This window comes from Amphibalanus amphitrite, unplaced genomic scaffold (genome assembly GCF_019059575.1).
Source record: "Amphibalanus amphitrite isolate SeventyFive unplaced genomic scaffold, NRLGWU_Aamphi_draft 001783F_arrow, whole genome shotgun sequence".
Classification (NCBI taxonomy): Eukaryota; Metazoa; Arthropoda; class Thecostraca; order Balanomorpha; family Balanidae; genus Amphibalanus; species Amphibalanus amphitrite.
Window position 1 is genome coordinate 1 of NW_024883276.1, and position 109,237 is coordinate 109,237.

At 47.8% G+C, this 109,237-nt stretch overlaps 9 protein-coding genes across 11 annotated transcripts; 4 read left to right on the forward strand and 5 right to left on the reverse strand.

Annotated features, from left to right (window-relative positions):
* Positions 1 to 4,319: 4,319 nt before the first annotated feature.
* LOC122375149 lies at positions 4,320 to 29,510 on the reverse strand. Its single transcript, XM_043354357.1, has 5 exons — positions 29,371 to 29,510; positions 10,762 to 10,941; positions 7,879 to 8,046; positions 4,558 to 4,731; positions 4,320 to 4,357 (listed from the first exon to the last, which is right to left on the reverse strand). Exons 1-5 carry the CDS (start codon positions 29,498 to 29,500, stop codon positions 4,320 to 4,322), a joined length of 690 nt encoding a protein of 229 aa, XP_043210292.1. The 5' UTR covers positions 29,501 to 29,510.
* Positions 29,511 to 31,744: 2,234 nt separating this feature from the next.
* On the forward strand, positions 31,745 to 36,844 carry LOC122375150 (guanosine-3',5'-bis(diphosphate) 3'-pyrophosphohydrolase MESH1-like). The gene is made up of 3 exons (XM_043354358.1): positions 31,745 to 31,983; positions 35,721 to 35,851; positions 36,040 to 36,844. Exons 1-3 carry the CDS (start codon positions 31,869 to 31,871, stop codon positions 36,337 to 36,339), a joined length of 546 nt encoding a protein of 181 aa, XP_043210293.1. The 5' UTR covers positions 31,745 to 31,868; the 3' UTR covers positions 36,340 to 36,844.
* Positions 36,845 to 39,686: 2,842 nt separating this feature from the next.
* On the reverse strand, positions 39,687 to 47,985 carry LOC122375148. The gene is made up of 5 exons (XM_043354356.1): positions 47,934 to 47,985; positions 41,955 to 42,073; positions 41,289 to 41,391; positions 40,746 to 41,066; positions 39,687 to 40,569 (listed from the first exon to the last, which is right to left on the reverse strand). Exons 2-5 carry the CDS (start codon positions 41,962 to 41,964, stop codon positions 40,323 to 40,325), a joined length of 681 nt encoding a protein of 226 aa, XP_043210291.1. The 5' UTR covers positions 41,965 to 42,073; positions 47,934 to 47,985; the 3' UTR covers positions 39,687 to 40,322.
* A 3,790-nt stretch (positions 47,986 to 51,775) lies between these two features.
* On the forward strand, positions 51,776 to 55,086 carry LOC122375151. The gene is made up of 5 exons (XM_043354359.1): positions 51,776 to 51,971; positions 52,647 to 52,746; positions 53,291 to 53,393; positions 53,619 to 53,939; positions 54,629 to 55,086. The coding sequence occupies exons 2-5, from the start codon at positions 52,737 to 52,739 to the stop codon at positions 54,873 to 54,875; spliced, it is 681 nt and encodes a 226-aa protein (XP_043210294.1). The 5' UTR covers positions 51,776 to 51,971; positions 52,647 to 52,736; the 3' UTR covers positions 54,876 to 55,086.
* A 408-nt stretch (positions 55,087 to 55,494) lies between these two features.
* LOC122375152 lies at positions 55,495 to 61,281 on the reverse strand. Of its 2 annotated transcripts, XM_043354361.1 has the most exons (9): positions 61,181 to 61,281; positions 60,164 to 60,205; positions 59,389 to 59,511; positions 57,284 to 57,415; positions 56,839 to 56,945; positions 56,396 to 56,516; positions 56,023 to 56,139; positions 55,892 to 55,896; positions 55,495 to 55,800 (listed from the first exon to the last, which is right to left on the reverse strand). In XM_043354361.1, exons 2-7 carry the CDS (start codon positions 60,203 to 60,205, stop codon positions 56,023 to 56,025), a joined length of 642 nt encoding a protein of 213 aa, XP_043210296.1. In that variant the 5' UTR covers positions 61,181 to 61,281; the 3' UTR covers positions 55,495 to 55,800; positions 55,892 to 55,896. The 2 variants fall into 2 exon arrangements, with proteins under 2 accessions (XP_043210296.1, XP_043210295.1); XM_043354360.1 differs by lacking the exon at positions 55,892 to 55,896 and having other exon boundaries at positions 55,495 to 55,805; positions 56,018 to 56,139.
* Positions 61,282 to 66,342: 5,061 nt separating this feature from the next.
* On the reverse strand, positions 66,343 to 73,601 carry LOC122375147 (arylalkylamine N-acetyltransferase-like 2). The gene is made up of 5 exons (XM_043354354.1): positions 73,525 to 73,601; positions 68,937 to 69,057; positions 68,154 to 68,256; positions 67,344 to 67,664; positions 66,343 to 67,132 (listed from the first exon to the last, which is right to left on the reverse strand). Exons 2-5 carry the CDS (start codon positions 68,944 to 68,946, stop codon positions 66,886 to 66,888), a joined length of 681 nt encoding a protein of 226 aa, XP_043210289.1. The 5' UTR covers positions 68,947 to 69,057; positions 73,525 to 73,601; the 3' UTR covers positions 66,343 to 66,885.
* Positions 73,602 to 77,018: 3,417 nt separating this feature from the next.
* On the forward strand, positions 77,019 to 80,251 carry LOC122375144. Its single transcript, XM_043354350.1, has 8 exons — positions 77,019 to 77,257; positions 77,561 to 77,602; positions 77,885 to 78,007; positions 78,283 to 78,414; positions 78,699 to 78,808; positions 79,091 to 79,211; positions 79,502 to 79,626; positions 80,012 to 80,251. Exons 2-8 carry the CDS (start codon positions 77,561 to 77,563, stop codon positions 80,040 to 80,042), a joined length of 684 nt encoding a protein of 227 aa, XP_043210285.1. The 5' UTR covers positions 77,019 to 77,257; the 3' UTR covers positions 80,043 to 80,251.
* Positions 80,252 to 82,319: 2,068 nt separating this feature from the next.
* Positions 82,320 to 86,317, forward strand: LOC122375146. Of its 2 annotated transcripts, none has more exons than XM_043354352.1 (8): positions 82,320 to 82,390; positions 83,360 to 83,404; positions 83,687 to 83,809; positions 84,065 to 84,193; positions 84,535 to 84,644; positions 85,111 to 85,231; positions 85,515 to 85,636; positions 86,183 to 86,317. In XM_043354352.1, the coding sequence occupies exons 2-8, from the start codon at positions 83,360 to 83,362 to the stop codon at positions 86,250 to 86,252; spliced, it is 720 nt and encodes a 239-aa protein (XP_043210287.1). In that variant the 5' UTR covers positions 82,320 to 82,390; the 3' UTR covers positions 86,253 to 86,317. The 2 variants fall into 2 exon arrangements, with proteins under 2 accessions (XP_043210287.1, XP_043210288.1); XM_043354353.1 differs by having other exon boundaries at positions 82,336 to 82,390; positions 83,345 to 83,404.
* Positions 86,318 to 86,989: 672 nt separating this feature from the next.
* Positions 86,990 to 99,719, reverse strand: LOC122375145 (nuclear pore complex protein Nup88-like; the record flags this gene model as incomplete). Its single annotated transcript, XM_043354351.1, has 11 exons — positions 86,990 to 87,153; positions 87,485 to 87,641; positions 87,967 to 88,301; positions 88,702 to 88,794; positions 89,951 to 90,102; positions 90,338 to 90,420; positions 91,373 to 91,548; positions 93,187 to 93,370; positions 94,122 to 94,219; positions 94,383 to 94,563; positions 99,594 to 99,719. Coding segments are annotated over 11 exons (1,747 nt in total), but the record flags the coding sequence as incomplete, so codon positions are not given.
* Between the last annotated feature and the right edge of the window lie 9,518 nt (positions 99,720 to 109,237).

Consider the following 109,237-nt stretch of genomic DNA (forward strand, 5'->3'; position numbering starts at 1 on the left):
TTCTATCAAAACCTAAAACACAACATTTGAGCCAGGTAATTACTCGGATCACGCACACCAGCGGCGTCCAGACCGTGAATCGAAAGTTTCTGCACTGTTATGCACGGTGGAAAGTCCGTTTGATAGCGGCATAACACAGGAAACATTGATGGAAATAACTGACGCCATTAGTGCTAATGAAATTAGGCCGCCGCAGTTTATTTGCTAGGGCAGCAGCATAATACATAAAATAACTAGGGGAACTTTATTGGTAGACCGTTAATTTAACATTGTGCCTCAAAATTGCGGTGAACTGTTCTGGCTGCAAAGACACTGCTTCAATACTATTACCATGCCACTTCAGAAGCCATATAATACCATATATATACCATACCATATATATACCAATACTATGTACCATGCCACTTCAGAAGCCAATCAACAGGGGCCATTACTACGCTGGTCAAAGCACCTCGCCATTTCATCCATTTCATCAATGGCCGTTTTGTGCCGTTTGGAGCTCATTAAGGCAGTCCCTCCAGCAGACGGCACAGCCATTCAGTCGGTCGGAAATATTCCCAGACTCGTTCTCACCTCTGTCTCGCTCCAGCTAAGGGATGGCGTGGCAGAAACGAGTCAGCCGCCTGGCTCGTTTTTACCGGTGCTAGCGGGAAACTGGGTCAGGCAGGGACGCTCCACTGCGCAAGCCATCGCATTCCAGTCTCGTTCATCACCATCAGTATCATCTGCATCATCATCAGCGACAGCGTCATCTGCATACGTCAGGTGGTATCCCCCCGGCTCCCTGGCTCCCGGCTCCCCTGGCTCCTTGGCCCCCGCACGGCGCGGCGCAGTCCCAAGCCGGCAGCGAGCGACGGCCTCTCGCAGGTCGGTCGACTCTCAGGGATCAGACGGTTGCGTGGCAACGCCAGTCCACAGCGACCGCCGAGCCGAGTCGATCCCGTTTGCACTCTGCGGTGACGGTATTGGCCCCATCAGATCGGACGGCGGCCAGACGGGATCTGATCAACGCTAACCGTCGCGTCGCCGCCGCCATCGACGCGACGCGGCGACCGACGCCGGCGGCGGAGCGTCCTCTGGCCGCGACGGCATCGATCCGGCGCGCACGGCCGCTCTCGGGGGAGCGGCCGCCGCCGGCAGCCGGCCGCGTCGCCACGCCGGCGTTGTTAGCGCGTGTCACGGCCGTGCTGCCGCCGGTACGCCGCGGCACGTCCCCGACCCCGGCCGTGCGCACGGCCGCCGGCGTGGCGGGGCTCGCCGACCGACGGCGGAGCGGCCCGGCCGCCTCCCGACCGACAGCGATCGATGCTGCTCTCCCAGCCGAGCGGAAAAATTGATACAAACTTACAGTCGGAATATAGCATAGCTGACGTCCGTACCATAATAACACCAACATGAGCTCCCCCGCGTTGTTACCATATTCCGTGCTCTGAATTCCAGCAATAGATGAAACATCTCTGCTCATCCCGTGTTCTGACAGACCCCACTCTCCGCGACGTGTCCCCGAGTTTCTATCACTTTCTCCGCGGGTGCACGGCCGCTCTCAGGGTCGGCTCGACCGGCGAGCACAGCTCTCCGGTCCAACTAATCGAGACATAGAGCCTGAACGGCAGCCTGCCGGACATGGTACAGATGGATGGATGGATGGGATGGAAGCAAGGAATGGAGGTGGGACGAGGGAGGATGGATGGGAGTTGGGGCAAGGATGGAGCTGGGAGGGGCAGGGTAAGAGGGGAGGGCAGGGATGGAGCTGGGATGTGCACTGTGCACTAATGGAGATGAGACAGACAGTGTGAGAGGTGAGAGACACAAGGTTGGAGATGGTGACAAGCAGAAATGGGTGACGGATGAGCAAGGAATAAGGAAGCGATATGCGACCAGCTAACCTTGATATGTTATAAGAAAATAGCAGACATTTTTCTCAAATATTTCCTATTTAAACTTCATATAGATATTTGCAACGCTTGATGCGATACGAAGCTTAATTAAAAAGGGTCATGGCAGAGAGCCATGAAGAGATTATAAGAAAAAACAGGGACACTGACCAATCATGAGGAGAAAATACCATGCCCAGATTATAGAGCTATACTGTATACATATGGAGAGAGAAAAGAGTGATGAGAGCAGCGCCTGTGAGAGATCAGATTCCACTAGACCAAGTGAACCTAGTATGTAGAGCAGGCAGAACAGGTGATACTGAGCTGAGGTCTGAGGACTGAGGAGACCTCTGGTCGGCGCGGTCACTGGTGGCCAATCGGGGTGGAAGCGTAACGACTTCAATCTGGGACGCGAGGACTTGAGCATAGATTGCCAAACCAGAGGTTCAAAGCTGAGAGCGCAATACACCAAGTAATACTGACTTCTAGCCACCATTTAAAAATACAGCATTGATCGTCTATAAATTGTCAATCTTTCATATTAAAATGACCAAAATGGAACATTAGAGTGCTATTTTTATAGCGACAGCAGACTCGTTAATGCTGTCATTTCCAAGTGATAAACAAGTGCTATAAATTGCTTGGGCATTGGCTATTTGTTGGCCTTAAAGTCAGCCTGAGGAGGGATTAATTGCTCCTCTGAGCTCGCCCGGGGAAAATAGTGGTCTCATGCCGGTCTCAGAAATAAGCTGGAATTGATGGTGCTGTTCTAAGCAGGATGCGCGCGGTCCTGCGCTAGTGGGGTTCCCGGGTCCAGAAACGTCTGGTAAGCGATTGATCGGCTTAGAAACGTCTGGTAAAACACCATCTAGCTCGGAAAAGTCTGGTGAGCTAATGGTTAGCTCTGGACCAGCTGGTGAGCGGCTAGTTATCTCAGGACTATCTGGTGAGCTACCGGTGAGCTGTGGACCGTCTGGTGAGCGGCTGCCTGGCTGGCTTTGTGACCGTCTGATGAGCGGCTGGTTTGCTCAGGACTATCTGGAGAGTGGCTGGTCAGCTCTGGACCATCTGGTGAGCAGCTGCCTGGCTGGCTTTGTGACGGGGCCAGAGTCGGTGCCATGCTGGCCATCATCAGCGCCACCCGCAGATGGTGGCCGCGGATCGACCGCCCCGCCGCGCGACCAAGGGCGGTGACAGGCTGTGAATGGCCCGGACGGTGCCGGGACGCCGCTGGGTGAACCAGAAAAGGAAGGGACTGGTTCAGATATGAGGCATCGCTGGGCGAACCAGAAAAGGAAGGGACTGGTCCAGATATAGCACCGCTGGGCGAACCAGAAAAGGAAGGAACTGGTGGGGATATAAGGCACCACTGGACGATCCAGAAAGGAACTGATCCAGGTGTAAGGTTCAGAGCGATGGAACGAGCTCAGATGGGCTAGCCATGGACGGCTCATGGAGCTTTATAGCGGCTATACCTAGGGAGGATTAGTGCTCTAAGTCAGCCCGGCCTCATTCTTTAGGCTGGTGTCACGTGGCACCGTCATTCTGTCAAACAATTGGCTTCTCAGTCAAGTCTGCGCACAAGCGCCGACCTTTCGCTCTACTTTCCAGCCTTCCCCTACCCAACTCCATGTTTCCCATAGGTATCAATTAGTGTTGAGCTGGCATTCGTTGTCTCACACAAAGGCAGTTCGTAGTAACACTGGAGACACACTGTCGTGACGATATAAGCCAGAGAAATGGCTCGTGGCGGCATCATGACAAAGGCTTGGATCAGCGCCCCAAAGACCATAGGCTGCCGGCCGAATGGCGCTTGGCTTGTAACATTTGCCGTGACAAGGACCCAACCCACTTGCAAACGAGAAACAGCATTAATCTGGTTAGCTGCGCGGGAGCAATACATAATTGGACATTATTGGACACGACAAAAAGTACGTGTATAGGTATATTGAAGCTAAGACCAAAAGCCTCTTCAATTTTCTGACAACAATAAGTAATAATTCAAATGTAAATTAAATTTTGCATTAATGCGTAGAGGTTTCTTTAAATATGAATTTTAAAAAGACCATTCTGGACAATAACGTATATGCAACGATGTTGCAGGGCGCTGTGCGTGTATGAAATAAGTAATGCCATAGATAACATGAATCCATGGCATGTTATCTGTGGTAATGCCTATACTTCTTGTGTATGATAGCGTTCCTCTCTTTTCTTTGGTCACCGACATGCTCGAAGCGACGTCCCTGGGGCACCTTTCCTTCACCGGGTGGCAGTGACACGGATGTTTTCCACAAACCGACTGCATCAGTGAACTCACCTGACAAGTGAGAGCAATAACAGTGAGCTCACCTGAAATTAACTACCTACAGCAAAAGGCTCACCTAACGGCTGACGTTGTTATATGTAGCTCACATAGCAGTGCTATATACAGGGGCTGTGCGCTCACCGGAGTGTGAGAGCGGCTGCAGCGGTGCGCTTACCTGACGGTGAGTTCAGTGTCCACGGTCAATCAGATCACCTGAGAGCGATATCTACTTCCATCAGCTCACCTGACAGTGAGTTCAGTGCTCCACGGTCAACCAGCTCTCCTACAGTGAGAGCGGCGCCTATGAGCTCACCTGAGAGTGAGAAAGGCGTCTATGAGCTCACCTGAGAGTGAGAGCTATGTCTCTGAGCTCACCTGAGAGTGAGAGTGGCGGCGGCAGGCTGGCGTCGCCGTAGCCCCTGGCTCGGGCGTGGCGAGCCCGGTAGAAGAGCCGCAGCACGAGACAGATGAGGCAGCTCATCACAGTCAGGCCCATGAGCAGACCGAGCACAGTGGGTGTGTCTGGCTCCAGCAGCTCCGATAGCGGGTCTGCCGGTCACCGGTCACCCGTCAGAGCCACATAAAACCCACCAGAGCCATCAGACCCACCAGACCCGTCAGACCTCCTTCAGAATCAACAATACCCATCAGCAGTCAGCACACACAGAACGGGGGCGTGTTCATTTCCACCAGACACACCAGACCCGTCAGACACCCAACCCTACAGAATCCAGCAGACCCATGAGAGATCTCATCAGACCCGTCAGGACCCACCGAACACCCACCAGATCCACCAGCTACACCCATGAACCTCACCAGACCCTCAGACCCATCAGACCCCTCCATCAGACCCATCATACCAGTACCACCAGACCTACCAGACCCATCAGACCCGTAGACCGTCCTGTCTATACCTCGCCTGTCAGTCCCACTAGTGCCACCAGTCCCACATCAGACCCATCAGACCCATCAGACTCATCAGACTCATCAGACACCGATATAGGACACCAACCCAGTTAGTCTCATCAGCTCGAGCAGGTGCCAGCCTCTCATCAGCATCAGCACTGTGGTTCTGCCAACGCATAGCGGAATTGTCGGGTTCCAGGGGCTCACATCAGTATAGTCTGCAGGTGAGCTGATAGTTTTCGTCATTGGAAAAGCGGTCGCGTCGAAGTAAACCTCTGAACAAAACTGCATCTGCGCAGGAGCTCAATTTCCATTCATCTGATTTATAGATCGTATCCAATGGAATCTAAGCAACTAGAATATGCATGTGCTGCTTTACCAATTATTTCTATCGACTGCTATCAGATGTGCTTATCAACTTTTTATACATTTTTTTATATTAAACGGAAACACGGAGAGCAATGCGCTTCGGAGTATATGAATATTCTCTGTTGCATTTTTTAGACTAAATATAGTTTGAGTATAGCGTAACTGTCAGAGATGGATATCATAAATTTCATTTTCCGAGCATTAAATGTTTATTTTCGTGCTCATATTCAGTCAGTGATTATCATGGCTGAAACAGAGCAGAAAAATACGCTAGACTGCACCCAGCTCGTTCAGAATACACCGCGAAACGATCAGAGTGGCGCACTATTAATCTTCAGTCTTCCGGTGGGGAGGAGACATGACTGCACGTCCTTCGCATTGCCGAAACAGGGAATCATGCCGAGTCCAGATAAGACAGTTCGCGGAGTTCAGTCTTTCTCTTTCTCGGCTTTCCAGATTTATTTTCAGCCGTCCCCGTGAACACAGCGGCATCACCACGGGTACAGCTAACACCTAGACAGTATGCGACACAGTGCTCCACTTTGCTTTGCCTACCAACTATTCTCCTTGGAGACGGATGCCAAACTTTCTGCCGAGCTCCCCTTAGAACAGATCCAGTGAAAGTAGCGCTCTTCAGCGAATGTCACGTCGTCTCTTGAGAGACAGCATAGAGAATAAGGGCTCCCAGGAGAAGTTTGATGCCACTCTTGTCACTCAGTTGTTTCGTTTTCAGCCTGGTGACCTAAGCACTTTCTAGAGTTATCTAGAGTTACAGCATTTAAGGACCCAAGGACTTCGCGACTTCAATGGCCCGATGACTTAATAATAAAATGAGCTATTCCAGATGAACAATTGACAGAGTCCTCAGAGCCTTCAGTATTAAGCACGGTCATAGGGTGGATTCCTAACTTCCTTTATTTACTTTTCTTGAACTATGCATTCATTGTTCATCGAACCTACACTCTACACCTGAGGAACATTGAAGACAAAACTAATACTATTTTTTAGGGAACTCCATGAGCAAAGAGTGGCATCCCTCGCCCGCACATGCCATTTTCCCATCCTAGAACGCACATGGGGGGGGTGGTTGCCACCCCCCCCCGCGCCATTTCGTTCCTGTTGGAGATAGAGCTTAGCAGTAAAGACCAAAAAGATTCTTTGGGAAGAGACGAATCCAATGATACCCAGTTTTACCTTCTCAGGTCAGCCATTGACCTTCCAGGTCAGGTCAAACTAAAAAATGTTGCTGTTTTGGGTCACCGTTGGATATCAAGTGCGCTGCTTATCAAATACCGATGACGATGCTGTTTTCTGGTGCCAAGCCAGCTAGAACCTCTTTGTCACACTATCCGACCAGAATTTTGCTGCTGAGGTCATTTCAGGTCAAGTTAGGTCAAGGTCAATTATATGTGTTTGTATGTCTGTGTGTGTCTGTGTGTATACTGATGTGTGCACCGATTGTTTTTGGGTCCATATCACATGAAATCATGATCTGAGAAGCTTTTACCAAAAATGCAGTCAAAAAAACTTCACAAAAAGTAAATTCAGCTTGCCTAAAACGCAATTATCTTAGATGACCTAGGTTGACCTTGACCCTGACCTTGACCCCTGTACATCGTCGAACAACATGTTCCATGATAGGTGGGAGGTAAGACTGGCAAAAAAGGCCGAAATCAGGGTGTCAAAAGCTCACAAGGCCCATGGCAAACGCAAGATGTTGAGAATTGGCCATTTGGGTCATGACATGACCTGAAAAACAAGGTCATATCTCCGAAACCAAAAATCACAGAAACTTGAAATTTTCAGTGGACATCAAGAAAGGATAGACGAGCAGCTATACGAAAAATCAGCCTTCTAGCTCTAAAAATGTTGAGTGCAGAGCAGAAAGACTGCCTGGGGGGGTGGCAACCACCCCCCCCCCCCATGTGCGGGCGAGGGTTAAGCATGCCTTCTTTGACTCCTATACCTGTCTGTTCATATATTCCTTGCTATAAACGAGGGAAGGGGTAAGAAAAACGCTCGACGCATTATGCCAGCACCAATGACCTTTTTTATTACCGACCACTCGCACAATTATACTCTTTTCCGACAGTCTCCCACCCGCATACCCGCCAATACCACATTTTTTCATCCTTTTCTCATTGTTTAAACACCCCATCGCCCCAGATGTCAATACGGTCTGGTTAAATACCCATTCCAATCCTGCCCACAGTATGCCCCGGGATCGACCGCCCAGTCCACCGCCCTTCTCCCCCCCCCCCCCCCGCCCTCCGCCCCACGGGACTCCGTCCGTCCCCTCCGGCCGGCCGGGCATACGGGACAATGCCCCGGAGGACCACTCACATTAATCAGTACCGGTGCCCGGGGGCACGCGCGGCCCGCCAGGGGTGACAGGGTCAGGGGTCACCGTCGCGAACTGACCTTTGACACAGTACAGGTGACCGGAGTCGGCCTGGAACGGCGTGGCCTTGTAGTGTTCGCGACACCGGCAGACGGGTGTAGGGTCACCCGGGTCAGCGCGGCATTCGGCGTTGAGGTCGGAGAAGGCGCACACTTTGTCGTAGCGGCACTGCTCCGATAGGTGGACCGCTGTGGGGGACAGGTCAGGTCGGGTCAGGTCAAGGTTACACAGGCAGTTACTCAGCATCAAGCGCTTACGGTCTGTTGGACTATGGCAAGGGTAGAGGAGGTGCTTGTTTCTAACGTCAAACAGTTAATTGATTGTAATGCTGCCATCAGAGATCAAATCACTCTGTCAAATCAAATCACAAAAGACTATACGCTTCCAAAAAATAAAAGAAATCAGCAATGTCAACAGCTTGATTCTTCTCCTTCCTGCACGCATTAGCACCGTGTTAGCATTAGCAACCATCGCATATATCTTCGATCCTTATTCTGGCTCGACTTTCGACACTTTGGCATCGGACATATGTACAGAGAAGCGGAGGCTTTTGCGGAACAATGCGGGATATGTGTATTAGTAAGCCGACCACCGGAGCGGATAATGGAAGAACAACACCGCCGAGGGAGCTCTTTGTCGGCGCTAAATACCCAGAGATAGTGGCTGGCGACAGTGATTGGTGGACCCGCACACATCAATACGGCTGGCTTTTCGCTGTGCGGCTTTGGGGTATGGTGCCATTAAATGGGACGAGTCGGGAGGTATTTGGTTATGAATATATCTTATATCGAAAGTTCAAAGCAACCTCTTGTGCCTCGTTCAGTGTAAGTAAGGATGTGTTATGAACAGCGTACCGCATTTTGAATCAAATTGCTGCAGGCAGACGTCTCGAGATTACATCAAATATTGATTACAATGAATTCAAACAGACGAGTGTCTGAATATTGGTTCTGTCCTGGTTGATCTCTAATTTGCTTAACTAATGCACCCATTATTCATCATTTATGCAGCACCGTTTGAATCGAGTTCAATTCAAAGCACAAGTGATGAAATCCTGCTCCGGAATTTCGAAAACCTCCCAAACATTGTAAAGCATTTCTTCATTGTAATGGGATACAGTGATAGTCAATCAGAATTTTAGGACTTCATAACTTTTGATTGGCCCCATCTCATCCACCACAATGCCTTTGAGATTTATTGATGTCGGCATATGCCGCGAACCATGAGTTATACCGATCGATGGCGGCATAAAATATAATTTCACACTTATAAGGTGTCGGCGCTTAGGCCAAGTGTCTAACAAATCACTTCTTTTGACACTTAAATCTGTGCAGTCTGTTTGCGAGGCAACGGGTGGAAACAAGAAAGCCAGTAAAGCTGGGTCATTCTCACGGCGGAGTTGTTTGAAAATTGGTGTCCAATCAATGGCTATTATAGTTTCATGTTTTGTTATTACCGGGAAATATGCACTTTTTGATGCTTTAAAAAGAAAGCGTGAATTGAAAATGTTGTGGCCTATGGTAGGGGAGAGTGGGGCTATCTGTTACAGGGGTAAGTTGTTACAAAGCAAATATCTTTAAAAATACTCTTGATTTGGCGCCAATATTTACGCTAGCAGAAAGGTTACGCACACTTTACATGTCACTGCAGGCTCAGACCTGGTGGAACGCCATGTCACCCTGCAGGCGCACCATGGGGTAAGTTGTGACAGCAAAAGTATTTTTGCTGGTCAACACTTTGGGTCGTTTTTTGTCAAGGTTATTTGTGTAAGAATGTTGAATGTATGTTCACAAAATTAAGCGATGATTTCTTTTGTAAGATTACCAAGTGAAAAGCACTAGCCTTTTCATGTAAACAAACATTTGAGTTCAGTCTTGTGAAAGCCGGCCGCCGCGTGGCCGGGGCACGTTTAAAGATGACTGCCCAAGACTGCTTATAGCGTGCTCCATTTCACCTGGGCGTAAATTTTATGCAGAAAATCAACCTCCGGTCAGTATGGCAATGCGTGGTGCCCTTGGCGTCGCAGTAAAGGCAAATAAGAGATTGAGCCATGTTTGATGAGCCTTTTCATGCGTATGGAGTACAGTAATGGTTTATGCTTTATTGTTCTTGCCTTTCAATAAGAAAGGAAAGCATGTTTAGTATTATCCATAAGGGAGGCTTACGATCGGTTCCGATAGGACGGCCAATGACAGTTATAATGATGAAGAAACTACGAAAAAAAGAAGTGTAACATGTTACCCCATATCGGGTATCAAGTTGCCCCACAATTTTTCAACTTACCCCAAAAATCTTGTTTTGGTTTTCTGCCTTTCACATAAAAGTGAATAGTCGTAAAGAAGTGAAAGTTTGTGTGTGCTTTCCGAATTGATTCAGCTAGCATGTGACCAAATTTGGTACAATTTCATGCTTGGCCACTAAGTGCAGAAGACCAAAAAGTGTAACGCATAGCCCCACTCTCCCCTACTTGTAGGCACATACAGTGGGGAGCTTTCAACTCAGCTGTGGAATTTTCACCCTTTCCACAAAATAGACTGTCGATGCGCTCACCTTTCTCACAGAAGAAGCTGTCGATGAGCTCACATTTATCATAAAATAGACTGTCGATGAGCTCACATTATCCACAAAATAGAATGTCGATGGACGATGAGCTCACCTTTCTCGCCAGTACACCCAGTCTCTCACCTCGCCTCTTTCGCAGAACAGAATGTCTCTCACCTCACCTTTCTCACAGACCGACTCTCATTTCGCCTTTCTCGCCAGTACACCCAGTCTCTCACCTCGCCACTTTCGCAGAACTGAAAGCTCTCTCATCTCACCTTTCTCGCTGACTGTCTTTCACCTCAACTTTCTCACAGACCGACTCTCACCTAACCTTTCTCACAGACTGTCTCTCACCTCACCTTTCCCGCAGAACAGACTGTCTCTCGCCTCACCTTTTTCGCAGAATAAACTGTCGATGACCACCGGGTACTCCCGGCTGCACTCGCACCGGTGTGAGGTGGTGTTGCAGAAGGCATGCTGAAGGATGCCACTGCACACCGTCAGGCAGTAGTCTCCGATGTAGGTCGAGCTTCGCGAACCTGTGAAACACACACACGGCAGCACGGATTAAATACGCATTACATAACGCATGGATGTGGTAAGTAAATCGAATCCGACACGAACTCGCTGCTCCAAAGGCAGTACGCGGCGCAAGTTTACATGGCGGATAAAATTAAACATGAACATCGTAAACATGAACATGTTACGGATCCAACATGGCTTAGGCTGTATAGTACGGGGACAGCATAGCACATAATGGTCGAAATAAAGCACAAGCACGGCATGGTTTTAACTGCCACACGAATGCGACGCAGCTCGCAAAGTCGCGTCGGACGGTGACGCAGTTACGACTGAAACCACCGCCATGAAACAGCGCAGATGGCAGCGTCAGCCAGCCACGGCGTAGAAACAACACGGCGTGGCACTGTCTGCAGCACTGCAGTAAATGACAAAGGTCAGATGTAGATGACGATTTTTGGCTTCACGCCAGATAATCGAAACTTATACCTACATAGCTGGTGCAGTGTGGCCTAATCGCAGACACAAACCCATAATTTATGTCCAGGGTTGTATACCAATCAAGTCGATTGAATTGATTGATTTGTTTCAACGCGTATTTTGAGTTGATTGGATTGAGTCGATTGACTTTTCGAGATGACTGGTTGACTGACTCGTTTGACTTTAGCGACTGGTTGACTGATTTGATTCCTGAAAATTAGAGTGACTCGTATGATTGAGTCGATTGAAAGGAGAGTTCAAATAACTTTTAGTTGACGAAAAATAATGACACCAATTGATGACATCAAAGATCACAAAACTACACTGAAAACTGCTTGTCATCACAACTGCAATATGGGGTAGATGGCCAAATAAAGAACAGGGCCTAAACATGAACAGCCAACTTTGACTTTCAACTGCAATAACTGCACCAATCCTGGTGATAGAACCTGGCGATGCACCTACCTACCTTTCTGCACTCAGCAGGAAACGTTTTTTTCTAATCCAGATGATAAAGTGCAAGGCCCTATATACTAATAAAGTGTGATTAATTAATAATTCACATCTCCACATCTCCTCAGAAACAACCCACTGAACTCCATAAATATCTGAAACCCCTACAAAAATAACTGAAACAAAAGCGCCGTTTTCGTCTCGCTATTTACGTTTACGTGCCTAATTAATTTGCAGCAGAACGTTTGTTGATCCTTTTCTCCTGAGAGCCTAAGCATAACATATTTAATATATTTCATTTTCCTTGAAATATTTTACCGAATATTATTAAGTGGTTTTATTTCAAATAAAATAATAACTAAAACGAAATTGGTGTTGTATAACCGATTTATTTTATGATGATCTACCATACTACATGATAATCAATGACGTCATCTTACCAAAAAATCAAAAGACGTAGAATAAGGATTTATAAAAGCTTAGCATACTTATTGGCAAAACGTTTTCATGCAGTCGCACCGTGCCGTTTTCGGACGCCGGTGAAAACAGGGCGCCGGAGGGCATATTAGTCACGTGACATTTGGAAGTGCTCCCCCTTCGTGGGTCTTCTACATGCTAAACGTCACGTGTAAATTTCACCAACCTTGGTCAAATCGCCCAAGGCGCCCTGTTTTCACCGTCGTCCCCGTTTTCGCGTTTTAATTTTCCTCGTTCCCACTTCCTTTGTCCTTAACTTATACTGTGGTTCCAGAGTTCCTGTCCTCTCCATTTCCTTTTAAATATATTTTTTAACCCTCATCCCTATCCCCCAGTCCTAACAGTTTCAAATTGTATTGCAATAAAATTCAAACACAAATGTTTTGAATTCTTCACATAGGTACCTAACATTGACATGCCACGTCCAGAGTCGTGGACCGCTAAATACTTCAAATCTCTTCCTTCCCAATCTGACAACATCCCACGTCTCAAATGCACATTGTGTGGAAAGATTTTCCAGGCTGCCCGTCAGTCTCTGTCTAACCAAAACCGTCACATACAGGTAAGATATTTATTTCTATTTCCCTATGGTTAACCCGCGCCCTGCTGGGGGGGGGGGGTGTTTGAACACCCCCCCCCCCCTGTGGTTTTTCGCGAATATCTCAAAAACGGCGGCGCGGAGCGCCGCCGTTTTTGGTACACCTTATCATACATCAATTCTACACATGTTGTGAAAATTTCAGACCAAGGTCATTCAAGGTCAGGTCACCAGGTCACTTGAAGTGACCTCACCTCATAAAAACTTTCAATGTCTGTCATAGCTACACCGAGTGACCGATCGCTTTAAAACTTTCAGCGATTGCTAAGAGCAATAGCATGTACAAAATGTATATCTCAGAATTTTGATATCGATGACCTAAGGTCAGGTCAATTTTGCGACCTCCCCATTATAAGTCAATGGGAGAAAATTGAAATGCGCCTCTTTTGGATGAAAGACATTATAAACACTCCCAAACACCAAATCACAAGTGGTTTAGACACACTGAACTTGAAAATGGTGTCCGTGACCCTTGTTTATGCCCTGAGGTCATCTTAGGTCACGAATGGTATCTAACAGTTTTTCGCAAATAACTTTTAATAGAGATATGCTAGAGCGATGAAAACGCCTTAGATGTGTTCAGCTCGACGATACGGATCGACTGATATGCAACATGACCCTTTCCGGTCAGGTCATGACCTTGACCTGAGGTCAAATTTTCAAGTTGACTTTTCAAGGTCAAGTCATAGTTCATTCGATGCGTCTTGACGAGAGGAACACGATGCCGGTAAAAGTAAGCTCGTACAAGGCTTGGGTCAAAAGTTATTGCAGAAAAACTGTTTTAGAAAAAATCGGCTATTTTTGCAGTTTTTGCCCCCTGCAGGCAAAACCGTTGACGTTAGGTCAAATCTGAGAGAATTACTCAGAAAGGGCGTTAAAAGAGCTATCGAATGCGCTTTTCCGCGGCGCTGTAGCTCTATTGGTTCCCGAGTTATGCGTTGGCTTCTTGGAAATTTTCGACATTCGACCTAGAAATCGGCGAAATTTTGCCTTCAATGACCTCTGGTGACCTGACCTTTGACCTGACCAAAAAATTGACCGAAGTGATTTCGTCATTATTTTTGACGCTCTTTCGAACGCCGCCTTCCGCGTATCGCTACGTGGCCCAGGAGCCGAGTTACAAGGGGGGGTGTTCAAACACCCCCCCAGCAGGGCGTGGAAATCCAGGACCCCCAGCAGGGCGCGGGTTAATATGTTATTGATGCATATAATCCATTGAAATAGACATGGTGTAGGGTAAATGGCCAAATCACGAACACTGCCAAAATCCGAGCAGTCAACTTTCAACTGCAATATCTGATATTTAGTGTAAATGGAGTTGGAATATGGCCAAAATTAAATTGACAACTTTTAGGTGAAAGGTGGTGATTTGGGTTAAGGGGCAAGTCAACTACTGGGTTATTTTGCACCCATTAAATGAAACTTCTGCTCCAATTCTACCCATTGAACCTCAATATCATGATCCACCTGTCCATCACTAGGTATCCTTCCTTATTACATAGAAACTTTGAATGGCATGGCAATTTATAATTTTAAATGACAATATTTTTATGTTTCTTCTGTAGGTAGGTAGGTAGGTAGGTACACCAGACTGCTATGGACACTTTTCCAAGTTGGTGGGCAAAAAACCTAATGTATGTCTTGGTTTGAGTCGTTTGATTGAGTTGATTGATTCCTTTCATTGTCGCGTTTGAGTCGATTGAATCAATTCCCGAAAACTGCTCTGACTTGATTGATTTGATTGGTTTCCCAAATTTGTCGTGATTGAATTGATTGCTATTGACTGAGTCGTATACAACCCTGTAATTATGTCTCTCACGTCTCTCCGTCTAGACCTCTTTGACGATCTCCAATTTGCTTGAATCGGCACTTGGAGACCATTCTTTGCGCCTGCTGGAGCACTCGTTTAGCATATTGGCTGTCAGCAGGTCGAGCTTCCGCCGCACCGCTTTAGCGGGATTAGCTGCAGCGAGTCTGCGGAGCAGCCGGTCGGCACGTTTTCAGACTCATCAGACGCGCCGATGGCCCACTTGGCCGCCATCCGGGCGCGGCTCGCTCGGCTCGTCTCGGGGATTTATCATATATTCCGGCCGCCGTTCCCGACACCGCCTGTGACGTCACCAGCCGCTGTTTTCAGACTCTCGGCTGGGGATAGCGTCGGTGTTGGGTTAGACTTTTTGGGTTCAGTATCTGTTAGGAATTGAGTTATGCAGATGGAATGAACCGCAGCCTTCACGCTTTTGGCTGGGCCCGTGCATTTTTTTAGTGTCATACTGCAAAGGTGCTGTTTCAGATAATTTAGTTTCTTATCTCAGGCAGCCTCAGTCAGCTTCGGGAATCAAGACATTTCTGGTATACTGTAAGCATTGTTATTCTAAGTTTGATTCAACAAGTAATATCACTCTTTCAGTGGCACTCAGATGAACATCCACCGTCTTTTCGGCAGTTTATTCTGTCCGAATCAAAACACGGAAACTCTCCCGCCATTGGTGGCGAATTTCCATCAGCTGGCGGATCGTCGGCCGCCGTCCGTCGCGCGGTAAAAAGTCTGCCGGGCCGGCCGTCGATCGTCGTTCTGCCGGCGCCGACGCTGCAGCGTAGCCTGCTGCGCTGGAGATCGCCAGAGCTGCTGGTCCGGTCCGGCTTGCTGAACGACGGGCTAATGGATTTCCGATGTCACTGGCGCCACTAAACCAGTTACTGCGCCGCCGCCCGTCAAGTCACCGGACTGTGGGCTCTGGTCAGGAGATGGCTGGCTGCTCTGGCGGCTCATGGTCGGGAATGGTAGGGAGAGGGACAGAGCGCTGCTATACCTACGGAATTATCTACCACTACCAGACCAGCGCGCAGTTTGATACTGGAAACGCCTTACCAATAATCGATTACTTCGATCATCTGCTGGTTGTCTTCGATGAACCAGTTCACTGACGTTTAGCTTGACTTTTATGTTTTGTGGCTGAATCCTTGTCAATATAATGAGCCAAGGCTGACCACGAGTGGTGAATGACAAACCTGTCAAAGCCTTTCATCTATGAGTATACTCATGGTGGGGCTTGTACGTACACAAGTCCCGCACTCACAACGGCCTTTGTCGCTTGTTACTGTCGATAGGAAACGTTGCTATACAGCTAGAACAACATAATTGGCTGTCTTGAAAGACCTGTCCGAATGTTAACAGAGTGCATGGTCAATGAGCATGCAAAGTGGTCGTTTTTATAATGTAGCAAATAATTACGTGTTAAGAACAGATTTTTCAAAAAAGTTTTTTTGCGAGTGAGCCCAGCTTGTCACCCGTCCAGCGCGAGCAAGGCTGCTCGCGCTGCCATTACAGCCCATAACTAAATAAAATATTGTTATCTTACATAGGCTCCTACATGCACTGGCAAATTCAATGGGCATTTGTCGGTGTAGGAAATAGAGATGCCCCAAATTTGCAATTTCATTACCCGCCCCGCCCCACAGCTACCCCTTGCCCAACCACAACTACCCGCAAGCTGATTTTGGCTGAGCCGAACCCGCAAAAAACCCGCAATCTTAAAAACATACTTTTGCAAGAAAAAAATACAGCTGAGTCAATGCTAGAGCTATATAAACCTTACTTGCTTCATTGCTGTGCAGAAAAAGACAGCCAAACAAATACTAAGGACTTGAAATTGCTATGCTAAGTCCTCGGGAAGTGCACACTGGATAGTGGAAAATGAATAATGCATCAATACATTTGAAATTCCTTTGTGAAGAGTTCAGTAAAATCTTTCTCTCACCTTACCCTTCAGCATTGGCTGAGGATCAAAATTTCACTCTGGCTCCCTCTCAATGTTAGGCCTCTGGAATGATATTGTTATCAAAATGAATGTTGATATAAAAAGATATGCGATTTCCAGTTAAAAATAAATAGTGACACAGTGAATAATGAGTATCCAGTCGATCTACACATAAAACAAATCATGCAAAAACCCAGCAAAAACCAACTATAATAACATATATGGCCTTGCAACTAACCACCAATGAACCACGCATTTCTGAGGGCTGTTCACGGACCCTGTGTGCGGTCGGACCGCACACAGCCTCCAAGCTCCGCCCACTGCGTCCCTACGTCAGCCTTGCGTCACCGCACACAGCGACCGCTGTGGCCGGTCGGGACTGGCCACAGCGGACCGTCCACCGCACGCAGCCGTGACGTCAGAGCCGCCTACCCATCCCCTACCCCCACGCCTGCTGGACGTACCGCACACACCGCACGCAGCAGTGTGCGGTGCCCGTGAACACCCCTCTGGAAACATGCGTCAGAAGCGTCACCAACAGCTGATTGCCAGGAATGTTACAGCGACTAAATTATTGCGGCCGTAGTTAGTCGAACTTGTTGCGAAAACACTGTTGTATAATGCATATTCATGTGCCATTCTGATTAAATTATTTTACACAACAGCTAAAGTTTTACAATTCAGAGGTTACTCACCGGTTTAGAAATAAAGAGACAGTAAATGCTAAATTAAATGTAATGATTTTATACACTCAGAAAACACTTTGAGAACATTTTTGAATAAGGGCTCATATGAGTGCCAAAACAGGGCTCAAATCTGTATGATTTTAAAATCGGGATCAGTTAGGCGCCCTTTTCGGGCTCAAAGTACATTAGCCCCGAAAGCGGCATCAGTTCGTCTTCCTTTTCGGGCTCAATTCGAGCTGCGTTTTAGGGCTCCATACGACATTCCGCCATTCCGTCTTTTGCTGTTTTCAGTGCCATGTGTTGGTGTACCTACCGCCGTGATTTCAAAATGAATGGTAAGTTATTAGTTATCAGTTATCGCTATCTTTTAGAAAAAATCAAGATGTTGATGCTCATGCCATTTTAATCCCTTATCAATTAAAATTGTGGTGGCATTTCAGTCCCACGCACAAGGGGGAAAAGCTCAAAAAATTGAGCGCTCAAAAAATTGAGCGGGCCCCATTATGAAGGAATAGGCGAAACGATGGTATTTTACAATGCCTTTAGCGTCACACTACGGCAAATATCGTATCCAAATAAGGTATCAATGGCAAGAGAGAGCAACAAGGTTTCTTCTCGAACACTCGCCGTGATAATTTATATCGGTGTTTTTGGAAAGAAAATGCCCTAAAGACGCTCAACTTTTTGAGCGCCACTTGTCGTTCGGGACCGCGATACTCAATAAATTGAGCGCCACGACAGACGGCAGTCAGCTGGCGCTCAAAAAATTGAGTGCCGGCCAGCATCTACACTCAATTTTTTGAGCGTTCTCCGTGACAGGTGAAGCCGGTACTGGCTGCCATTTTTGATGTTATGTTCGTTGAAATACGTTAAACTGAGTTGAAACAGAAATGCAGGAAGTTGAATGCTACGTGGTACCTAAACTTTTCACAAACCCATGGCATCATGTCACATTTCCGCTAGTAGTTTTATCGGTCTTTCGGATTCGGCACACCTCAAATAATTATACAAGGCTTGAATAATCCGTATGAATACTGTAATTGATATTCTCTGACTGTACTGGGAGAAGGGAATACGTGAATACAGAAAGATATCCACCCACGCTTGAATATTGGAGAATTATAGCAGGAAAAACTGTATTGCCACGGTTACAACTTACAAGGCCATCGGCCGCAAACAAACAAAAATACTATACAGTATACAATGTGGGTTAGATTCACAAACATCAAGTGTGGAACACAGAGACGAGCAAAACAACATCACATTATCGCATGCCAGCCCAACCACATTGGAACCGGGTCCGGGTGACCTGCGACCGGAACCTGCGTCTTGCCAGCATACATCACAAAAGCAGGAGGCAGTGTCGTACTGCTTTGATCCAAAATATGCCATATAACAAATGATATAAACAACCTAAGCTCGGACTAAGCTTATCATTATCAAATCCTTAACATGTAAAGGACGAATGGAAACATCGAGTCTCAGACCAGCAGTAGCAACGATCACAGTAGCAACATCACAAAGAACAAGCGGCATTATCAGACAGCCGTTTTGTTATCGGGCTACAGGCGGCGACGGCGTGGTTGCAGACCAGCTGCGAGGTAGCGGCGTGCGGGCAAAAGGCGCGGGCACACCTCCATGTGGCCGTGCAGACAGTGCGCGGTCGGCGTCGCATAGTGGGCGGCATCGGGCTGTCCCGGGCCGTCGAAGCCGCACAGGTTGTCGGCGCATGTGGGCGCGCGCGGTCACCACGGCCAGCTGCTCACCGCCAGCACAGACTGCGCAGCGTCGCCGCTCCGCCGGCCAGAACACGCAGACAACCCTTCTTGCAGTCGCACAACACGTCGCCAAACTCATTCACCTGCTCCACCATGTTGTTGATGTCACCGAGTCGTTCGAGTTGTGGCTCGTGCCGTCGAGCATGACCTGCCCGATCGGACACGGGTCAGTGGCTTCTGCTCCAGCGAAGTCTTCATCTTGGTGACGTCTTGCTGATCTCCACAAAGGCTGAGCAGATGACCTTACCCACAGGGACGGCCGACGTCCTCGCCAGCGACCGCTTGGTTGTGCAGACCTGCCAGAAAAAGAAAAGCTGTTTGGTGATCTCAAACGATTTTTTTCTTTATGCAGTGGAACAAAACGGAAACTATGTCATACAACAGGAACTAAAAAAAGATGCAGCCTAGGTCGTCTAAGAAATGGGTGAACATTGATAAAATTCTTCATTGAATGAATTCTGCAAATGCTTTTGATAAAATGTGTGGTGATTATAAGGAGACCACTTTACTATAAAATTGCTCAGGATTCCCTATCTGGACCTGTCAAAAAATCCTGACTGCACACCAACAATGAGCATTAAATCCAAAACCTCTACCAGGTACCTAGGGATAATTAAATTCTGATTCAGGAAAATATTTCACATCATACAAATAAAAACCTTTACTATATTGAAACTGAAAATGTGATGCTGATGCAGTGACCTAAGGGTCTCAAAGTATAATAATGAATTAATCTATTATAAATTTGGTGGTGACTGCCGACTGGCGTCTGGCGGCCTAGACCTTGAGGCTTGAAAGTGGCCTTCCTTTTCCGTTGACTCCGATCCTTCAGATGGAAATGATATAAAGGATCATATGAGCGAGCCAGTTAGCAAAGTGGCTATCCTGTTTCAGCATTCACCCACACAATAGTTGACTGTCAGTCTGTCATGCTGTCAGTGTTGTGAAGTAATGAAGGAGTTGAGTTTTGTTGATTATAAATTGTGATGTTATGTAAAGGACTGGAAAATGAATGTGAAAACTATGGAAACATATTGGCAGAGTATTGTCACTTACTATCAGGACATATGGATAGAGAATACATTCAAATTAATAAGAAATGCCAAATATCAAGGTACTCAATCACTGATGGCAGTGGACTATCATATGTTTTAATGTCAATTATATGAAAGTTAAGACTGAAACTACCTTTTACCTCGTCATAACTAATGAAAAATTGTGTGAAGAAAACATTCACAGCCTCTTTGAAGCACTTAGACCACTAAAAAACAAAAATTTTCACGTAAATATGTTGTGTCTCCTTCCTTCAAAACATCATATCGGATGGCGCCACTTTCGTCGACAGTTACTTATCTGCACGCAAATCGAGGAAAACGTGATTTGATTGACGTTTACGTGTTTCCAAATTTAAAATTACAGCATATTCAAACTTTTCAGTGTACCTTTTAACATCTAAGTACAACTAAAACGATAAAAACTTACCTTCAACACAAGGACGACGACAACCACGCGACCGGAGACGTCGCGACGAAATAAACAAACGGCGCCGCCAAATGAAAAATATTCTCCGATATGGGTAATGTGAAATTGAATCGCAATCATTTTGGGTAGTATGAAAAATGCTCTTTCCAACAGAACCCTAGTAAAAAACGTGAATGGACAAAAAATAACTTTTATTTCGACATAAATATTGGCCTGTTTTTAAGTCATCCTGGTATGCCGTAAGATTTCGACCTATAAAGTGGTGTTCCCCCAATCATTGAAGCTTGAGCAGTGAAAAATATGAAAGCCTAATCTGTTTTGCACCATTAGTGATTCTCCTAGGGTGTTGCCATTTCTCCCTAGGTGTTGCGAGTTGCTTTTGCAAAACGTGTTCCTGAAACGGCTCAATTTTTTGAGCCCTCAGCATTACGCCTATGGAAGCCTCTGACGTCACACGCTCAATATTTTGAGCGCTCAATAATTTGAGCTTTTCCCCCTTGTGCGTGGGACTGATTTGTTCAGAAAAGGTCTGATCTACAATTGTGGCGCCGTTGATACGAATACGCACGGGTTCGATTATTCGTTTTTCTTGTATTTGCGCCACATGAAAGCATCATATCTGGATTCAGGATGTCAAATAGTGTAAGAATGTGCAAAAATTTTGTCTGGTTCTTCGTGATGATGTGATTGAAGCAATGCTTTCAAGGGTAGGTAAGGATTTTGTTACTTGTTCGTAATGGTTATCTTGATGCTCAACTAAAATTAATCCTAACCTTGCCTACTAACCTATAAAGTTAAACTTAGTACCAATACCTACCAACCTACAACCTATTTGGATCTTTCATATACTTATAACATGCTGCTGCTTCTGCTAACATGCTGCGGAATGCTGGTTGACATGATGGAATGCTGGTATGACAGTGTTCCATGTTTCAGAATTTTAGGTGAATAACCACACATGATGGGGAAAATGTTTTCATCCTAAAAATATGACAAGTGGCTTTATTTCATCTTTGCTAAAAAAAATATGTCAAAAGTTTGATTCAACAGCCAGCTGCCAGGTTACGCATGACTTGACAGTTGATGCATCTACTCTACATCATTTCATTTCAGATCCTGTGAAGGTTCTGACAAAATCTGAGGTAAAAATGGCATTATGCAGTTTTGCGGAAAGACTAAATCTATCTCATTTTGTCTTCAGATTTTTTTATTGGGACACCCAATTGAAATCCAATTTTAGAACACTGTGACACCATGCCTGTGTGCCAAGTAAGAGGAAGGGTCTACAAGTATACATCAAGATAACCAATTATGGACAAGTTGAGACTTGAGTCATGAGCTCTTATTTGTGGTTACAATACCTTCAACTGCATGATTTTGCACAACTTCCATACAGGCATCCAGACTGGAAAAGGTTCAAGTCCATACTTATTCTGGTGCTTGAATATGGCAGTTCAAAGATGGAAGGCATATGATGCTACAAAATGAAAAAAATAATTCAACTTACAAAAAATAGGTATTCATATCTATCCTAAACTAAACTAACCTAAACTTACCTAACCTAATCCAACCCAACCCAACCACCCCAACCAGCCCAGCCCAGCCCAACCCAACCCAAAACCTACAGTCTAAAACCTAGAGCTAAAACCTGCAGCCCAAACTGGAAAACATCCATATGGTACGCCGGACGCCCGTGAAGCCGTCATGCGCCGAAGTTCGGCGCAAGCTATTTTGCAATTTGCGCTGAAATTTCTGCATTATTTGCGCCGAAGGTTAGTGCCCTTTTGCGTCAAAATTAAGCCACTTATACAAAAAGCACGTTTACATCTGCTGGCCAAGGTTTTATAAACCAGACAGAACGCTCTGGGCCTTAAAGGAAATAGTTCACTTTCACGAAATTATTTTTTTTTGCAACGGATTTATGATTTTTTATGTTCAAAATAATCAGCAAAGAAAATAAAACCTTTTTATAACAAAATATTCTTTTCTATTTTTGATATAGGAAGAACTTTTCAGTTTCTGTAAGGCACACGCGATCCAGTATGAAAAGAGCATGGGTCCCGAAAATTCTTCAGAAACAGAGAAATTATCGCAGCCACCGGCATTTGGGCGATCTGCTCGATCTGATAATGTTCCCCTGAATGTCCTAATTGATCAGTACGAGAATTTCTCTAGAGTTCTCGTAGATAATTTCTCTAGTTTCTGAAGAATTTTCGGGACCCATGCTCTTTTCATACTGGATGGAAATATATGCAAGGCACACATCCTCAACGCAAGACATCTTTTTCGGGACGAGAAATAGAATATCTTTGCCTAGGGTGATCGTTGGGCTGTAAAAGCTCCTGATTTATGCTCGTCTCAGCCCAAGCTACGGAACTGCTATTCCAGTTCAAAACCCATGTTAAAAAGTGAACTATTTCCTTTAACCACTCCTGACTCCCATGTTTGAGCGTCCAAATTAGTTGATGTTTCCATGGAAGCTGAATACCACAATACGTGTAGCGCACTGTAGCATCGTGCCGTGAAATAAGGCTCGGGACGGAAGTTCCGGGGTCACAAAAATTGGTGTGGCGGTGTTGTCGCGGCTGGCGGGCTCCAGCAAGGGGTTTAAGTTTACGACACCACTCTTGTTTCAGGAGAGGTGTCAGCGATTCGAGACTACTTGGGCATGCGGGCAGCGGGGTCGGCGTGGCTGCCTGCGGCTGCGGCCACACATCTTGGCGTCCTGGAGGCGGAGATGCTGATGGTGGCATGAGTCATCACTGGCTGCCCGATTTCCATGCTCCAAGACTCGCCGTGAGGGCCGAGGCGGGCGTCGTGCCGATGGAGAGATGAGGAGGGATGCGCTGGCATCGCGCCTACTGGCGAAGGCGCTCTCCCTCCCGTCGGAGGACCCGCCGCGTCGTGGCGGAAGCCCCCCCCCCCCCCCAACCGTGACTGAAGTCAGTGACCGGCTGGAGAGAGCGCGGGGGAGCGGTGTGGGACCACTGGAGTGGCGCTGCCCGCCGAGGCGCGCTTATCCACGAGACTGCCCCCGTAGACGCCAACAGACGGCGTCACGGTCCACCTGGACCTGCTGCCGATCGGGGCGTTCGCGACAGCGAGGAGGAGTGCTGCGGAGGCGTGACTGGGAGCGCTCCCCCAGCGTGCGACGTGGGCCTGGGTCGACGGGTCTGCGACCGGGGGAGTAATAGGAAGGCGGCGCTGGGGTCCTCACCGAGCACCCAGACAGTACAACATTGGTACTGCGGGAGGCGGCGGGGAGGATTTGCTCCATTTACCGATCTGAGATGGTGGCGCCCAAAACGGCAAAGCAACATCTCCTGAAGCACCCGTCCTTCGAGGAAGACCCCATAATCATTTGCTCCGACTCGCAGGCGTCGCTGGCGACGCCACGAGGTGGACAAGTGGCCCAGACACCCCCCCCCCCTCATCCCCTAGGTGCCGCCATCTGGGAGTATATGATGGCCCTAGTGGCTGTAGGGGGCCGAAGAATCCACCATAGAAGGAGGGCGGCGATAGCCCGATTAAGCTGGGCGTCCAGTGGAGCCTCGGCTCTATCATGGGCATTGGGCAAGGACTCTGCGAGCACCCCCGTCTCCTCCATCTTCGACGGCACTCCAGTCAGAAAGCTGTCCCCACCCGAGTTTCCCAGCAGCATGGGCCACATGAAACCGAACAGCGCCGAGCCGCTCGACGCTGAGGACCAGGCGAGAGTAACAGTGAAAAGGTGAAACGCTCGAAACGGCGCGCGCCGCCGACCGAGGGCGCCGAGCCGGCCCAGGCCGGCTGCGGGTCAAACAGAAGCCGTCTCCGCGGCGGCCGCCCAGTGACAGCGACTCGGACTGACGTCGAGGCACCGCTGCCGCCTCCGCCGACCAACCCGCCGCCCAGCAAGGGCAGTTTGAAGGCGGCTGCGCCGGTGAAGGTGGCGCGGCCTGGCAGGGGCCGCGGCCGGCCCACTCCCAGCTACCCGTCCCGCGAGGTGCTCAGTACCACCGACTCGTCCGATTCTGAGGCAGCGCCGTCGGCGGGCCGCCGCCAGCAGTGACGACGACCGGCTGGCGGCGTTCGCGCGGGACTTGTCCGACTCCTGGTACTCGGACTTGCCGCCCAAACTGGACGCCGGCGGCGTGAGCACCAGCAACGCCAATAAAAAGTCCACCTTCATCCGGCTCTTCTCGCACCGTGTCAAAAGGACTACGCCGCGCGGCCGGCCGGCCAACTCGAATGAGCGCAGCGAAGGGCACACGTCCCCGACGGCGGCACTGGCGCCTCCCGCCGCGCCGCTGCCGGCGTTGCTGGCAACGCCGATCCAGGCCCATCGATTTCTACTGTTTTGTTGCCTACGTGCCGCTGCCGCCGCTCAGCCAGCACAATGGCGTGCCGGTGTTGCGCTGTCGGATCGAAAAGCGGCTCGTGCAGCGGACGGACGGGTGCGGCCCGCGCGATGAGCCGCCGCCGCACACCGAGCTGCGCCGCGCGGACGTGAAGGTGGAGCTGGCAGCGGCCTGCTCAGTCCCCTCAACGGCGTCGACCGGCTCTCCGGCGATTTGCGGTCAGAAACGCCGCCGCTTCTGGGACCAAGGTGTCAGAGCGCGGCGCTGCCCGTGAGACGTTAAGTTAGCACAGGCAATGTCGTCTGCACTCCTTGCAGTTCATGTTGAATACACAACCATGTTGCGAAGTAATAGGCGCCGGGTTTTTCAGTTCATAGAACTTTTTCCCTGGCTATTACACCCCACAACCGAACACTGACACCTTGCACAAGTATGACTGTGTGTATGAATGTTAATAAATACATGAACCAATGTTGTGTTTTCGGTTCCAGTACCTTCTTTGGGCACCTCGGCAACAAGTAAGTAATCCGTTAGCTTTGCCACACCTAAGATAGGCTCCCAGGTTTTAATTGCTCCCGGGTTAACATAAACCGGTTTAACGTAACTTTTGCATCCCGGCCAAAATTGCCGGTTAACTGTCCCACCGCTTGAGACTGGCGCTAGGCTGGCCGAGCAAAAAAAAAAGTTTGTCCGCGGCTTCGTCTTATTCGCAGCTGCTGGACACGGGGGAGGGGGGAGGAGGGGCTGCATCGGACGAAAAGCGGGCTCTGGTATTAACTGGATTTTTTGCCAGCTGGCGCCGTATGGTGGCGCTAGCAGAGCTTCTTACATATCAATGCTAGATATAAAAGAATGAATATTTACCAATCAATTTTTCATTTAAAGCCATTTGAAATATTTATGTCCATCCTACTACCGCGCTTAGGTATATCTAAAATTAAATACCTTTCGTGCGTCGCCAACTGGCCAGCCAGCTGACGCAATCCAGCTTTTACCAAAGCCCCGAAAAGCGATGACGTGAGCCCTAATATTGGCTTCACCACACTATTTGAGCCCTCAAACTGGAATCAGGTGAGCTCGAAAATGGGGATCAGGCTGAAAACTGGTATCATAGTGAGACTAGTTTTAGAGCTTGACACCGATAATGGGTACTGACTGAGCTCTGTTTCTGCGATCAATGATACCGATTTAAGGGATCGTATGAGCCCATGTGGCGCTAGCTCAGAAAGTATTCTCGAAATGTGCTGTCTGTTTTGAATATGGTACATTAGCCCGAAAACTGGTCTCTGAGCCCGAAAATCGGGACACTGTTTTCTCAGTGTAGATGGTCTTGGTAATGCTCTCCGGCTGGTCATCTGTCGGCATACAAATGATAAGGACGTAAAAAGACAAAAGAAATAAGTGCGACCAGCTACGTGGTTTTGCAACATGTATAACTGCTATTTTGAGGCATTCAAAAACCAAGACAGAAAAACTGATTGAAAATTATTGCGTCATCAATGACAGCTTTCCTTCGCCTCAGAGACCAAAATTGACGCAGTCAAATGCCAATCCTTGTCAGAATGTCGGAAGTGCGCCAGTATTGTATTGCGTTATGTTTGGGCCGGCCAGTCTATATTTTGATTTTTTGTAAGGGTAATTATTGGTGTGTTATTTTCGTAATATAGGGTGGAACAGAACATAGAGTAGGATAGGTAATCAATGAATTTGCATCAAATTTTGTTTAGCTGATAGCTCTTTTTTATGCCGACCAGACGCAAATAAAGTAACATGTGGCATTTGCTCTGATTTTCAACATCTCATTTAAGTCTGGGTTCTTCCATAATGTCTAGTTAGTGCACACTGCACAGTGCACATAGACTTCAGTTCAGCTTCCTATAAGTTTGCTTTCAGGGTCTTTTATGTTTTATGGAATGCTTTCATCAGCATTTATTTATGCTTAGTAGTTTATTGCTTGTACCCTGGTTTGGTCATTGCTAGACTGTGGATGCTATTGCTGGTTGTTTTCAGTTTTGCATTTGAAATGTGCTTCCTTGATATATTTTTATATTTGGTTCTGTTTTAAAAGTTGTTTTGATGAATATTGTATTGTTAACCTGAGCAAATGCACTTGGCATTGTGTTTTGCATCTAAAAAAAATAAAAAAAATTTATAGGTTCTTAAGTCTGACCACCAAATACCCGCCACACGACAAGTTTTGCTTCTCGAACCCGCCAAAAACCCTGCGGGTTTTGAAAACCCGCAGAAAGCGGGTTCGCGGGTTCAAAAAGGGCATCTCTAGTAGGAAACCACTGCTTTCTTCTTTGTTTTTTTTTTTGTCATTTTTTGGTTATAGAAAGTGTTCTGGGTGCTTTCATATAATCTAAATCGAATCGCGGAGCATCGTATATGGGAACGAATTTCGAAGATATTTAGGAATCCGAAGAATGTTTTGTGGAGCATGATCATTACTCATTGCCCCACCGCAGGCAGCACGCCTATCTGGATCAACATAAGCTATCGCGACAAAAGAAAATCACCTGACTGAATTTTCTGACAATGCAAAGCAGAAGGCGTTATTTTCAAATCAAAAGGTAGATAAAGAAAAAAAAACAGAACCTTTATCGGACAGAATCCTAATTCTGGGTTGAAAAATTGAAACCACAGACAATTATATTCGAGATAACGGCCTGCCAATTGCACTATTGTAATTTGTAAAGTTCCTTATTGTATGATAATTTGCTTGAAGCGATCACTGCTACCCTAGCTCAGTGATCCGCGCCTATCGCCTCCAGCTGAGATGGAGAGATCACAGCAGACTCCAGCGCCCACGTCGGGTCCCGATACGCCCACCATGTCACGGCTGAATCCCCGTCCAGACAAGTTTGGACGACCTTTACCCGGATTTGGCGGAGATTCACAGTCTGCAAGAACGTGCCACGGAAGCGGAACGGTTGGCGGGGTGGAGTGATGAGTATAAATGTCGTGATGATATTCAAATTATTTTTGCTTGACGTAACGCATGTTGAAGCACCACATGAAGATGCACACAGGCTCACAACAGTGCATTCGTTCTCACTAGTCACTTCTCACTACAAATGGGCGAATAAGTTCATGCTTTCTGTCACAATTTAATAAACTAATTTTACTTAAGTGCAATGAGCATGCGATCAATACAACACCCCATCAAATGTGACGCTTTCCTATCATTCAGTTTTTTATTGCGAGTGTTGGCTGAGCAAGTCCAAATGATCAACCACTCAATCATGTTCACTACGCTGCCAACGTCGGACATCATTTTCGTGTGTACTCTATCGACTGCAACTCCACACATTGAAAACAAAATAGCCAAGCCACAATTTCATTGACTGTCTACACATTTCATTGACTGTCATACACACACACGCGAAGTGTCCTTCGCTGACGCCACAATGTACTCTATTGGGAGGCACGGCTGGGTCTAGACACCTTCATTACCCCGACAAACACAGGAGGCCGGTGTTTGTAAAACACAGGACAAACACAGGTAGCCGGTGAGACGCCGCCGCCGCCGCCACTCGATCAATTGTTGATGTGACGCCTGTTGCCTCGCTACCGGGCCGGCCCCGCGGCTCCACTCCCACGTAATAAATTAGCGTCGGACGCACGCAAGACCACCTGAAGTCGGCCTTATTTGAGGTACGAGCTCGTGTTCCGTGCATTAGGGGCGGTGATAATGACCGATCAAGTCGTGGGACGGTATCGACCAGGGGAGTCGCAGTATGGTTTTTCCACGTGAGGCTAGCGTGCAGTGCACGTAATGCGCGGGTGATCTTCCACAAAATGTATAGACTGAGTGCATTTCAGAGTGACATAAATAAGCACTATGGGGATGTCGGTAGAAGGCATGATTAACAATCGATTCCGACGAAATAAAGTTGGAGAGGAAAACTCTTGCTATGGTTTTCGTTATGAGGATATTAAACGTATATAAAACAGAGAAAAAAATGTTTAGTGATGTCAATTCGAGGACCTCAGAGGATATTGAAAAGCATTTATATCTGCCACAGCCCCACAAAACTGGCATCAGTTAGGGACAGTTTTCTAGGGACAGGGAGAGGGGAGGGAGAAAGAGAGAGAGACAGAGAGAGGGAGAGGGAGGAAGGGAGGGAGAGAGAGAGAGAGAGAGAAAGAAAGAAAGAAAGAAAGAAAGAAAGAAAGAGAGAGGGAGGGAGAGCGGGAAAGAGAGAGAGAGGTGAGGTAGTTTATGTGCGCATTCTGTTGTGTGTCTGTCTGCGGATGCCTGTGTGTGTGTGACACTGGGAAAGAGGGATGAGATAAAGTGGAAATCGATGAGGGCCCAATTGCTCTGCTGGGAGCGGCTGATGGCTTCCCGGACCGTTGGCGGGCCATTCCCCAGCCGTGGCCACCCTTACCGTTATACGACTGCGAGCCGGAGTGTTCGGGTCGGTCGTCGCCGCGCGCTCGGAGTGCCACGTGAGAGAGGAACAGCGGCAGCACCACCACGGCGCTGAACAGACAGTCGCCGCGATCCATGGTGTTCATCGCACCAATCTCTCTGAGTGTTCCTCACAGCCGGTCTGTACCCTCCGCTGGCTGACTGGGAGGGTGAGGACTCGGCCCAAAGCTGTTCACACTTCTTCTCCCGCGCCGTCGGACTCGTCTTCCTCACAATACACCTCACAGTCTCTCGCCGCCACTGCAACACACCCCCGTCGACAGCCCGCGGACGACTGGGTCTCGGGCGCGCTGCAGTGCCCGGAGACGAGCCGTCGCTGCCGTCGTCGGCACCGACGATTCCACGCGCTGGGGATGCGCGCACAGCACGCGACGCGTGCGGTAACGAGGATGGATCGCGCGTGGATCCGATCCACCGGTATTGGCGGGGACTGCGGGGACGTAATGAGGATACGATGAATCCTATCACTACCACCTGGTGCTGTTGACGCTCCAGCCGTATCGTGCGTTATTTGGTCACGAACGAGGGTGGCAATGTTGCAACTTACTTTATGACATAAAATGTACATTGTTTATTGAAGGGTGCCAACTGTTGATAATGAGGTTTCGCCTGGTTTTCATTCTCAAGATCTGTGTCACCCAACATGGTCGTTTCTTCATTATTTGTTGCACTCAAGCCTCGGCACGCCATATTACTGCTTCGGAACACTTTGCTAGAACAGATTGTATATAGCATGCTATTTAAAAACCGCATTAAACAGATCCAAGTCTCTTCACTCAACGAACCTTACTGGAATAAGACTAGATCACCAGTGGATGCGATGCAATTTGAGTTTAGAACTGCAGCTAAGGCTGGATCCAGCATTGCCCGGCAAAGCGCCAGTGCCATATCGACGCTTGCCTGAATGGGTAGACTGTACCGGATAGCACAGGTGTATTGCGGGCAGCCTACCCGGCCTTTAGCGCTCAGCAATCAGCAGTGTATGGGGCTACCTGGGTTGCGGAGTCGATGGATTTTTTGGTGACTTTGATTCCGACTTCGACTCCGGCTTCAGAAATTGACTCCGACTCCGACTCCAGTTCCGACTCTGAACAACTATTTTTATTTCTCTTCCGACATGATCTTTACTATGGAAGTAAAGTTCATGTTGGAGATGTTTTTCTATACCTTGCGCAATGCACATATACCCATCTATGAATGGCCTGCAAAAGTTGAAATGGGTTTTGGCACAACCACCGTCTTCCGCTTTTTTTCGCTGAAAGCGGTCGTCCGAAACGGGAACATGGTCTATGCTTCAACAAAATGTTTTGAGAAGGTTACCGAACGTAACATTTTCAAGCAAACAGGTGTAGACTGAAGAGCATGACTTTGAGCCATGCAATGTTGACTCCGACTCCGAATCCGGGCAGAACTCAGACTGACCCCGACTTCGACTCCATAGCCCGTGGCGGCTGCTCTAACTTCCAAGAGTTGCGATCACCCACATTGTCTAATGGTCACTACTCAGTACAGGCACGTACCCAGGATTTCGCCCAGGAGGGGGCCACCTGCTTCCCAAGGGGCCCTCAGGTCACCCGGGGGCCCCCAGGCCGCCCAGGCGACCAGGGGCCCTCAGAGGTCCCAGGCAACCAGGGGCCCCCATGTGACCAGGCCCCCGCTACCAGGGGCCCCCTTGGCGACTAGGGGCCCCAGGCGATCAGGGGCCCATGCGACCAGGGGCCCCCATGCGACTAGGCCCCCCGGCTAACAGGGCCCCCTAGGAGACTAGGGACCCCAGGCAATCAGGGGCCCCCATGCGACCAGGCCCCGGCTACCAGGGGCCCAGGAAACCGGGGGCCCTCGGATGACTGCAGGGGCCCATTGGGTCATCAGGGGCCCCTCGGGTAACCAGGGGCACATAAATGAAACTTTGATATCATTTTTTCTTCCTAGTAAAAGACGTTTTATCCAGTGTTTGAAAAAATATACCGGGGCCTGAGGGGCCCCCTGAGCGCCTTCGGCGGCCGGCGCTCAGGAGGGGGCCATGGCCCCCGTGCTCCCCCCCCCCCTTGGATACGTCACTGACTCAGTACTCGATAAACGTGCACATTTTCGCTGTAGGCAGTAGGATTTCTGCGATGGCAAGCATTACGTCATGCTTACATATGTCCGCCTCGTTTTGTTTCAATTTACTTTTCCTGACTATATAGCGTTTGCCCGTCTCGGCCCTGCCTGTAAACTAAACTGGACCTTCCACGATCCTATTCGGTCCGGCCGGCACCCCGTATCTCAGTGGAAGCAGGCGCCAGTCGGACCGCAGTCAGCTGACTATACTCCACGCTACCCGGTAGCCGAGAGGGCCGGATCGATGTCTGGCTCTACCGACGCCGCCTGCCGCACGCGCTCAGTCGGCTGATTGTGAAACGCTCTGGCAAGCCACGTGTTTGGGTGTTCGAGGATATTGTAGAGTTTGAGATGGACGCCGACCCCGTGCGATGTCTTCTTCGAGCAGCCAACTTTGCGGCCATCAAACACAAGGACCAGCGGAGGAAGGATCCCGACAAGACGCCCTACATCAACCACCCGATCGGTGAGTAGGTCACCGCGGCCTGTCACGTGGTACTGTGCTGCGGTTGATTGTGTATGGTAGACGCCGTCACGTGACCGATAAGTAAGGGCGGGATTGTTGGACGGCGGACATGGCGTCATATCAGCGTGATGGTGAAGAGTGGCGTGGCGAGAGTGCCGTCATTTATTGCCATTTCTCATGCGATGCCGTCACCTCCCTGACCTTTGCTCGTGTATGGTGTCGCCCCTACGACCTATCTGCGGACGTTATTTAGGTTTTGGACAAAGATGAATGCTATGATTAATGACGTAGTTGGCCCCACTGCAGACACGACGTCAGCTTATTGTCCGGAAACTGGTCGTCGATACCACTATTACAGGCTGGCCCGACGTCATTCGTCCTGCGTAGAAAAGAGATGGTGATTTTATAGTTGCTTGTATTACGTTTATTTTTTACGCATTTTCGTTATGACCAACGACTACGCTTGTTTTCAGAAAAGAGCTATCGACGCTTTTCCCTAAACACGATACATTTGTACGTGTTAACAATTGTGCAGTGTTTTTGCCGCCTCTAACACCTTCCTCCCCCCTCTCCTACCCCCCCCCCTACACACACCCAATAACTTTTCTAGTAATTTATCAATCAGTCTCATTAGTAGTGTTTCTTCTCTTATTTGCACAGTGCCTCTGTACACATCTGTTGCTGTATGTTCAACGTCTGAGATCCAGGGATGACCAAGGCTGTGCGAACCAGCCAAGTACCTATTGGACACCACGGAGCGGGCTACCACAGCAGTTCCCCACTGTCGTGACGGTCGGCAGAGTCTACGCTACGCTGCGCACATTGCTACATGGTCATTGGTCAATTCGGACCTTACTAGAGCCATGCAAAGAAATAGGCATGCAAACCATTTTTAGACTTGCCGTTACGGTTCAATTTAATTAAAGATACGACGTCTTACCGATCACTACTAGCAGCCACTAGCACCTCCGGAAAATCGACCTTTATTGCTATACTTAGTTACAATTTACGCCATAAATACGAGCGATCGATACCAGTTCCTTGCAGGTATGGTTACATAATCGGCCACGTGACCTATCAGCCTGGCCAAATTGGCGCGCCGCAGCTAATAAGATAATGGTTCTGTAATTATGCGGCGTGGACGTTCGCCTGCCGGACGCTGCACACCGGCAGGAAGAGAAATTATCTGATGAGACGAGAGCTTGCCCACTGGCGGATCGAGCTTGAGCGTGGGGGACATACCTAGTTGAACGTCGCACCGGGCCGGGGGTGTATGAACATTGAACCCCCCCCCGCGGTTTTTTCGCAGATATATCAAAAATCGCGGCGCGGAGAGTCGCCATTTACTGCACACATGTTTAAGCATCTTTTCTACACAGACCTTATATTATGTCGACCGCATCACATCGCTGCAAGAACTCGCTCATCACCCTGGTAATTCTACAGAACATGCCCGTTTTCACGATTTGTACTCTTGCGTGAGACCATGCAAGAAAAGTACCTACGCAGTTCTCAGCCGGGTAATACGATGCGGTACGGCCAAGCCGAAGTGCGATCGCAAGAAGCGAGAGGCTGGAAGCCAATGGTATTTTTCCAGATGCGTGACGAGAACATCAAATCAGCGTCGAGTTCATCTTAAGTTCAGTGGACACTGGACAGAGAGAAAGTGAGAAAGTAGGCGACTATAATCGCCTGTATATGATAGGTGATGTGGTAGGCGATCATATGTAGGCGACTATAGTCGAGAGTTTGTGGTGCACCAGAAACGTGGGTCGACAACCGGATAACGAATTTGTGTTGCACACGCTCTGTACGGTCTGTATGGTATGAGACTTCGGTCGCCCGGCCCCACACTACACTACGGCACATATACCAGTGTGGACATCACATAAGCACGATATGGAGCGATCGAAGCCTTTCGGTTCAATTTGACCTTACGTTTAGACTGAAAAGATTCTATCATCACACCGAGCGTCTTTTTTCCTTTTCCCACGTAACCAACATAGGACAAAACTGTTTTCCCGACTGATTCCAATGCACCGGAGTGGCTGGCAGAGATGGCAGTATCCATTTAAGTCAGTTACTTCAGTGCTGTGAGGAGGGTCGGCAACGGCAGCTCTTGGTGAGGACAGCACGTTGCACTCCGTTCTTTCCGGGCGCCATTTATCCGTTCACAGCGTGCAGTGTGCGGCGCTGCAGCAATGCCCTTGTATATGTATGAGGGCGCGCGGCTAATAGCCATGGGGACAGTCCTCCTGGTTGGTTTTGGCCAGTTTCTCAGTGTTGAGACCGTAGTAGCGGAGCCGGTGGCGCAGGTCGGCGACCAGGTGCGGCTCGGGCCGCCGGTGCCGGGTCAGTATCTGCAGCGTCTGCAGGTTGAACAGCTTAAAGTCGGCGCAGGACCAGACGGCCGCATAACTGCTGTAGTCGGTGTCGACGACGATGTAGTTGGGCCCGGTGCCCAGGCTGGGCAGGTTGGTGGCCACCACGCGCAGTCGGCCCGAGTAGTGCGGGTCCACCACGCGCGCCACGCCCACCACGCTGTTGAGCTTCCCAGTGAGTAGCTTGATCTGCTGGTTCTCAACGCCGATCCGGCCGTAGCCCTGGTCCGTGTAGATGAAGTGGGTGCACTTGCCGGCCAGCGATGCCAGGCTGAAGTAGCGGCTGTGCTCGTACCACTTGCCCAGGTAGTGGTATGTGTTGAAGTGGTGGACGGCTGGTGGCGCCGGGCAGCGGCCTAGGAACGGTAGCTGGCCGCTGCTGGGCGCCAACGTGGCCAGCGCGACCAGCAGCTGCAGAGCCCTCCGCCAGGACGTCATGACGCCAGGCCGGGCAGCTGCGCAGAAACCGCGAGCAGTTACACCAGCTCAAGGTGCCGCCGGAGGCACACCCGCAAACAGTTGGCACAGCGACGCACAGTCGACTGTGCGAACGACGCACAAAGCACACTCGACTGTTTAACGGCGCACAGTCGGCTGTGGAACGGCGCAAAGTTTGCTGCAGAACGGCACACAGTCGGCTGCAGAACGACGCACAGTCGGCTGCAAAACGACGCACAATCGGCGCGGGACTCCGGCCGCGAGCGACACCAAGTCTGACGGACGGACGGTCGGTCGGGTGGGCGGGTGGTTGGTCGGACGAACAGATGGACACTGAGCGCACTCCCACACCTGTGCCGGTCCGTGGCCAATGAGGCGCAGAAGGAGCGGGACCGTATGCGGGCCGCAGTCGTCGAGACGTCCGAGCAGCGGGCCGGCCGCCGGGCCGTGACGCGTCCTCCGCCGGCCCGTGACGCGTCCTCCGCCGGCCCGTGACGCTGTCCTCCGCCGACAGACGGAGCCGACGGTCCGTGTCAAACAGGACACCGGCGGGACACCGAACTGACACAGATTTGACACAGTTCTGACACCGAGACCATACAGAGTCAGCTACTGGCACCTAGTCAGCTGACACACGCTTTTTACTTAAAGCTCAAGCCGACTGAGAAAGGTACAAGGGCAGCCAATCAGAGAACCGGCTCATACTACTCCGAGGTAGCTTCTCGACTGACGTGGTGTACCCGGTGCAACAGTGGGTGATGTTATACGCACAATCTGGTGGCCAGGAAGGCTACCTTGAGACGACCCACAGACTGACCTGCTGTAACTGTTGCAGGGGTGGCCTACGCTCTGACCTGGTCCTGGACGAGAAAGCTTCCCTGTGGCAACCCACCGACTGACGCTCTGTGACTGTTGCAGGGGTGGCCTACATTCTGATGGACGAGGGCGACGTTACCGACATCGACGTGCTGCAGGCCGCCATCCTCCATGACACCGTCGAGGATACCGACACCACTTTGGACGAGATCCAAGACGTCTTCGGCGAAAAGGTGAGACAGGAAGTGGAAGTATGTCGTGCTGACGGGATCCTAGCCAGTAGACGCCGTCATAGACCTCCCTGAATGGATACCTCTCTATTCCTTAGGTGAGACGCTGTCTTTTGAAATCTACTTTTCCAGAGACATTATGAGTGAGTACAGTCAATGGTCACCTGACCTGTCTCCCCGCCGGCCTCCAGGTCCGATCCATCGTCGCTGAGGTCACCGACGACAAGTCGCTGCCCAAGGCGGAGCGGAAGCGCCTGCAGGTGGAGCACGCCGCCTCGCGCAGCCACCAGGCCAAGCTGGTCAAGCTGGCCGACAAGCTGTACAACCTGCGTGACCTGTGCCGCACCACGCCCGAGGGCTGGGACGAGCAGCGCGTGGCCGAGTACTTCCAGTGGGCGGCGCGGGTGGTGCGTGGTCTGCGCGGCACTAACCGGCCGCTGGAGGAGCGGCTCGAGCGGCTGTTCAAGGAGCGACAGGTGCCCGACTGCTGATGGCCTGAGGAGTGGTGAATGAATGGAACCTCAGTGAATTGGACTGATGGGCCGAGTGTCTGCTGGCAAGGCCGCCGGCTGTGGGGTGTGGGCGACAGTGTACTTACCATAAAGGTATTTTTCTGGTTTCTTTATTCGATTGGTATATTTAACTATTTATGAATTGCGAACCTTTTTCCCATTCCATCCCGGTTAAACTCATTTCAACGCAGCACCTGACTGCCGTCTCCCTCTCCACTCAAGTTGGCGCCTCTTTGCTATTAAACCAGTATCAGCGAATCAATGATATATGCTATATCCAGGTGTGACCATCTTACACACACTTATCATCATCCATTCAAAAGGCATGAGAGAGAATTTCTATCTGAATCTCACTATTCACCAGTTGCATTCTGTATCCTGATATAACTTGTAAACCATGCTTATGATGGCAAGAGTGCTCAACTTCCATTGATACGACGTGCCTGAACTTCGGATTGTTGAATAAATGCTTTTTCAAAGCTTTGCTTTCACCTATACATGTATGCGGTGTGTGGCGACGGAGCTGAAGAGCTGTGCACATGCCCAATCCGTACTATCCCTAGAAAGTCGAAAACAACATATTTAGAAAAATATATCCGTTTGTGCGTTGTCAATTAACTTGTCACGTCGCCTGTTCTTCCGTTCGACCGCTTGCAAAAAAAAAAAATATTCGTCTATGCGTCTCAGATGGCCGACAGCTCTACGTTGGAAGTGACAATCAGCCCGAGTCTGTCTTAGCGAGTTTTGAGAGTCAACAGCGAGTCGGTGTCAACAGTAGCGCCGCAATTGCTCGCTTCAACGTCATCCGTTACGTGTACCATAAGGCAATCGTTTCAAACGGAAGTTGAATCTTTTGCAGCATTTTTTTCACTTTATTTTACACGCAGCTCTTCCTTTTTCCTCTGGTTTATGATGAAGGGGTGGTATATTAATGATACTGACGACGTTTTTTTTGTCTCAATGCCTGCACTCAGTGGCGCGGGAACTTCTTCCAGACTAGGGGGGGGGGGGGGCTGAACCATAATAGAGATCAACCCCCAAATCTAGTTTTCTCACCGGTTTTAGGCCACTTATTTTTCAGACCTTGGCCTTTTCAACAAAAAAAGAGAGAAAATATTTGCAAAAAAGTCAGGTATTCCGTCTCAGCTGAGTGAAGAAACTACCGTTTTGGCAACCTGGAATAAAGGTTTTAATCTGTCAAATGAGTTGCCGAGCCAGTGAAAGAGGTGGATTTTTCACTTACATGCCTTCTTCCTTTGTGACCCACAACCCCTAATTTGGGGAGGACAGCTGCTCCAACGGTTCCTGACCTCATGAAAGGTTGCGGGGCACCGCCCCCACGGCCCCAGAGCTGTGGGGGCAAGCTTCCCCCACTGCCCTCTCCCCCGGTTCCCGCGCCTATGTATGAATCTATGAAATTATGTAGGTAGATTTCCGATTTCGATTCCTCCAGCTGGGGGGGGGGGTCAAATACATTACGAGCCCCCCCCCAGCCGAAAAGTTGGAGGGGCTCAGCCCCCGCTAGCCCCCCCGGTTCCCGCGCCACTGCCTGCACTTAACAGACATGTTTCTCCTATCGTTGGCATCAAACCCATCCACAAAATACATAGATAACTCGATCAAACAAGCTCATTTAAAACAAATAACCCGCTGCTGTTTCGGTTCAGACTGCAGCTGTTGGATCACAGGAATAGCAGGGAGAATGAAAGGTGCCGGAGAATGGAAGGTGCCGGAGAATGGAAGGTGCCGAGTGGTGACTGGGAGGTCGACATCTCGTCCATCCACGTCGACGTTATCACTAGTGCATTGTAGCTTCCCCACTGGCACTCAAATGATATGACCTTGGTTGAAGGGATGTCATCCAGCCCAATATATTACAACCGCAATCACGCAACCGTACGTACAGGCACCATGTACCTCTGTATACCGAGGTCTTTATATTCAGAGGGTATACAGAGGTGTTTGCCAGTAGGGTAGACCGGGGCAAGTCGCCCCGCCGAGGTAAAACGCCTCACCGATGTTTCTCGGAACTGGCAAGGTTCTGGGGAAACATCCTCTCTTCTATAAAACGTGCACTATACGATCATTATATGAGCAGACTGGAAAGAAATTGTGATGACTATTTAGGGAGACATAGCCAAAAATGTGTTTTGGGAGTGATTTTTATGTTTTGTTGTCAGATTATGCATCATGGCGTTCTTTTATCGTCCACATCAGGTTAACGACTTTTATGTATTTTGAACAACTATTGTCTAACGCTTATCATGCCGGGTTGGTTCGTGTTAGATTATGTCTTCCTGGAGTGCAAGGCGTTGTTCTCTGACCGAACTACGTGATGGGGTAAAACGCCCCAGTAGGTCGCGGGGCAAAAAGCCCCATGGGGCGTTTTACCTCATGTGTTGTTCGGACTACCCACTTCCTAATGTTCGGTAGCTGGCGAACGGTATGTTTCTATGCATTTATATGTACTTTTCTCAGCAACTGGATGGCAAAGGAAGTATTTTGTTAACATTTGCATTGTAATAATTTATTATTTGGCCTTGTGAGGCAGGTGAAAAACCTGCTCATACAATAGTGTCGTAGCTGAACACCTGATAGGATGGAAGGTGCTAACTTCAGTGCCGTGCCTCCCAAGGTCTAACGGACCTCTCATATGAGATTTAGTCAACTAGCATGTTTAATCTTTAATCTAGAGTATGGGGCTTCTTGCCCCAGGCCGTGGGGCGTTTTGCCCTGGGCTTGGGGCAAAACGCCCTATTTGCAGTTGCTTCACAAATCAGTTCCTAGCTGGGAGTCCGATCATAAGTGAATGAATTTGAGGGGTGGAATTTAAAGTAAAATGTCCAAAGAACGCATTGAGCACAAATTTGGCCTTTCAGGTGATATGGGACAAAAGTTATGTAGCAAAATAAATTATCTGGGGCGTCTTGCCCCAGGCTACCCTACACATATTTTGGTTCTATAATATTACTAGAGTCATTCGTTCATAATATTACTTATAATATTCGTAATATTCGTTCATTCTGACGGACAGCTCTGATAAAACTTCGTGGACACTTTGTTGTTCGTTGCTCAACTTCGTTGCTGAAGTGATTCATAGGCAGCATTTTAAACGATTTACTCACACCGGTAAATGTCATTCCTCACGTCAACTCTGAAGCGATATTGCGGAGACGCTCATTGCTTGTGAAGGTGGTATTCATTTGATATTGTTTATTTCGAGATACATGTTCGCACATCGCACATCGCATAAGACAGTTTGTTCATTTGAATAACATGTAATGATTGAAGAGGTGTGACATGAGACCCTGAGTCAAAAGTCACCCGATTTCGACACGATTAGCTCTGAAGCACCCCTCCTATGAATGCTTTCAGCCCTGTGTTTATATTATTTCTCATGCATTTCGAATTACCCGTTTCTAATAAAGCAACTGTCAATAACAGACCCGTATCAAGACATGACAAATGAGGGCTGCCAACTTAATCGGGGTAAGCTGCTGGCCAGCACCATTCAAAGGACTGAAGTGAGTTCGATTCTTGCACTGCTGTTCACAGCACAGCCGGTGTCGTGATAGGGCCTGAGTCCTAATTGTAGCTGAAATGAGTCAACTTTTTAACACTTGGTCAAAATCAGCTCCAGCCTGCCCTCTCGTCTCATCTACCCGAGCAGTAAAATATCATATGCAAAATTCATACTTCAGTCCTCAATGTAAAATTGCAAGCCGTGATAACTGATATAGGACAATGCAGCAATCGAAACAGTAGCGTGTGTTTTGCTGATTTTCATCAAACTGTCTTCTATAATTTAACAGTCTGCAAGTTGCAACTGACATCGTCACATCGCACATCAAAAGATTAAGCACATACATTCCTCGATGACTAACTACATGCCTGCTATGATGAGCTAGACCCAAGAGGCATCATCATCCTTCAGGACCTCCAAGGCTTCCCTGAGATCACTCTCACAGCTGGAGAACCATCAGAGCGGCTCCATCATCGGGTCCACAGCCCGACAGGTCGACCTTCTCAACACCGGCGAGCACCGACTGAGTGAAGGGCAGGAACTTGACCCGCTCGAAGCCGAGCTTGACGAGCGCTTTGCGAGTGTAGGGCGAGGTGGCGACATCGACAACAGCTTGGCAGCCATGCTGGCGGCCCAGCTCAAGGCACTGGCGTCTGAGTTCAAATGATATGCCCTGACGGCGATACCTGAAAGGGTAAAACAAAAATTTCTTAGGAATCCATGTCACAAGAATGAAGCATAACATGTTAATTCTAGTGTCATATGCAGCAAATGCACGTCACCAATTGACAGTGTTCAACACCTTAGTAAGAAAGCATATGAGATAAGAAATGAAGTTCAAATACAGCCTCACACTACTCACCTTTTATCAACGGTCACGATATTCAGATTGAGCACCTTCTTGACTCCGAGATCCTTGAACACATCGTATCCTTCCTCTGCCTGGAGAAGGAAATCAGCAATGAGGCGGCATGCCTCGGATTTGTTTTGCAACGTGGCGTCGAGAGCATGGGTCGGCTGGTCGAGGGTGGACATGTCACACAGGCAGACGCCGGCCACCGTGCCTGTAGCGGCGTCCACCGCCAGTCGCGAGACTCTCCAGTCGTGGGAGGTGATGATCTCCTTCGCTCGGCGACGGTAGTCGTCCAGCTGGCCGCCCTCGCAGTTCCGACACAGCTTCAGACTGCCAACACGCAGCAGCGAGAAATGTCATAGGGCTGTCCACCATACAACGCATAATTCACATCGGCACATTTTCAATTTCAAGTCTCGTAACACACTGAATTGACTATTTCCTGCAATTTCAAACTAAAGAGCATCAAATGAGATAAGCATCTTTCTTTCCATCCTACAGATCATACCTACTGTTGAGGTACAGCAGCAAAGAACAGTGTGTAACACTTACAGATTTTCATCCTTCGCAAAGTTTTCTATCAACAAGTCTTCAATTTCTTTCAGCGTGACGTTCCCTAGAGAACAATACTTCATCTTTGCTGTGCTGTCTCCGCCTGCGAACAGCACATCTATGTAGTCATTCAAAGAAATGACGTAGAGTCAGTGTCGGACGCCGTGCTAGTCTGACCTGCCATCAACGGGGCTGGTCACTGGTCACTGGTCACTGGTCGGTGGTCAGGGGTCACTGGTCACTGGTCAGTGGTCAATGGTCAGTGGTCAGTGGTCAGTGGTCAGTGGCCAGCCAACAAGGAGCACAGGTGCCGCCCGCGGTTAAAGTAACTGGGTGTCTTCCCAATGAGATATATGACGAGGCTATCGCACGGCGTTTTAATTCAGAATTTGTATAATTAACCAATTCATAGCTTGTGAGGTAGTAGGATGGCGAAACTCCTCCTTTCCTGTACGGCGAGCAGGATCTGGAATAACCCTACAGGGCTTGACAAAATTCAAGCGGCACCCGCTAGTTTCATCAAAGATGACTTAATCGTGAAAATGTTTAGACGCACGATGCATGTAGCGCAACATTGGGACGGATGTTTGCGCTAATTGGTACTGATTAGGGCCGGCGTCTATCAACACTATTAGAAGATTATTTTGTCCATCGCATGTCACTTACCGTTCTCCATGGTATTTTAGCGATACAATTGCAGAACCAAACGATGCAACAACTGTAAATTGAGACGATGCAGATACTGCAGACCAGTTCGTGTACTATGGAAATATTCTGCTGGGGTCCTGAAAAGAAAATATTTCTATTAAAAACATTACAGAATATGGAATGGCAGAGGAATGGCAGCGCACCACTGCCAACCGACGAAAGGAAACGCTGTCGCTAATGCAGAACGCCCGGGCAGAGTATACACATTACATAAGATTATTTATTTAATATCATCGCTGTTCATGCTGCACATGTCTGCTCCACTGACTCGAACTGAGCCGGAGCCGCGTCTCGTCCCCACCTCAGCAGCAGGGTGCAGTAGCTTGTTTAATTATCTTTCAATTCTGTTCAGTCCTGACCGACCAACCGAGCATGCTTTGCAAGAAGTGAACGTCGTAAGCACCTTGTGACTGCACCCAGTCAGCGCCCCATAACTAATGCAAACTGCAAAGGTCGTGCCGATGTCTGTTTTATGTCATGCTGCTTGCCGGATGTGCGCAGTGTGCACCGCCCACCGAGAGAGCACGCATGATGAAGATTGAAGAGGACCATGCAATTGCAGTTGCAATCACAGTCATTGGCGGATCCAGAAAGGCGGCCTTGGACGCTGCAGAGGCCCCCAAAAGGTTTCTCCAAATGCCAAATACTCCTTCAAGTGCATAAAAAATTGATTGCTTACAGTTGGAAGAAAATATTTGTTCTGATAAAAGATTTTCCTTTTCGTTCTTTAAAGAAAAAACAGGTATATTTCCATCAACTGGATCGAATAACACCCGACTGGATGGAATAGCGCCCGACTGGGTCAAATAACATAATGCTGTATAGTGGCAGAGGAATCGACATCCCGGCCAGTCTGATCACTCCCGCCTTCATCGAGGTGCCGTCCGTGACGACAGCAGAAGTCACACCCCAGCACTAACTCGTACATCCGTCCCTTGACCACTGCCGCGATGGGAAGGGCGAATGACTTCCTCTGGATTTTGACCGTCAGATCAGGAAATGCACGCGATGTGAGGCGAGTCACCGCCTGCCCCTCGCGTCGTCTAAGATGGCGGCGTAAGCCGGCACATCAGCTCCCGCTGGATTTGCTCCTGGAGACAATCGCGAATCATCGTGAACTCCGCCCGGGATCCACCAGAGCCCAAACCTGCCGTGTTACCAACTGCACCTCAACCACCGATGCCGTGATCTGGGACCCCGATGGACGCCTGGCCGATGCTTGTCCCTCAGCATCGGCCGCCATTCCCTGACCAGTGTTGACCTCAGTTGACCTCATTTGACCTGACCCATGGATAAGTACACCAAACAAAGAAGCACCAAGTGACATAATGCTAAGTACTGATGATTCAGAGCACAAAAGTGATAAAACGAAGCGGATATATCCAGTATTCTCCGAAATGAATATTTTCCCATAGGCTTAGCATTACGACGTAATGACCTCTAACTGACCTCAGGTCAGTAACATAAAAAAACTAATTATATGTTATACAACTTGGTGAAATTAGCACATCCTGAAAGTTTGAAGGAAATCAGTCCAAAACTGTGAGTTGGACAGGTGCATAAAGAAAATTGAAATTTGACCATGACCTTGTACCGGTTTTTCTGATTTGGTGACCAGATCCAAGGTTACCCGGACCTGAAATTGTCAGGACATATGTAAAAAGGCTGCCTCATAGGCTGTGCCAAATTTCATAGGCTCATCGCATCCGAAACAACGGTCACCGTTTTCAGTGGACTGACGGACTCTTGTCTGAGTACCGTTCACGCGCGCCGCGTGTGACCGACCCGGCCGCAGTTATAACAGCGCAGGTTGATCGGGGTCGCGGCTGTCGTTAGAGCCACAGCTGACTGACCGATCGGCCCATAGGAGAGCTGGCCAGACGGTCTTTCCCCCCCCCCCCCCACCCCCAGCTGCCTGCCGTTTTGGCCAGATTCTCATTAGCTCACGCAGCATCAGTCCGCAGCAGACCTGGTAACCGGTTCTGCGACACGGCTTAGCGAGCGTCATTTGAACGAACGACATTTGAACGAATCGAATCATTTTCAGCGATTATTCTCAGCGATTGACTTTTTGAGCGATTGTGAATTCGGCGAATTCAACTATGACGATTATCAACTAAAGCGAGGACCAGAATCAGCGAAGCCGGTTTGAGCGATTATATTGGGGTCAATGGGAGACTAACTGAGCGAATGCAGTTAATACAGAAAAGACATAGGACGACAGAGGGAATGCTAACCACCAATAATAAGCTGGATTGGTGGCACAGGGGAATCCAGGCAATATTGTACAAGGACCTCACACAATTACTGGAAATTCGTAAGTACGATGTTTGGGAAAAAATAGTTTTGCAGCTTGGGGAACTGATCCAAATTCAAGCATAAGGATGTTGCGAAAAACAACACAACCAATGTAAATATCTGAATAAATGTTTGGCAAGAACGGGGACAAAATTGACCTGTTGGATATTCACTTTCAAGAATAGACTTAGAGACATGTTAGTGTGGAGAGCAAATCGATATTATAGGATTAAATTGGACTTACTTCACAAGAGAATCGTTTTCGGTCGGAGCTTTCGACATGTATTACATGTCCTCTTCGGCGAAGGTCGGTAATCGGGGCGAAAATAAAACGTTCGGGTCGAATCGATTCGCATCATTAGGCGACACCAAGACGGCCTCCCGCCGTCCCACAGTCCGGATGTACGCCGACTCGAGCAGCAGTCGCATCTGGTAGTGGTTGGCTCGATTTAGTACCTTGACCTCATCGAAGGTCACCTGCGAAGGTCACCTGCCTTCGATGAGGTCAAGGTACTAAATCGAGCCAACCACTACCAGATGCGACTGCTGCTCGAGTCGGCGTACATCCGGACTGTGGGACGGCGGGAGGCCGTCTTGGTGTCGCCTAATGATGCGAATCGATTCGACCCGAACGTTTTATTTTCGCCCCGATTACCGACCTTCGCTGAAGAGGACATGTAATACATGTCGAAAGCTCCGACCGAAAACGATTCTCTTGTGGAGTAAGTCCAATTTAATCCTATAATATCACTTTCAAGAATGTAGCAATAAATTTGGAGCTCAATGCTTAGACATTGAACGTGACATCTGCCGTTTCATTTCGGATGATCATGGGAAGTTTCGACAACACTTTGTGTCATTTATAACTCACAAACGTAAGTTGAAAATACTCCGTGACAGGACGATCAAGTGTTTCTGACAATCGCTCAAATAGCAGTCGGCGAAAAAGGTGTCACCGACACAAAGCTTTCGCTCACATTGATAATCGCTATATTTGATAATCGTTGAACTGCCACTGAAAATGGTTCGCTCCAATGCCGTTCGCTCAAATGACACTCGCTAAATTCGCTCGCACCGCTGGTAACCGTCTGTGCCTCCAAATGGGCCAGCCGGCGGCGCCATTCTTGCCCAGTTGCACCGGTAAATGGGCTAGCCTATAGGTTATAAACATCAACTTGGGGTCCGTGACTCACTAAACCCAATTAAACGAACGTAATTTTTACACCAAACGAAATCTACCATCTACTCCCCCAAAAGAATTGACAAATTGCCGGTCGTTGCTACCTACCTTACCGTGCCCCTGGACCCTGGTTGACCAGTTCTGATCTGCACCTAGGTCGCGGTGTCCTGCAGACTGCACCAATGTGTTACGTTGCACTTTGTTTATTATTGACACAGTCAGCACCGTGAAATTCCAGGAGCACGTCCTCACTGCCTGCTGCCCGTGAGCAGACAGCCGCCAGCGCTCACCCATGGTAATATACAACCGTTCATCAACTGGACGTAGCCGACGAGCTTCCCAGCCATGCCGTTAGGTGGCAGCAACTCCCGCTAGCTCTGCCGAGCCCCAACCTACATAGTACATACCTACATGTATGCACATTGCACAGCCCTCAGCAAACTGCGTGGTAGGTATTCTTCTTCCGACAAAACCGATAATAACTCAAAGGCTATGTTATTAGTCGATCGGAACTCATTGCAAAGAGATGTGCCATGGTCCACTTATTCGATTGGGTCTATCATTAAATGAACCTACCTATACGCAGGGTAACTTTTAAAGGGGGGAAAGGGGGAATTTCCCCCTTCGAAAATTCCGCTCCCCCTTTCAAATTGTGCGTGAACGGGTAGGGAGGGAAGGGTGAATTTCCCCCTTACAAATTTATTTTTGAGCCAATTTTCAATCAATTCGCTACTCAGATTCTATAATCATCGTTGATCAGACTCTAGTCAACAAGCAACGTTGCTGGCGCTTAGATAATTTTCAATTTGATTGAGGTTCCATCCAACCATTTTACGTTCAGTGCAGCGGGAACTCAAGATTTGACCCGATACCGATCGGATGGTCGGTGGGACCGTCTCTTGTCTTGTCTCTTCCGTCTCTTCGCAATCACTGACATATCGCTACAGGCGTCGGCGTAGAAACCGGCGGGGGACGGGGGTCATAGTAGCGGCGGAACGCCTTCAATTAAGGGGGGGGGGGCGCTGCCAACTTTTGGTCCCATTCTTTCCATGCAACGCTGAACGCCCATAGGGCTAATGTTAAAATGCCAAAATCAAAGGGGGGCACGGTGCCCCGGTGCCCTCCCCGTTCCGCCGCCTATGGGTCATGACCTCTCCGAACCAAGGGTCTTCCTTCGAACCATGGGTCCTTCAATCGGTCTTGGCCTAGCAAAAATAGTCACGTGTTAACCTCTCTATTTAGAAAGGCGCTACTTGATGTTTGGCCAGGGCAATAGGTTGATACTACTGATTGACATTTGCAAGGGCGCAGTCAAGTTGGGACCTCCCCCGCCCCTTACCGCCAAGGTAGGTACCTACCTACGTATAAGGGGAAGATGGGGAACACTGCCCTTTGGGGAACACCGCCCACCCCGATATCAGAAATATGAAAAGGTCTAGGGCGACAGCTAACTGTCTTTTGGCAGCGTAACGTCAACAGAAGAGCAGGTATGGGCAGTGCCCGCATTGGTTTAGGTGATTTGCGAGAAATTCCCAATTTTACGTTTCGTTAATCCGTTTTACATATACTTTTTCTAGCAAAATAAGCAGAAGAAAACTTATCTTATTTGACAGATATTAGTCCTGAAGTAGTATTTTTTGCCCACACACAGAAATATTGAGCGGAAAAACGGTGTAATTGAAAGTACCAAAAGGAACATTTTTTTGGTGTAAAATTACTCTGTTTTCTGGGTAAAAGAACACTTAAATGTGTGTTTTGCTAGCTTCGGAGTGCTTCACTATTGTGTAGGAGAACCGCTTTCAGTGTAACTTTACCGCGGATCTCGCGTTACATTTACGCACAAATATGTGTTTTTGGTAAAAAGTACCAAAAGGAACACTCGCGTGGTAATCGTACACAAATTCATGACGGTAAATTTACACAAATATGACGGTTATTATAACGATTTTTTTCTGGTAAAGCTAATGTTGGGCCCGCAAAATTTGTAACGCAAGCGACACGCGGCGGGACGTTGTCGCCAGCCGCGAGCCTAGCTAAATGCAACGAAACATTGTGATGCTCAATGCCTACCCCATGCTGCAAACACGTTTGTTTGTTTGTCGTTTATTGTTAAGAATCGACATCACATCTGACGGAAATAAAAGTTAGATTAGCGTATATACCTTATTATGTAGGTATATAAACTGATATTTCACAACGCATGGGCGCCGCTACAGGTCGCAGCCACCGCCCGTCTCCCGTCAACTGTCCGTAATTAATTAATAAATAAAAAATATATCATCTGTACGCACTACTTCACTGTGCCAAAATTATCGTTCATTTAATTAGCCATCGGCTCTCTGTTGCCTATCTGGCAAAATATTAGCATACCAATACCTAATTAACCCTAGAAAAGCATGAAAGTGCATCCATTATTTTCATAACACGACAGCAGCTCAGTTGAAAAATTACAAGCCCACCTTAGCACTCCGACAAAGCTGGATAGTTCCAGCAGCTCCTCCAATGTCGCTCCGCTTCAGATTTCAGACTCGGTCTTGATTGCAGTTATCGGACGATGACCACAATACAGTATTTCACTTATTATTCACTTAGTCACTTATTACTCAGCTTATTATCGAACTAGATAAACACCACAGCACTGGTTTATCTCACTGATCGCACAAGAATGGGCAAACCCACTCTGCGCACTGCAGCCACAACACTCCCCCGCCGGCCCCCGCGGTCCCCGGCGCACAACTGACAGATTGCGAAAATGGCGCCGCCGCCGTCAGCATATAGCTCAAAATTTCGCTAAATTTACACTGGTTGACGTAAACAAACGGTGCTCTGGATGTGTACCGCAATTACCAGTGCGACACAACACTCATTCGCGTATGGATACACTTGCTTTGCATGGAAACATATCAGTTAGGTATTTGAACATCTGTTATGCTGTTACATTATCCTGTTATGCGTAAAGATGCTTGTGTGGTGTAATAAAACTGTCGATGTTTGTTAGATAACCAATAAACGTCGTATAAAAACAAACTTATTCTTGATGCCTTTACTTATTATGGCGTTGTGCGACGGATACCTTGCTTATTTATCACGAAAATACTTAAACTAAAGATATTTTACTAAGTGAAGCAGAACTTTGAAGCTAATTGAACTATTTACGAGTATATTGAACTTGACATCGCTCAATATTCTGTGTGTGTAGGACTGATCCAAGCATTACGTGCTCCTGCTCGAGCGAATTTTTTGTCGTGGTGCCATATTGAAGGATTTTTTAGAAAAATGGAGACACTTGGGTAACACCGCCCACTTGGGCAATTTGGTATTTAATAGCACATTGTGACACCAAACACAAGAGTGGCGCATTTCAAATAAAGAAAGAACGTTGTTGCTATGTCTTCTGTTTAGTGGATAATGCAAAATTTCGAAAAAAAATAAATTTTGAGACTTTAAGTCGTCTAGTTATATAAATGAGCACCACATTGTACAAGAGATATAATAAAATCGTTCCCACTGCATTTTATAGATATACTAAAATGCAAATGATCAGACATGATTGAGTTTTATTCACGATCGATGGCAACACAAGTCAAATTCCTAAAACCAGACGTTTCGGCCACAGGGTGCCTTCGTCAGTGGACACTAGTGATTAATTAAATTAAAAACACATAGTATCAAAAACAATCGGTATAAATCGTTCGAAGTCGACACATCGGGCACAGGTTTCGAAACCTGTGCCCGATGTGTCGACTTCGAACGATTTATACCGATTGTTTTTGATACTATGTGTTTTTAATTTAATTAATCACTAGTGTCCACTGACGAAGGCACCCTGTGGCCGAAACGTCTGGTTTTAGGAATTTGACTTGTGTTGCCATCGATCGTGAATAAAACTCAATACTAAAATGCCTCGAAATTTACGATAAGAAGAACAACTTAATAGTCCAGTAACCTGCAAATTTCGTTGCCTTCTGAGCCCGGGTGGTGTTACCCAACGGTCGGTGTCACCCCGAAAAAATGTAGACATTTACTAAATGTGGAATAATGCAATTATGAACGACACTACAAGAAAACAACTGGCTGATATGTATGTAAAATTGATGCGACAATCCAATGAAACTGAGAGATTGATCATTTGGCCAAAAAATACGTGACTAGACCCTAATAGGTTAAGGGGGTCGGTGTTCCCCCATCTTTCCCTATATTTTTCAGCTAATTTTTTTTTGGCAACCTACAATATAAAGTGGCCAGAATCCGGGGAGAGAGTAGGATTTGGGGGTAGGTAAGGTTCTGCAGGCGCCAGGCGCCATCCTAACAAAAACCTAATGGCATTGGGCCCCCCTTTCAGATGCCCCTGGATCCGCCCTTGCCCCGAACTTTATTCCCCCTCTCGACTTTTCCTGTAAAAGTAACCCTGCCTATACGCCTAGTGTGGCAACAAAAGGCAAAAATTTGTTTTGGGGGTAAATATAAGCTTTTGCCTATTGTTGCCGAACTAAATGGAAAATGTGTTACATGATGAGCCTAATCTAGGTGAGGAGCCTCGCGCGTATTGGTGTTTCGTTCGATTATCGAGAGACCGATAGCACAGTATTCGAGTTATACTCGGTTTTGTCGACAAAAGAATACCTACCACGCAGTGTGCTGAGGGCTGTACATACATACATACATTGTAGTGGTTTGTGTAGTGGGTCATCCGTAAGCATCAAAAACAGTTCAATTCATCATTCAGGATTTTAGGGATGAATCTATTCTATCTGATGCAGAAGAACGCGCTTGTCGATCGACCAAACGGTTGCCGAGGTATAGGTAAGGCTGTTAAAAGAAATAACCATACCACGTTATACATGGTATAACCATAGTTATACCACGTTGAACATGGGGTTTTGAACTGGAATAGCAGTTTTGTAGTAGCTTGAGCTGAGACTAGCACAAATCAGGAGCTTTTACGGCCCAACCACCACACTGGGCGAGGCTATTCCATTTCTCGTTCCGAAAAGGGTGTCTTGTGCAGGAATGTGGTGACTTGAAGAATGCCGAGAATGCAGCCACCTGTCGCAGAGGCCAGGCTCAGCCAGCCAGTGTGCAGTTGGCTTAGAACTACGCAATATGATTGGTCAACGCGCAATAAGTACCGCGGCGGCCTCTACCAAATAAGGAATATAATTCCCCCTATATGAAAATGTTTTTGAAATTCCTTTTGTAAATATTGATTATTTTCTTTTCTAATCTTCGTAAGCACAAAAATATAAAACCGTGGGAAAAAAAAACAATTTGATGAGAGTGGTATGTTTCCAATTTAAATGCGGCGCGGTACCGGGCTGGATCGGCTCGAGCCGCTGAGATTTCTTACTGAGATTTCTTCGTTGAACCACACATAAACTCACTCGCTCGCTACGCTCGCTCGCTCGTTAACTAGAAGGTATCCGAGAAATATTATAATTATTAGTACCTCTTTATGTACTTCATCGAAGAAGCATACCTACTATAATAAGTTCAATAATTATGCTAATTTCAACTAAACAAATGGTAAAAACCTAGTGGTTGAGATGCTACAAAATAATTGGTTGGGACTCCTTGCGAACGATGTCGGAGCTGATGAATTGGGCTCATGTGCAATTCACGCTCGCTTCGCCATCCGTTCGTCCGCCCCCCCCCCAAAAAAAACGTTCGTTTATGAATCCCGGATGGCAGTCTCTCGCATCAGTGATCCGGAGGTGACCAGTGGTGCTGCCTATAAAGGGGCCGTCGTTCCCGAGGCCCAATGCGTCAGGCATTACGTCGTTAAAGTTCTCTGGACACATGACTGATGACTTTTATTGTTGGAAGCTACTTAGTTGCGCCCTATATTTAAGGTAATTAATTATTCCAAAACCTTAGTGGGTGAATACACGTCATCACTGGACCGCAAAGTATTTCATGAAGTGTGGAGTCTTTTTGGACAAGTTCACTTCTATAAATGAGCAAATCGCATCCTTTTGAATTAAACCGTCTACATTCTAAAGATTCTTATGATTAAAATTTGAACTATAATAATTACAAAAGCATGTAAATCGCATCAGTTTCCATTTCATAAGCCGTCGGCATCTGCACAAATTCATGACAATAATCTGCAAAAATGGGCGTCAGTTTCTATAGTTTCGGTGCCCCGCTGAACATCGTTCCATTACATTTATTTATTAGTTTCATTACATTACATTACATTATTAGTTCCATTACATTACGCCCGACTGATGTCGTCATCACTCGGTCGCTGTGTTTGGTGTTGGCGCCGTGACATCGCCCACTCAGCACAGTCTGTGTTTGTTCAGCGGGGCCGTAGGGCTCACGGCCTCACTGCACTGATACAGTGGACTGGGGTGATGGCCATGAATCGTTCGAGAGCCCCGCGATATGGCCTTGAGACCGGCGGCGCCGCAACGAGGCGTTTATTGTGAGAGGGGCTTCAGTTATCGGCCGGGCTGAGTTGAGCAGAGGCGGGAGACCATCGAGATCCACTGAAGGTAAGGAAGGAGATGGGAAGCGCAGTCTCACAGCCCTGTGGTTGTGTTGCTTAGAGGAAAAATGTGCACTTAACGCTCTACTTTTGACGCAGTGTGATTGTTTCGCTGCTGATTCAAATTTTATGTTCGATAAAATATGATGAGAACCGTGCATTTCATCAAATAAACAGAATTAAAAAAAATCAATGAAATGCCTTTGAAAGCTGTTACATTGGCTCTTTCATTTATTTGACTCGCCAAAGCCAAAGCGCCAAAGCGACTAGAACTAATACGAGTTTTGTAAAACAAAACAAACACAGGTTCAAATACAATGGATATGGTGCGGTGCGCCACACATTGGGTCCCACATGGTGTGTGCTGCATTTTTATCAACTGAATTAATAGTCTCTACACAAAGCATGTCGTCCTGAGCTATCTTAGTAAGCTTATCTGTGTCAATAGAATACAGTAGATAGACGGGCCTGCCTGTTTCAAAAGCGACGCCGCAACTGCTTGCTTTAGCAAGCAGTGTTTCATGTTTTCATTTTAAAAGACAAACATATTTTATGCAGCACTTTTTCATATCATGCCTCGATCTGTCAATGTTTCCTCCCACTGCGTGAAAGGGGGCGGTAAAACGATATTCGCTGCCTCAATCCCTGCATTTTAACCGACTGTTCCCCACTCCCGTTGCAGAAATACGGTCGGTCTTCAATTGCTTGATCGCTTCAGCCTGCAGCTGCTGGATCGCTCCAGTCCGTTATTCTCATATCACCGCAAGACACCATGGAGAATGGTAGGTTAAGGTGGCTGACAGTGGCCGGAAAGTGTGTTCCAACTGATGTCCCTACACGTCAACGTTACGGGTTCATTGTAACGTCCGCATCGGCACTCAAATGATATAACCTTCATGGAAGGACACATCTACCAGCTTAATAGGCTACGATTACCCTCGTAGTATTCCGTCGTTTGGTACCGAAATATTTTCAATGTTAAAGAGTCGAAGAGTGAAGGTCGAAAAATTGACCAAATCAGCTCAGCAAAGTAATCTATTTGCTAGCCTGATTTTATGACAGCTGCACTTACACGGCTGGGTTCGGGAAAAGAGCGTGACTAGGGGTTCCCTATACGTGTATGACATCTCCTGTCATTGCATAATGGCTGACGTTTCACTACTGTGGTGGCGTAAAAGACGGCTGATGATGAAAAGACATGACAGGATCCTGTCCCGTCTGATACGGGATTGCTTCATGCAGTCCCACCCTCAACAGGATGCTCCGTCAAGTGTTCTGATTTCTCGACTTGCTTCCGACTAGTAACATGAGCCGAGTCGTTTTCAGGTGGTGAAAACACGGTGAACATCAAATATTGTTCCCTCGAGGAGGGTTCGCTGAAGGAGATTGAGGATTTAGTGACCGAAAGCTTTGCAAAGGATGAAAACACGTAAGTATCCCATCTTCATTTTTTTACAGTATGCTTGTTACAACGTACAAAATACTTTTTTTTAATGCGAAAAGTCGTTGCTATAGTTTCACTCGTGACTCATTATCAGTGTGTTTTGAGACTCGAGGCTCAAAACATGCGTAATGTACGTACGTACATACATGTGTATTGCGCGTTGTAACGTTGCATGCATCGTTAACAGTCATCGCCGCTGCATGTTGGCAGTCTGAAGCTGTGTCGGAGCTGCGAGGGCGGCCAGACGGAGGACCATCGTCCCTGGGTGAAGAAGATCATCACTTCCCACGACTGGAGTGTCTCGCGACTGGCGGTGGACGCCGCCACAGGCACGGTGGCCGGTGTCTGCCTGTGTGACATGTCCACCCTCGACCAGCCGACCCGAGCCCTCGAACCCATGGCACAGACCGACTCCGAGGCGTGTCGCCTCACCGCCGCCTTCCTTCATCAACTGGAGGGGGATTACAACCCGTTCAAGGCTCTCGGAGTCGACAAGGTCCTCTGCCTGAACATGGTGGGCGTGGATAAAAGGTGAGTGACGGGATATGTAGAGGCAATAAGTGCCCGGTAGTCACAATGTCATCCCTGAATTTCGTTCCACCTCGACCGACTCATGTTTTCATGGGTATCAGAAAAAAAGACGATGAGAAAAAGGACCCCATTCTTGCTACAAATCCGGTAAATCTGTCATTTGTGGCATTGCAGGGTGAAGAGAACTAAAGTTCGCGACTTTTCCAATAGGTGGCGGGCTGGCAGACGAGCCGTTTGCAGCGAGATCCGAGGCATTCTGTTCATAGTGGGGTAGATTTCAAGGGCTCATGATGCGCAACCGGCAACACGCATTGCATATGCTGCGCCAGCTGTAAAGGAAACGTGGGAAGCTGAAGAAAAATAGATTGCTTTGTCAATATAGTTTCTTTCTTTCTTTAGAACAAATAAAATGTCGACAGCAATTTGGTATGTATGGCTATGTTGATCTGCAGCATGGCATTTATCGAGATAGGATATTGTCAAACTTCTTAGCAGCAGAACGTTAAAACTTAGTTGATAGTTCGTTTCTTGATGGCTTCGGAATTGTTCAGCTACATCGTAAGATGCTTCGATAAAGGTACAATTACACACACACACACACACACACACACACACATACCGCATATAAACGAATTGCAGTTAGATGTATTGTATGTTCTGTGATGAATCTTATGTACGTTTTTTTGCAGGTACCGGCGACAGGGCATATCACTGGAGCTGCGACGCCAGTGCCTGGAGCTGGCCCGTCAGCAGGGCTGCCAGGCGGTCGTCAACTGCGCCACCTCACCGTTCACACGCAAGGCGCTCGTCAAGCTCGGCTTCGAGCGGGTCAAGTTCCTACCCTTCACTCAGTCGGTGCTCGCCGGTGTCGAAAAGGTCGACCTGTCGGGCTGTGGACCCGATGATGGCGGCGCGCTGATGGTTCTCCGGCTGTGAAAGTGATCTGTGATATCACTTATGAGTTATGATCACAGAAGTCATAAGTGTTACATAAGGCCCTTTTAATTTGGGATTTTAACGGAATAAAAAAGGGCTATTTCCTGTTTCGATAAATGTCTTATAGCGACCTTACCATGCATTAAGAGCATTGTTGTGGTATTTTTGTTTACTGTATGCCTGGCCTATTCAAATACATTAGCCAGAGGGGTGTGGTAATAACTGGTGTAAGCAAATTGACCACGGTCAAAAATGCATTACCAGAATGCACTTAAGCCAACATTTTGGGATGGTCTCGTTCCTAAGTCAGCTAAGAGCTTCGGTCCAGAAAATAAATTTATCGTTGGCATACAGTAAAATACATACCAAACTCGGCCGGTGATAAATTTTCAAGACCTCAGTCCTTACTGATTTTTGAACTCGGCCTTCGGCCTCGTTCAAAAAACCAGTAAGGACCTCGGTCTTGAAAATTTATTTACACCGGCCTCGTTCAGTATTATATATTACTCGTTGGATAGGGAGAGCAGTAGAGACGGGTACTGAGTGTCACGGCGGCAGAGACCATGTCCTTGCAGTCCCATGTGAGAAAACAAATCGTTTTTGTTGAGGAAGCGATGAATGCTGATGTGTGTAGGTATATTTGAAATATCAAACTAACCATGCAATCGTTAAGGCACAGTTTCTTGAAACATTTACACAAAATACAGACGAATAAATGCAGCCTCTATGCCCACTCTTGATTCCCTGAGTCGTAAACCGCCCGGCTACGGGTGCAGCTTAGGCTGAAGTTTCGCTGAAACCTGCAGCATGGTGGAGGTCTCGGAAGATAGAATCTGAATTACGCATTATCGGCCTCACTGGCTGATAGACGAAAAATTGCTGACCTTCCAGGGCATCTTCCACATCTCTATATTCGTCTTCAAAGCTTACCTGTAAAGCACGAATAGTTTGGTATTACACTTCTTTACCAAAGACACCAAAGTATGTTTGAATTAAAAACTGATGCAAGTTTTTGCGTCATATTATTATAGTAGGCTCGATGTTTCTAACTAATGTCCTGTAAAAGGACTGAATAACAAAGCTGGGATTGCAATCATCAGGGGGGGGGGGCTAGGTGTATCAGGGGGAGGGGTAGTGCTTACCATTCCTAGGGTCGGGAAACGGAGACATCGGCGCATCCGTAGAACTCCTCCTGGGGTCCGCAGCCGTCCCTTCCAGTGCCGTCCGGACAGACTCCCCAGTCGTTGCCAGCGTGGTACCGCCACTGGCAACAGGATCACACAGAGCAGCAAACGTTAAAATACATAAGCTGAATAGACTATACGCGCTGAAACGAATTGTCAAAAACTGGGCGATGCGACTTATAAAGCTACGTCGTAATGCCACGCTATTCTTCATCCAACCTGTTGGTTTATGTAGCTTTCAAGACCGGTCACTCTAATTCCCATATATGTGAACTGTTAACTTATCGACATTTCCTACAAAAGCTGACATTCCCTCGTTACTTTATGAGGACGTACCTGGAAGACGCAGTGTTCGCACTCGAGGTCCTCGGGCAGCTGCAGAGTGACGTCGAAGTCGCGCACTTCATCTGTGATGTAGTAATCAGTCGAGTTGGTGCCGGCCACCGTCAAAATGTGTCTGTAAAACAGTCAGGCGATCGTTACATGAAACGAGCAGCACCAATACGGCCCAGAAGTGACACACAGCAGGCTATCAGGCCGTCAACTAGCGATGCTTAGCACATTCAGCATACACTCCATTGTTTTCAGTCCAGTGCCTCCGTTGCCTCATGAACATCATGAATCCTGAGTCGCGTGTGTTGCATTTACAAAAGTACCTATGTCTTTCTTCATTCTGTTCTCATCTCTGGTTGATGCTATTGCATAGATGTGATCGTCTTTGTATTGTATTAATACGCATGCTTGCAAGCGAAGATGGAAGAGGAAGCGGAACATCTTACTTGTCCAGACATTCCTGCGTAGCCTCCACGTCCCCGGAGACGGGGCACATCTTGAACTGGAAGAAACCCAGGTGGTTGGCCGTGATCTGAACGGTCGCCTTGATCTCCTGTGGGATGTAACGGAGCGATATGGATGAAAAGGCGCTGGAAATTTCCAGTGAAATAGACATACATAGTGGCATAAAGCAGTCGCTAATGTGTGTCTGAATGATTGTAAGCAGTACACAAATACTTCATTGAATGGCATAGGCAAAGACATGGATAACATTGGCAGTAGAAAAGCCAATGACAAGCGAACATTGTTGCGAAGCTTTCAGCAAATAATATGTTATGCCCCATCGCTGAACAAATGCTGAATCGTTCCTTCTTTCAACGTCCCCTTTTTCGAGTTATCAGAAGACAGTTTGATATCGCTTTTTGCGATCCAGTGGTATATCACCCTCACCTGACCGACAGCGTAGTTGCGGACGATGATGCCCTTGTAGTAGGGTCCTCCGATCTCGTGAGTACGTGGCTGGGGCTCATCGTACGCGTCTCCGCAGATACCGCACTTGCCGCCCTGGGTATCGTATTGGTGCTGCCAGAAGAGAAAAGAGGGCGACCTTTAGATGTCATCAAACTCTACATGCAATATCTAAGCCAAAGAAAGTTTGACTGTCAACCGTTTTATAGCTGTTCAAAGCATGAGTCGTAAGATGTGAGTGAATTAGGGGCCTTGCGAACGGGGGTGGGAGTCATAACTCATAACCCACTAATTACATACCGGTTTGTCATTTCCATACGGCAGCTGTATGTAAAAGGATGTACATTTTTTGGGGTCGGGCCTCCTAATCCTAAAGCCATGGCGGAGAGCCTGGAGTAAATGACCTTACTTGCCAAAGAGGCACTCTGTTTCCGTCCCTTTCCCAACAGCCCTGTGTTTATACCCCAATTTGGTTTCTCCTCATGCACGAGTCTGAGATGTCGCTGAGCCGGTGGCGTCTCGATTGTGTGCAGTGTGATTACCTATCTCATCCTCCACCTTCATTGACACACCGATAAGCACTGAATGGCAGTCAGCAACAGCTTCACGGGGTGCGGACTGTGGATATAGAATGTCTATTGTCTAACATCCGGGCAATTGACAAATTATACATACAGAGACAGACGTCTCAAAGCCAGGCTGTGTGACTGATGAGTCTTTTTTTTACTACAAATGTGTTCCGATTGGTCTACATGTATGTACAGGGTGGGGCAGCATAATCGGGAATAAATATCAAACGGGATTATTTGGTCATGAATTTAAAAATATAGCTCCAAGCACTATTTTAACAACATCCCATCAATCGGTCACCTTTTACCTATCCCTCATCCTATTTGACCGCCCTTCGCGTCGATGACCTTCTCAAGGCGGGTCCAAAAGCACGCGCATGCACGTGCAACCTCCTGCTTGTCCATGATCGCCCATCAGCTTCGTACCTTGCACTGAAGACCGTTTTTACTGATGATAAGTTGTTCATTAAACTTCTACCAAAAAACGCTCCATATAAAGAATTTGGTCGGATTTAAATCGGCGGAGTTGAAGGACCAGAAGTTTTTGGTTCATCTCAGGTGGAGGTGCCCTACACAATAACATGTCGTCCTCACTGCAGTACCAGCACGGACAGAGTCCTCGTAAGACGTGATCTGGACCGTCAGTGATCCTCTCTTCCGACGACTCCACGTGAGTCTGCCAGAGTGTGGATGTATTTACCAGAGGTGCTCGTTTTATCCGGGCTCGATGAAGTAGGGTGCACCACGTGCACCTCCCTTGAAGACCACCCATAGGTCCATCACCTCAACAGGATGTTTACTTTGCATGACCGCTGCAATATTCTCGATACAATCCCCTATATGGCATGCCATTCTTTTTTATCGTATTCCAGTCGGTGATAAGATTTTTGGTCGCTGAAGTTTTGAACATTGTTTCTTTTTAACATGCTCAAGAGCTTCTTCCTTATATTCAAGTGAGTCATCTGTATGTCCTCTGCTAAGAGTTATTTTACGACGATTACGTTAACTTTTTGTCCTAAGTATCCCCACACAATCCTTATCGTCCGTGATAACACGTTGATCTGTCCAGCAACCTTTACGTGGAATGGCATTGTTTTAAACAAAATGTTCTTGTTTTACTCGTTTAACATTAGTGTCTATGGGCGCGCGCAAAGCACTTGGAGCACCGTCGAACTATTTTGCTGCTCTTTTCCAGGAAGTTGCATGCTCATGGATGTAGTCATGTCAGATGATGCACAACTTTTGGGCGTTTCATTGCCATGATATAATTTATCAAAATAATGCCATGCCTACTCATGACCAGAGCCCAAAAAGCATTCCCGATTATGCTGCCCCATCCTGTATGTATGCGTAATGTATGACTCAAGTGCCTTTGTGATTGAGGATCTTGAATGAATGAGGCGGTTATGTGACTGAGGATCTGTCCTAAGTATGTGGCTCAGGCGCCTGTTGTATGATTGGAGCATCTGAATGGTGCAGACACCTGAATGAGGTCTGTGTGACTGATGACGCACTCACGCTCTTTCCACCGCAAAAGAGCTGGTTGTCGTTGTAGTCGGGTGGAGTGTCGTATCCGACTCGCCACATGGTGGCACGGCACGGAGGGTTCATCAGACGGCCGTGACCGGACACCTGCACCGCCTGTATCAGGGAGAGTGGTGTCAGAGGGCACGGAGGGTTTATCAGACGGCCGTGACTGGACACCTGCACCGCCTGTATCAGGGAGAGCGGTGTCAGAGGGCACGGAGGGTTTATCAGCCGGCCGTGACCGGACACCTGCACCGCCTGTATCAGGGAGAGTGGTGTCAGAGGGCACGGAGGGTTTATCAGCCGGCCGTGACCCGACACCTGCACCGCCTGTATCAGGGAGAGTGGTGTCAGAGGGTACGGAGGCACAGACGGACGGAGGTGCAGGTATAGACGCAGACACACGGACACACACACGTGTGCAGCCGGCGCCGCACGGGATGGCGTCGTCGGTAGGATTGGGATACACAGCTAATGACACCCAGGCACATATCACATGGACAAGCATGCACACTAATGCACAGGTTAATGAAACATGGGCACGCGAATGTGTCTTTAAACAGAAACACAGAGATGCGACAATTCATTCACAGTCTGTTTTACATATTTGCTGCAAGTACCAGAAAAAAATTAGACATAGCTTTCGCTGATGTCGCTACCTAGTTATCTAAAAAAGCTTTGTTGTTTATGTTTTTGTGTACAACAGCTATGCTGCGACGTAAACAATATCATTGATTGTATCAATGGTTTAATGGAGCTGACTTACCATATACGCGGACACCAAAAGAAGGACAGCGATTGACTTCATCTGGAATGAGCAGCATTATTAGAAGTGTCTAGATGAAAGAGAACACAGCGAGCAACACAAACGCGGGTGCTTCTCGATCTCACTCCGCAACGGTCCCATTTCTTACATCACATATTTCATGACGCCTGCCAAGCCCGTTGCACAGCTGAATATTAACTAAAAAACAGGACTCTTAATTTACCTTTATATAGATGTCCCATCAAAAATAAGAGGAAACTTGTGGATTTAAGAGAGTCGAAATGCATCGGTTGACAAAGATCTGTGATCGAATATACCCAAATTTTGCTAATTTGTCATTTTATTCAGATTATATTGAGGATTCGGTCAATCAAATATGAAACTTGTGGATCATCAAAACTACTTCTCAAACAAAGGGGTGCTTGGAGTTTGTGTTAGTGACCTTATCCTTGTTGATAGGTATTAAAAATGTAGTCCCCAAGAAAACGTCTCAGACAATTTGAACACAACAGACAATACCACATATTCCAAGCAAGCTTCTTCACACAGGTCATTCGAAACCGGCAAAATATCCATCTTTATGATAATGATCAGTTTTGATGGTTTGTCTTCATAACATTGTAAAGAGATTTCATCACCGCAATGAGATTCAATGTTTTGAATTGTCTGCAATAGACTACAGGAAGTAGCTCAAATAGACATTAGGCAACTAAAATTATTTTCGAGGGTAATTTGCTCAACCAAGTGATGACCATAAGGAGCTGCTGAAGTGTTTTCAATGCCTAATGAGTCCCTGGGCACAGGCAATTATGACGTTTGTATCAAACACCAAACTTCGGTATTACCAACGATTCGATGCTACAATTACTAGTCAGAGAAATGTCAGCTTACATAATCATAACATTCCATACGGCACTTATAAGAATGCCGTCGCGTGGTTTTAGCAGAAAGTTTGTTTCTTACGATATTTTCGCTTGGTAACGATACATAAGTCGTTTACAGTATCGGTGTACTCACATTGGATTAGTGAAGACCTCGTTGATCCAAAACGGGTTTCTCGAGCCCACCTTCTTCAGCCTGTCACACGGTGTATAACGGAACTAAGCGGACGCACTCGGCGTTCGATATAATATCCACCGCACGTATCCGGATCGCCACGTAGTCAGGTGGCCAGTTCTCATCGGATATTGGTCCGCACCAATATACATATCGGAGAATTCCGATAAAAATTCAGATGACGCATGTGCTCCGGTGATTCTAGCCAGCGTTCCCTTGTAAGGTTTTCCTTGTAAGGTTTTCAGCCACAGTTGTTGTCAATTTCGACATCAAGCCTGAAGTCATTTCAGGACTCATATTGCGGAGACGTTTATTGCTTGTGGAGGTGGTACACTGAAAACAAATCGACCCAGTGAGGGCATGTTCTGTACTGGTAACGCATCAGTCATGTATTAATCGCACCCAAAACACAATAAGGCTGAGTATTTTCACGCTTGGCGGGACCTTCGACACGTTTGATAACACATAAAACAGAATGACACACTTTTATCGTGCCAAGCACGCTGGACGAATGTAATGCATCAGTGTATCGAAATCATTTGTTGTCGGATATGGTAGACGTGTACCCTTACACAAATACGCCGTGCCATCCACCAGTGAGCGACCTCTGAACCTTAACTTCAGATGAGGATAATAGAGGGCGTTTTTCGAGCACCGACTTTTATGCTGGGTTTTGTAAAAAATTGCCAAAGTGTTTTGAGAAAGGTCAAAATGCCGAGGGAGTCGATACATGATAAATTATCAGAGCTGGGCAAGTGCGTTCCTTTAGTGCGTTCCTGCGTTCTTCCGTACGTACGCACCGCCCTTTTTAGGAACGCAAGAACGCAGGAACGCAAAGTTTTTTCAAAGGAACGCAAGTAAGAGGAACGCACCACCCGAAATTTTGAAGCGTTCCTGCGTTCTTGCGGAACCACCCGAAAAATTATATTGCTGCCAATGACCTCTGTGTCAAATGTTTGAATCTCGAGTACGTGTGTTTGCCGGTAGAGGCGCCAGTTGTCGGTCGAATCGAGGAAGGCTTGCTTAGATTTAGTGGTGATGTTTACTATTCGATTCGGTTTCAGGCATTAAATGTGTAAAAATTTTAGTGGTGATGTTTACTATTCGATTCAGTTTCAGGCATTAAATGTGTAAAGTAAATATGATAACTTTTACTAAGATACATCTTTTAACTTAACTATTGTTTTTTAAGCAGGTCGTATTTTTGTTGAAAACCCTACGGATGATATTGGTAAAACGTATTTCAGATATTCGATTCGGAAAAGAGATGTCGAGGAGTTGCTTTTTGGCCCCACGTCGCCATTCTGGGTATTCTGTGATCGATTCGCCCCGTGTTTGGTTGGGCCCGCGCCGCGTGGTTCGGCGGTATTTTTGAGGGAGGAACGCAGGAACGCAGGAACGCTAACGCACCGAACGAAAAAAAAAATGAGGAACGCTATTCCAGGAACGCACTAACCGCGGCCGGAGGAACGCAGGAACGCTAACGCACTACCGAAAATCGAGGAACGCGCCCAGCTCTGTAAATTATCTAAAGCAATATGCGCTGATTACATCAAGTGCAAGCTGAAGCATAGCAAATTAACGTCTGCTTGGAGGAAGAAACTCCTCGGTCTATATACCTAGGATATATTTGAAAAAATCGGTGGCTGAAAAATTTATCCCGGCTGTCTGAAACGCCTGGACAACTGCATTACACAGTAGTCCACCAATCGGGGGCATCGTCAGTTGGTGCTCTGAATGAGCTGCCTGCGTGACATGTTCACATTTCGGCCCTGAAGCGGAACCGTTCCGGTCCAGCGGCCGACTGGGCGCAGTGCCAGGTCATGTATGGGTCGGCGGCCTCGTATGGGTCGGCCGGCCGGGTGTTCAGCCCTGACCGCACCCGAGCGCCCGATTCCTTCCACTCGGGGCCCGGCTTTGGCAGTCAGCCTGTCCAGTCAAAGCCCAAGCCCCTTCAACTGCGCCCCGGCAACAAACTGCATAGTCACCACGTGTTTCCTTCTTTCACTTGCGATTTGTGTTAATTTTAGTAACACATTCACAGTGTATTAACCCTCGCATGTGTAGGGGGGTCGGATGGACCCCCCCATGGTTTTTCGCGAATAACTCGCGTAAAAAGCGGCCGATTGCGACGAAACTTTCAGTACCCTCACATTGATCAATTTTACACCTACCCTGAAAATTTCATGACCCTGACCCAAATGACCTTTGACCTGTGACCTCTTTTCCGAGACCATGTTCGGCCGGAATCGCGATTCTGCGTATGTCGGCTCGCATTAGCCGCGCGTTTGCAAGCTTTTCGTGGTTTCAAACGTTCAAACATGTGATTTGATGTTGCTTCCATGCATTAGGGTGAGTGTCAAGGTCACCTGAAGGTCAGGTCAGGTCATTGACCTTTGGTGACCTCGGATGACCTCGGTTCACTTTTTCGAGCTGTACATGTTTCTAGGCTAGTTTTTGGAGGTGAATTCGAATTTAGCAACCATTTGAACATTTACGAAGTAGTTTTGGTGCCTTCGTAACATGTTACGAAGCTGTCCGAGGCGGTTGACACCTATTACGAATACCCGTCACAACCTCTACCGGTTGACATGACCTGACCTGACCCGACCTGGTCTAAATGCTTAAAGACATCATCTGTGATCAAAACTAACACGATATTCGTGATCAGCTCCCCGAAAAACCCCTCAGCAGCCACACTTTACGACTTTCTAACAGGTCCCGATTTTCCCGACTTTGGGTCATTGACCTGACCTGGAAGGTCAACCAATGACCTAGGACCTTAAAATTGGGTATCATCGGCTTCCTCTCGTCACGGGCAACACGCTCGTTTTTTCCGCGAAGCTCTAGCTCGATCAGGGGCCAAACGGCAAGGGGGGGGGGGTCCAACCGACCCCCCCCCTACACATTAGAAGCTGGCAAACGCCGCACACATGCGAGGGTTAAACATTGAGTAACACATTTACCTTGTATTCTGCAAATGTATTCACACAGGCCTCATGTGTTGAGGACACAATGATATTGTGTTTAGGACACAACACGACTGGGTTAACACATTTGTAAATTGACACGTCTGCGACGGGTCAAAAAATGCATGATGCAGGTTACACAAGAAAGCCTAGTTAACACACTCTTCTTGTGCGTTTTTAGTCGTTTTTTTTGTGTCATTTTGTTTTCAGTGTATTCACTTGATGTGATTTTATTCAAATACATATTAGCATGTGATACAGTCTGCTCGTTTAATCAACACCTTGTTTGAGCGGAGAGGATATGAGGCACCAAATGAGTTAGAAGTCACTTTACTTCCCGACCCGTTCAGCACAGAAGCACACTTCCTTCACTGTATGACTTCTTACAAGCACATGCTTATGTAATTTTCCCGACATTTCTGAATGCATCTTTCTTTAACCCTCGCCGGCCGAGGGGGGGGGGGGGGCGAGTGCCGCCGCCCCCCCCCCTCCCATAGGGTTTTTCGCGATAGCTCCGAACACGCTGGCGATAAAGAGCTGAAACTGGGATACCTGACCTTTGATTCAAGCCGGATCTTTTGACACCAACCGCATTTTCGGGTCAGGTCAGGTCACTGACCTATGACGTCATAAGTGAACCTCTGCACGGTCTTCAGATGTCGCAACTTCGCAACGCCCTCACTGCCAGAGGAGCTTTCACAGGGAACTGAAACTTGCAGGATCTAGTATCCATTACGAGATTAACAACTTGCATATCTCGGATTTTTCCTTAAGGTCATATAAGGTCAGGTCATTTTCGTGACCTCACCATTACAAGTCAATGGGGAAAAATGAAAACTGCTATTCTGGCACCGGGAACGATCTCCAACTATCTCAAGCACATATAATCGTGATTTGATGCACTCCTTGCAAAGTAAGATGCGTCACTTTTGCAATGCTGACCTTGCGTGACGTCATTTATGACGTCATCAAGGTCATATGAGGTTTTCGTCAATAACTCCCGATCGAATTGAGCTAGAGAGTCGAGAAAGACATCAATGGACTCAGAAAGACCTGCCAAATCGAACGATATGCGACATGACCTCTTTCGACCAACTTCGTGACCTGGGGGCGCTGACCTGACCGTGACCTGAGGTCAACACCCTAAGTTGACCTGACCCAAACAAAAAGTATATCTTTCGACGCTCCTGAGCGAGGCGAACACGATGCTGCCAAAATCACGGCTCTGCGGCCGTTTTTTGCGAAGTTATTCACCAAAAACTGAACCGTACCTTGGGGCACTTGACCTGACCTCAGAGGTCACCGGTTGACCTAAGACCTTAAAATCGGGTAGGTACCAATCTCTGCGTCTCGTAACGGCGCACACGCTCGTTTTTTCCGCGACGCGCTAGCTCCACCAGGGGCGACACGGCGAGGGGAGGGAGGTCGTACCCCCCCCCCCCCCTCGGCCGGCGCGTATATGTAGAAAACCAGTAGGTCTGGCGAGGGTTAAGAGACAATTTCAAAAACAGGCTTTTCTCGTTAAAACACAAACGAGGACTGTTCAGTTTAATTAAAAACAATATCAAATTCTTATCTGTATTCAATGTAAACGCGTTTCGATTATTTTTTATCAATACATTGATACAATTCAGATACAGGGTGACACAAAAAAAACGGTCATCACCAAATTTCGAATAACTTCGGAAGTTTTATTCAGATCATCACCAAACTTCGGCCACTTCAGGTCACACCTATGTAGCATACATCCACCAAGTTTCAAGTCTTCACTACGAATACTTTTAGTACAGTGTGTGTTTTACTGACGCTCCACAATGTGCTCCAGGTGAGCGCCACGGCACTGCAGGGCGTAGGCACACTTGCAGCCGGCGGGCAAAGTTGTCGATAACCCGATGGCTGTGCACTTTACAGAGTGCAATGGCCTCTGGAGACAGTGCTCAGGGGTGTGCTACCCCTGAAACGTTATTCTTATCGGGTTATCGGCAACTTTGCCCGCCGGATGCAAGTGTGCCTACGCCCTGCAGCGCCGGGGCGCTCACCTGGAGCACATTGTGGAGCGTCCGTAAAACACACACTGTACTAAAAGTATTGGTAGTGAAGACTTGAAACTTGGTGGATGTCTGCTACATAGGTGTGACCTAAAGTCGCCGAAGTTTGGTGATGGTCTGAATAAAACTTCCGAAGTTATTCGAATTTTGGTGATGACCGCTTTTTTTGTGTCACCCTGTATAATGAACACACACGATTCTGCAGCACAGGGCTCGATTTCTGCATTGTCATCGACATCACAGACGGCATCCTTAAAGAGCCCATTGTAGCTGAAATTAAAAGAAATGAAGGCCGTAACACTCGGTCTTAGAAAGCTCCCGCCTATATCTCTCGTCTCATCCAATCGAGCTGCAACATCAACAGAAAATACAGTCATCAATGCCTAGCTCAATAGCTCTCATTAGCAAAATTACAAGCTGTGAAAGCGAAAAAAGCAACAATCGAAACATCGACGCGCGTTTTCTTGAGCCCCATCAAAACTCAGTTTCACATTTCCTTAACTCGCAAATACAGTATCCGGTAGCATCCAGTACATTTAAAGCTAAAATACATTCATTCCGCTACGACTAACTAGTACGATAAGCTAGACCCGAGAGGCATCTATGTATCTCACTCCAGATGATCTCTAAAGCTCCCTTGAAGTCACTTTTATAGCCGGCGAACCATCAGAGCGGCTCCATCGTCGGGTCCACAGCCCGACAGGTCGACCTTCTCAACACCAGCGAGCACTGACTGGGTGAACGACACGAACTTCACCCGCTCAAAGCCGAGCTTGGTGAGAGCCTTGCGTGTGAACGGTGAGATAGCGACGTCGACAACAGCTTGGCAGCCTTGCTGACGACCCAGCTCAAGGCACTGACGTCTGAGTTCAAGTGATATGCCCTGACGGCGATACCTGAAAGTTTACAGTAAGATCTCTCAGAAAAGCACATGTGTCGCGTGAGTTAGTCATAACATTTAAACTCCAAAACTATAAATATGCGGCAAATACACATACCCAAGCAATGCGTTTTAGTGCAATGTCTAATATAGTAACAAAATACTTTAGAGACTCTATGTAGACTCTGAGGTAACGAGCTCGAAATACAGCCTCACTCGCTACTCACCTCTCGTCCACGGCCACCATACTCAAATAGAGAGCCTTGTCTACTCCCAGAGCCTTGAGCACATCGTAATCACCCTCTATCTGGTGAAGGTAATTAGTAAGGAGGCGGCACGCCTCGGTGTCGTATTGCATCAGGGGTTCGAGAGACCGGGTCGGCTGGTCAGCTGTGAATATGTCACACAGGCAGACGCCGGCCACCGCGCCCGTGGCGGCGTCCACCGCCACTCGCGAGACTCTCCAGTCGTGTGTGCTGATGACCTCCTTCACCCAGGGACGATGGTCCTCCGGCTGGCCGCCCTCGCAGTTCCGGCACAGCACCAGACTGGCAACACGCAACGGGGTCGGCTGGTATTATTAGACTGACAATTAAGGGATGTCTTGCTTCACTACAGAGCCTAAAATTGATGCATTGCATTATATTGTTTTGTATTGCACATTCAAGAGCGACACACATTCTCTATTTGCGTGGCGATTACTGCTCATGCTTGTAATCTACATGATGTAAGTACTAGAGATGTCAATCGGATACCAACTATTTGGTATACCGATACCAAACCGATACCAACTTGGTATTTGGTATTTCAATCGTAATGAGTTTGGTAATTGGTATTTTGTTGGTATCATAAGCCCTCACTAATGTATAAGAGGCTAATAAATCGGTAAAAAGTTGGTATTTCCCTCAGTTTCCCAAGTTGGTTTGGTTTCGGTATTTTCCCGTGATTTTGGTTGGTATTTGGTTTGGTATCGGTTTCCGATTTTCCGTAATTGACATCACTAGTAAGTACATGTCAAGAAAAAGTGAAACACTCACAAGCTTGCATCCTTCGCAAACCCATGTGTCAGTAAGTCTTCGATTTCTTTCACCGGGGCGTCCCCGAGAGAACAATACTTAATCTTCGCTGTGCTGTCTCCGCCTGTAAACTCAGAGGGTCAGTCTCGGGCGCCGTGCAAACCTGATCGGTCGTCAACGGGGACTGGCCAGTGGTCAGTGATCAGTGGTAAGTGGGCACTGGTCAGTGGTCAGTGGTCACTGGTCACTGGTCAATGGTCAGTGGCCAGTGGTCAGTGGTCAGTGGTCAGTGGTCAGTGGTCAGTGGTCTCAGTGGTCACTGGTCGCTGGTCAGTGGTCAGCGTTCACCGGTTAGTGGCTAGTGGTCAATGGTCAGTGGTCAGCCAACAGGTGGCACAGGTGCCGCTGCGCGTGCCATCGCACGTAACTCTGGGTTTCTTCCCAATTAGATATATGATGGGGCTACCGCACGCCGTTTGCATTTGGATAGTCAAATTCATAGTTTTTGAGTTCGTAGAGCGCCACAACCCCTTTCCTCAACGGTGAGCATGGGGTCCAAAGTGCAGGGTCTAGAACAGTCCTACAGGCCTGGGAAGATTTGAACGGCATTCGATAGCCTCATCAGATATGAACTTGTGAAAACATTCAGTTGCCATGAAGCACTAACATTGCGACGGATGCCTACTTATTGGTAAACATTAAACATATTTTGTTAAAAATTGACCTATGGATAAAAAACTGGTAATAACGCTGACGTTTATGGATATTATTTGGTTTTTGTTTAGCTTATCCCCCGTCACTTACCGTTCTCCATGGTATTTCAGTTGTACAGCAAGTACAGGACGAAACGAAGTAGATGGTGCAGATCAAAGCAACGCAGATATTGCAAATGAATTTATTTATCCTCCGGATATTCTACTGGAACCTGCAAAAGAAAGCAATGGCCATGAGAAGTATAACACAATGCACAAGCTAAGCAACGTGATAGCGTGATCTCATCGCATTGTTGCCGTCATATTACCTCGATTTCCCCATCTTTCAGACTCTCCGAGCCACTTGAACTTGGCAAAGCATGTTAGTACAATCGTAAATGGATCACAACTTGGCAAAGCATGTTAGTACAATCGTAAATGGATCACAAGGAATCACATGCCATTCGGCGTACCCATCCAGGTTATACTGCATAGTGCATACGACCTGCGCCATGTTCAGTCTGGCTTGATGTTTATCTGACCCCGTGTCAAGAGGTCATAGCTTACATTCGACAGCACTTGGACGTGTAATGTACATCTATTTATAGTGATTGGATGAAGTGTTTATCCAAGAATAACTAAGATGGTACATGCTCGAAAGTAAACGCTCGACTACATTAGGTATCTGACCCATAGTACTATAGCGAATGTTAACATACCCGTTGCCCAGTACCGACCACATGGCCATGCGCTGTGACGTTTAAACTGTACCGGCACGTTGCACCCGAAGTGATGAGTGCTGATGGGTGTGCCGGTACAAAGAGATCTGTTTACAAGATGTGCCAGCGCCAGTGTCGTACCAAGGCACCCCACTCGCTGGCTAAGAAGGCCTTATCTGACGAAATCACCTACCGAAGTTCATCGGTAGCTTTAGGTGCAGAAAGTCACTGGCGAATCAAGAAAAGTGACTTGAGATGCTGTGGGGTGGTGGCCTTGGAATTTTCCCTAAAAAAGTTCTCCTTTTGTTTTCGCTCCCTTTCATTATGCCCTGCGGTGCAGTTTATGACAAGCGTTTCCCAGTAAAAGCGTTTAAAAATTTTGTGTAACATATTGCACAGAATGTTTGTTTTAGGAGCGGATGGAGATGCATACCTAAGCATAATCCAAATCAATACCAACTTCGAGATCGTTTCTGTGGTACATCCAGTTCTGACTAAAATGCAATCCTGACTACATACATAATTTTACGACATATTAGAGCATATTAAATTAACCCTCGCCCGTAAACGGTGTTTTGCCACCTTCGCCCATGCAGGGGGGGGGGGGGGTTGGTGCGACCCCCCCTGGCGTTTGAAAACGGAGCGTCGTAGAGCTTAGCGGAAAAGACCAACGGATTGCTCTCAACGAGATCTCGCGATTGGTGATATATTTTTTTGTCCTAGGTCAACATTTAACCTATTTATGACCGGCCAAAGGTCATATTTTCGGAAAAATCTAACTTTTTCAGATTTCCGCGCCGATTGCGGCAAAACGGTAAGAGATATCGACTTGAAACCTTCACTATCGTGATCATTGATCAATTCTCTATCGTTTGGTGTGTATTTTGATGTCATAGCTCTAAAAATGATGCGTTGGGAGCATCGGAAGGCTGCAAGGTCATTTGTGCATTGGGTCACGTCAGGCGTGTGATGTCACTGACCTGACCCTGACCCAAAATGAACTACAAGAAACAACCGACGATGCCTGAAATGGATAGCAAATTCGAATTCAGGGCATCAAAATACCCCGAAAAGGCATACAAGTGCAAGAAGTCATTACAGGTCAACCGAGGTCACTGACCTTACCTTGACCTTTAGTAACCTTCAAAATGTCAACGGACATTGTGCCAATGTCAAATCAGCCAATTGTGATTCTAAAACAATCCATCAGTGTGTCAGGTCAGTCGGCATTTATACCAATGTGAAGCAATCTCCAATTTAGCGTAAATCTGGCCGGAGGTTGTTCCTCTTATGACGTCATAACTCCGTGACCTGACATGACCTTGACAAAAAAATACCAAAAGTTGCGCAAAGGATGCCCCATAGCCATAGGGTACTGAAAATTTGAGCAGGCTATCTGAAACGGTTCGGCGTGTAGCTAAGAAAAACCTCAGGGGGGGGGGGTTGCACCACCCCCCCCCCCTACATGGGCGAGGGTTAAGTCTCATAAAGTTTAATTTGCTTTTCACTTTCTTTAATTTGCATTTTAATTTGCATGAGAGTTGTTTAAAACCATGTATATATGATATTATGTACAGTGTACACTCATTTCACTTGATAGCAGCGATTAGGCCTTAAATTTTCGTTTATGGTGGCTTCTCTGCATTTGACGCTATAAGCACAAATCAAACAAACATTTCACTTATTAATCCTTAGCTTACAAAATGTTTCGGGATCGCCGAAGCAACGAAGCATCAAACGATTGAAGTTTGAAGTGACAAAACCATATTTGACAGTTTTAGCAGAGATTTTGTACTTACATAATACAGAAATATTTCATAGGAGATATTGATTATGCTTTTAAGGAATTTATTTACTGATGGAGTTAAGTGCTTGTGCGAGGAACATTGTAATAGTTATTTGAAAATATATAAGCATGACCTTTCCTCGATATTGAATAAAAAAAGTGCCGAAAAATGTACTTTATTGACAGAAAATATGTGATATTTCGGCCACTGGCCTTTGTCGAACATATATAATCAAGATAAACAATAGTTTCGTTTCGCCGCATCGCGTTCCAACCAGGTCCAACTGCCTCTACAAAATTACGTACATCAGTTCGTGACAAAATCGATATCGTACCACTGTAACAAAGTATTATAATTCCGTTGAAAGGTGAAAACTCTATCTATGAGAACACAGGTTTAGATACACCTACCGGCCAATAACAATACCTATAATCAGGTTTAGATACCTTCATAAAGCTAGAAAATCATGACAAAGGCTTTAGACCGAAAGAAAGTAAGGACAGTTTAAGACGAAATTATCCTAACATCTGTGAAGACCGCGTGTGGAAGGTGAGTCTATACAAATCAAATGAAAACAAGCACATCAATAAACAATCCAAATCACTAATACATATCTCAAAGCAGTTCGCACAACACATATAAACACATGTACAATGTACATACATATAATTTCACAGGATAGGCCATGACGAGTCGTTACTGTTTAGACGTGGGCGGTGGTTCCTGATCATCAAAGACTCGGCTATTTTTCGATCCGGGTGGTCCTTAGACCTGTACATGACTTTCACAGTGAGAGGTACTTTGCCATCTACTGAAATATTAGAGTGGGAGGCCTGGAAATGCTCTCCCATGGGAGTATCTGGAGTTCTATTTTTGAGGTCACGTACATGCTCGTTGAAGCGCAGTCGCAGGGGGCGCTTCGTTTCACCTATGTACACACAGTCATGTCCATCCTGGCGACAAAGTTCACATCTAATTTCATATACAACATTTTTCTGTGTACAATCCCCCACGAACCCAGTTGAACATGTGTGGCATCTCCTACCCCCCGGACAGACTGGCTTCGACATAGCGGATCGTACTAGTTTGTTTTTTATTTTTTCCTTGTTTTGCCACGCCACCCGTATGTCTAAGTCTGATCTTTTGACCTTACTTTTAATCTTGCACAGCAGCTCCTCGTCTATGTATGGTAGACAAAGGAACCCGTCAAACTGCGCTCGGCGCTGATGCCCATCAGCTGAAGGTCTTCTCTGTGCTCTCGCCTCTCGCAGAAGCCTTCGTAGAATGTGATTAGGGTACCCATTTTTTGACAGAAGTGTCCATACTTTTCGTATACTTTCCAGTCCTCTGTTTTTTTCGGCGGTAGATGAGTTCCGAATCGCCCGTTGAAATTGACTCCTAGCCATGTTATATTTTGTCACGGTGGGATGCGCTGAATGAGACTCTTGATTATATATGTTCGACAAAGGCCAGTGGCCGAAATATCACATATTTTCTGTCAATAAAGTACATTTTTCGGCACTTTTTTTATTCAATATCGAGGAAAGGTCATGCTTATATATTTTCGAATTTATTTACTCTTCACCTACATGTACGTACAAGCGTAAATAATTAGCCTATAGTTCTTACTGTCCAAGTTAAAGAACATAAAAATGGCTTATTATCATAACTCTCAGAAATAAGGGATCACAATTTCCATTCCAACTTAAATATGGAAACCAAACATAGACCCAGTTCTGGGCTAACTGATCGATTTATGCTCTGAGGCCATTATTCTATGAAAATCTTGGATCTACGGGACATTTTTCAATGCCTGGTGGTAATGTTTGTGCTAGATTATAAGAAGTACATACCTGCTGTAACAATGATATTTTTCGTTTGTTTCACACAAAGAAGCTTGCATGGATAAAAATGGGTTGCTAAAGTGTCTTACGGAATGACGCATTAAAAGCAAACATAGAATAATCATGAACAAAGTATTTTCATCGACTCTATTTAATATTCCAGCGACAATTTTAACAGAAGCATTTCAACGTTAATTTCTTTAAAAAAAAAACTCATGTAAACCACAAAATTTATAGAAATTTATAATAAAGACAAAGTGACGCAATGTCATAAGAATTTAGAGAAATGCACTGATCTCCTCTTAACAGGACCACGAGCCCCATGAGATCGAGTTCCACTCACAACTTACCCTCAGTGGACCCACGGAGTACTGACTCTTCTCAACAGCGTCTCGCCGATATCTGAAGCCGCCCTTGCAAACAACCATGTGTATACATCTGCACGTCACACATGCTGCTCTTTCCAAGGCCATGTTGACTTTGTTGAGGCCCTTGAACGACTGGCACCGATACAGGGCATTTCGCTGGGTCGACGATAGGTGCTTCGAAATCGACGCCTAAAATAGGTACATAACGGGTGGTCAGTATGAAACTGGACAAAATTTGATTAAGCATAGCATCTCCAATTATAGACAGATTTTAATTATTTTTGGCAGGTGAATACTTCCAGTTATTATATATTACCAGCTCAGATTTCAACTTTCTGCTATTAACTAGAAGAAAACAATGCGCCGGTATGTCAGCAAGCGTTCTAGGACCTGTTCGCGCAAGTTTGTGAAAATAACACAAATCACAAAAATGCTTCCATTATGCGTCACATTACGCCATAGGGTGTAACCAGATCTTAAGAAAATGTGATCATCGATAAATTCTGAGGACTTGCAGGTGTTTTACATGGTGGGAACGGCAAGGCCACCAAGAAAATGCTCATTCAGCACCGGAAGAAACAAACCGGCGCCGTCACCGAACAGTTGGGGCTCTCCTTGTGATGTCTGGGAAGAAATTTTGGAAGCTTCAAAACATATGACCAGTTAATGTGTCAACAAGTAGGAATCAGGTACAAAAATGGGATAAAGGTGACGGAGGCACAATTTCGTACGCAGAAAACCCGCCTGCGCCGTCTGTCACAGGGTCCAATACAGGGTAGCAAAAAACATGAAAAACATGGAGGTGCATATGGACGAAGAATCTTACTTCACCTGCAGACGCTGCAGTGGCAGCCAAATGCCTCTTCCATTGCCGAATTTTACACCTCAGCTGGTGGAGACACTATTCAACATGTGGATCGCACCTTCGCTTTCGACCTGAGAGCAAGCATCCACCCGAGATGCCCGTCTGGCTTGCCATGAGTCCGAGGGTCTCACGCGTCCAGTAACTTGCCGAGTACAGGCAATGTAAAGGGCGAACTGTGCTATGAAAAGTGTTTGAATGGCGTGTTGTTACCAGTTATTGAGTCTCAGAACACAGAGCATGATGCTCTGTCAGGTTCCGACCTTGCAACAGTCACAGTACGCGCGCTAGAACACGAAAGTTCTTGAGGAGGCTGGGGTGCCCGAAATAGCACGTGACATGAGCCCGCCATGGACTCCTCAGATTTAGCCCATTGAGAACCTGTGGGGCTCATCGAACAGAAAGTGTGTAAGGGAAGGTGACAGGTCAGCTGAAACGCACAATTGAAGCGGAGAATCCAGCAGGCCATCCGTCAAATCGACCCGGAGGTGCCGCGAAAGACAATAGCGGGGCTGCCAGCGCGCGTGCGCTTGGAGGCTGACAGAGGTCCAGTGTCGCACATATATTAGGGCGAGCGGGATCACAACAAAATAATGGCACGGTAACGCGATTTTCGTTGCTTTCCCTTGAAAACTTTTGACACAGTAACAATTCAAACTTTGTCCAGTTTCATACTGACCACCCGTTATGTCGGACACACCTTGAGATGCGTGAAGGAGTAAACAATGCGCGATCTATGGGAAGATTGTGTGTTGTGTTGTTCGCCTGATAAAATGTATAAAAAAGTCAAACAAGTATTAAGCGCTAAATCAACTTCACGTTTCTTTATTTTGGCACGACGTGACTTTTTACGGAGCGAGTGAAGCGAGCGGAGTCTCATACTGAATTAAGGGAAAATCCTGAGTATGAGCGGCCGGCCGGCCGTGGGGACGCTCTTCAAAAGCTAATATCTTAGGAACGGGACATCCGATTGACAAGCGGTCTTCTTTACTGAATGTCACTTGGACGTAAAAGTTCTGTGGTGTGATGGCCACCATGCGTTCTTGCCAACCACCGCACGTGGCGCGTGGTAAAGTTGGACATTTTTTAAGAACCATCAAAATTGCAACCTCAATAACGGCACAACGGTTGGGCCGATTGAATTGAAACTCGGTACACAGTTAGGTCTCCATCAGATAATTCATCTGCACACTGCATGTGTTAAGGTTGGGGTGCTACAGCACGTGCGCACGTGCAGGGGCGCTCCCAGCTCTCGAGAACGGCTGGGCCGATTGCGCTCAAATTTGGTACACGGCTGGGGACCAGTTAGAAGGGTGCCGTGCAAAAGTCAGTTTGGACCCCGCTTGCACGTGCGCACGTGCAGTGTGCCGCTTCCAGATCTCGAGAACGGCTAGGCCGATTGCGCTGAAATTTGGCACATCGCTAAAGACCGGTTAGTAGGGTGCAGTGCACAAGTTAGTTGGAGGTACCCCCTCGCAATTTCGCATGTGCAAGGCCCATCCTCTCGCTCGCTCCGTTGGTCGCCCAAAAGGCGTTTTACTGGTCAAAAGGCGTAAAGTCAAACAAGTATTGAGCGCTAAATCAACTTCACGTTTCTTTATTTTGGCACGACGTGACTTTAATATGAGCAAATCTTAGACTGATTGATCCAGGAAAATCAAATAAGATGGACAATGCAGCACGCAATAGGGGAAGTTGGGGGAACGCCGAAGACTTTTTTTCTGACGCCCGTAGCACGCAAGGTAGACAACATAAGCTATTCTTGTTGGCGTCATTCGAGAGGCCAGTCTTTTGCCTTTCAAACATACCAGGCGCATTTGATGAATTCGCATACCGTTAAGCGCACAAACTAAAAATATCAAAGAAGTGACTTTTTCGGCGTTGCCCCGGACTGCGGGGAAAGCCGAAAATGGGAGAAATGATCTACGGGGAATGCCGACATTGATGTTTTGCCATTTTATCTCAAACTTTATCCAGAATTCATCAAAGCTGACACGCGTTTTAAGAGCTTGAGGATGCGGTGCACACTGGAAGTTATAATTGTGTGATATAATAAGAACATGCCAGGTAAATCATTCCTTATAGGTAACAGGCCGTTGTGTCGGTTGAAAGTGTAATTTGTGTGACTAAAAATACGCGTTGCTATTCTACAGCAGTAAAGTCCACGTAGCGTGCTTTTAACACGTGCGTAATCGCACGTTTCCGGCATTACACAGCCTGCCATACTTTCATTTGCAGGCCCATAACTTTTCAACGTGCTGTATAAATTTCAAATAGGCAGCACACTTATGCAAAGACATGCTAAAGATTACTTGACCGAATTGGCCAGACAAACGGTAGCATAATGAGTAACAAATGCAGCTTCAAAGGCGCATGTAGTACAAGGGAAACGTACCTTGAAAACGCTCTTGGCGCCCTCACAGTCGAAGTATTCCGAATGACGGCTCGTAACAAACATGCGATAATTGTAGTCACTTAAGCTTCAGAGCATCACTGACAGGTGGCATCCATGTCTCACGGGTTTCGAAATATCTCGAATTTCGGCTTTGCCCCAACTCCGGCATTGCCCCAACTTCCCCTATCTTATCTTACTGTCTTTTCTCATACACTGCAAGGTCATGCCTACCTTGAAACTCAATATCTGTCCTTCAATGAGACGTCAGAATTTCTGTCGCAAGCCTTCATGAAGCGCGTTTCATATGGGAAACTGTCACCTGACGCGGTCAGCATCTCTGCAATCAGCGGCGACCGCCTGCAGTGTGACGGTCCGATGGCCGGGTGTGGCCAGCGGCGTCACACGGCTGTCACGAGCGTCACGGGGCGCATCTTCAGCTCACCACCGTGTCACCAAAGGTGAGCCCAACATCCCGCTGAATGACTGATGAAAAGGGAGGTCCAAGCTGACGTCAACTTATAGGCACAACAGATGATAACACGACTGAATATGCCAGCCACTGAATTTAAGTACATATAATATCGCTCCTTTATTCTTTGTTCTGTATCTTTCATGGGAAAAGATATTAACTACAAATATGAAGAAGGCAAAATCGCAGGTGTTAAGTGCATTAAATGCAGAGAGGCTTAAGTGCTGCAGTATTTGCGTTCCACACTTAACGACATTTTAACGGCCTTTAACAGGAACATGTTGTTTTTCAGATGATGGTCCTTACATGTGTGTTGCTGGTGTCATCGTATTTGGTAAGTTGCAACTTAGCTTCATTTGTGAAGCGTTCTCCACAGCGCTGTCAAAAAGTCTTCATCACAAAGTCTCACAGCGTTATCTCTAGCAACATTTGCATTAGAAAACTGAGCAGTTGAGCACGCCTATTGAATATATTCTGGCACTGGATAAAAATCGTTCCAAAATCGCTTCATCACCTTCAACAATGTTGACCTTTAGAGTTTAAGCGCCATGCCCCTGATATAGTCCAGGCTCCAAATATCACGCACATGACCTCTGCCGCTGTGACCCGTGATCAGGTCGGGCCGGCGAGCGGCCACGGTCGCCTCTGGGACCCTCCGTGTCGTGCCACCATGTGGCGATGGGGGTACAACACGCCGGCCGACTACAACGACAACCAGCTCTTCTGCGGCGGAAAGGACGTAAGTGAAGGACGAGGTCCTGGGCTGGCTCAGGTCAGAGTGAGATAGACTTTCCCACAATAAAAGACTGGAGGCAAAGGTGTCAGGATGTTCCACCCCTCACAGCCAACAGTCAACTGAAACGACAGCCGTGCCACTTATCACGCAAGTTTAGTGACAGGATCTCCCGTTGCCCTCATGAGCAGCGGTTAATGGTTATGCTTAATTGCATGAGAAGTGGCTTAGAGTCGGTTCCTAGCTTCATTCACATGGTTTGTGCTTTACTGTTCGAGCAGCACCAACAGCATGACATGGGCGGGAAGTGCGGCATCTGTGGCGACCCTTACGACGAGTCTCAGCCGCGCACTCACGAGATCGGAGGGCCCTACTACAAGGGCATCATCGTCAGCAACTATACCGTCGGCCAGGTGAGGGCTGGGTCATTGATATCACTATATCTAATGCATTAGAATGTAGCATCTTTTCCCAAAACCCTGTATCTGGGGGCATTGGGCATGGATATTGGATGAGGTATATTGACAATGCGCTCCGTCTTGATGAACACTATAAATGACAGTGAAATAACGAGTTTGAGTTTCCATATATAGTGTAACATTGGCAACAGAAAAGTTGGTCCAGCGTTACTGCTCAATATGGCCCCCACTTGCTCATCCATCACTACATCACGATCGTTTTGTTTTCATATTTACAGGAGATTGAGGTGGTCGTTACCATCACAGCCAACCATCTGGGCTTCTTCCAATTCAAGATCTGTGAAGTGCCCGGCTTTGACACCGAGGCCACACAAGAGTGTCTGGATAAGTAAGCCCTCGTCAGGATCCGTGAGGTTTCGGGTACACCGTACAGTCAATGGCCAATGCTGTTATCTCTGCAAACTTATGTGTTGTTATTTTTTAGGTGGAGGGCGTGTATTGCCTCTCCCTTCAAGCTTTCGTGCCTTTCAGCTCAGTCTTCTTTTGAAAATCTTCAATATCTCACTTCCCAGACCTCAAAACCTTTTGCCTATGCAGTGCTTAAAACACTCACCCTAGATAAAGCGGCATAATATCGAGACACTTGTGAAAGGCTCTTTCACTATTCTAGGAACATTCTGAAGCTGGCTGGCTCGGACTCCACCAAATACTACATCACAGATGAGGTGCGCGATTTCGTGGTCAACCTGCAGCTGCCCGAGGACCTCGAGTGTGAACACTGCGTCTTCCAGGTAGGTTTCTATGTGACTGAACAACTGAATTTTTTAGCAGAATGTAGGGAATGAAAATATTCGCACATTGCTTGTAAAAAGAAAACTCGACGGACTCAACCTGCAACAATTTCTGGTGCGTTTATGTATTTATTTGCAGTATGTTCCCTTCACTCCCTCAATCGCCTTCACACGGAACAAGTGTCATTCATTGACACTGATTCATTGTCATTCATTGATACTTTGCACAGCAGTGATAGAGACAACGAAAGCCGTTCCCCAATGACTGGCTACGTCTCATGTGTCCTCAGTGGCGGTACCACGGCGGTAACGACTGGGGGCTCTGTCCAAACGGTACCGGAATGGACGGCTGCGGCCCCCAGGAGGAGTTCTACGGCTGTGCCGATGTCTCCGTCCTGCCTCCCGGTGTCATCGAGTGAGACAATGAGACATACCGGCTCGGAGGGGGGGATATGGTTGTGACGTGACCAAAGCCACGCTTTATTTGACCGAAAAGAGAGAGAATTCAGGAGTTTATAACGGCCATCTCATAAATGAAAGGGACCATGTTGCAACTCGCTTGCGATGGCAGACACAAGAGAGGTGTTGGCGTATTTTTCACAGTCTGAGTCAGACTTTGGATATTAACGAACAAAACGAAAGTGCCATCGAAGGACTCAGCTAATGAACCACGTAAATTTATTAACACGAGCAGTTGTTATCGAAGCTCATGAGTAGGTATATCATTGCCAATGTCAATTGAGCTATTCGTTTTCAACTCCTAACTGTAAGCATTAACTCATGCCAATATGCATTTGCAGGCCTGTGCTCACCAAACTACCAGTCAACTAGAAATAAGAGGAACGACGGTGCAGTGTGTTCAGTCTACTGCTCTTCAAAAGAGCAACAGCCGTGTCCGATGCCATCACTTCCATTCAACTCTGGCATCGTTATCGTTGGTGCGATGGAAATATTCGGGTCTTCAAACTCAAAGAATGGTTATAGTTTGTGATCGAGTGTCTGGATAAATAAATACACTGCAAAAACAGATGTGGTTTTTATCCTGTTTTATCTTTGTCAATTTTCCTCAGATTAACTTTCTTTTACATTGAAGGATCGTATCAAATAGTGAAAGAAACTGATCTGATACCACATATGCATTGCAAACTAAAACCCAGCTGTTGTTATTTCGCCCGTCCATGGTCTCCCGTGTATGACCCTGAGGCGGCCAATGGTCACAAATGTTCACATACATGTGCCATCGCCGCACCCACCCAATCTTACCGGACGGGGCGCGCGCGGCGGGAGGGGCAGTTCATTTAACATACGTGTGCACCAGCATGGTGGGTTGGCTCCGGCTGCGCTTCTAACTGACAAATGCTCATACATGAACACCAAATATCGTCATTTGGTGTTCATGTATTATGCCGTCATGCCGTCAAACAAAGCTTAATGAAAGATAAATCTAGTTTTTGCAATTTATGATTTGCAATGAAAATGTTCCCAGATCATAACTAGACAAGCTCATGGTTCTAGCGATGGATCATTACGTTGAGTACCTACATATATAAACCTCGAAAAGTTTTAAAAGCTAAACCTGCATCGGAAGTATAGAGGTCAATACGTGTAACGACCATTATCAGTGGCTCCAGCAGCACAGGACTACTGCCCTTGCCTCATACCATTACCTAGCCACTCATTCAAATGCTGAGGTCCATTTAAAGCTTGGACTGAGTGCCACTGCCTTGTAACTTGTATGGGCAACTTGTAAGGGCACCATATAACTTGCATGGGCGCTGTAAAGCTTTATTGTTGCGGTGCGCTTATTCACAACCATCACCATCATCGCCGTCGTCAAAAGCTGGAGGGACTGGACGGTGACGGAACACCAAGCCGGCGCACCCGATTAGGGCCAATCTTGGTGACCTATAGTAGGAGAGGTCACCAAGCTGTACCGGCCGGCCGATCTGTATGTAGCTCACACCGTTGAAGCTTTTGTAGTGTCTGTTTTTGTAGGTATCTTATGTAACTATAGGAAACCTCACAGCTCAAGGCCAAGCCTGCGAGCGTCTGCAGCCGGTGTTTTTACGAGACGTGTCTGAACAGGGAGCAGTCTGCATTGGTATGTGACTCCACTTGAGTAGCATGCGACATACCTGCTTGCATGACAGTCAATTGCGCGTGCATTTTAAACAAGATGCAGTTCAATGAAGCTTTGTTATCCTTGTTTGTGGCAATTAATATTTGCGATTTGTGGTAGCCAGCATTCAAGGTCTCATCCACAAATGGTCTCATGAAACCCACTCTTAATTGGGTGGGCTGTAGAAAAATGCTTGAAAATTTAGCTGAACTAATATAAAATTGTCAGATTTGTGTTCCGTCTAAAAGACCGTGAACGTGAGGGTGAATGTACCCGAGTTGACAGGTCAACAGGTTACCAGACCAGATGAGCTCGATCTGGCCGGTGGGCGCGGTTACAGGGACTCACTAAGCTGGATCTCGTGGTCTGGAGTTCCTCTCCTTGCTATCATCAGTGACCAGTATTATCCTCCGAGATTATGCTAACCCTTGTGACGCCCTCTCACTCGCTGTTCAGAGTCCATTCCAGCATGACATGCGGACTGACTGCGGAGCTGAAGAGCCGATCGCACCGCACGGCTAAAACGAACGCCTGGCGGATAGGCTGTGCCGCCGCACACTGCGACAGCGGCGGCCAGGCCATGGTGTCCCAGTACATTTCAGTTTTCTTTCCTTTTTTTATTATCACAGCAGCGAATCATTCAGTTGTCTTCTACCCTCGGCGAGAGCTGAGTCAGAAACCTCACAGATACGTCCATGACAGTCATACGAGTTGCAAGCCGCGTATGTTGCAAGCCAGCGAGTTTCCAGCTGGGTGCTTCCGGCGAGCTTCCGACTGTGAGACAGCTGGCTCATCTGCTGCGGTACACTAGCACCGAGCATGCTTTGCTTGTCTGCCCCTCGGCAGTCCTCATAGGACCCGGAAGGCTGTGAATCGGTCGGCAACGGTGGAAAACTCGTGGGCAACGGTGGAAAACTGACCAGCTGGTGCCGTCTCCCAAAGGCGCAGATAGCACTGGGAATATATATGCCGGCTCGATTTATCCTAGCCTCAGTGCAGCTGGTCTGCCCAATCGTCTACCATCAACTGAGCTTCGTGGGGCCGCCGGCGGCAACCGAAGGTCGGTCGCATCACAGGACACAGTTCAAAATCATCAGATCGCCCGAATCGTTTTGAAAATTGATTAGCTTCATTATGTTCCGTTAAAGCAAATAAAATCTATAAAATGCTCCTTTTATTTCTTTTGTAATTTTACCACGGTATGTTCCATTCACCAGCTAATCTTGTACAAACATGGCTTTGTTATTGGAACTCGATGATCTGTAACGGATACCTGTCCCTGATTAGTTACACCTGACGGTTCACACTGTGATATCATATCAGATACGACGACGACGTTTTTACGCTTTTCGGCAGATTTGTTGTTTTAGCATAGTTTTCATAACTATAACTTTTCATTTATTATTAAGATTTATTATATATAATATTAGCTATAATGTTATTATATATTCGTTCATTTATCTATATCCTGAAGCTCATTCCGGTTGAACGCATGCCTGAACTTGGGTAAAATAAAGGAAGATATGACGGTGACTGACAGCGCTGGACATCGACGAGTTACGACATCGTTTAGGGTATGCTGGCTGACAGTGCACATCTGGCATGATGACTGACTGACCTCAGACCTGACATGCCTAACATGTTGACAGACTGACCTGACACACCCGATCTGCTTATACAAGTCCGACGCATCTGAACTGCTGGTTCAGTTCTGTTCAGTTCAGTTCAGTATATTTTGTTAACCAAGAACAAAAAACATCGGAGAAAATAATCGCGGATCGGCGCAAAAGCAAAATGCTTAAATCAAAGCGCCTTTCCCACAAGACATAAACACAAATAAACGCACAAAAAAAGAAAATATTAACACGAAAATTAAGTGCAAAATAAAACCACCTGGCCACAGGTCACGACGGCCCCGCCAGCAGCCCTGGTCTGGTCTGAGGTTGACCTGACGGCCTCCCTAAGCAGTCCTCTCTTGACTCTTTGTTTCCGCCGTATGACACTGAGACTTCAGTCCGATCTCTTTCAGATGGGATCGGTCACCTTTACGGGAGTGTGGTGCATAGCGAGTCTGGTGAGTGGTCACTCCGTGCTGAATATTTTAGAACAAATACGTTATCGATGCAAGTGACTTTACTGCAACAAGATAGAACGTCACGGAAACTTTTCTTAACGGATTTTCGCGACCTTGTTTGTTCGTGTCTCCCCTGGGTTTGTTAATAGTGAAGACGTTTGTCAAAGTTTCTAGTGCCTGTTTGTATCTGCCACTCCGTCTCACGTCTATCCCAGTGCCTGTGTTTCACGCCTCTCCCGGTATTGAGGTTTCACGATCGTCTCTCTGTGTTCACCCGGTCAGCTGGTGGCCGTTAGCGGTCACGGCCGCCTCCAGGACCCGCCGTGTCGCGCCTCCATGTGGAGGTTCGGTTACGACACGCTGCCCGACTACACAGACAACCAGCTCTTCTGCGGCGGCAAGGACGTGAGTCGACAGCCAAAGACCGGCCCGCAGCCTGGAGTCTAGCTAGCTGTGACAATTTATCATTTCCATACAGGTCCAAGTCCCAATACCGAAAGCTCGGTAGCTTATTACTCAGCCAAATGTTTTAATCGAAGCTTGTTATGCCTCGATACTGAATTGCTGCTATTGATAATCTAAAAATGAAAATGCACGTAAAGTGTGAACCTGTCCCCCGGTCTAACAGTAATCCTCTGCTGCCGGCTCTTCACGGGACAGCACGAAGAGGACATGGGCGGAAAGTGCGGTATCTGCGGCGACCCGTATGACGAGCCTCAGCCGCGCACTCACGAGATCGGAGGGCCCTACTACAAGGGCTACTTGGTGCAAAACTATACCTCCGGAGAGGTAAATACGATCTTCGTAATGCATACGATATAATATATGATAAGAACGTAATAATGAAGTAATAAGTAGATAAGTAAGTAATAAGTAGCAGACATCCGTTTTGGCAAACGACTAGGTTGTATCTGTTGCAAAGCTTAGACAAAATATTGGCTTGAAACGGTATTTTTATGTAAGGCCTCACTTTAACGTATGAAATGTCCACCAACGACCTTACGTATTCGGCCAGTGGAGGTGACTATGTCCGTCAGCATCTAAAATTGCGTCTGTCACTACGGGTAGTGAGGGTGGCCGTCAACATCTGACAATTGTCTGTCACATCTAACCTTTGTCTGTCACCACAGGTGGTGACGGTAACCGTCAACCTCACGGCCAACCACCTGGGCTTCTTCCAGTTCAAGATCTGCCCCGTCGAGGGCTTCGAAACCGAGGCCACTCAGGATTGCTTGGATGAGTAATTACCATAGCAAATGATTCATCATTCTACGTCTTTTTTTGCGGATTAGGGGCGCAACCAATATGTGTTAACAATGAACGTTTAATCTGAATTCTCATTCTTGGTGGCAGTGGCGCAGTCTGCTGAATGTAAGCCATCCAATCAGCAGGAGGGAAGACCGTTATGGCTTCCTATTAGCATATGTTTCCCTCTTTGGAACCCTTAATAGCAACCCCTCACGCCCTCATAATGCGGCTGAACTTCACCTGAGCTCTCAGCTGGACGCTCCAGAGTCTATTTTGTTGGGGTTGAGGGGCGTTTCGGCGGCGAGGCCATCGCTTGCGCTCAGTGGACATAGAACATTCAGTGCTCATGCCCCGTTCTAACATCCTATCAACCATTCGAGCATGATACCTTCTTCTATTTTATTTTATTATATCTAGATCTACCATTCTACCGCTTCGCCCCTCCGTGTGGCCCTCAGGGGTATCCTGGAGATTGCCGGCACCGGCTCCACCGACTACTACGTCACCGACGAGACGAAGCCGTTTTATGTGGACGTACAGCTGCCGACCGACCTCGAGTGCGAGCACTGCGTCTTCCAGGTACTGTCCTCTCGCAATTAATCATGGGAATGTGTTAATCTGAGACTAAATGCTTCATCAGTTTTGCATCAGTTGGTCACCCCAAGTGTGAAGTAACGTATCTGAAGATATCGCGGGTGGCTTATTAATTTCTAACTTCTTTAGGCCCCTGGATTCTCCATTTGACACCAGCGTTTTCTAAGCTCGATCTAACAGGCTTCTACCAAAATCAAAGTAAATATCCCTACTCGCCGCTGTATACGACGTAATTATCTTCACCCCCGCCCTTTTTCGTTGTACACAGTGGCGCTACCACTGCGGCAACTCGTGGGGCCACTGCGACAACGGCACAGACGGCATGGGCTGCGGCCCCCAGGAGGAGTTCTACGGCTGTGCAGACGTGTCCGTTCATCCCCCGGCCGGACGGTAAGTGCGTCAGGGCGGAGAGCCGGGATTTGGTGGGACAGTTGTGGAACCCGTGGGGTCGTCTGAAAACGTCGTGTCCGGCAAATTATGACATGATTTAAAATATTCAGCCGCATGAGGTTCCGCAAACGTTGGCTTAGTCCTGAAATCGGCCACGTTTCTGAACTGACACGGCTAATGGCTGCACCCTTTATAGTCTCCGTAAACTCATAGACATAACAAAACCCCGGCTGTGGCGTTTGAGTTGCATCAACTATGTACTCCTTGTAAAGGTCAGGCCATCCATTTGCACAGCCCAGGGGGTACCCAGCAACCCAGCCAGCCATAACATCTGGAAAGCGCACATCATCCCACGTCTTTCAACATCCTGAGTAGTGAGTTTGTTTGGATACAGGAGGTTTGGCCGTACAGACCACTGTATCACATTACCAGTGACCTTTACCATTTCGGGACTTTGAACTTCGGCAGGCTGGTACGTGTAATGTGCACTCGGCACAAGTAATATGTTGGGATTAGTGTGATTTATGTAACATATTTCTTTCCCAGAGAGCCCTTGGAACTCTTCCCCATTCCGCTGGACAAGATCAGCGCCGAAGAAGAGAAGAGTCGACTATGAACGCCTGGTGATGACGCTCAGCTATGTAATAACATCGCATGGAGAAATAGATGGTGGACTGGCAATAGACACGCGTTATGACGGTAACGTTTTGGCAGACAACCATTAAACCTACTTTTGTTACATAATAATGCCATTCATTGAATCGAACGACTTTATGACAGGAAAAAATGCAACCTTTTCTCAAACCTTAACCACATTGTACGCGAGATGCAGTCCCACTAACTCCTTATTTTTGCCATACTCGGCCATTCAGAGCCATCATACGTTATCCTCTGCAGGACTATGTATTTGTAACAAACAGCTCCAAAATGGCAATGTTTATGACAATGAGCGACCCACACCATCACATCGGTTTCACCTCCACGTCTGTTCAGACTCGTCCCAGAAATTCGTCAACGTCCAGTCCTGGTGCCACGAGAAACCACGATATGATGGGATGCGGGCGTGAATGATGCGTACATAGCTCACCTTCCGCCACCAGCGGTCAACCGGTCAAGGCCGGCGATTGGTCACCCTTCTCGGGTCCAGCACCTTTCGGCCACGATCGAACCTATTCTCCCCCTCAGAAAGCCGTTAGAGATAACAGCTAGCCTTCGCTCTCTTCAAGAAAAGCTGCTTGGGCTAACAGATAGCCTCCGCTCTGAAAAAGCCGCTTGAGGTACCAGACGATCCTCTGAACGGCCAACACACCCACTGTCTCACCGTCCCTTTCTTCTTCCATCCCCGTGCCATCCGATCAAACCCCGAGCGTTTTTCGGGCGGCCAGCACGGTCTGGACCAGTGCGGCGATCTGATCACCCTGAGCGGCCAGCTCGGTTTTGAGCAGAGTACGCTGAGCGGAAGACAGCGCCGCCAGCTGCTGGTCCTGCCGCTGCTCGTTGACCTGCTGGAGGGACACCTGTGGGCGGAGAGGGGTGTTATAGCGAGTTAAAGTCGATGTGGTGTTGATTAAGAGATGAAGAGAGAAATGAAAACAGAGGCTTCGAGGAGCATAACTCCTTCCTAGTCAAGAAACATTAGTGCAACTAAACTAAACAACTAAATTTGATGCATTATCATGGTAAGCAGCTGCTAGGCTAGGGACATACTATTGAAAACCACACGGATGTAAACGGCAGCATTATGGGCATGCGTGACCCCATTTGATTACGTTTAAAGTACGTTTGAGTACGTTTTAAAATTGCACATCCAAGCTATCGTCACAAACGCTAACATGCCCTCTACCGCACCTGTCTCTTCTGATAGTCGAACTTGGCCTGGAGGGCGTCCAGCCGCGCCTGTAGCTCCGACATGTCGCCGAGCTCTTTCAGCTCGCGCGAGACGGCCCTCTCGGCGTCCGAGAGTACGGGAACACCCTGCTGGCACCGGCGGAACACCGTCTCCGCACTGCGGGAGCACAGGGAGTTTTGATTTAGGCGCATCATGGATGGTCCGGAGCGCAGCGTCGGGGACGTGGAACATCGCATCGTATCATACAGCCGTGATTACGAAAACCAGAGGTAGCTTGCGTTGTTACATAAAACACTGATTGCGTTGAAAACAGTTGCTGAAAACGCACTTAGATTAAGTTGAACATCCAAGTTAACGAGATGCTTCAAATCTAGCAGAAAGCTGCACCTCTATACCGTTCGGCGCTACCCCAAGCATCCCTCAGCAGCCCATCAGGATCCTGTATCTCTATTCCTGCTCCAGGCTCTCCCCTCTTACTCACCGGTCCAGCAGAGTCCTGTGGCTCTCCTCCAGCTGCCGCCACCGGTCCACGATCTCCAGCGCCCGGCTGTGCAGCCGCTGCTGCTGCTGCTCCAGCTGATGCGCCTCGGACAGCTGCTGCTGCTGCAGCCGGCGCAGCGCGTCCGTCTGCTGCTGGAGAGCTGCGCGCGCCAGCTGCTGGCGCTGTATGTACTCTGTGCGCAGCCGGTGCGCGGCGCGAGAGGCCAGCTCCAGTCGCTCGGCGCTGGAGGCCGGCTCGGCGGCGGCGCGCAGGACCGGCACGCTGTCTCCGCGCTCCAGGAGGCGGCGGATGTGAGCCGAGAAAGACTCGCTCTCCTGACCGCGGAAAGACGGAGAGAGTTGGTGGAGAAAGTCAGAGGCGCGGCGGGGTGGAGCTGGGCGGTCGAACAGGCGGAACATAGGGACGAATATAAGCTTCTAGTTAACCATATTAGTCACTAGACGCAACATAAATACGATCCGACAGAGTAATTCATGTGTATAAATCGTAAACATCTGAGCGAAAATGTTTAATACACAAATGGAAGTAGAGTCTGTCCGAATATCGTCGCGTCGACCTCCCGTCCAGAATGTTCCTGAACCACCGTGGGCGGTGTCGGTGTCAGGGCAGGGCGGAGGCGGGGGGGGGGGGGGGGGGGGGGGGGGGAGACGGTCCACCGGTGTTCCGCCTCCCAGCGTCTCAGTATGTGGCGCAGTACCGCTCCCCATGACCCACCTGGGCCGGTCCCACGGAGCCGGCGCTCTCATCCTCCTCAGCCAGGGTCGGCGCCGGCGGCCTGAACTTGGCCACCAGCGGCAGCAGCAGCACCTGGCGGCAGACACGCGAACTAAAGCGGCGCGCTCGGCCAGCTCGGCGGTCGGTCGGCGGAGACGTGTGGGCGGGGGTCCTGATGTCCCCTCCTCCCTCCATGATATCTAGATAGCCCAGAATCGGTGGCGATTTTCCCACGGGACCGGAGCAAGGTTTTAGCGGGCGTAGGCGGCTGTTTATCACATATCGTGCTAAGTGTACCGAGCTTTGAAGTCTCCCGCGGCGCGCAGCGTCAGAGGCTGGCATGGAGGGTTTACCAGAGACATGGAGGGTTTACAAGGAACTGGCACTCCCTGTTCCGGACAAGGATATTGGACATCTCTCAGTCCAACTATCGACGATATAACACAGGTCCCGGAAACGACATGACTGAGTCAACAGGCGATCGAACAGAAAAACTCACTAGCCGTTACGAAACAAACAAGAATGCGGATAAGACCGCGCTTTGTTAAAGATGACACATGCGCCAGTCTCACATCTCACACATAACTACACGAAATAACGCAGTTATTAGGGTGGGGTATGACCCCCTCTCTCTCTCTCTTCCTCCCTCCTTCTCACCTCGTGTGTGGCCAGTAAAACCACCATCAGCAGAGGGTGAGGTATCACCTCCTTCCCTCCCTCCCTCCTCTCTCTCTCTCTCTCTCTCTCTCTCTCTCTCTCTCTCTCTCTCTCTCTCTCTCTCTCTCTCTCTCTCTCTCTCTCTCTCTATCCCCCCCCTCTCACCTCGTGTGTGGCCAGAAGAACCACCATCAGTATCGAGACCAGAGGGTGAGGCATCACGTACCTCTCTACCTCCCTCTTCTCTTCTCTCTCTCTCTCTCTCTCCCTCCCTCCTTCTCACCTCGTGTGTGGCCAGTAAAACCACCATCAGCAGAGGGTGAGGTATGACCCCCCTCTCCCTCTCTCTCTCTCTCTCTCTCTCTCTCTCTCTCTCTCTCTCTCTCTCTCTCTCTCCCTCCCTCCTTCTCACCTCGTGTGTGGCCAGTAAAACCACCATCAGCAGAGGGTGAGGTATGACCCCCCTCTCCCTCTCTCTCTCTTCCTCTCTCCCTCTCACCTCGTGAGTGGCCAGTAAAACCACCATCAGCAGCGGGTGGGGTATAACCCCCCTCTCTCTCCCTCCCCCTCTCTCTCTTTCCCTCCCTCTCACCTCGTGAGTGGCCAGTAGAACCACCATCAGCAGCGGGTGGGGTATGACCGACAGGCCGATCACGGGGCAGGCCGGGGCGGAGCTCACGGGTCGGGTGGACACCAGGTGCTCCACGATACACGGGTGCTCGCCCAGTGGCTCGTCACTGGTCTCTGTCGACAATGGACGGAAAACAGACGTCAAATGGGGTTTGTTAAGTGCATGCACCCAAGCATAGACCTCTGTATAACTCGGTATACAGAGGTCTATGATCCAAGATCAATCAGCACCGTACACGTATCCTGCGGACTGCGATATTTATTGGTAACCTTAAGCCTGGTACTGGTATTGAACTGGTATCGGTATTGAAGGCTACTGTAGAGGATCGGTGAAGGAAAGTTGACTTACCGGGCTGCGAGGCAAACCTCTCCAAGGCAGCGATCAGCGGCATGGCGACAGCATGGACTCCGGCCGCGTGGCTGCAGAAATACCTGCCGGTACGGTAACCCCGTCAGACATCTAGCCAGAACCCAAGCCAAAAGTCTGGTAAAACACTCAGTCCGACTCCCTGTCAGACTCAGATCAGTGTCAACTGACATGTACTAGACCGCTGAGTCACTGTCGCGTCAGTGTCATAGCCACTGGTCAGTTTTGGAGGCCTGGCCAGGGGGTCACCGGTCAGGTGAGGTACAGCTTCGGGATCGTTGTCATTAGCCTCATTCAAAGGCCGGTGGAGGCCAGTGCCAAAATCAGTGACCCGGTTTCCATGGGCACCCATGATCCGGATAATTAAAAGTGGATTAGCTAATCCAGCACACTTAGATGCTAAATGAAAATCGAAATAAGGGAGTAAGTGACTACACACCTAAAGCTAATCCGCTTTGGCTTTTCGCCTGTGACGAAGAGCTCCAGGAAGGTTTAACAATTTAAATTTGGTGATGGAAACACATGGAAACGTGGTCAGTGTCATCATCCTTGACCTGCGATTGGATGCCGGCTCAGTATCATAGGTAGTGTGACAGTGTCAGTATCATTGTCAGTCAGTGTATCTAACCTGCAGTCAAAGTTCCAGCCAGTCAGTGTCAGGTCAGGCCAAGTCAAACTCACTGACCTGCAGTCGGAGGCCGGGTCAGGCCAGGTCACACCCACTGACCTGTAGTCAGAGACCGGGTCAAGTCAGGTCACAGATCACTAGCCTGCAGTTGGAGGCCGGCTCAGTCTCAGTATCGGTATCACATGCCTGCAGTTGGAGGCCGGGTCAGGTTAGGTCACACACCCACTGACCTGCAGTCGGAGGTCAGGTCAGGTCAGGTCAGGTCACACACCCACTGACCTGCAGTCGGAGGCCGGGTCGCTGTCAGGTTAGGTCAGGTCACACAGTCACTGACCTGCAGTCGGAGGCCGGGTCGCTGTCAGGTTAGGTCAGGTCACACAGCCACTGACCTGCAGTCGGAGGCCGGGTCGCGGTGCAGACGGATCGGTGACGTCATCGCGTCGTCATCGTCAGCCGGCGCCAGCACCATGTCGGGCTCGACGCTCTCGTAGACGTACAGCGATATGGCGGCCGGCTCGAGCGACAAACACGAGCTGTACCGCGACCAGGAGGCTTCAGAGGCCACCTGGGGGCAAGGAGGGATGGTTAGCTCCCGAGAAGACTCGTACCCTATCCGTGAGGAGGGGACAGGGGTAAGGTACATATCCTTCCAGGCGGTGGGGGGGGGGCATTTATTTGCCCCCCTTAGTTTTTTCGATATATTTCGAGAACCGCTGCGCCGATCGTCACCAAACTTTCAGTACCCTCCCGGTAGCAGCTAGCGCACATGGTGACCAAAAATTTTTCCAAAGGCTATGATAGGTTGGCCGCTAATGACGTCAGAGTGCCGTCATTTTTGCCATTTTCGACCCAAAAAAAGGTTTCGCGGGAAGAGCTGTCAGGCCTACAGCTTTAGAGATACAGAAAAATGTTTCAGACATAAAAGGTGTGGAATTAAGAGGGCTACAAAACTGCTATTTCGGTTTTTCAAATTTTTTGGATTTTGACCCCCAAAAATAAAAAATAGATTTTTGAATATAATAGCCAAAAAACCAAAAAAGTTTTTTGAATATCGAAAAAACCGGAATATATGTGATAGCCCCTACCGCCTTCTATCTACATACCAAATTTGAGATCGATACCTCTTTTTTTTTTTTGGCCAAGTTATAGCGAAAAAAACTGTTCAAAATTGATGACGTCAAATTTTCAAACTCAATTTTTAGCGATTTTAGACCTCGTAGCGCAAAACAAAGACCACCATTAGACTCCCCGTGACGAGCTGCATCGAATCGATACCCATTTTATGCAAAAATATCAACTTTGAAATTTGACCTTTTTTGACCTAACCTTGACCTAACCGCCACCAGAAAGTGACCTAAACCGTACCTGATGGTCTTATAACCAACACCATTGAGTTGGAAATGAAAAACTGGCCATAAAACATGCATCGCATAACCTTAGTAAAGTTGGGCTCATGTGGTGACCCTTGGTGACCTTTGGTGACCTGACCTGTGACTTGACCTGGTATGACCAGTGACCTCTAATAGCAACATATGTACTAGACAACTGACGCCTTATCGCTGATTTTCGACAAAATGCGTTTTACTCGGTGTTATAGCGCTTTCCCTCGAAGCCCCGTGAACGGTGAAACATTTTATCTTTGACCTGACCTGTGACGTCATCGGTGACCCCGAGGTCAATGAAATTTGGTTTCCCTCCACAATTTTGACAGGGCTATCGAACGCCGTTTGAATTTTCCGGATCCGTCCAGTAGTTTCGGAGATACGGGGGGGGGGGGCAAAAAAGTGCCCCCCCCCCCCACCGCGCGGAAGGTGGCTGGTAGGCCCACCGCCTGCCGGGATATGGATGTCTCTCATAAGCAACACTGGTTTACAGCATCAGCCAACTTTTCACATTTTATCTTTTTATGCCCGATCGTCTCTTAACGATTTTTTCTCATGCGAGTTACTTGTAAAATGCGCTACACCCATCTTTGTAATATAAGGGAAACAGAACGAAACCAAAAAGGGGAAGCCCGAATTCATACAGCAAAAATAGTAAAAAGACAAATGGGTTAAGAGGCAGCTGGCAGCTCACGGCACAATGAACATATGTAGATAGGTGAAATTCCATCAAGAAGAAGCCTGCTGTTTCTTAGATCAAGAAAGATCAGTTAAAAGCATGCATCCCTACATCTCCCCACCCCTATCGCTTCGTCACTCACGCCATCGTCGGCCTCGTCGGCGGGTCTGTCGAGTACGACGCAGTGGTAGAGGCGGGTTGGCGTGGCCACGACGAGCACGGCCGGCGACCCGCCTCCGACACAGAGTAGGTCACAGGCGTCCGTACCGTAGTTGTCCTCTGCCGCCGGGTGCATCGCCACCGGACCCAGCACCTGGAAACGCTCCCTGAGAACGGCGCGGAGGGGGTATGGTAACACTGCTGGAAACGCTCCCTGGGGCGGCGGAGGGGTATGGTAACACTGCTGGAAACGCTCCCTGAGAACGTCGGGAGGGTTTGGTAACTCTGCTGGAAACGCTCCCTGAGGACGACGGAGGGGTATGGTAACACTGCTGGAAAACGCTCCCTGAGAACGGCGGGGAGGGTATGGTAACACTGCTGGAAACGCTCTTTGAGGACGGAGGGAGGGGAGGGGCGGTATAGTAACATAGGACACTTCTGGAAACGCTACCTGAGGACGGCGGATGTGGTAACATGGTGCACTGCAAAATGGTATGGTATGGTAGGTAGGTAGCATAGGACACTGCTGGAAACGATCCCCGAGAATAGAGGTGGGACCTTATAGGGCGTGGTAATGCACGAGTCCTATGTAATAGGACACCGTGACTGATATCATCCCTGAGGGCGGGACAACCCGACCGGGTTTGACTAGGGCAGAAGAGAATCAAACAATAATAATAAAATAATAATAAATAGAAAATTGGCCACGGCAGCAAGGATACCTAAGGTCGTTCCCGCATGTTCATAAACCCACAAAATGCAGGCACTTATTGGTGATGATCAAATCAAGGAGTGAAATCAACATCACATCATCTCATATCAAAGTCAGAATGAATGGAATCAATGTCAGTGTATGTGCAGTGTCAGTGCAGCAAGTGACTGAGACGCGCAGCTTGTTGCTCCAATGAAGCACCCTACCTGGAAGCTGCCAAGTTGATGCAGGTGATGTATATGTCTCCGTTGCCTCGCAGTATGTACACTGGAAGTGGCTCCCGCAAATCCTCTTTCTGCTGATCCTGTAAACACAACCAAAATCAGCCATCTACCAAAACCTACACAAACAATAACTCATCCATATCACACCATGCCAGTCAGGCAGTCACACCAAACCCCCAGGACGAGCTCTACCGCCAGTTACACCAATCACAAGTTCGCCCGCTCCCAGTAGATGTCTCTGACCTGCCCATCAGCCGGCGGCGGTGGCGGCGGTGGACGGTTTCCAAAGGCAAACGACACCGCCACCTCTCCCAGCGAGCGAACGAAGGACGAGCCGGGCCGTCCTCCAAGAGAGGCCGAGTGTGTGGCGCCCAGAGGCAGCGCCTGACTGGGAGTCTGCAGGTCCGAAGACACGTCGTACACCCTGCCGGACGAGCAGAGGGAGAGTCAGAGGTGCTGCAGGGGCTTGCTGTGGGAGAGTCCGCGTTTTGGAGGCACTTGGTCCTCTCCAGTGAAGGGAGCACTGACCTCATGGAAAGGGGCCTCCATGTCCGTCATGCAAGCCGCGCTGAAGAGAGAGGGGTCAGAGGTCAAAGAGGTCAGGGGAGGGGAAAGCAAGACAGAGCAGGTAGGACAGCACAGGAAAGGGAAGAACAGACAGGAAAAGACAGGACAGCGCAAGACAGGTCAAGACAAGACAGTAGGGGCAAGGAAGGGCAGGCACGTCAAGGCAGGGCAGAGCAGGAGAGAACAGCAGAGACAAGGAACGGCAGGCAGGGCAGGGCACTCGGGCAAGGAAGGACGCGATGGGACAGGGCATTATACACTGTACAGGGAATGGTAGGGAAGCGTAGGGGGTTTGTCATTACTTAAGTAAGATAACACATAGCTTATAAGTCATCGGATCAAACGAGCACAACATATCACAAACAAGTGAGTTAGAGTAGTTTCGTCTGCACATATGGCCCATCTGCATACACCCTGCTCGAGATAAAGTACCTATTTCAAAAGGAAGAACATGGAACACCCTATTAAGTGGACAACACTGGACAGTTGTGACACCACTGGACGTTGTGTGACACCACTGACCTGAGGTAGCTATATAACCTCACTGACCTGAGGTAGTTGCGTGACACCACTGACCTGAGGTAGTTGTCTGACACCACTGAGCTGAGGTAGTTGTCTGAGCAGAACACCACTGACCTGAGGTAGTTGTCTGAGTATGACGCCACTGACCTGAGGTAGCCATGTCTGAGCAGAACACCACTGACCTGAGGTAGTTGTGTGAGTATGACGCCACTGACCTGAGGTAGTTGTGTGAGTATGACACCACTGACCTGAGGTAGTTGTGTGACACTACTGACCTGATGTAGTTGTCTGAGCAGAATACCACTGACCTGAGGTAGTTGTGTGAGTATGACGCCACTGACCTGAGGTAGTTGTCTGAGTATGACACCACTGACCTGAGGTAGTTGTGTCATGTGACACCACTGACCTGGGGGAGTTGTCTGAGTATGGCACCACTGACCTGAGGTAGCCATGTCTGACACCACTGCACAGTGGGGATTTTTCCGATCTAGCACGTATTTATTCGTAGAGGGCAAACCATAGGTAGAATTGTAGCCAGATTGTGCACAGATGTTGGCTGGTGTGTCCTGGTGAGAATTTTACCTGTAAATGTGCATAATCAACATAGTATAGGGGGTTCAATTGGACCCCCCGCTCAGCCGTTTGGCCCCTGATCAAGCTAGAGCTTCGCGGAAAAGTCAAGCGTGCTGCCTATGACGAAATTAGGCCGAATATATCCAATTTCAAAGTCCAAGGTCATAAGCTGACTTTCCAAGTCAGTTTAATGACCCAACTAAAGTTGGGAAATCGAGACCTCTTGAAACTTCGCAAAGTTAGGGTGTTACGGGGTATTTTGGGGTGCTGATCACGAATTTCGTGTTAGTTTTGATCACAGACGATGTCTTTATGCATTTAGGCCAGGTCGGGTCAGGTCAGGTTAGATCAATTAGTAGGCGTCCTGCCGGCCATCCATAGAAGTGTCACCTACTACTGATAGCTTCGTAACATGGAACGAAGGCACTAGAACTACTTCGTAAATATTCAAATGGCTGCTAAAATCGAAATCAGCACCAAAAACTACCCTAGAAACAAGTAAAACTCGAAAAAGTGAACCAAGGTCATCAAAAGGTCAATGACCTTGACTTGACCTTCACGTGACCTTGACACCCACCATTATGCATGGCACCAACATCATTTCACATATTTGAGCGTTTAAAACCACAAAATACTGGAAACCGCGGATAATGTGAGCTGGCATACGCCGAATCGCGATTCCGGCCAAACATGGTCTCGAGAAATATGCCACAGGTCAAAGGTCAGTTGGGTCAGAGTCATGAAATTTTTAGGTTAGATGTAAAATTGATGATCTCGAGGGTACCGAAAGTTCGGCGCGATCGGCCGCTTTTTGCGCGAGTAATTTGCGGAAAACCATGGGGTTTTATCCGACCCCTTCCCCCTCCCCCTCCCCACAAGTGCGATGGTTAATAAGGTTACGGTATGTATAATTTACGCTTGTCATCCTATTCCTAATGAATGTGTCTCAGAAAATATGCATCATATAAATCACGAAGTAAAATTATTCGCCTATGTCCGGAACATACCTATATCGTGTTGTTTGCCCTAGCGCTCCTCGAGTGGGGTGCTAAGATACTCTAATGTGAATATTCCGTGTTCAGGCAAGTTTCGGCAGCCAAACTAGGCGTTGTCTTGTGCAGAAGAAAGTGGCAAATTCGATAGGATATATTTCGGAGTGGAAAAGTGTGGAGAACATTGTTGATTTCCTACATTTATTTAGAATACCATTCCTTCCATATGGTGTCTGTAAGGGTTTTTGTAAAGGGCATTTTTGTGACCTTAGTAAGGTTGTGGCATACTTTCTGTTTGCCATTCCATTCCTAATAAAGGTGCCTTTCAGACGATATGCAACTTTAAGACCTCGCAAGATTAAAACCAACAGGACAGGACAATGAAATTGAGCTATACTTTCGGGCCTTGCTGAGCCCATTGAGTAATCACGCATGAGTGTGAACTTTGGGCGCATTTTTCCTAGTTTTGCTGTGGACATACAGATAAAACAATGCCATATATGAAAAATTCAGACATTTTTTAGCCCTACTGACGCAAAAAAAAAACAAAATCCCAAAAATATTTTTTTGAATTAATAGGCGCTAGATCGGAAAAATCCCCACTGTGCACTGACCTGAGGAAGTTGTCTGAGTATGACGCCACTGACCTGAGGTAGTTGTGTGAGTATGACACCACTGACCTGAGGAAGTTGTCTGAGTATGACGCCACTGACCTGAGGTAGTTGTGTGAGTATGACACCAGTGACCTGAGGTAGTTGTCTGAGTATGACACCACTGACCTGAGGTAGTTGTGTGACACAACTGACCTGAGGTAGTTGTGTGACACCAATGACCTGAGGCAGTTGTCTGAGTATGACACCACTGACCTGAGGTAGTTGTCTGAGTATGACACCACTGACCTGAGGTAGTTGTCTGAGTATGACACCACTGACCTGAGGTAGTTGTGTGACACCACTGACCTGAGGTAGCTATATAACCTCATTGACCTGAGGTAGTTGTCTGAGTATGACCTCACTGACCTGAGGTACTTGTCTGAGCATGACACCACTGACCTGAGGTAGGTGTCTGAACTGAACACGACTGACCTGAGGTAGTTGTCTGAGCAGAGCACCACTGACCTGAGGTAGTTGTCTGAGTATGACACCACTGACCTGAGGTAACTCCATAACCTCACTGACCCGAGGTAGTTGTGTGACACCACTGACCTGAGATAGTTGTCTGAGTATGACACCACTGACCTGAGGTAGTTGTGTGACACACTGACCTGAGGTAGTTGTGTGACACACTGACCTGATGTAGTTGTGTGACACCACTGACCTGAGGTAGTTGTCTGAGTATGACACCACTGACCTGAGGTAGTTGTGTGAGTATGACACCACTGACCTGAGGTAGTTGTGTGAGTATGACACCACTGACCTGAGGTAGCCATGTCTGAGCAGAACACCACTGACCTGAGGTAGTTGTGTGAGTATGACGCCACTGACCTGAGGTAGTTGTGTGAGTATGACACCACTGACCTGAGGTAGTTGTCTGAGCAGAACACCACTGACCTGAGGTAGTTGTGTGACACACTGACCTGATGTAGTTGTGTGACACCACTGACCTGAGGTAGTTGTCTGAGTATGACACCACTGACCTGAGGTAGTTGTCTGAGTATGACACCACTGACCTGAGGTAGTTGTGTGAGTATGACACCACTGACCTGAGGTAGTTGTCTGAGCAGAACACCACTGACCTGAGGTAGCCATGTCTGAGCAGAACACCACTGACCTGAGGTAGTTGTGTGAGTATGACGCCACTGACCTGAGGTAGTTGTGTGAGTATGACACACTGACCTGAGGTAGTTGTGTGACACTACTGACCTGATGTAGTTGTCTGAGCAGAATACCACTGACCTGAGGTAGTTGTGTGAGTATGACGCCACTGACCTGAGGTAGTTGTCTGAGTATGACACCACTGACCTGAGGTAGTTGTGTGAGTATGACGCCACTGACCTGAGGTAGTTGTGTCATGTGACACCACTGACCTGAGGTAGTTGTGTGAGTATGACACCACTGACCTGAGGTAGTTGTCTGAGCAGAACACCACTGACCTGAGGTAGTTGTCTGAGCAGAACACCACTGACCTGAGGTAGTTGTCTGAGCAGAACACCACTGACCTGAGGTAGTTGTCTGAGCAGAGCACCACTGACCTGAGGTAGTTGTGTGAGTATGACACCACTGACCTGAGGTAGTTGTGTGACACTACTGACCTGATGTAGTTGTCTGAGCAGAATACCACTGACCTGAGGTAGTTGTATGACCTCACTGACCTGAGGTAGTTGTGTGACACTACTGACCTGAGGTAGTTGTCTGACACCACTCACCTGAGGTAGTTGTCTGAGTATGACACCACTGACCAGGGGTGAGTATATAACCTCACTGACCTGAGGTAGTTGTCTGAGTATGACACTACTGACCTGAGGTAGTTGTCTGAGCAGAACACCACTGACCTCAGGTAGCTATAAAGTATACGAGCTATAGCTATAAAGTATATGAAGTACTCGTATAACCTCACTGACCTGAGGTAGTTGTCTCAGCAGAGCACCACTGACCTGAGGTAGTTGTGTGACACCACTGACCTGAGGTAGGTATACAACCTCACTGACCTGAGGTAGTCGTCTGAGCAGAGCACCACTGACCTGAGGTAGTTGTCTCAGCAGAGCACCACTGACTAGAGGTAGCTATATAACCTCACTGACCTGAGGTAGTTGTCTGAGTATGACCTCACTGACCTGAGGTAGTTATATAACACCACTGACCTGAGGTAGTTGTCTGAGCAGAGCACCACCAGGTGACAGTCGCCGGCTGACTCGGGGTGCCAGCGAACCTTGGTCACCTGCACGTGCTTGGTGCACAGGAAGAACCGCTCCGCCACCTGGTGAGAGCTGAAACAGAGCACACCGCACATGGTCACAATACAGTTCAATACAATACTTGGTGGCAGCCTGCGAAACAGCACAGTTGGACACTGCACGACAAGGCCAGTCACAATGCAACACAACAGGCCAAAGAGGTTACGGATATGGACAATGGACACTTATGGTCATCTATGGTCATGTGCTCGTATATGTATATCGTATGCTCTGTTTCACTCTATTTCAACCTAACCCGACTCCTCGATGCCCTGTCTCCCTGTTAGACCCCACCCCGCCGCACCCCACCGCTCCACCGTTTCACTCCCCTGCGCCCCTCCATCAGCCACCGTCCCGGCAATTTCCCGCCCCGGGCGGCGCCTTTATCAATAATCCCGTGTTCCGTCATATTCATTTTGTGGCGCCGTGAGCGGTAATTGTGCGCGTTGATCGCCAGCTCGTCATCGGTTTTCATTACTGGCGCGCGCCGATAAACCACGCCAAAATCCGCCGCCAATTTCCGTCGGTCGTATTAAAATCAGCCCGTTAAGATTGATATATTATTCGCGATACGCGCGAGGTGTTAAATATGCAAAATATCGGCGTGTAGAGCGGCGTGTTTTGTCGGCTGCCGCCCGCCTCCGGGGTGGTTTGGAGGCGACAGCTGTAGTGGGGAAAACAGGCTCGCTGCTCGGCACGGGTGGCTCAGCGGGCCTGCGGCGACTGGGTGCCCGAGGGGGTTTGTATTATTTGTAAAGCGTGCTTCGTAAAGGTGTGAAGTGTTTAGTTTTGCACCGTGTCAGTATGTTCCGAAGTTATGATAGGGACGGAGATTTTGGTAGCTTCCGCTGTTTTCGGGTAAAAGTTGGCAAATAGCTGAACAGTTTGGAATACCTACCAGCTGATTGTGTATACGGATTGATGGTTCTTTGCTTCATTTGTTCCTGGCATGCGCTGATTTGTTTGCCATTGGTCACTGATTGTAACCGGTTCGAAAATCAAAATATAGGTACTGAAAAAATCAAAATATTGGTGTCGTAGTAAAATACGGAAAAAGTTTTTTTTTGCAGTTATTTTCGGCTTGACCAGCCCTGGCTCGCAGGATTCACTGATCTTTTTATTTGGCACATGCGTGATGAATTTTGCTGCGGGCGATAGATACTATGGACATACTATGGACATACACGATTGTGTGAAAACTGAAAATGAATCATATATTTTCTTTCGATTCACGGTTTCCAATCAGCTCCTTCCAGCTGCTCGACACTTAGGCAGTCTAAGGAGAATTACATTGTGGCCCTGTTCAACAACAACAAAAAAGTAGACCGACCGCCTGAATTTGTCAGCACAGATTTTGGTGATCCCTGATGAAGCCAATGCCTCTCAGCACCCCCTCCCCAAACACACACATATCCAGCCCAGTGCACTGAAGAGATCCAACCCAAACCAAACCAAACCCAAGCACAGGACACTGCCAGCTCTGGCTGCACCCGGAAGCTGTCGGCACCCACAGAACAAAGCTGATGAGAGATCGTATGCAGAGAGGAGCGATTCGCACACCCCTTCCGCCATGTATCATCCGCACGGGGTAATCGGCAAATGCCCGTCTCCTGGCCAACCGGAATTTATGTGCCATTTAATGAAAACATCTCAGTGTTAACCATTCGAAAAATCATAAAAACTCGGCATAACCGGGCGAGCTGTTCCCCCTTTGATTTGCATATTCTAATGTATCTGTTTAATCCTGGCCATAATGTGTAATCGATACGAGTGTAATTTATCGCGAGATGGGATGTTTCCTTTGTCTATGGGGATTAAGGCAGAGCTCGAAGGCGCCCGATGGAGACGGAAGCAGATGCAAATGCGAACAGTCCAATATTTCAGCCCGGCCGGCGAACGTAATGATAATGACGTAACTTGGCGGGGATGAAGGGTAATATTCCCATCCGCAGTGCAGCATTCGAAGAGCCGTCTGGGAAACTTGGCCGGGACCGTATTCATCGGGGCTCGTCAGGACTGCTTTGTTTTGAGCCAGTCTTGATGGCGCCTGATGCTTTTAATTCCGAAGATTATGAGAGGACTCATTTTGGTGCGGGCTCTTCAGTTTATCAAGCGCGCTGATGAGTCCGAGTTGATCTCTGAACTGGCAATATTATGGCATCAGTCGGCGAAAAAATGTGCCATTGTTTGCGCCAGGCGGATATTATGGAATTAAGGGACGTACTTTGGAGGAGAATGTGTGCTTCAGATGGCAGTATTCTCACCAGCCTGGTAACAGGTACCTACTGGAAGAGTGTTCAGACGTTGGAAGCGCGCCGCAATGACAGAACTTCCAACAAGTACATAGGGAAACATACCAGGGAACATACAACATCACCACTCGGCTTCATGTATAGTAGGGTTGTTCAAAAAAACCGAATTTTGGAAAAGTATATGGGCTCATGGCTCATGTGGTGCGGTATTCTTTTCTGAGACCAATAATGCCCTTTTTTCTGAAAAGTATTAACTGTTAGGGGCTCCTCAAACGGCTTAAAGAGGACCATGCTACGCCCGCCGACCGGCCGGTGTCAATAAGGGCGAGAACTCGACGCCGCGCGCCGGCGGCAGCGCCTTATCGGCACCGCGCGCCACGACATCTGCCGGGCGGCCGGCTGGGCGGTAGGAAGTTATAAGTGCGTGGTCTTATTGCACACGATCGGGGTGAGCTATCCCATGTTTTCGGGGCGGAAAGTTTCAGTGCAGCATCGGTGCGTCTGCCACGGTGGTCTGTGTCGATGGTATAGAAAATAACTCAAGCAGAGCTCAGAAAAGACTGAATGATTCCGGGTAGTTGCCTCAAAACAATCCGTTTCAAGAATACAGCTGCCTTCTTAACGTACCGCATCACTTGTTAATTCTTCAAAAAACAAACTCTGAGCAAACACACCTCTTTGCATTGCTGTTGACAATTTACGTTAGTTTTTGACGGTGGCTCGCACCCCTAATATGCTGCCGCGCAACTTTATTCCAACGGCGAAACGGCAACTTCGCGAGAATCGAAAATTCACGATATACGTACAGCAGGGGCTGGCAATGCAGTATGCACAGGGACAGAATATGGAGGAGACCCGACAGTCATCGGCCCAAGTTTTGGGGTGGCTTGACGAGCATAGGCGTCACCAATGTCATTATTCAGATACGTTGATGGCAGATGATGGGGCAACAGAATCGACGCCAGGTGTAGCTTAGATTAGCGGGTCGAAAGAAAACATAACATGTCTGGGAATGACAGGGTGGCCACCCTGACAGTGTGACGAAGTGAGACATGAGTAGAGACATTCGCCGGAGTACCTACTCATATAAATCAAGCGCCGTTTATCCAATCCTTCGAGCATAAGCGACGCCGGCAGTCCGGCCAGGGCGGCCGTGCCCACCGATGCCGATCAAGACCCGAATCCACCCGGCATAGAACACAGCTCTGCCCTGACGTGACACATTACCCCGGTGAGTCACTCATGACGGATAGACCAATGCAGGAGCCTTGCCAGCTCCTGTTGTACCTACTTCGTTAAATTTTCGATTCTCGCTACGTTGCCGTTTCGTCGTTGGAATAGAGTTACGCGGCAGCATATTGGGGCTGCGAGCCACCGTCCAAAAGCAACTTAAATTGTCAACAGCAATGCAAAGAAGTCTGTTATTGCTCAGAGCTTGTTTTTTTGAAGAATTAACAAGTGATACAGTACGTTAAGAAGGCAGCTGTATTCTTGAAACGGATTGTTTCGAGGCAACTACCCGGAATCATTCAGTCTTTTCTGAGCTCTGCTTGAGTTATTTTCTATGCCATCGACAAAGACCACCGTGGCAGACGCATCGATGCTGCACTGAAACTTTCCGCCCCGAAAACATGGGATAGTTCACCCCGATCGTGTGCAATAGACCACGCACTTATAACTTCCCACCGCCCAGCCGGCCGCCCGGCAGATGTCGTGGCGCGCGGTGCCGATAAGGCGCTGCCGCCGCCGTGCAGCGTCGAATTCTCGCCCTTATTGACACCGGCCGGTCGGCGGGCGTAACATGGTCCTCTTTAAAGGTATTATCAGGGTTTTTTTTCCGAAATTTCGGAGTTACTCAGTGAAACGTGTAGAAGAAGGTGGCTGAGGCCCCAATCCGAAGTCATTCGTCTCAAAATTGCCTAATTTCCAAATGGTGGGCCTCCAAAGTTGATCCGTCTGCCAGCCAGTACCTGGAGGAGGCAGTACCAAGTACTCGGATACATTTCCCTATAAGTCCATAGGCTTAACACTAGCTAGAGACTTCTAGAGATTTTTTTATGCCAGATAAGGCCGTCGCATACCAGATAAGGCCGCAACGGCCGTTCAACGTTACGTGGGGAAATGGGAGAAATCTAAAGACTTTTTTTCTCTGACGTCTCCACTCCAATATCTCTAGCGCAACTGGCAAGCGTTGTTAGCATTGGCTCGTGTCGTCGTAAATAAGATTTGTTTGACGTATATTCCGTAAGTTGAGTGTGTTGTTGTAATTTCTGAGGCTGTATGAGTTGGACGGAATGGCGCCATCCCGCCATGTGCGAAATCTGTGCGAAACAAAGCTGTTCCTATTCATATTTGAATGTTCAAGACTTGTGGGCTTTGTAGCCAGTGCGTGTAGCTTCTAGATATCCTGTGGGTTATCAAAATAATTAAAAAATTATGTTGTGTGCTTTCAAACTAAGCTCATCCCGAGTGTAATTCAAGAATGTCTTAGTTCAAGCAATTTAAGTTGAAAGTGATATAGCTCCAGCAATGAAGAAGCTTGGATGGAACGTTGAATCAAAGTTACTTATCATTTGTAATGCAAATGTTAATGCTAAGTGCTGAACATTACCAATAATTCGAGACATCCGTTGTAAGATGTATGACGCAGATCAACTTTGATCAAGTGAAGAAAATAGATTTCAGATGAAATAATGTCAATGTTCAAGGCTGAGCGACTGGCAGATTTCGGAGTCGGAGTGAGCACGAGTGGCCTTGAGACATTCTGTTTCTGTAGGTACTCAAAATAAATAAATTATCATGTTGTGTGCTTTGAGGTTAAGTGTTATCAGTGGTGCTTCATGGTTGTGCTTTGTTGTTGGTGTATGGGCATATTTTGAGCACATTGCAGCATGATATTGGTGTGTGGTGTAAAGCAACTGATCTCCGCAGACTTTGCACTTACTTGCAAAGCCTGCGGACTGACTTTGCAGACTGGCTGACAATGAGCAATGCATTGCTGACTGATATCATTTATTCTGTGTTTGTAGCACAAAGTACAGAAGTGGCACATACATTGTTACTTTGAAAACCTGATGTGAATTTGATGTAGAAAATTGGTGGCTGACGTTGAGTCCTTACGTATTGTGAGTAGTGTACAGCTGGTGCATTGAGCACAGACTTGAGACCAGTGACGTTTGTATCAGTAGACTGTGTTTGAGTCTACTTATATGGGTAGTCATAAAGCAGGCGTCACACTTCTTTTTGCAACCAAGGAGAAGCGCTATACCCAGAGTTGCTTTGTCATCCAACCTTACCCAACCAAACCTAACCTTACCTACAACCTAACCTACAGCGCCTCTCTTCGTTCGTTCATGGTTGCAAAAAAAAAAACAAGTGTGACGCCTGCTATACTACTACCCTTATATGGCCTTGGTTTGAGTGTGGTGACCGAGTAAGCTGGTGTGTATAGCCATGCAATAAGTGTTTTGAAATATATTTTTGGGACAGTATTGAAATGGTGTGTTTTGGCCATCTGGCATGGATGATGGAAAGCCACTAACTCAACTTTAGGAACGCTTCTTCATTATGCTCATCTAAGGCACAATCATCTATTTTCTCTTCGCAAGGATTGATTACTAATTCACTGTCAATTATAACCTGGTCCAGAAGGTTTCGCTGGGCCACACGCTTCATACAGATTCATCCACAGTGCTCAGCAGTGCATGTTTTCAGTATTTCAACAGACTGTAATTGTTTCTGTATGTACATATGCATCATGCAAGGGTACAACAGATGCGGTATTTGGTAAGCAGTTGGCAGCAAGGTGGTGTTTGTACTTATTGGCAGAACCAGTTGAGCAGGACTAAAACTATCCTAGTTTCTCTCCAATTTACTCAGATCCGTCTCAAACATTGAACATATTGAAAGCGTCCATCCATGAAGATGTCTGCATGTATTCTCATTTCCGAGAAGGCACGCTCGTCGCTCATCCATTGCCGAGCAGGCACGTGCGTGCCCATCGCCGGCGCGCATTAGCGCGCGTCCATGGCTGGGGCGCACGCGCGCGGCCATGGCCGGCATGCACGCGCGCGCGCCCATCGTCGGCACGCAAGCGCGCGCGCGTCCATAGCCGGCGCGCGCGCCGCGTCCTTACCCGGCGAGAACGCCGCGTCCGTACCCGGCGCGCACCCGCGCGCGTCCACAGCCGGCACTGACAGACCCTGACCGACGGGCGTGCTGCCGTCGGCGGTCCTGACAGATGGGCGGCGGGCCCGGCTCCCGCAGCTCCGGCAGCGGGCGGCAGCCATGGTCGGCATACACGCGCGCGCGCCCATCGTCGGCACGCAAGCGCGCGCGCGTCCATAGCCGGCGCGCACCCGCGCGCGTCCATAGCCGGCGCGCACCCGTACCTGGCGCGCACCCGCGCGCGTCCGTACCCGGCCCGCACCCGCGCGCGTCCACTGCCGGCACTGACAGACCCTGACAGACGGGCGTGCTGCCGTCGGCGGTCCTGACAGATGGGCGGCGGGCCCGGCTCCCGCAGCTCCGGCAGCGGGCGGCAGCTCCGGTGACTGTTCCGGCAGCTCCGGCAGCGAGCGGCGTCTCCGGCAGCGCTAAGCAGCGGCGCCAAGCAGCAGCAGCGGCTGAGCCAACAGGCGGCCGCGGAGGCATGCCCCCCCCCCCCTTTGCACATTGTTCGTCCATGGAGATGTCTGCAAGCACGACCATTGTTGAGAAGGCACGTGCATCCATGGCTGAGCACTGAGCAGGCACGTGCGACCCCTTTGCACATTGTTCATCCATACATATCAATATAATTTACCTTATTGATTAGTGTGAGTCTTGCAAAATCTTAAACTCAGAAATACCACAAGGCAGGCTGCCTGGGTGAGTTGCTAATATGAACATAATGAACATTATACATTAGTGCAGTACCTATAAGTATCCATGCTGTGTGAAGGACTTGGCCCTCACGTTCATTTGTTTGGTGATTGCACATGGTGGCATGTGTACCAATTGTTCTCCCTAACCCTTCTTACAACTTTGACTAGCAAGTAGAAGCTGGCAAAATGCAAGAAGCTTACAAAGCATGCTTATATGTAGATAACTGAGGATGATTCTCTCAATTGAAGCATGATCCACACTCAGCAGCTTCTTCTGTTCTGTTCCACAAACTAAAACTGAAATGACTCAATTTTCCTCAAAATATATTCATTTATCACTCACAAACAACAAAAATATACATTAAGTAGGTACCAGGGCAATAAAAAACATACAAGTTACATATTTTTTTCATGTACAGTCCTTTCACAGCAACAATATGTAGAAACGCACCAAGACGTTCACGGAGAGCCCACCCATAACAAACTATAGTTGAAGCCGGGGCTCTGCTGCAGCAGCAGGGGTGACGTACAGGGCACAGAGGTCATGTCACATCATGTTGTACAACCTGTTGTTCGAAAAAACAGATCAACATTGATTTTGAAAAACTGTAGCGCTTTCTTCAGTCACTTAGGTAAGCTTTCTCGCAAGACGTTACATTAGATTCACCAATCTTGACAAAATAATCAGATTGAAACTTAGCTCTTGTGCCTGATGCACTTACATTTCAATTTATTGAAATAAAACACTCAAATTTACCCTTGAAAATTGTTGACATTTAAATGATATTAACATCAAGATTTTGATGATCAGCAAACAAGCTATTCAAATCACACCCATATAATAATTTTGGCAATGTTGATAACTCTTGCTGTCTTATTGAAAAGCAAATCTTCAATTTGTTCATATCCAAATCCAATGCCAAGCACAGAAATCTTGTTGCAAGGCCCTAAAAACAACAGACAAAACAAAACAGTCTTGTGGAAATCGCCAGTGCGGTGCGGCGGCCTTGGCGAAATTTCCCAAGGCTGCTCTTTGTTTACATTTTAGCGATGGGCCAACTTGGCCGCCCAAGTACTTGTTTTGCGTGAGTAAGTACAATTTTGTCAATTTTGAAACAGCTATATCTCGCAAATTTTGGTACTGATTTACATTTTATGCATATCTTTAGAATCGGCAGAGTCTGGGGAGTTCATTGATTGGAAATTTATGCCGATTCCTTTCAATTTTTAAACCCTGATAATCCCTTTAAGCCATTTGAGCAGCGCCTAGCAGTAATACTTTTCGAAAAAGGGGTATCATTGGACTCAGAAAAGAATACCGCACCACATGAGCCATGAGCCCATATACTTTTCCAAAATTCGTTTTTTTTTGAACAACCCTAATGTATAGGGAGTCTGTTGTAGGGGAGTCCGTTCAGAAACGGTGGTAAGTGGAGGTGAGCCTTCGCCGACAGGAAAACCCAAATGATCATTGAACTGTCCAATGTTGATAAATTTCCCCTTCAATAATAAATCAGAAAAAGACGGACTGAAACATGGTGTGACCCGTGAGGACAAAATGGCATGCAAAAAAAACATTCTCACCGAAGAATAAAGTACAAAATGCATACAAAATGTCTCAGACAATGATACAACAAAGACCGTCCATTCAATGTTCTAGACAAATGTAAACGAAATTTGAACAGCAACCGAAATATGTTATGTCCACTGTGTGCTGTGCAGTGTGCACTATCTTTCTAGTTGAGGTTTATTTGCCATTGGGTCCACAGTGCGGGGATATTTCTATCTCGCACTCCTCTGAGATGCAAAGATAAGAATTTGTTATCTCTGCATCCCTCTGAGACGCGAAGATAAGGTCTCGAGGGTTCATAGCTAAAAATCAAGAGTTCAAGTGATGGTGGGTCAATAACTGAACCATTTTTAACGGTTGTTTGCGTATGAAAATTATGAAATAAATACAAAATACTATAAAGGTATTTTTACATACATGAATACATTTGAATATGATATTCAAATAATTAAGAATAAACCTCAACATAGAAAGATATAGGATTCGTCATGGCTCACTTGTGGAAGATCGGATATCTTTTCCTCGCGTGTTACAGAAAAACCTCGCTCCTTCGTCGCTCGGTTTTTCAGTAACCCGCTTGGAAAAGATATCCTTATCTTCCACTCGGAGCCATGAGAATCCTCTATATCTTTCTAGTTGAGGTTTATTTGCCATTGGGTCTACAGTGCAGGGATATTTCTATCTCGCACTCCTCTGAAATGCAAAGATAAGAATGTGTTATCTCTGCATCCCTCTGAGATGCAAAGATAAGGTCTCGAGGGTTCATAGCGAAAAATCAAGAGTTCAAGTGATGATGGGTAAATAACCGAACGACATTGTTTATGGATGAAACTTATCAAATAAGAACAAACTACTCTGAATCTA

Excerpts from the sequence above, each read along its gene's own strand:
- LOC122375151 (XM_043354359.1), top strand. Across the intron at positions 53,394-53,618 it reads TTTGCAAAGGATGAAAACAC|TCTGAAGCTGTGTCGGAGCT; the intron begins GTAAGTATCCCA and ends GCATGTTGGCAG. Across the intron at positions 53,940-54,628 it reads ATGGTGGGCGTGGATAAAAG|GTACCGGCGACAGGGCATAT; the intron begins GTGAGTGACGGG and ends GTTTTTTTGCAG.
- LOC122375152 (XM_043354361.1), bottom strand. The coding sequence starts at position 60,205 with ATGAAGTCAATCGCTGTCCTTCTTTTGGTGTCCGCGTATATG. Across the intron at positions 57,416-59,388 it reads TCTTTTGCGGTGGAAAGAGC|CACCAATACGATACCCAGGG; the intron begins GTGAGTGCGTCA and ends CTCTTCTGGCAG. Across the intron at positions 56,140-56,395 it reads GCGAACACTGCGTCTTCCAG|TGGCGGTACCACGCTGGCAA; the intron begins GTACGTCCTCAT and ends TCCTGTTGCCAG.
- LOC122375149 (XM_043354357.1), bottom strand. The coding sequence starts at position 29,500 with ATGAACACCATGGATCGCGGCGACTGTCTGTTCAGCGCCGTGGTGGTG. Across the intron at positions 8,047-10,761 it reads CAGTCTGTTCTGCGGGAAAG|CGGTCCACCTATCGGAGCAG; the intron begins GTGAGGTGAGAG and ends TGTCCCCCACAG. Across the intron at positions 4,732-7,878 it reads TCACCTGTACTGTGTCAAAG|ACCCGCTATCGGAGCTGCTG; the intron begins GTCAGTTCGCGA and ends GGTGACCGGCAG.
- LOC122375146 (XM_043354352.1), top strand. The coding sequence starts at position 83,360 with ATGGGATCGGTCACCTTTACGGGAGTGTGGTGCATAGCGAGTCTG. Across the intron at positions 83,810-84,064 it reads TCTTCTGCGGCGGCAAGGAC|CACGAAGAGGACATGGGCGG; the intron begins GTGAGTCGACAG and ends TTCACGGGACAG. Across the intron at positions 85,232-85,514 it reads GCGAGCACTGCGTCTTCCAG|TGGCGCTACCACTGCGGCAA; the intron begins GTACTGTCCTCT and ends CGTTGTACACAG.
- LOC122375144 (XM_043354350.1), top strand. The coding sequence starts at position 77,561 with ATGATGGTCCTTACATGTGTGTTGCTGGTGTCATCGTATTTG. Across the intron at positions 78,008-78,282 it reads TCTTCTGCGGCGGAAAGGAC|CACCAACAGCATGACATGGG; the intron begins GTAAGTGAAGGA and ends CTGTTCGAGCAG. Across the intron at positions 78,809-79,090 it reads ACACAAGAGTGTCTGGATAA|GAACATTCTGAAGCTGGCTG; the intron begins GTAAGCCCTCGT and ends TCACTATTCTAG.
- LOC122375148 (XM_043354356.1), bottom strand. Across the intron at positions 41,067-41,288 it reads TTTGCGAAGGATGAAAATCT|TCTGAAGCTGTGTCGGAACT; the intron begins GTAAGTGTTACA and ends GCGTGTTGGCAG. Across the intron at positions 40,570-40,745 it reads ATCGTGACCGTTGATAAAAG|GTATCGCCGTCAGGGCATAT; the intron begins GTGAGTAGTGTG and ends TTACCCTTTCAG.
- LOC122375150 (XM_043354358.1), top strand. The coding sequence starts at position 31,869 with ATGGACGCCGACCCCGTGCGATGTCTTCTTCGAGCAGCCAACTTTGCG. Across the intron at positions 31,984-35,720 it reads CTACATCAACCACCCGATCG|GGGTGGCCTACATTCTGATG; the intron begins GTGAGTAGGTCA and ends TGACTGTTGCAG. Across the intron at positions 35,852-36,039 it reads AAGACGTCTTCGGCGAAAAG|GTCCGATCCATCGTCGCTGA; the intron begins GTGAGACAGGAA and ends GCCGGCCTCCAG.
- LOC122375147 (XM_043354354.1), bottom strand. Across the intron at positions 67,665-68,153 it reads TTTGCGAAGGATGCAAGCTT|TCTGGTGCTGTGCCGGAACT; the intron begins GTGAGTGTTTCA and ends GCGTGTTGCCAG. Across the intron at positions 67,133-67,343 it reads ATGGTGGCCGTGGACGAGAG|GTATCGCCGTCAGGGCATAT; the intron begins GTGAGTAGCGAG and ends GTAAACTTTCAG.